The following is a 104,043-nucleotide window of genomic DNA, read 5'->3' as shown; positions in this document are numbered from 1 at the left end:
CTGTTTTCTTTAATTATCAGAGACAAGAGCAATAGATTTCTGTTAATATTCTGACTTTCAAAAAAAATTTGTTATTTCTTATGTCTAGTAATAGAAATTTTTTTCAATTTTTAGAATTTTCAAATATCAAAGTAATACTCAATGAAAGAAAATTTTGAAAAAATAGCAAAGAGGGAAGAAAAGTCACTTTTAGTCCCATCTCCAAGTCAAACATATTTCCAGTTTCTTTTCTACGCCTAGGCTTTGAAAAGACAAAGAAAAATACTCATTGAACACTTTTTTTTCTGAATTGTTCTAAAGGTAAATTTATATTCAGTTACTTGAAAAGAAATGGCTGCAAAATCCTATCCTCTCATCTGCCATCAATAACAGCAAATTTTTCCATTATGCAGCACAGCGATGAGTTCTATTTTCTATCCTTTACTGGTGGCCACAGGATTCTCTTTTCTTTAACTGAGCCTTGAAATTATACTGTATAATATTTTTTCTTCTTTTCCATGGTATTTCTATAGCTTTACTGCAATTCTAGCACTTTCTAATATTTTGCCCTGTGAATAGTTTTATTTTCTCAGGTTGTAGACCTACTTATATATAACTTTATATTCTCCTCTGTTCACTATTATAATATTTTCCCATATTATTTTGTAGTCTCCATAAATAGAAACTTAAATGTCTAAATAGTCCATCAAAAGTATTATCTATAATTTAACTACTTTTTAACTATTGGATTTTTAGACTTATTTTCTGATTTTCCCATTATAAATGTAAACAACTTTGATCACAAAAAGTATGAGAATATTTTGAAGGACAAACATCTATCTGTTCCCAGACCACATTTATTTATTTGGATTAAGCTGAAAAGTCAACTTTTTTTAGCTAGAAGGCAAAGTCTTGTTGATGCTATAGCCTGCAGAGAAAGTATAATACAAATTTATTTACAGGCTGGGTGCTTGAAGGATTTGCATGTTTTGTTGTACCTGCATGGAGGTGACAGGCCCCTTTGCATATTTATTGTGCTAGGAAGCAGCCACTGGAGCTGCCACCATCGCTCAGCCTCTAGCTTACTCCCTGCTGACTTTTGGAGTTTTCTCATGTTGACAAGGGGCCATGGGTGTAAAGTTTGGGGTTTTTGCTTTTGAGCTTGTGGGTTCCTACGGCTAAGAGTGAAACATACAGTTCTTTTTTCCAAAGAATTGAATAACGACTTATCTAATCATTATTACTTGGCTCCTTTGGGTAAGGAAAAAACAAGTAAAGGAACATGAGTGTCCTTCTCAAGTATGGAAACTCAATGACACACTCAGCAAATCTGTTCCAATTACAGCCCAAGACTCTAGGTTTAGTTTTTCAACACAAGAAAGATAGCAATCTCAAGGAATATGCTTTGTATTTGAATTTGGATTGAATTAGATTCTTTGTTCGGACTCACAAGCCAGGGTTCTCCCTGACTTGCTTTCTTTATCTTCTTTATCTTTATTCTCTCTCTCCCAGGAAACATTTTCAATTGTCATAACTATGTGGGGGAAGGGAGCAGTGTTACTGCCCTCTAGTGGGTAATGGCCAGGGATGTGGCTAAAAACCATGTAATGCACAAAGATAGTCCCTACAACAAAGAATTATGGAGTCCCAAATATCAGTAGTCCCACTGTTAAGTAAGTAACGCTGTAATAAACACAAATGTGTACCTATATGGAATGGACACAGAGGCCTTCCTTGATTTATTAAAAGCAATGGGCAAGAAATAATTGACCCAAACTATGAAATTATCTAATACATGTAGTATTTTGGGAGCAATTACCAAAGAAGGCATATTATAGCAGGATAAAGAAATCTGCAGAAATCTCTTCTTAAGGAGTATTCCTGTTGTGCTTAAAGAAAGATTTAACTTTGCTTTTGGATGTCGATCATTTTTATTACTTTCATGGGATGTCAGCACTGGAAGGAACCTTCAGATAATCTAATCCATACCATCTTTTCCACTGTAGATAGGAAACTGAATTCCAGAAAGGAAAGTGATAAATGTAAATTCTCCCTAACCTGGGACTATAAGTATCAGCTCATGATCCTATTTAAAACTGATTGGTCAAGAGCTAAACAGAAGAGTTTTAAAAATGAAAACTCTCTCAAATAAAAGAAATTTTAAAGAATAAAAAAATTATGTATATGATTCTTTTAAAATTCATTTGCTTCTTCTGGAGTATGTTATATAAAGTACATAAGTTTAAAGTAAAATAGAAAAAAATTCTAGTACTACTTATCTAAGCCTCATTTTTGTCCTTCATTCTTCTATAGAATGAAGATAAAATGAGGGAAATGATTTCCACCATAAAGAAAGAAATAGATAAAATGAACTAAGGCTTGTCAAGTTCATGGGCAAAAAGAATGGTCTCAGTAAATGACAAGGGTATCAGTTTGAGTTATTGGTTGCAAGCAACAGAAACAAATTCTGGCCGATTCAGGCAGAAAAGGAATTACTGAAAGAAAATTGGGTAGCCCACAGAACTGTGAGAATGCCTGGAGAACCAGAGTTGGAAATGCATAAGAATAAAGGAAGGCTAGCCAGAAACACAAGCAAAACCACACCTCAGTCAAGTGAGGACACCACTGCTACTGCCACTGCAGAACATGGATGCACCAGAAATTGGATACCATCACTAGCACAGCCGCTACTGAAACTAGATGCTGCTATCGCCACTCCCAATGAAAAAGGATTCTCCTGATCCCTGCTGCACTGACTTCATGTTAAAAATTTCAGGTGAATGATTCTGGTTAGCAGAGTCTAGGTCATACGCCTATGCTCTAGCTGTCACAGAGCCAGGAAAGTGATTATCTGACATTTTCAGTTCATTATGGAAGAATGACTCTCTCCCACTGGGTCACATAAGGTAGGGAATTCCCCAAACAGAGGAAGGGCTCTTAAATATGGACACTCCCCCGTGTGGAGGGACAAATTTTCACTATAGGAGTCTTTTCACCCACACTCCCTCTGCTCACCACGGCCACAAAAGCCAAATGAATTTTGAGATAATCAACTGGTGACAAAACACATATTGTCTCTAACAATTGTTGCGACATGGTTTTGTGTAATTGTCTCACTATACTTTTCTCACTTGTTAATTTAAAAGACTATAAAATTTCTGATTAGATAACTTGTATTTTTAAATCAAAATGCAAGAAAAAATAATTAATGTTGGAGGGTATTTGGAATGAAACTCTTTGGGGGGCCCTTACAGAACTAATCTATAATAAACAAATGACAGAGGCAGATGAGGGGGAGTCTATGTGTGATGTCTGAAAGTCTGAAAATCTAAGAAATAAATAGTGACTTGACAGTGGATGAAAGAGGAAGAATAAATGACTAGTAAACTCTGATACCATTGTTGATAAATGGTGGTTTTAGATAATGCTGAAGCAAACCTAGAGCTGTGGGAAATGGTAAATGAAGAATGTTCATCAGGTAAAGTAGAAAAGCTGTTATAGTCAGTTTTTGATAGTATAAAGGAATACAAATATAGCAACAGATATTTTAAAATTTGGTTATATTTTGGTTTTAGTTTTGGGTATACCATACAAAGTGTCATGTCTAGTAAATTTTGACTATAGAATAGGTAAAGTAGTTCTTGAAGCCTAAGTTATACTGGATTTACTAGTCAAATAAGCCACTTTCCCTTTAGATTTGGAAAATTATTTCTTGAGTTTTAAAGACAAACATTTATTTTATAGCTATCCCTAACTCCCCTAACTCCTGAGACAATATAAAAATCTATTTAGTTATGCTCTCTAGCATGTATCAAAGGTATGTCTTGAAAAGTAATGTTTTTAGCATTTCCTGGGTACAATGGTAGAATATCTTATTATTGAGATTACCCCACAAATATTATAGTTATAGCATTCCTACCATATTCCAGGTCCTGTGTTAGGACCTGGGATATAAACATATACAGTTATTGCTGCCAAGGAGTTCACAGTCTCAGGGGCTCCAAAAGAATATGACAAATGCTATAGCAGGTATTTGCAGGAAACTAAAAAGAATGGAGTCCATAGCTTTATGTAAGGAGAAAGAAGATTTCCTGGAAGAGAAGGTATCTGAGCTAATCCTATTAATAAAACATTGCAACAAAATTCATATTTTAAGAACAAGAGAGCAAACAGTTGTCCTGTTTGTTTATATAAAAGAAATAACCAGGAGAATGAGGCTAATAAATCACTTTGGAATGCCCAAACTTTCTTCTTTAGAATGTCTATCTGAATTTCAAGTTGTTAGTAAATATAAATAACAAATAAATAATGCATATGAATACAATAGTCTAGGACTTTTCCACATTGCTTAAATTAATTGGAAATGGATTCTCTTTGGCTTTCTTCATTCATCACACAACTGTTTATAGCCATCAACAGAACTTAATCCCTTTGCCTTTTCCTCATAGGGTCACTGGAAATTCAATGAAACATATGAAACTTGGTACAGGATCTGGAACACAGTAGGGTTGACTAAATGATAGTCTCCCTCTCCAGTCCCAGGTGGATTGTATATGTCCTTTCATTACAGTGCCTTTGCAATTAATGGTGCTCTATAAATATCTGAACTATACACTAACCTCACAGCTGATTACCAGCACCTACCAATGAAATCTTTAACATCTTCCCTCTTTCCCCAATTTTCTATGTCCCCACCCTATTTTTTCTTAGTAATACCTTGTGACAAAACTCTGTAGGGATAAATTCCTAAATCAAGACTGTGATATTTTAAGTTGTATCATATTTTTTAAAACATCTCATAAGGATGATTCATTAAACGGTTGCTGGAAGTTTCTGCCAATCCAACTGCAAATAGAAGTATCAAGACTTTATTATCTGTGGAAAAACAAATCCCACAAGTTTTGAGATTACATACAATTCCAAATTCCAGAGTAGGTAAAGATAAGGCAGTAAGTGTAGATGGAGTACACTGACAACAGATGGCAGCATTTCAACATCAAGGCCTCCGTTACACTTCCATGTTCTGCTGTGACTTGAAGAATTGCTAAACCCTAGGCAAGGTAGTCAACAGATTATGTCTACATGTAATACCAAGATGGCAAGCACATAGGGATGTAGCCGCTGCTACATAGTACTGTAATGAGAAAAGACAATATAACATGAAACTATTCTGAGACAGAGGGTGTGACTTGTTGGAGTTGTAAAGGGTGTAACAGGAAATGGAACTGGGTTCTGAAATCCTGAAAATGGGAGTATTCACCAATCATAAGAGCCATGGACACATATAAACACTTAGAAAGCAGCTCAACTGCACCCCCACAATATAGCAGGAAGTTGGATGACTTTTTTAAAAAAGAAATGAAATTTATATTTGGGTGCGGTTCAAATAAACTAAAGAGAGTTGTAAGTAATAGGAAATGAGTATTACAATTACTTTTTCGATAATGTTTCTTATATGTTAGTAGATTTGTATGTGGCTTATAACCAAAAAGAATTAAAAAAAACTGGAACTGTTAACTTACACAAGAAGAAATAAATTCCCTCAACCTTCTATATTCCATGATTAACAGCAAAGACTTTGGAGAAAAAGATACTTAAATTGAAATCCCTGAGCTTTCCAGTTGTTTGACCTTAGCAAGATACTTAGGCTCTCTGAGATTCATCTACAAAAAACTGATCATACCTACCTCAAGAATTTTGTGAGGATCAAAGAAATAAAGCAAATAGCAAAATGCCTAACACAGTAAGCACTCAATAATTGAAAGCTTTTATTATTGTGGTTCTATGTATTCCTCCCTACATTTAAATTATTTACTTCAAGTTTCTGAAAATGCATTGTATATTATGCGTAGAGAAAGTGGCTGGGAGCTTGGCAGCTGTAGCAAATATTGCAAATGAAAATAAAGTTAATTTTGGAAAGGAATGGGGAAAGATGCAAATTTTAGTTTCATATTATTTATTGTGTATTAAAACCTCTGTGAAGGTCCCTATTTAAGCTGAAAGCAATGATTTCATGATTAGTTTTGCTTAGCAAAGTTTGCTGAGGCCAAAGGACTTTATTGCTTGATGTTAAGCAGTCTGCCCCCACAGTACCCAGAGTGCAAACCAAAATTATGATTTCTTGCTCCTCATTGGCCTTGCGTTGGTGAAGGGGCACACAGTGCAGGCTGTGGGTGGTAATTAACTGGAAGGGTCTGTCCCAGGAACAGATCACAGAAGACTCTGTGCTCAGCTAGTAAAGTATTCCCCTAGGCAATGCAGGAGATACAGTTCTCACCAGCCTACTCTAATCAGACTGGTTTCTCTTTCCCTTTCCAGGACTGGCTATTCTTGAATTGGAAGGGGTTTGAGAGTGGGTAGGCAGAATGTAAAGACAGCAGTTGCTGTACACTTTCAAAGGCACCGCAAAATTCAAATTTAAAGTTGTAGTTGTGAGGGTTTAGCAGCCTCACTAGCCTATCTCAGCTGAGTAAGGGTCATGTCTCATTTGTTTTTGTGTCCTCAATTACTCAACAGGGCTCTGCATTCGATATATTTATAAATACATGAAGCTTCATAATTTTGTTTTTCTGAAATGTCACCTGTGGGAACACTGTTCCCATTTTTGAAATAACTATACCTTTTAAAGTACAGTCATGTGCTGCATAAAGGTGTTTCAGTCAACGACAGACCACATATGATGGTGGTCTCATAAGATTATAATACCATATTTTTACTGTACCTTTTCTGTTTACATATGTTTAGATACATGAATACTTACCATTGTGTTACGGCTGCCTACAGTATCCAGGACAGTAACACGTTGTACAGGTTTGTAGCCTGGAAGCAGTAGCTATACCATAGAGCCTAAGTGTGTAGTAGGCCATACCACCTACGTTCGTGTAAATACACTCTGCTGTTTGCACAAGGATGAAACTGCCTTGATCATATCCCCCACGTCCCCTCTCATTAAGTGACACATGGCTGTAATTGCTTCATAAATATATGATTTGTGGTGTAATAAGAGGAATATCATGTGCTAAGCAAAGGTACTAAGCATTTTACCTTACTACTGAGTGAAGTGAATTTTGGAAACTAGGCTTCCAAGTTAAATAATAAGCTAAGTATGTGACAGGGTGTAAGACATGAACCCAGGCCTACTTGACTCTTAATGACAAGACAAAAAGTCTTCTATTAACTCAGCAAAATCTGGTCAGCCATTTCAACGTACAGCTTTAGTTAGGCAGTTTCTACCTGGAATTTAGGGTCTGGTTTACCAGGAACAGCCGGTGCGTCCACCACTCCACCCTAAGCAGGAACTGCGACGGAAAAGGTAGGACGTGGCTACTGCGCACGCTCACACCGCCCTTCCTCGCTCTCCCCGCCCCTGGACGCCACCGCAGCAACTTTCCGGACGACTTTAGAACGACTTCCGCCCACTGTGAAGTCAAACTGGGGGAAAACCCTTTCTTTCTGCGACGTGGACACCCTTCTCTTCCTACGGCCTTTCCAACTTGGAAGCACAAACCACGCGCCTCCCTTCCTCAGAAGCTCAAGCTTGCAATTTGCCAGTTGTCAATATGGCCGCAGACGGGCCGGTCCCAAGCGAGGCCCCTCATAGGCCAAGGTCACATCCTGGCCCCGCCTATTTTGTCTCTGCGGGCTTCGTCCGCCCAGCTCTTCGCCACGCATGCGCAGCGGGGGCGGGCCCGAAGGTGGGACGGTCCGAGGCTTCCGTGTGCCGCCGCGGCCGCCGCCTCAGCCTCGCCGCGGCTGCCCCTCTGAGGCTGTCTTGCCGGCGTTAGCTGCGCGAGGCGAAGCGCGGGGACCGACGGAGCGTGCGTGCGTGCGCGGGGTTCCCCGCAGTCCCAGCAGTTCCCCTCGCGCCGGGCGGGCGGCGAGGGTCAGCAGGAGTCGGGGGAGGCCCTAGACGGCGCCATGTCGGCTGGCGGCCCATGCCCGGCAGGAGCCGGAGGGGGCCCAGGGGGCGCCTCCTGTGCCGTGGGGGTCTCCCCCGGCGGGGTGTCCATGTTCCGGTGGCTGGAGGTGCTGGAGAAGGAGTTCGACAAGGCCTTCGTGGATGTAGATCTGCTCCTGGGCGAGATCGATCCGGACCAAGCGGACATCACTTACGAGGGGCGACAGAAGATGACCAGCCTGAGCTCATGCTTTGCACAGCTTTGCCACAAAGCCCAGACTGTGTCCCAAATCAACCACAAGCTGGAGGTGAGCCGGGGGCGCTGCGGGGGTGGCGTTCAACCCCAGGCTGCCCGGTGGCGTCAGATCCCATTTAACGCACCAGTGAAACGACCCTAGAAAACTCACTGGGGCATTTGGGCTTTGAATGTGATAGGAGAGTGCGTGCGTATGTGTGCTAAGGAAAGGCGTGAGATGAGGTTGCGGGAGAAAAAGGGGTGTAGACCGACGTGTGGGTCTCCCGGGATCCTGTCATCCACCTTCCTAGTATCTCACTGAGGAGGAAACAAACTAATTACACTAGCCGTCCTTGTACATGTTACATTAGCAAACCTAACAAAGATTTTGTCATGAAAATCCCGTAGCCCGACCTTTTAACGTTTGAGTTTTGCAGATCTACTTTCACATTGATAAACCAGCTTTGTACATTTTCAGACAGATACAGTCTTAATTATTTCTATTGTAACTAACACAGGTTAGAATCTGTGGTTGCACACAGAAACATGCATGAACTATTTAGGGGAATCTGATCAAAGCTCTTAGGAAAATTTAGTGGGATACATAAGATAGTATTAATATCATTGTCTTTCTTGGTTTATATCCACAGTCCTTACATTACAGGCAAATACCTGCATAGCTCCCTGCAATTATTCACATGACTTCTAACACTGAGGTCTTATGTGTTTGTACTTTCCTGTATTTCCCAAAGTCTGGATTTATTTTTGAGAACATGTAAAGAATAATCATTTGCATTAGTCTCTAATTCTGGGTGTGGGGGAGGGTGGAGTGGTGGTGAGTCCAAGAAAAACCTACCACATTATGCAGAAAATTTAATTAGGACATTATTACAATACTTAAAAATCATGATAGAGCACTTTCTAACTAGGCAATTTAAATAAGGTAATGGGTCTTTCATTTTAAAGTAGATAAAAATGGGGTAATCAGTGATGTGCAAAGCTCTTTGAACATTGGCTTTTCAAAGAAATCATTATTGCTCCTACTTGTAATTGAGAGTCCCATTGTATTGAAACCATCGTGAATGTCAGATATGCATCTTCTCCTGCTAAGTGATCAGCATTCTTTCTCTCCTATTAGTTAGCCATAAAAATATGGTATAATTAATCTTTGATTAGCATAGGTTTACATATCCAAGATTTTGTGGCACTTCTCCACAGAAAGGACTCTTCATTTCTTCCATCCTTTTTGAAAAGTTTGGAATGAAAGTGCTCTGACAGGAGGATAATCACTTCTTATTGTGGGTAAATGAAAGTATCTCTCCATTTTTTGATTAGTGGTAATTTCCAAAAGATTACTGTTTTTTCAAGTGGTGAAATTGCATTTGATGGTTTTTAGAAATCGTATGTTAGCTTTAAACATCAAAGATCAAGAGTAGCTTTTGCCACATGCTGTGTGGTTTGAATGTGTCCCCCCAAATTCACGTGTTAGAAACTTAAACCCCAGTGTGGCGCTGTTGAAATTATTGAATCCCCAATGTGAGGCCTTTAAGAGGTGATTGGTGAATGGATTAATCCATTCATGGATTAATGGGTTATTAGGGTAAGGGATTAATGGGTTATCATATGAGTGGAACTAGTGGCTTTATAAGAAAAGGAAGAAAGACCTGAGCAAGCACGTTAGCACATTCACTCCCCTCGCACAGAGTCCCTGCCAACAAGGCAGCACTCACCAGATGCAGCCCCTCGATGTTGGATTTCTTTGCCTTCATGATTGTAAGAAATAAATTCCTCTTCTTTTTATAAATTACTCAGTTTCAGGTATTCTGTTATAAGCGACAGAAAATGGACTAAAACACCACATACAAACATTCATATCATGTACAACTGAAAGTATCTACTGGGGATAAACAACTTTTTAAAAATGAAACAGTATCTTATATATTTTTAAAATGACCTAAGGAAACTTTAAACGTTGATTTTTTTTTGATGTCAGAGATAAAAGCTAAATTTGGAGAAAGGATCATTCTTTGAGTAGGAGGTGGTGCTCAATTTTTTTTGTCTTTAAATATTTTAGATAAGTATTCAAAGTTGTGATAAATGATGCATGTTCTTTTTTCAGGAATTATAATTACATATTCTGAGTCCAAATCCTGGTTTAGGAAGTCACATTATTTTTCAAAAAAAGAAATGCTATCACAATGTGAGCATGTTTTTTCGACATGCTTGAAACCCTTGATTTAAAGATCTTAGAAAATGGGGAGGACAGAGACATAACTTTGATTTTTTGCTTGTGTGTTTTTTCAGTTACTGTTGACTTTTCTGTCTTTGGTGTTAATATTTACACATTTAGCAGTTTCTAAAGTTTTCATGGAGTCAGTTGTATATTGCTGTGGAAAGAGGTTCATTGTAGCACTGCCTTACAAAGTAGAACTGCTGCTGTACCATTTGCAGAATTTCAGGTGTTGCTCCATGTACTATTACCAATCTTCTGAGATCTTGAAATCTTAGAAAAAATTTTCATACTTTCTTGCCCTATTTTATTCCTTAGTAAGCAGATTAAATTAGTTCTATTGTTTTAATTATGTGGACATTAAGACACATATTTGAGGCCACTTACGGTTTCACATAACAAATGTGTGGCAAAGCACTGTGGTTTTAAGGACGTATTACCATAATAAAATATTTTTATGTAATCCAAATATAGATCCCTCCAGTGTGGGTAATTTATAATATATTTAAATTGGTCTTGAGTATTTTTCCAGATTGCCCCTTCTGCCCAGTCCTTATGTAGGTAACACTGTGTTTAATACTAATATTAAACTTGTAGCTAGAAAAACTATTTTGCAACCCCCCCAAAAAAAATCATAGGTTACATTTTTTTAAAATTTGAATAGGCTGTGGGGCCATTTTTGTTATTTTTAATTGACACAATAATTGTACATATTTATGAGGCAAGGTGTAATATTTCAATACAATGTATACAATATGTGATGATCAAATCAGGGTAATTAGCGTATCCATCACTAACATTTATCATGTCTTTGTGTTAGAAACAATTCAAAATCTTCTCACCTAGCTATTTGAAAATATACAATAAACAATTATTGTTAACTGTAGTTACCTTACAGTGCTGTAGAACACTAGAACTTATTTCTCCTATCTAGCTGTAATTTTGTATCTGGTAACCAACCTCTCCCTATCTCTCTTTCACAGTAGTGGGATTGCTGGATCATATGGTAGTTCTGTTTTGAGTTTTTTGAGGATATAGATTACATTTTTAAATTATATATAAATGACATCCACATGACTTCTTGCCATAAGTGATATTTCGCAAGAGTCATATCTAAGGAAAAGGGAATGGCAGAGGATATCAGAATATTTTGAGGTGGTGCCATTTTCACATTACTCACTTCTGTCTTATAGTTCCCACCTGGTTGAGAATTCCTGCTATGGTGAGCCACCTGGTGATGGCTATGCTGGAGTTACAGGCATTGATTCGGATAGTAGTAGTAGCGTGGGGGAGAAAAAGAAGAAAAGAAACTTTATCTAAAGAATGTAAGTCCCTTTAAATTGTCAGGCCCACACAGGCTTTAGAATCACGTAGCAGTAATGTCACTTCCCCTTGAGCTAAATAATTATCTCTTGAAGCCACCTGCTATGTGGACTTTAGACTGATGCCAAGTAGCCATAAAATTCCATATGCTGGACACCATAACTCATAACCTGTAGTTGAACAATGTATAGCCAATCACTAATCAATGTTATTTCTGTAAACTAATGAGAATTTCTGTCAAACAACTTTGTATCAGCCCCACCCCTTGTTCCCTTTTACCTTTAAAAACCTATTCGTTAACACAGGCTGCCAAAGCACTCCCCAAGGCAACTGCCAAGAGTGTCCTGATCAGCTGTCCTCATTTTGGCTCAGGTAAACTCTTTAAATTATATATTTGTGCCTCAGCCTCTTCTTTTTAAGTCGACAGTAGTAGTAGCAGCAGTAGTAGGTGTGTTGGAGTAGAACAAAAGTTATGAACCAATACTTTAGAAAGCTCACCTCCCTGCCTTGAAATACAGTGTTCTGCCTATTCACTCCTTCTTTAAAATAGCAGCACAACAATACAGTTTCTATCACACCTTCCCTTCTTTCAGCCGTAGCTGAATTAATATCTCCTTAAAGTGATTTACTGTTCACAACCATCAGTAGAGGAACTTTTAACTTTGATCTGAAGCCACATTGATAGTGAACTGATGATATACTTGTCCTTGTGCTACTTTAAATCTGTCCTGTTTTTAAACAGGCTATTTTGCAACATTGAAGTTAAAGTTTACTATTTATTTAGTATATCCTTATGAACACTAATTATGTGCCAGATGCTATGTTGCGCACTTGGAATACAATGGAGAGCAAAAAAGGGCATGGTCATTGCTATTATGGAGCTTCGATTCTGTTGGAGGAAATTGTTGGGAGAATAATCACATAAATAAGAAATTGCAACTTTGCTGAGTACTGTGAAAGGTACATAAGAGTAATGAGAGTTTGTTTGGGGTGTCAAGGAAGACTTCCCTGAGGAAATTACCATTGAGCTAGGACATAAAGGAATTATGTGTGAATAGGTCATAGTTAGGCTAAGAGAAATAGGAATATCATTCAACACTGCAGTAGAGGAAGTAGGAAGTGGAAAACACCTATGATAGGCAAGGGCATGGTGCATTTGAAAAACTGAAAAAAGTTGGTATGTGTTAGAACAGAGGGCAAAAGAAGAGAGATGCAAGATAAGTTTGAACAGGTGGGGAGGGACCATTTCTACTTAGTTTTATGGGCCATGAAATAGATTTGGGACTTTACCCTAACAATGGGAAGTGTTTTAAGCCAGTTGGTAATCTCAGATATGAAGTTATAAAAGAATAGTTTACTTTAGCTATGATGTGGAGAAAGGTGGGGAGAATGACAAGAGTGAAATGCAGGAAATTATTTAGGAGGTTCTTATCATGATCTATATGAGATAGTGATAGTGGGGGCTAAGATAGTAGAGATGGAGGAAAGTGAACAAGAGAGACAAATCAACAAAATCTAGAGATGGATTGGAATGGAGGGATGAGGAAATTGAGGATAATTCCAAGATGTCAGTCTTGTGCAGCTGGCTGCCTGGATAGATAGTTGGATGTACAATATTGTTAGCAATGATGATGTTGCCAACCTTATTAATCAATTACTGTAGGCCAGACTCTGTCTTAAGCCTTTTATATATATTGATTTATGTAATTCTTAAAACAGTCCTGTGAGATAGGTTTATTGATGTGGTTATTCCCATTTTTATGGTAAGGGGCCTGAGGCTACAAAGCTAAAGAAATCAATCTCTACACAAACACACATTTATGTCTTGTTGGGGATAGAGGAGGTGGAAAGTAAAGCAGGCAGAGTGAGTGTGGCTGGATAGGTAGCTAGAAGGGAGAGTGTGGGGTTCAAGGGAGGTATTGTTTTCATTTTGTTTTTAAGTGAAAAAATAAACTTGAATGTTTGTAAGTCAGCATCTAGTTGAGGGAAAGGCTGAGTATTATAGAAAAGAGAAGGGTAATTGATATTAGTAAGATTGTGAATGAAGGTGGAATGCAAAGTACAGGTAGAGAGAATGGCCTTATATTAGAGGGAAGGAGACATGATGAGAGCAGACAGTGGGAGGTCGTGGGAGTTTTTGTGTGATGGTTTCTTTTTTTTTTTTCCTGTAAAATAGGAGCCCAGCTCAATTGCTGAATGTGGGTAAGAGTAAGAGCTTGAGGAAAGTAGAAGAGGCTTGAAACAGTTATGGGAGAGCAGGAAAGCCAGTTGGCCAGAGAAACAGAACTGCCAGGCATTGCTGAGGACCTATTTGGGGTTAGTTATCATAAATCCATGGTGCAGCCAGTCTGTCTTGTGTGACTGTTTCTAGAAATACTTACCCGTTTAAGTGCTGGCACAGCAATGAGAGTAATAACTGGATTCATCTAGTGTTGTAGCCAAGGAGTTTGTTATATTGACAAGAGTGTTATTGAAAGGAAAATGGTGATGGGGATGAAGAAGAGGAGATACACTGAAGAGTAAGGAAGTAGAATTGACAGGATACGATAATTATGTAGATGTAGAGGGTAAGCAAGAGGAAGGGTTAAGGATAATACCACATTTCTGTTGGAGTTGATACCTTTAATGGGTTGAATAGTGTCCCCCCCCCCAGAATTCATGTCTACTCAGAACCTCAGAATGTGACCTTATGTAGAAATAGGATCTTTGCAGACATAATTAATGTAAAGATGGAGATAATAGTGGATTAGAGTAGGTCTTAAATTAATGGAAATATACTAATAGGAGACAGAAAAGAACACAGACACAGAAAAGGCTATGTGGAGATGGAAGCAGAGATTGGAGTGATAATGTCCACAAGCCAAGAAACGCCAGAGATTGCCAACAGCCACCACAAGCTAGGACAGTGGCACTGGACAGTTTCTCCTTCAGGGTTTCCAGAAGGAACCAACCCTGCAAGTACCTTGATTTTAGATTTCTGGTGTCCTGAACTGTGAGAAAATAAACTTTTATTTTTTAAGCTACCTAGTTTGTGGTAATTTGTTATGAGGGCCCTAGGAAATGAGTACTTTACTATTCACCAAAGTAAGAAATCCATTGGGAAGGTGGGAAAGATAATGAGACAAGTGTAGGATATTCTGCGTAGTATAGATCCTTATCCTTTTTTGCATATTCCTAACATAGTCTTCTAATTGTTTCTTAACTTGCCTTCTCCAAACCATGCTTTCGTTGCCCTAATCATTCTAAAATGATTCATTTTTGTGGTACATATCTAAAAAGGCAAATCTGATTCTGTCATTTTTCTTTCTATCCCTCCCTATTACCTACTGGCTAAAATTCAACTCTTTAGCATGGTGATCAGTGCTCAGTCTGTCCTTATCTCTTACCACTCCTTCTTAGCTGCTTTTGCCTCAATAAAACTAGTCTGTTTGCAGTTCTGTTAACAGGCCTTGCTCTTTCATGACATCTCTACTTTGGCATAGACTTGTGTGTGTAATGCCTTCTCTGTCCCCTTTGTCCACAGTATGAAACACCCACTCATGTTTCAAGACTCCACTTACATCATCATCTCTGTGGAGGGTTTCCTCACCCCACTCTCTGCTCTCTGCAGGCAGAGGCTGTGCTGAGGCCTTGAATTCACTTGAACTATTAGATTTATTATGCTGTACTATAGTTAGTGGTTGTCACATATCTCTACTTCTAGAACGTAAGGTGTTTGAGGGTCAGGATTATGATTTAGGTGAAATAATCTGAACTGCCAAATGCTTTGTGAAAACTGACTTTGAGGGTAGCATTATCTCTTTGCGAACCCATTTTGATTTCTAGGAGTTGTTTTTGTTTTTCACTAAGTGCTCCCAAACCACATTGAGTGTTGCAAAATTCCTTTGGCTTATATGTGGATTACAGAATTGATTTTTGGTCCCTTTTTAAAATTGGAAATTTGGAACTCACACATTAAATACCAACCTTTCTGACCTGCTTATATCCCTATCTCACCTATCAGATGGTTTTCACGTGTTAGACTTTTCCCTTTCCCACTCTATGTATTAGCAGATTTCATTCAGCACTCAGGGAACTTCTGCCTTCCTTTACCTCTTTCTGAATTGGTACATCACACATGCTTGTATAATAGTGCCTACCACACTTTGCATCATAATTGGAAATATATTTTTATCTCTTTCTAACAGACAGTGAACTTCTTTGAGACAGATTCATGTCTTCTTCATCTTTTTGTCCCAGACCATGGTATACAGTGAACAATCAATAAATGTTTATTTGAATGAATGAATTATTCAAAACATCTCTAGTGTTCTGCCATAAATCTTCAAAGATTACCAACAATTATTCTGTAATATAAGCTTCATGAGAGCTGGGATGGTGTCTGTCGTGTTGAGTCTCACACCCGTGGTGTCTAACACAGTGCCTGCCACACTGTTGAAGGGTGGATCTGCAGGGTCATTTAGTTCCTTGGTATGTGATCACAAGACTATTATATGAGTTAATATTTGATGGTATTCCATTTTGAGAAAAAATTGAAACTGATTAAAAATCACTTTAAACATCATAGCATGGATTTAATGTACCTGTGACTTTCCTAAAATATTAAGTAGATTGATCATCCCACCCTATCTCCAGTTTGATCATAGAGCAGATGAGTTCTGTGACATTAAAATGGAATCATTTTATATTGTTTGGAACTTCATTTTGAGGTTTACACCAAAGTACTTTAACTTTCTTTTTTCTTTTTTTTAGCTTGTTCATTCATTTATTTTTTTAAAAAAAATTGTCACCCAGGAAATATCAGGCATGGCAGGAGGTGCTAGGGTTTGGGGTGAGCGAAAGCAAACAAAATAAGTACTTTATACATCTCAGATTTATCTACTGGTCTCCATTTCAAATCCTCCAGCCCTAGTTTATTCATGTTGTCTCTCATATTATAGATAGCTGCCTATTTTTTTTTTCTTTTTTCTTTTTTGAGACAGAGTCTCACTGTGTTGCCCAGGCCATAGTGCCGTGGCATTATCCTAGCTCACAGCAACCTCAAGCTCTTGGGCTCTAGCAATCCTCCTGCCTCAGCCTCCCGAGTAGCTGGGACTACAGGCATGCGCCACCATGCCCGGCTAATTTTTCTATGTATGTTTTTTTAGCTGTCCATATAATTTCTTTCTATTTTTAGTAGAGGCGAGGTCTTGCTCTTGCTCAGGCTGGTCTTGAACTCCTGAGCTCAAACAATCCACCCGCCTTGGCCTCCCAGAGTGCTAGGATTACAGGCATGAGCCACTGCGCTCGGCCCGTAGCTGCCTTTTTTGAAAACATGAATGTGATACTGTCATTCTGCTTAAAATTCCTCAATTGCACTTTGAGTAAAATTCAAACTCCTTATTGTGGCTGACAAGCTCTGCATGATCTGACCTCCAGTGATATGTCTTAACATTTTTCCTCTTCCTGTCCACGGTCCAGCTGCATGGGCCACCTTTTGGAAGCTCTAAGAGAAAGTTCTCAACTTTTTTGTTTCAAGATCCCTTTATAGGCTCACAAATTTTGAGGACCCCAATGAGCTTTTTATTAGGTGGGTTATAGGTACTGCTATTTACTGTATTAGAAATTAAAACAAATAAAAGTATAAATATTTATTATATCACTTAAAAGCAACAATAAACCCAATACATGTTAATATAAATATTTTAATTAAAAAACAACTATATTTTCTAAAACCAAAAAATAATTACTGAAAAGAATAGCATTGTTTTATACTTTGTCAAATCTTTTCAGTGTCTGACTTAATAGAAGACAGCTGAATTCTCACATCTGCTTTTGTACTGAGTCTGTTGTGATATGTTGTTTTGGTTAAACAATAGGAAGAAAATTTGTTCTCACAAAAATCTGTAGTTAGATAAGGGAGGAAGATTTTAATAGTCTTTTCAGATAACTGTGGATATTCTTTTTGATAGTAAAAGTTGACAAGAGGTAGTTCCTTAAATGTTAGTTGCAGTGTAGAGTCTGAAACTATATAAATGAACTTTTTAAACACTGTTACATTAAAATGCATTAACCACTCTAGCACGTTGAATGGATCTTTACCCAGGCATGATTTTATAACATCATACATTGGTCATTTTGAAATGGTTTACCAAGTTATGAAGATTTTCCAAATGTTGATACATTTCATTATGTAATATTAAAAATTCACATTTGTTAGTATCACCAATCTCAATAGAAAAATCTATAAATGTTGGGAAGTTGTCAAGCTCATGATTACGGATTCAGGTTTTCCAAAATTCTCATTTTCACTTACTTGAAAGCTCAAATTTTTATCTTTGGCAACAGATATTGTTGGTAGTTTTCTTGAAGTATCATGTTCAGTTTATTGATTCTCAAGAACATGTCTACCAAATATTTTAATTTAAATAACCAGAGTTCTTTTAAATTGAAATGGTGTTCTACACACACACAAATGTTCAGCTTGCAACTGAAACAATTGCATGAGTGCTTGCTCCTTGAGAACAGTAGCTTGGTATCAGCATAAATGCTTTATGCATACTTCCCATTTCATCACATAGAATGTTAAAAAGACATGTACTCAGGATCAGGATTTTTTTAAATTAATAATTTTTACTGCTCCACGCAGGATATTCTTAAACTTTAAAAAAAAAAAAAAAACTTGCAAGTGCATGGCTATAAAGAGTACAGTGACTGCCAGTACAGTTTTGTGCCACTGCCTTGACTTGTATAAAAATGTCAGCATTTTACTTATTACTTTCATACCTTCAGTACAAATGTCAACGTAGTGAAAAAGACAAATAATATTTTCTTATTCTGAAAATAGTTTTGACCTTCCGGAGCCCTTGAGTTGGTCCCACAGACCTTGGGGTTTGTTGCTTCAACAATAACCGAGATGCTTCCTAGAAGCTATACACCCCCCACTCTGCAAATTCTCTTCTTTTATGAATAATTTCTTTCATACAGCTTATTATGTATATATTACAGGCCTTTTTTTTTTTTTTTTTTTTTTTGAGATATGAGGTCTCACTATTAGCCAGGGTGGAGCACAGTGGCTGTCACAGGTGTGATCATAGTGCACTGCAGCCTCAAACACGTGGCCTCAAGTGATCCTCCTGCCTCAGCCTCCTGAGTAGCTGGGACTACAGGTGCACACCACTGTGTCTGGTTTACTGGCTTTTTAATGACCTTGGAGAAGTAAGTTAACCTCTCTGTGCTTCAATTGCCTTATTTGAACAAAAAGTGCATCTCTCAGAGGATTATTGTGAGGATTATGTTTGCTTGTTTAGACTACAGACCATGATTTCTTTGGGGAAAAGCAGTGACAGATGAAATTAGTGGTCATTATGGTTGGATAGAAAAAATTGGAGTGAATAGGTAGAGTTCCCTATCTGATTTCCCTGTCAGAACTTTAATACACCGGATGAGCAGATTACTTCAAGAGCTGACTTGCAATAAGGAGGAGGAGGAGTATTTCCTGTCTTGAGGGATGGCAGATGTTTTCAAATTTGACCTTTGAATATATTTTCTGTTCAGTCATAGTTTTGTGTTTTAGAATAGGACTCATTGCCTTTCTGTAATTTTGAATAGTGGGAACAACACTACTTCAGGGACAGGTAGAAAATAGAGGAAGATTCATTATAAAATGAGTAGGTTAAATTAAATGATATTTTGAAGGTATGTAAGAAAAGAAACAGAATGGATCAAAATGCTTTGATCAGTTACATTATCCCCTTGACTTTCATCACAGAAGAAAAGGTCTTGTGAAGAATGGTTCTGTCTCTGCTGTCTGTTAGGTAATTTAGGATCCTTTATGTAAGAAACTCTATGATACATGTTTTTAAAGATTTAGTTCCAGGAAAAAAGATAGTCTTGCCAGAGAAAATGGCATTGCTTCCTTTAATGAGAGAAAGAGAATTGAATCATCTGTAAAGATTCTCTTATTACTTAGAAGCTCAGTATGAAATTTAATATAGTACTCAATAAGCTGTAATAGGTTAGTGTTTTTTATAGTGATAACCTGCCATCTATATATGAGCTTTTTTTTTTTGTATTTTTATTTTATAGACTATGTGAGCTTTAAAGCCTTTTAGAAAGTAGGTAGGTATAGATGATAAATTTTAGATACTGGCATTAAATCGTATGATTCCTAGAGATCTAAATTCCAATCTGTACTACTCATCCTAAATTACATTTTCAAACATAAAGAATATGCAGATATTTAAAAGATGAAGTGATTTCCTTTATACATGTATTTATTTTTTGAGACAGGGTCTGACTCTGTTGCCTGGGCTAGAGTGCTATGATCACTGTAGCTCGCTGCAACCTCAGACTCGTGGGCTTAAGCTATCCTTATGCCTCAGCCTCCCGAGTAGCTGGGACTACAGGCACATGCCACCATGCCCAGCTAATTTTTCTATTTTTTGTAGAGATCAGGCTCTTGTTTGGGCTGGTCTCAAACTCCTGGCTTCAAGCAGTGCTCCCACTTTGGCCTCCCAAAGTGCTAGGATTACAGCCCAGACTGTACACATACTTTAAAACATACAGTAGAAGCAATCATAGGTAGATGCAAGACAGTTTTTGCATCTTTACTGGCAGCTTTCTGTGCTATAGTTCATGATAGTTAAATTTCTATTTGGAGTCAGCTATTTTCTTTGTAATTCCTAAATAACTTGGAGAATGTGTGCTTTTGTGTGCATGCGTGTCTGTGCCTGCATCTCTGCCTCTTTGCATGCCTACATGTATGTCTGTGTATGCTCACAAATCCAGTGCCTGTCCATGTGCATGAGTGGAGATAATGGAGATGGGGCCGGGGTTCAGAATCTCTTGCTTAGAGCTTGGTCTAGTTCTGAGATTTGGGGATGAGCTCTTATTTGGAGCTTGTAAACTGCCTCCTTACCATTTTTCCTGTTATTACCAGAATCATATGATGTGAGGAGGTCTTAGTTTTAATCCCATGCAATTTATAATTTGGAGCAACTCAGAATCTCTTTGGCCTCAGTTTCTTTATGTGTAAAATAAAGACGTTTTATCAGATTCTTTTAGGTTCATATCTTGGACTTTCTAAAATTTTGTCAGAAGAGTTGAATGGCATGCTGAAACTCACCAGTGAGTTGGATCTAGTTTTCCTGCTGTGCAACTTGGGGCTCACTAATTTCTTATCTCAGTATTACCCTTCCCCCAAACAGGATGCTTTTGAGGGGTGCTTAAAGTAAAATAATTGGTGTTTTTTATCCAATTAGACAGTTAAAGAAATAAAAACTAGCCTATGTTTAGAAGGAAAAAAGTGCAGCTGTTGTGTATTTTTAGATTATTTTGTTTGTGGAGGATGAAGGTCTAGACAAAATGGGTTAATAGGAAACTCTGAATTTAAAAAATTACTTTGATTTTGGTGCCAGAGAATGGAATCCAGTAGTTCAAAATTACGTTAGGAAGAATTTATCTTGCTGGAAAAGTTTGGATGTTTTGAAAGAATATGAGATGAGAAATAAGAATAGTAATGACTTTATTAAATATAAATGAATGATGATGATAATTCTATAATGTTATTTAGGTAAACTGCCTATTTATCTCTCTTCTCTATTCCTGGGAATACTTTATTCCTACTTTGTGCAATATGCCCTGAATTTTCGTCTGTCTTACGACTCCATTCCATAGCTGATACTGGTGATCTGGGGGACCACATTTTGAGAATCACTGCCTTAGAAAATCTCACTGGTGATTGATTTAATAACTTGGGTAAAGTGAAGGCTATGCTTTTAAGGCTCAGAGACCCTCCTAGAATGATATTGACTTAATGACTTGTAGGAAAATAATGTCTTGGTGGTCAGTTTTATTTATTTTTTTTTAATTTCAGAATATTACCGGGGTACAAACATTTTGATTACATGTTTTGCTTTTGTGCAGTTGGAGTCAAAGTTATCAGTGTGCCCATCACTAAGGTAGCGTGCATTGTGCACATTAGGTGTCAATTTACGCGTCCCCTAAACCCCCCCACCTACTACTTGGTTTCTTTTGAGTTTTACTACCATATGTGCACATAGCTGTTGATTGATTAGTTCCAATTTAATAGTAGTACAGGTGGTGTTCATTTTTCCATCCTTGCGATACTTTGCTTAGGAGAATGGTCTTTAATTCCATCCAGATTGTTACAAAAGGTATTAGTGCACTTTTTTCTGGCTGCATAGTACTACATAGTATACGTATACTACATGTTATTAATCCACTAATATATTGATGGGCACTTGGGTTGATTCCACATCTTTGCGATTGTGAATTGTGCTGCAGTAAACATTTGAGTGCAGGTGTCTTTTTGATAAAAAAGATTCTTTTTACTTTGGGTAAATACCTAATAGTGGGATTGCTGGATAAAATGGTAGGTCTACTTTTAGTTCTTTCAGGTAATCTCCATACTATCTTCTGTAGAGGTTGTACTAGTTTCCAATCCCACCAACAGTGTATAAGTGTTCCCTTCTCTCCACATCCACACCAGCATCTGTTGTTTTGGGACTTTTTGATAAAAGCCATTCTCACTGGGGTTAGGTGATATCTCATTGTGGTTTTGATTTGCATTTCCCTGATGGTTAGAGACTTTACTCATTTTTTCATATGTTTATTGGCCATTAGTCTATCTTCTTTTGAAAATATTCTGTTCATGTCCTTTGCCCACTTTTTTATGGGGTGATTTGATTTTTTTTTCTTGCTGATTTGTTCTTTATAGATTCTGGTTATCAGCCCCTTATCAGATGTATAGCATGCAAATATTTTCTCCAATTCTATAGGTTGTCTGTTCATTCTATTGATTGTTTCCTTGGCTGTACAGAAGCTTTTTAGTTTAATCAAGTCCCATGTGTTAATTTTTGTTGTTGCTGTGATTGCCTTTGGGTTCTTCTTCATAAATTCTTTGCCTAGGCCTATATCCAGAGGAGTTTTTTCAACATTTTCTTCTAGAATTCTTATAGTTTCATGTCTTAGGTTTAATTAAGCCTGTCATCAGTTGTTAATTTTTGTGAGTGGTGAGAGATGTGGATCCTGTTTCAGCCTTCCACATATGGCTAATTGTCCCAGCACCATTTATTGAATAAGGATTCTTTTCCCCAGTGTATGTTTTTGTTTGCTTTGTCAAAGATCAGATGGCAATATGAGAATGGTTTTATATCTGGATTCTCTGTTCTGATCCGTAGGTCTATGTCTCTCTTTTTGTGCCAGTACCATGCTGTTTTGGTTACTATAGCCTTGCAGTATAGCTTGAAATCTGATAAAGTGATGCCTCCTGATTTGTTCTTGGTGCTTAAGGTGTCTTTAGCTCTTCTGGGTCTTTTCTGGTTCCATATGAAGCGTAGAAGTATTTTTCCTAGATCTGTGAAAAATGATTTTGTAATTTTAATGGAGATTGCATCGACTCTGTAGGTCACTTTGGGTATAGACATTTTAATAATGTTGATTCTGTCAATCCATGAGCATGTTTTTCCATCTGTTTACATCCTCTGTAATTTCCTTCCTCAGTGTTTTGTAGTTCACCCTGTGGAGGTCTTTTACCCTCTAAGTTAAATATATTCCTAAGTATTTTATTTATTTTGTTGCTATTGTGAAAGGTATGGAGTCTCTGATTTGGTTCTCAGCTTGACTGTTGTTGGCATGTATGAATGCTAACTGATTTTTTTTATTTTTTTGAGACAGAGTCTTGCTCTGTTGCCCAGGCTAGAGTGCCGTGGCATCAGCCTACCTCACAGCAACCTCAAACTCCAGGGCTCAAGCAATCCTCCTGCCTCAGCCTCCTGAGTATCTGGGACTACAGATGCACGCCACCACACCCAGCTAATTTTTTCTAAATTTTTAGTAGAGATGGTGTCTCACTCTTGCTCAGGCTGGTCTTGAACTCCTGAGCTCAAGCAATCTTCCCACCTCAGCCTCCCACAGTGCTAGGATTACAGACATGAGCCACCATGCCTGGCCGCTACTGATTTGTGTACATTGATTTTGTAACCTGAAACTTTGCTGAATTTGTTTATCAATTCCAAGAGTCTCCTGGCAGAGTCTTTGGGGTTTTCTACATACAAGATCATATCGTCAGCAAAGAGCAATAGTTTGACTCTTCTTTCCCCATTTGGCTACCCTTGATTTCCTTCTCATGTCTGATTGCTCTGGCTAGCACTTCCAGCACTGTGTTGAATAGAAGTGGTGATAGTGGGCAACCTTGTTTGTTTCTAGTTCTAAGCAGAAATGCTTTCAGTTTTTCCCTGTTCAGTCTGATGTTGGCTGTGGGTTTGTCATATATGGATTTTACAGTTTTGAGGTAAGTCCCATCTGTGCCTATTTTGTTAAACATTCTTATCATAAAAGGGTGCTGGATTTTGTCAAATGTTTTTTCTACATCTATTTGAGAGGATCATATGAATTTTGTTTTTGCTTCTATTACATTTATGTGGTAAGTTACCTTTATAGATTTGCATATGTTGAACCATCCTTGCATCTCTGGCATGAAGCCTACTTGGTCATGGTGGATTATTTTTTTCATGTGCAGCTGAATTCAGTTGGCTAGGATTTTATTGAGAATTTTTGCATCTACCTTCATAAGGGATATTGGTCTGTGATTTTCTTTTTTTGTTGTTGTGTCCTCTCCTGGCTTTGGTATCAAGGTGATATTGGCTTCATAGAACGAGTTGGGAAAGATTCCTTTCTTCTTACTGTTATGGAATAATTTCTGCAGTATTGGAACCAGTTCTTCTTTGAAGTTCTGGTAAAATTTGGATGTGAAACCATTTAGTCTGGGACCTTTTTTTGTTGGAAGATTTTTTTATTGCTGCTTCAATTTTGATACTTGATAGTGTTCTGTTCATGAATTCTGTTTCTTCCTGACTGAGCCTAGGGAACTGTGTGTTTCCAAGAATTTGTCCATTTCCTTCACGTTTTCAAGTTTATGTGCATATAGATTTTTATAATATTCAGAGATAATATTTTGTATATCCGTGATATCAGTTATGATTTCTCCTTTTTCATTTCTGATTGAGCTGATTAGAGTCCCTTCTTTTCTGCTTCTGGTTAATCTAGTGAGAAGCCTGTCAATTTTGTTTATCTTTCCAAAGAAGCAACTTTTTGTTTCATTAATCTTCTGTGTAATTCTTTTGTTATTGATTTTATTTGGGTCTGATCTTGGTTATTTCTTTTCTTCTGCTGGGTTTGGGATTGGTTTGCTCTTCCTTTTCTAGTTCCTTGAGATGATTCATTAAATTGTTGCCTTGTGATCTTTCTGTCTTTTGGATGTAGGCATTTAAGGCTATGAATTTTCTTCTTTTTTTTTTTTTTTTTGAGACAGAGTCTCATTTTGTTGCCCTGGCTAGAGTGAGTGCCATGGCGTCAGCCTAGCTCACAGCAACCTCAAACTCCTGGGCTTAAGCGATCCTACTGCCTCAGCCTCTCCCAAGTAGCTGGGACTACAGGCATGCGCCACCATGTCCGGCTAATTTTTTCTATATATATTTTAGTTGGCCAGATAATTTCTTTCTGTTTTTAGTAGAGATGGGGTCTCGCTGTTGCTCAGGCTGGTCTCGAACTCCTTCGAGCAATCCACCCGCCTCGGCCTCCCAGAGTGCTAGGATTACAGGAGTGAGCCACCGCGCCCGGCCTGAATTTTCTTCTTTTTCCTCTTAGCACTGCTTTTGCTGAATCCCACAGATTTTTGATAACTTGTGTCCCCTTTGTCATTTAGTTCTAAGAACCTTTTGATTTCCCTCTTAATTTCCTCCTTGACCCAGCTATCATTTAGCAGTAGGTTGTTTAGCTTCCATGACTTTGTGGTGTAAATGAGTCTTTCTGTTAGAGTTGATTTCTAACTTAATTCCACTGTGGTCTGAGAAGATACATGGTATAATTTCTATTTTTTAAAATTTGTTGAGACATGTTTTATGGGCTAGGTTGTGATCAGTCTTAGAAAATGTTCCATGAGCTGATGAGAAGAACATATATGCAGTGGTTTTTTTAGTAGAATGTTCTATAAATGTCTGTTAGGCCCATTTGTTCTAGAATTCTGTTTAAGTTCATTGTTTCTTTGCTAATTTTCTGTTTGGAGGATCTGTCCCGTTCTGTCAGTGGGGTTGAAGTCCCTGCCTATTACAGTACTGCTCTTTATCATTTTGTTTAGATCAAGTAGGATTTGCTTTATAAATCTGAGCACTCCTGTGGTAGGTGCGTAAATATTTAGAATTGTTACGTCTTCTTGTTGAATTATTCCTTTTACTATTATATAATGACTTTGTCTTTCTTCACTTCTACTGATTTGAATCTATGTCTACACCAGCTTTCTTTTGGTTTCCATTTGCGTGGAATATTGTTTTCCATCCCTTCACCGTGAGTCTGAATGAATCCTTGTGAGTTAGATGTGTTTCTTGGAGACATCAGATACTTGGCTTGTATTTTTTTAATCCATTCAGCCAGGCTTTGTCTGTTGAGTGGGGAGTTAAGCCATTCATACTTATTGAGAGAGTTGATAAGTGGGGTGGGTTTCTGTTCTTCCTATTGAGTAGAACTTCATTGCTCTGTTTTACATCTTGGACCATTGTGGGCTCTGAACTTTATTTTTTTGGTGATTTTACTGTGGTGGGTGTTTATTGCGTTGGTCCATGTAAAATGAAGTTTTGAGTACTTCCTCCTCTCATCAAACAGGGTCAGGTTTGCCAGAGTCTCGATAGGAAATCATTAGGCATCTGCCTTACAATCCTGACTTGGCTCCTGACTTTTTTTTGTCTCTTAATCTTAAAAAATCTATAAAGGGTGCCCTTTTTTCTTCAGTTAATAATGTAAAAAAGACTGCATTGACATTGTTAAATTCCCAGGACCCTAAGTTCTTTAGGGATGGACTAAATGGCTGGTGTTATCACTTACAAAAGTGTCTTGACCTCAGTGGAGCTTATGTTGAGAAATAAAGTTTATATTTTTAATTTTTATCTTTTAATTCCATTTTTCCATGAACTTTTTGAAGTCTCCTTTTATTTCTGTTGCACAGCCCTGGGCTAAAGTATAATATCACAGCTTTCCTATTACAGTAAAAACATGTGAGCTGTGGATTTCTGATCTGAGGAAGGGCACAATGAAAGCATAGTTTTAACTTAAAAAAAAAAATTGGAAAAAACAGAACAACTAGAATCACAGAAGAAAAAAAACCCACTGACAGGCTCTTCAGCAAAACTGTATGTGGAGGTATCCTGACAAACCCCAGAAGTGGGTAGATCAGGGTAGCAGGACCCACCTAAATCTCATGTGGAGGAGCACCTTATGGCAGAAGGAATAGAAAGGGGAGCCCAGAAACCCAGAAATCACCAACAAATCCCAAAGGGAGAGAACATCACTTTGAGTGAAAAATTTCAGGAAGCGGATCTGAGAACAACAAGCAAACCTGCTTCCAGGTTGCAGATAAATGAAAAACAGACTATGGGGTCACACTAAGAGGCTGCTGGAAGACTAAAAATGACTGGAATGTACTTTAAGAATTTCAGAAATTTCCAAAAAAAACTACTTTGGGCAAAGACAAAGTCAAGTTCTAAAGAAACATTGCTAGAAGTAGAATCCCAACCATGCAGGGAAGAAACATGAAGTTTGAAGGGAAGAGAAAGTTTGTATTAAAGGTAGAGGAGGGATACATAGGAGGTAGATTTTAAAACAGTTGCTATGGCTACACTGAGAGGCCATGGTTTTAAATAGTTCACTTTTAAGACCAGAAGAGGGAGCCTTAAACTATAAAGCTAGGAAAGAGACCCATGCTTACTGCAGGTCCCCTATGTGGAAGTCTCCTCCTAAATGTATGTTAAAACACCTGTCATTTAAATACGAGTAACAGAAAAGAATTTCATTTGTATCCAATAAAAATGTACTATAACCAAAAAAAAATTAATAGAATAATATAACAACAAATAATGAAGTCATATCATAAAAATATGACCACAAAGCAGATGAAAACTGTAAACTATGTTATAAACTAAAGGAAATTAATAATGTTATTCAACAACAAATAAAGCAGCATAATTCAGAAATAGGAGAACTCAAAAAGAATAAGTAAAAATTTTTTTAAATGCTTGTAGAGCTCTGGCAAGAATTAGGAAACAAATCATTTTAAAGTGGAAACATAGAAGGAACATAAAAATATGCAGTGCACTAAGTACAGCAAGAAGAAGAAGATATGCAAGACAAAAAAGGATTTGGGAGAAAATTATAAGTATGAAAGATAGGAAAAGAACAATTAACAATAGTATAATTGGAGTCCCTGAAGAAGAACAAACAAATATTCAAGACTACTCTCAACAAACCCTCATATATTGCTGGTGGGAATGTAAAATGGTTCAGCCACTGTGGAAAATGGTTTGACAGTTTCTTAAAAAGTTAATCATAGAATTTCCATATGACCCAGCAATCCACTCCAAGGTATACCCTAAAGAATTGAAAACCGGTAAATATGTGTATGTATGCTCACACAGCACTGTTCATAATAGTTAAATGTCCATAAATGGATGAATGGGTAAACAAATTGTAGTATGCTCAATAAAAGAAGCCAGACACAAAAGGTCACACATTGTATGCTTCCATTTATATGAAATATCTGGAATAGGTAAAACAATAGAGGCAAAATGAAGATTGGTGGTTGCCACAAAACAGGTGGAGAAGGGAATGAGGAATGACTGCTTAGTGAATACAGAGCTTTCTTTTATGACAATGGAAATATTTTGTAGCTAAATACAGGTGGTGGTTGCAAACATTGTGAATGTATTATAATAAATGCCACTGAACTTTTCACTTTAAAATGGTTAATCTAATATTATGTGAATTTCACCTCAATAAAAAAATTTACCAACCATTTCATTCTTTTTTTCTTTTTGGCAGAGATGGGGGATCTCACTATGTTGCCCAGACTGATCTTGAACTCCTGGCTCAAGCAATCCTCCTGCTTTAGCCTCCCAAAGTGCTGAGATTACAGGCATGAGCCCCTGTACCCGGCCCAATTCACTCTTAAAAACTGTCAACAAAACATTCCTGAAATAACCCAAGGTTGAATCTGCTGCATATTGGAAGGGCACACACAGACCTAGAATGATTAACACCAAGATATATTTTAGCATACTTGGCTTTAAAGATAAAGCAAAAAGAACTTTGGGAATCCAGACAAAAGACCAAGTCACTTATAAGAGAAAGAAAAGATTAGGATTGGGTTTCTCAATAGCAGTGTTTTACACCAGAAGCCAGTGGGGCAACATATTTAAAATACCCAAGAATAGAAAATGTGAGCCAAAGATTTTATATCGAGCCAAATTGATTTCAAGTATAAAGACTATAAATAAATAGTCATGAACATGCCAGGTCTCAGGAAATATTACGATGAGACCTTTTTGAGAACTCCAGACTCTGGAATGAACTGAAATCAATTAAAAGGATTTGTTCCGTAAAATTTGGATTCAGTCAAAAGGCCACACTCAAGGATCTGGAAGGGCACATGTGGCCCCAGTGCTGCAGGTTCCCCACCCCTGAATGCTGTTTGCTGTATGTTCTGCAATATAGACATAGTTTTCACCTCTCAAAATGGGAGAAACAAGTGTTTGGAAAGTTTATAAGCATGATGATTGCTTATAGATATTACATGGGAATAGAAAGATAACAGTTTGTTAAATGCTGGAGAAGAGTGAGGGAAGGGAGAAGATGTTACTAGCTAATTTCATGACTGCTTATAAAAGAGATAATATCTTAAATATAATCTGAAGTAGAAATTATAATGTAACAGTAATCATTAGAACAAAGATCCAGAGCTTCTAGAATACTAATAATATGTTTTTGAAACCAGCAAAGAGAATAGTGAAGACTTTATGTGTGTGCTATACACAAACATGAAAAATATAATGAAAGGTTAAAAATAAAATACCAGACAAAATTGTTCCAAGTAAATGGAAATAAAATGAAACCAGAGGTTGCAAACTTGATGCCACATAAGATAAAATTCAGGCCAAAAAAAAACCATTTAATGTGGGGGAGGAAACTGTTAAAATATTGAGCTACATTAAAATTAAGCACTCTGTTCATGAAAAGACACCTTTAATAAATTGAAAAGAAGCCACAGAATGGGAGAAGGTATTTGTAACTTATGCCCAATAAAGGAGTTCATACTTTGTGTGTGTGTGTGTGTATGCGTCTATCTGTATGTACGTGTGTGTAGACAGAACTCTTACAAACCAATAAGAAAATTATGGACAATCCTGTAGAAAAATAGGCAAGAGATTTTAATAGGCACTTCACCAAAGAAATTATTCAGATGGTCTGTAAACAAAAGGAGAAAGTGGTCAATCTTATTCGCAATGAGGAAGGTTTAAGTAAAACTACAATGAAATGCTACTACATCCTTACCAGAGTGGCTAACATTTAAAAGACTGACAGTGCCAAGTGAAGGCTAGGATGTGAAGCTATGAGTTCTTATTCATGGTGGGCATATCAGTTGCTACAATCACTTGGAAAACTTTTTGACTTTTTCTGCTGAGGTTTGACATATGCATACTCTATAACCCAGAAATTTCCCTCCTAGATATATACTCAAGAGAAATGTATTCAATATGTATCAAAAGATAGGTTCATAGCAATATCATTTTAATAGTTAAAAATTCAGAACAGCACAAATGCCCATCAAAAAATACAATGAAATTGAATGAAAAGTAGTAGATTGTGGTGTATTTAATGAATACTATATAGCAATGAAAATGAATGAAGTACAGCTACACAGAACAATATGAATGAATCTCATCAACATACTCTTGAAGCAAAAGCCAGACATAATGAATGCATACTATATGATTCCATTCATGTAACATTCAAACAGGCAAAACTGTCTATGGTGTTAGAAGTCAGTGTATTATTTTGGTGGTTACCTTTGTGGATGAAGGTGGGGGTAGTGATTGGGAGAGGTCACAAGGAGAGCTAGTATTACCCTACTTTTTTTTTTTAATCCAGGTGGTAATTAAATGGATATTTTTTTCCTGTAATTTGTGTCCTCTGGTATATTTATACATGAATAAAAAAGTTATAAAAAAGGAAATGAGAAAGCTCTATCAATAGAGAGTGATCTCCAGGAAGTGAAAAAAAGCAAGAGGCAGCACAGTGTTCATATTATGCTACATTTTAGTTTCATTTATAGCATGCTGCTACTTTTCTTCTACCCTGAGGCCATCCTGACTGGTTATTACCCAAGCCCCAGTCCTAAACACTCTGTGCTCCTGGTCCCATCCCAGGTTCCACATTGTCACTTGTTTCTTTATTTCCAATATTCTGTGGAAAATAGTTCCTGTTGATTATATAATGGTTGACACAAAACTCAGCATGTTTAAAATTTAAATTCATCTTCCTTTCTTCCCTCATTAAACTATCATCCTAATCTTACTAATCCTAATTTTCCACGAATGGCTTTACTATTCTCAGAATTATTGTTGACCTAATCTTCCACTGAACATCCACTATACTGACTACACTGTAACTCGTTATTGCTAACAATTTCTTTTCAACATTGTAAAATCCTTTATTCCCATTTACAAAGCTACCATGATAACATGTCGTTTAGAAAGCTACAGATAGTGTTTTGCTATAGTATCCTTGTCTTCACTTCTTTACCTGCATATATGTTAATAAAATGCTATTGAAAGAAAGTGCTTCAAAATTTTATAATGACTATGGTTGCATAACTCTATGAATATATTAAAACCAAATTGTACATTAAGTTTTATGGTATTGAATTATGTTTCAGTAGAAGTGTTATAAAAACAAAAATGTTATTGAAAGCATATAGTAATTTCCTATTAAATATCAGTTTTGGTCTATCATCCAAAGCTATTCATTATATCCAGCCTCACCTATCCTATCCAGTTTTATCCAGTCTGGCAGCGTATTATCCCTCTAGGTAATCTAATCTCCTCAGTAATAACATTTTCATATTCTAATAAGTGTTTTTATATGTAAGATTAATAATCTTATGAGAATAATCAAAGTCATGGATATTACCCCTATTTTAAAATTGAGGAAACTTGAATGGAGACAGAATGTTTTATCCAGAGTCGCAGGACTAGTATTAGAATTCATTTCAACTTAATAGATATTTACTGAGCATCTTTTATGTACTAGGCACTGATTGGTGCAGTTGGGTCATAGAGATACAATCTAATCCTCTGATCCCTATCTATAATCAGAGAATTTACCAAAGATGTGTCTAGTCTCTACATTACTCTTTGGATGTGGTGTATTTATTTAATGAATACCATACTAGTCTTCCCATCTCTAGATGTTGTTACTGCTTCTGTTTGTCCGTGTTTTCCTTTTCCTTCACATCCCTTCTAAGCTTACTTTCATTATGACTCTTTTCTTCACTTCCCTTCTTTAAGCCTTCCTTTCCTTTGAATTCCTCAGGACTGGGCCAATTCTATGTGGATCTATAACTTGCCACATTTTTTTGTGTTGGTTCACATGCATATTTATGATCATAGTTCGTATGAAAGCTTGTCAAAGGCATACCTGAATTATGATTTATAACTTTTAAAGTATTATCTACGGTTTTGTTTTTTGTTTTTGTTTTGTTTTTTGTTTGTTTGTTTTCATTGTGCTGGCATAGTTCTAGACCCTTAGATGCTTGGTAAAATCATGTTGAGTTGAATAGGAAACAAAAGCATTGTCTTGGTCTTCAATCCGCTGGCTAGTTGGGAAAACCAAAAACACAAGAGACAGATACACCCTATGCACAATACATCAATTGTGCAAAAGTAAGAAACTTCAACCTAAATGGCTAAGTGATCTTGATGAGTTGTTCTGCGACACCATAACTGAAAACTTACAGTCAACTCTGATCTTTAGGCTTACTGTGGTCTTAGAAGGTGATACCTTACTACTTAAAAATAACTTTACTAGATAGTGATGAGGCTGATTTAGGCGAGTATCCTCTGGGTTGAAAACAGAACACCACTCATTTATTGGCCTTTCCTCTGATATACTATTATTAATGTTAGTGGTCTATCATAGCAGGCTGGTGAGCCATTCCATACTTGTGTATTTTCATAAGCTTTGAAGATAAAGATGAAACAGTGAAAAGGCTTCTTAAAGTAAGCAAAGTAAAATGGAAGTAGCATTCTGTATTTTTTTTTTTTTGAGACAGAGTCTTGTTCTATTTCCCTGAGTAGAGTGCAGCCACGTCATCGTAGCTCACTGCAACCTCAAACTCCTGGGCTTAAGCAATCCTCTTGCCTCAGCCTCCCAAGTAGCTGGAACTGTAGGTACAAACCACCACGCCCAGCTAATTTTTCTATTTTTAGTAGAGTTGTGGTCTTGCTCTTGCTCACGCTGGTCTTGAATCCTGAGCTCAAGCAGTCCTCCCGCCTCGGCCTCACAGAGTGCTAGGATTACAGGAGTGAGCCACCGCGCTCGGCTGCATTCTGTATTGTTAGAAGATATTGCTTATAGAGGAGCTCTCTTGCCACTGAAATATTCATATCTCACTTATGCTATTGATTTTATGTCAGTTTAGATAGATGTCATATCTCAGTCAGATAATATTCTTCTAGTGTTCACGTATCCATTTCAAAGATAGTCTCTACCAGCCTGAACAAGAGCAAGACCCCGTCTCTATTAAAAATAGAAAAAAATTAGCCCTTATGGTGGCGTGCACTTATAGTCCCAGCTACAAACTGAGGCAGGAGGCTCACTGGAGCCTAGGAGTTTGAGATTGCGGTGAGCTATGATCACGCCACGGCACTCTAGCCTGGGCGGCAGAGTAAGACTCTTTCTCCAAAAAAAAAAAAAAAAAAAGATAGTCTCAGTGTTGTCATTCTGGAGTAATAATTATTAGAGCCAAAATAAAGAAAATTAAGCATACTTAATGTTTTTTATTGTTGTTTTTTAAGGCACAATTGGTGGATCTGAAATCTGAACTGACGGAAACCCAAGCAGAGAAAGTTGTATTGGAGAAAGAAGTACATGATCAGCTTTTACAGTTGCACTCTATTCAGCTTCAGCTTCATGCTAAAACTGGTCAAAGTGTTGACTCTGGTACCATTAAGGCAAAACTGGTAAGTACTTTAGAGGTTCACATGTACTTACATATATTTTTATAGAGGATGTGGAGAACAATTTTTCATGAAGTTTTTTAATTATAAAATGTAATGTGTGCTCATTGTGGGAAATTTAGAAAATACAAGAAATACAAAGTTTATGATTGTTATGATCATTCATGATCCCATCACCTAGAGATAATCAATGATAATATCGATAACCAACTGACAGAATAGAATTTTCCCCATTTAAAAATATACGAATAGGTATATTTATAAGACATTTGTGATTATAACATATTAATAATTTTTTGTGCTACTGTATCAGTTAAGTTTAAATTCAGCTGCATATAACAGAATCCCAAGTAACATTGGGTTTATTCTTGAATAATAGTTATTTTTCTCTTGAAAGAATCCAGAGACAGGCTATCCAGAGCTGCTACGGCAGCTCCACAGGTATCAGGGATTCAGGTTCCTTCTAGCATTATTCTCTACCATTTTTAGCTCTTGATTTTTATCCTTGGAATTTCATGTCTACGTTCCAGGCAGGAAGAAGGACAAATCTGAGGGAAGAGCAAAAAGATGCTTCTCAGCTGCGTTAGCCTTCTTGAAAGGACTTTTTATGAAATCCTCATCATGACTTTCTGCCACCATCTCATTGGTTGTCCCTAGCTGCATGTCAGTCTCTCAGTTGGTCACATGGCCACCTCCAGTAAAATTGAAGTTCTGTTAATCAGGAAGAAGTAGCAAATAGAATTGGGTGCCAAGCAGTAGCACATTTTTTCTTTTGTTCTTAATAAACATCTTTCATACTATTATATACTTTGTAAAATGTCTGCATATTGTGTTATTGTATGAGTTTACCATAGTTAACTCTTACCCTCGTAATCAACCTGTAGGTTGTTGCAATAGAAAAAAATCTTTTTAAAGTCTCATTTTAATTTAACTTCATATGTTTTGAGTGTGTACTATGTCAGACATTTTGTTAACTATCTAGGGACACAGTAATAAATAAGACAAATACAGCTTGGCATAGGCAGGACATGAAATGATGTTGATGATGTGATGAGAGTAATACATTTTTAAGTTTTACTTGTATTCATTTAATTTTATTTGGTTAATTTGTTTCTAATACTGATAATGCTACAATTTACTTAAATAAATATTTATGTTTTTCTAAAGTCCTCTTAAGTTCTGAAATTCTATGAATCTAAGTTAGTAGTGTTTTACTTAACTGAAACAAAAGTCAGATCATAACTGCTTCTTTGAGCTATTTGATATTAACATCAAGAAAGTCTACATTTTCACTAGAGAAGAATTTACCTGAAATTTTAACATTAGATTTAAGACGGTGCACTATAGTAAAAAGAACCACTTGTGTTGACTAATTTTAATAAAAAATTTTAATTTAATACTATACAGTTACTATTGTTTATAGGTTTGCAAATATATTTGTTGTAGTGTTCTAGTGAACCTTACCCAAATGATATTCAACATGTGAGAATTTTCCTTGTAATAATTATACCACTATATAAATTCATTTATTTGATATTTTTCTAATTATAAAACTTTTTTCTTATATCTGAAGTCTGTCCCCTCTGTGGAGGAGCTGGTAAGTATGTTGTTTCTGTTTTGCTTTAATATGTCACGCTGAAGTGTTCTTGGTGTTTTATTTGCATATTATATGTTGTCATTCTTTGTATTTGAAAATGGTGTTAATGATGGCGATTTTTTAATGCTCAAATATTTGAAAAGATCAGTGGCTGGCCCATTACCCTTTTCTCACTGCATGTTATTAAACATTTTTCTTGTGTTTGTAATTTCTAGCCATTATTTGCAGAGCCTATGAATTTTTGACAACTTCTGAGCCTATTGTACATTGCTTAAACAAATACTTCAAAGGAGCAATTGGTTTTCCCGCTTAAGGGTATTGAAGATATAGCAAGCAGGCCTAATTTTTAACCCCTTAAGTATCTATTTGAAATTATTCCCAGAAAAAGAATTTGCATGTTGATTTCTTCTTCATCCACAGTATGTGCTTCAACTTTTCAACAGTCTTAAGAATAATTGTGTGGCCTTTGAAACAACCTAATTTCGAAATGCTTTACCAGAAGTTATTTTAGAAAATAACAACATAAAAATTCTTAATATTTTTTCACTGCCCCAACCTAATCAGGTTTGGAATTGTCTTACGGCTTTACTTCTTTTGAAAATACACTCTTTGGGTATCTAAATAAAAAATGAACCTCTTGGTTGTTACCTAATAACAAACAGGTTAACTAAGAAACAAAACATATTTTTTTCCTTAAATCTAGAGATGATTAACTTCAGTTCTCTAAATTCTATTATTATGTACATCTGTTAATTTCAGACCTGAGAGTTTATCAGATTCATTAGGGGTTTGAATCATTAAAACATCTCTAAGTAGTAGCTTTTAATATGTTTCTTGGATTTCATTAATATAGTATAAATAGCTCATTAAAGTAATTGAAAATAGATAATCTTCAACATAAAGTTTATTTAGCCTGTAAATCAAAGAAATCTTGGTCTTCCAGGAACACTTTGCCAGAAACTGCATCAACCTCAATAAATGTCGTTAAAAAACATTTTTGTGGCTGGGCACGGTAGCTCACACCTGTAATCCTAGCACTCCTGAGAGGCCAAGGCGGGAGGATTGCTTGAAGTCAGGAGTTTGAGACCACAGCCTGAGCAAGAGTGAGACCCTGTCTCTACTAAAAATAGAAAAAATTAGCTGGGCACGGTGGTGGGGGCCTGTAGTCCCAACTACTTGAGTGGCTGAAGCAAAAGGATAAGCTTGAGCCCAGGAATTTGAAGTTACAGTAAGCTACAATCACGCCACTGCACTCTACCTGGGCAACAGAGTGAGACTCTGTCTCAGAAACAAAATTTTGTGTTATCCAAACTGTGGTGTCTTTTCTTTTTTTTTTTTTGAGACAGAGTCTCACTCTGTTGCCCGGGCTAGAGTGCCATGGCATCAGCCTAGCTCACAGCAACCTCAAACTCCTGGGCTCAAGCAATCCTACTGCCTCAGCCTCCCAAATAGCTGAGGCAACAGGTATGCACCACCATGCCCAGCTAATTTTTTATATATATATATATATTTTAGCTGTCCAAATTATTTCTTTCTATTTTTAGTAGAGATGGGGTCTCGCTCTTGCTCACGCTGGTCTCGAACTCCTGACCTCGAGCGATCCTCCCGCCTCAGCCTCCCAGAGTGCTAGGATTATAGGCGTGAGCCACCACGTCCAGCCTGTGGTTTCTTTTTGGAATTGATATCTGCCCTTTTAGGAAATAGATTATGAAATAAATCAAGATTTTAATAATTCCGAAGTTTTTATAAAAGAAGGATTCTAGGTTATTTGTTTTTTAAATCCTTTAAAAACTATATCTAGAAATTCTGTTCTATTGGTTATATTTTTTTACAGAAGTTGAAAAGGCCTGCTAATCTTAGTTCTGTTTGTCACATACATAACAAATATTTTTAATCAAATAAATAATAAATATATCTAGCATTTAGTGCTTGTCATCAGTTGTAGCTTTTGTGTGTGTGTATGTGTGTGTATATACATATATATACATATTCAGTAACAGTAGACCAAAGCAGTTAAATTAGTACAAAATATATATTCCATGAATTGCTAAAAGTTTGCTAAAATTTGTTTCTTAATTTCTCAGTATCCAGAATAAAAAGGAAAATAATTACTTAATCAGTGCCCATATGATAGAAACAATGCCATTTTCCATTTTCTCAAGAGAAACTATTTTTCCTGGTGCTAAGGTAGATTTTTATTTAAGTCCTCATAAAGGGGACATGGTGGTATAGTAAGTGAATAATTTCTTCCACATCTTACGAACAAATATAACCAATTTTCATAGAATTTATAGATTCTTTAAATCAGTAAGTCAGTAAAAGCAGTTCTGCTCAGGATAAATGCAAGTTGCAGTGTTTGGATGGTTTTCTTTATCCAGAAATAACACTTAAAATAGCTAATGGGTCCCTTATTCAACTCTCAGAAGGATTTTATTTGGCCACACAGTTTGTGTGTTTATCTGATTTTGAATTTGCCTGCCTTTGGGCAGGATTTTGTACCTTTCATTTTGTATTCAACTTTGTCTCATACCTGCCTATCTGTTGTGTGCTTGGATCCTGAGGGGATTTATATTTTTATAGCTTAAGCTATAGGAACAGACTGTATACTTTTAAGGTAAATTGAACATTATTTCTCACATATCAACATGTGATAAAAATTTGATGGTGAGGATCTTGAGGTCATAGTCCCTAGCTGACATCTTTAGATCTGTCTGTCAAGTACAGCATAGGATGGCATTCTTTTATGAGAACTAAAAATGAATGGCCATCCTACTTCTTAGGAGGCAAGAGAGGCTAGTGTTTTCCTCAGAAAACAGTTCCACATCCATTTTTAACATACAGACAAATAGATGAGCTGGGTCCCAAAGTTTAGTGATAATCTACACCATAGATATGCTTATCTATAGAAAATTTTTAATGTGTAAGTGTTTAATGGAGTTGTTACCAACAGTTCTCCATGACTATAAAATGTTTTTTAAAAAATTAAAATGTTTCTTTTCATTTAAGCATTGTAAGTTTCTTGTAGGTCTCCAAGATAAATTAGCTATAAAATATATCTCTGTATAACTGAATGATATCAACTTGCTTTATAGAATTGTTGCATTAATTAAATATTTGGGAACAATCACCAGAATGATTATTTTTATATTAGTCTAGTTTCTTAAGTCATTTTTAGAAAGTAAATAGCTGATTCAACTATCCGTTGAAGCCACTCCTCCAGTACATGATAACGTGAGCTTAGAAAAGACTACTTCTCTTACTATCCTCAATATTAGAGTGCCCCACAGCATGCAGTTATCCAGAAGTGGTTTCAAGATGTCATAGAACTAGTGAAAAAGAACTAGATCCAAACCTTGTGTTTCATTTTATAGAAACGAAGTGGCAATTTTTATGTGCTTTCATCGAGGGTATTATAGACCATGTGTTTTTGTGTATTTAAAGGAACATGGTCTACTGCTAAAGAATCTTAAAAGTATTTTCATTAAATTATGTTTTTTTAAAAAATCACAATAGGAAAGAGAGCTTGAAGCAAACAAAAAAGAAAAAATGAAAGAAGCTCAGCTTGAAGCTGAAGTGAAATTGTTGAGAAAAGAGAACGAGGCCCTTCGTAGACATATAGCTGTTCTCCAGGCTGAAGTGTATGGGGCAAGACTGGCTGCCAAGTACTTGGATAAGGAACTGGCAGGAAGGTATGTAAAACATGGGTATGCTTGTACTTTTAGGTTACAAATTGGATAATTAATGAGGTTGACTCTTAACCTCTTGTGGTAAATGAAACATTAATCTTTATTCTCAGAATTATTTCACAGTTGTTATAGCTTGCTATTGTTAAATTAATATTGACAGCATTATATATTGCAGATTTATTTACCCATAATAAATAAGTGTAGTTTACACCACACACACAGAACACAAACACTGACAATAACTTACTGTGAGATGCTAACAACTCTGTAGAGTAGCACTTTTCAGCTTTTTGTGGACTTGATACCGTAACAGATGATGTTCACAGGTACAGCAGAACTTCCATAAGGAATTTTTTCTGTGATCTCTGAAATGCAATCTTTCTTGCCCCTCAAAAAAACATGTTGAAATCAAGTTAATGACAGTGATTTTATCAGAATAATAAACAGGTCTGCTTGCCTTGATTTTGTAAACTTTGGTGTTTATTATAAGTACTAAATCATTTTATGTTTATTCTTTTAATGTCACATTAAGAACTTACATGGAACAAAGAAAAAATTATATCATCTTGAAGTACAAATTTTCTAATAACTTTTTACTGCATTTAAAATAAGAGGCTGGGCATGGTGGCTCACATCTGTAATCCTACCACTGTGGGAGGCCGAGGCAGGAGGATTGCTTGAGGCCAGAAGTTCAAGACCAACCTGAGCAAGAGCAAGACCCTGTCTGTACAAAAAATAGAAAAATTAGCCAGGCATAGTGGCATGCGGCTGTAGTCCCGGCTATTCAAGAGGCTGAGGCAGAAGGATCACTTGAGCCCACGAGTTTGAGGTTGCAGAGAGCTATGAGGACACCACTGCACTCTACCTGGGGCGACAGAGCGAGACTCTGTCTCAAAAATAAATAAATAAATAAATGAAATGAAATGAAATAATCATTTTGTAAAAAGAAACTGTCATTTAAAAGACATGTTTTTATACATTTAATCTTATCCAAAAGCTAATCTTTAATAGTATCTGAGTTTGATTAGTTACTTGGATTATATCAAGACATATAACACATTAATTCATATTAACTCATAATTTTTTTTCATATTTATCTACGGTTTTACATGTATTCGAATTAAGTATATGACTAAAGGAGTTCTCCTTCATCCCTCTTTTGAAATTTTTTAAAACTGGTTTTCCCTTGAATATACCTGTCTTTTCAGAGTTTTCTTATCTATTTCTTTATTTATATGTTATTTCAACATATTAAGGGGGTACAAATGTATTTGTTACATGGCTTGAGTCGCAGCTATAAATGTGCCCATCACCCAAATAGTGTTCATTGTACCCATTAGGTGGGTTTTTGACCCTCCCCTCTCCCCACTCCCCTGCATGATATCCAATGACTTTTACTTCCCTTTGTACACTTGTACCCATCAGTTAGTTCCAGTTTATTAGGAAACACATGTTATGTTTGTTTTTCTATTCTTGAGACACTTCACTTAAGATAGTGGTCTCGAAGGTTTGGGTTCTGCCGACTACGTCAGAGATTTTAAAAAATTTTAAAAAATAAAAAAAATAAAAAGATAGTGGTCTCCAGTACCTTCTAAATTGCTGCAGAAGGCATTAATTCATCCTTTTTGTGGCTGAGTAGTACTCCATGGTATACATATATCACATTTTGTTAATGAACTCATGAATTGGTGGGCACTTGGGTTGATTCTACATCATAGCAATTGTGAGTTGTGCTGCAGTAAACATTCGAGTACAGGTATGTTTTTGATAAAATGACTTCCCTTGGGTCAATACCCAGTAGTGGGATTGCTGGATCCAGTGGTAGGTTGGGGGATTGCTCTGCCCAGGGTCTCCCATAGAGGTGAGAGTGGCAGCTGGGTGAGGCTGTCTAGGCAGTGGTCATGGGTTCCCGGGCTGTGGGTATTTGTTCTAACCAGGTCCCATGTATTGGAGGCTGGGGTGTTCCTGGTGGGGCACTGGGCCTTGGAGCAGTTCCGCCATCCCTGTGGCAATGGTGGAGGCTCATGGGTAGGGTCTTGTGGTACAGGTACAGCGCTGGAATCTCAGCAGTATCTCAGGCCTGCTGGAAGCTCTGGAGCCACAGGGGCAGAGCCTTGGGCTCCAGCGTGAGGACCTCAGAGCCGGGACAGGGGAGGAGTCAGAAGCAGGGCTTCTGAGCAGGGCCTCAGAGGCAGGAGCAGGACCCTGCCAGCAGCCGGCAGCAGCCTGTTCAGACATGGAGGGCTGAGTCAGGGTTAAGCAGGTGGCAGCCTATTCCACAGGCTGGGGGACCTAGCAGATGCCAGGTCACACAGGCCAGAGTTGGTTCCAGCAGCCCAGGGACCGTGGCTGTTCTCCCCACCCCGCCCCCCAGGACCCGACAAAGCAGTTGCCTAGACAGAGCCTACAGCGCCCCACTCAGCTCCCGTGCTCATATCCCCCATCGCACTGTGGGGGAGGGCGCCTGGCCTGCAGTAACAGGGTACGGCTCAGAGGAGCCTCTGCTTAGTCTGCTTCCTCCTCAGCCCGTGGGCGCTATGTGAAGCCACAAAGCTGAGTCTTGTGCTGACCTGGCGCCATGCGTCCGAGTGCACAGGATGGCTTCAGTCTTGTCAAATGTATCTCCCTGTCACCTTCTCCTTCACTCCAAGTGTCCCTCGTTGCTTCTCTGATTTCACAGTGTCCCTTGGGAGAAGAGTTCATAGGTAGGCATCTGCCTGCAGTTTACCATTGTCTCTTGTCGGCCATCTTGCCTCCCCCTCTGATCCCATATCTTTTTAAATATGAGAGACATCAGGAAGTTCCTGAGTATTGATTTTATTACTAACTTGATATTTATGCAAAAGCTACTTATGTTCTGTAATTCTGCTAAATTCTCTCCGTAGTAAGCATAATGAAAAACCAACTAACTGAACTCTTTTCCTAATATGAAGGGTCCAACAAATACAGTTACTAGGACGAGATATGAAGGGACCTGCTCATGATAAGCTTTGGAACCAGTTAGAAGCTGAAATACATTTGCATCGTCACAAAACTGTGATCAGAGCCTGCAGAGGACGCAATGACTTGAAACGACCAATGCAAGCACCGCCAGGCCATGTATGTTTGCCTCGTCACTGCTTACTCAATCTCCTTCTCCTTTCTTTAATCACAAGTTTTTTCCATTCTTTCTTTTATTCTAGTGGTATTTGAAACCTTTAGTTAAAAAATGAAAATGAGATTCAACTTATGCAAAATAGATACATATTTTTAAAGTTTCATTAACTCTTCACAGATTAACTAATGCCCTGAGAATGATATTTCTGCAGACAATAAAGCATTGCTACCAAATACATATTGCTAGTACTTTGGATCATATTTCACAGTTTTCTTGAATCATGATTGGGCATGCTTAAATTTGTTTTAAGCTTAACTGACAGTGTATAATCATACTGATAATTTGGCAAATAGTTTGGGGTAGCTATTTAAGGGAACTTTTGGTAACTAAATGACAGTGTATGGTCATATTGATAATTTGGCAAATATTAATAGTTTGGCGTAGTTATTTAAGGGAATTTTTGGTAACTAAATCCAAATGTAGATTCTGAACTAACATGTACACCTGTTTGGTCTTGGATTCAGATGGAATTTGAGATCTGTGTCCAGTTGTCTGTTTCTATAACCACCATTGTATTGGAGCTTTCTCTTCTATCTGGATAACTCTTTATTAAATTTTATTACAACAGCTGCTTGATAATACAGACCTTAATATATGAAAGCATGTCTCTCACCCGGTGGATCACATGTTTTAGTACCAGATAAGATATGGCCTTAAATAGTAAAACAATTTGTTGCCTCTGCAAAGATCACTGTCAGAACTGATACGTGTATAGAGTTGGTGGAAGAGGAGTGGGGGTTGCAATAAGCACATGTGCTATTGTCTTCTCCAGGACTGGTGGTTCCATGAACTTCTAGGTCCAGTAGATTTGGGAAATGGAGAGGTCAGGAAGAAGACAAAGTAGTTTGTATCAGGTGTGTCTAAGTGATAAAAGCATGCTTGTGAAAGTAGTGAAACATGAGGCTAGAGTTTTTTATAATGGCTGGATGACAAAAGTTATTTCTTACTAAATAAAGGAGTTTTAACTTTAACCTGGTAATCTTGGGACTTTTAAATAAAATAGCAGACTTAATAAGATTTACATTTTTTGACAGTTACTTTGGCATAGTGAAGAGGATATATTGGAAGAGGGCCAAATTGGAGTCGAGATGTGTTAGAAAGATACTGTGGTCATATAAGGAGAGAGTGATAAGGAAGGGGAAGTGGCATTTGAAAGGAATAAAGGTTTGAGAGAATTAGAAGCAGGAGGACCTTTGGTGACTGGATGCTTTCAAGTAGGTGAAAAGGAAGAATCTAGGTTTTTGATTTGAGCAGCTGAGTGATCTGGTGTCACTGGTAAAGGAAATAAAGGAAAAGGAAGGTTTTGGGGAAAAGATGATGAGATCAGATTTAGACGTGTAGTGTGAGGTACCAACAGAACATTCAAGATACATCTAGTTGGATATGTGACTCTGGAATTCAGAAGAGAATACTGAGTTGAAAAAATATTAGGGAAATCATCCATCTATTATAATTGAAACCATGGAATTGATTAAGTCACCCAGAGAAAGAATATATAAAGTAGAAAGGAATAGGGGGCCAAGGATAGAAGATTACGGAGCGAGGGAAGGAAAAGGATCACCAAAGGAAGGAGCCCGAATGGAGCTGTCAGATACAGGCCACCTAGGAGAGTAGTGTAATAGAAACCAAGGGTAAGAGTGAGTTTCAAGAAGGGGGTAGTGAATAGTATTAATGTTCAAGTAGGATAGTGACTAAAAAGTGTTAATTGGATATAGCAATATTGGTTACCAGTGACCACAGAGAAGAAAATTCTATTTATACAGCTAGAGGCAAAAACCGTTATTATAGGGATCAGAGAACTGGGTGTGGGTGGCAAGGAAGTAGATATGGTGAGGATGAACTTTGTGTGGCAGATAAGAAAAAGGGAAGGAGAGGATAATTGCTAAAGAAGGATTTGAAGGGTTTTTTGCTTTGTTTTGTTTGCAACATAGTCAGTATTTTAAAGCTGGAAGAGGCTTGAATGTTTATCTACTGAAGAGGAAAGGAGTTTAGCAGAGAGAGAAAGAGTAAAGATATCAGAGAAAGAACTATTAATGGAGTAAGGTCCTTTATTTAAGAGGTAGACTCCAGGGCACTAAGGAATGAAAAAATAATTAATGGTCCAACTGGAATTTTGTTTTTCAACTCTTCAACTCAGTTAAAATTGATATAAATCTTTAAGATATTTTCCAGTGAAAATAGTTATCCACTTTTATTTCTTGAAGATATTTGTTCATCTATTAATTCCTGGCAGTAGTTTCTTTGGTAATTCCTACAATTTAAAAAGAGATATATCAATATTAAAAAAATCATTGGCAAAGGGGTAAGAAAATCATCTATAAATTTCACCATGTTAACAGAATAACTCTTCATTTTTCCATTTTATCTATCAGTTACTTTCTTAACACTATATTGTGTATCCTTTCCAGGAAATTAATAAAGATTTCTAAAAGCAAGTTATATAGCATGTGTATAATCTATTTGGTATGCTATTTAAGTGATACTAATTTTTCTTCTTTTTTCCCCCATTAAGGATCAAGACTCCTTAAAGAAAAGCCAAGGGGTTGGTCCAATTAGGAAAGTTCTCCTCCTTAAGGAAGATCACGAAGGCCTTGGCATTTCAATTACAGTAAGAAGTAGTGTTTCCAGTCTCCTTTTCTGCAGTTTCTAGTATAATCATGCTCCTTTGTTGGACATCATTGGGGAACAGAGTATTCTGGATATATTTTTTTGTAATAACTAAATTTATCCCCATGAACAACAACATTTTTGTGTAACCATTTTTTTTTTAATCTTCCTAACAACTCTTAGTGTACCTTTAGTAAATATAGCTTAACATTTTCATTATGACTCACTTCATAGTTCTATACCATATACTGTGATGTCTCCGGGAGCCTTTGGGAATAGATATGGCTGTTTTTTTCTACGATAAACGGCTCTAGATTATATTGTTCTCTCTAGAATATGTGTTATCCTTCTCTTACCTCATTTCTTAGCTGTCAGATTTCACAGGCTTTTGGGTCCAACTATTATTATATATATTTTTTTAATTTGATGCCTTTAAAAATGATTGTTTTGGACAGCATTTCTGAGAGCAATCTATTATAAAGTACATATATTTGGAGTCATTTTGTTGTAGTCTCAGTGCTTTACTGAATAAGGTTGGCTTTATTTTAATTTTCATTTGGTAATACTCAGGCTCTGTGTGAGTTTATTTGATTTTTGGTATTGCTTAATGTAGAAATGTTTCTTATAATAAAGAGTTCATCTCATCTATATTTATTGAATACCTACGTTTTTTAATGTACTGCCCTGAAATAGCATAAGTTTTGGCAGGAGAAATAAGACACACACAACCCCATGATACAAGGTAGAGGGTGATAGGTATCAAATACTGTATTTCTACAATTCCACATTGCTTTTTTTCCCATATTTTATCTTCTTTGAAGTTGAAATCATCTTATAATCTTACAATTATTTTTGTGGTACATAAAATGATTGATCTTACATTTAGGTGATTTAGATTTGATAAAATATAATGGTGCTGTACAGTACTAATATGTATTTTTATTGATATTGAAGAATTTAGCCAATTTACTCTTTGATAATCATAATTTATTTATCATAACCTAAGCAGCAAATAAAATTTCACCCAGCATTTATAGAGACAGTATAGGTGCTTATCGAAAGATGTTTTTTAGATAATATTTTATCTCTAGAATCATCTGTGACTGTACTTTACAAAGAATAAACTAATATACTGCCTTTTGTTGTTGTCAGGGTGGGAAAGAACATGGTGTCCCAATCCTCATCTCTGAGATCCATCCAGGGCAACCTGCTGATAGATGCGGAGGGCTGCACGTTGGGGATGCTATTTTAGCAGTCAATGGAGTTAACCTAAGGGACACAAAGCATAAAGAAGCTGTAACCATTCTTTCCCAGCAGGTAGAGTCCCTTAATGTAATTAAAATTGGATCTATCAATTGGTTCTTTTTGAATCTATTGAATATTTTATACTTCCCTACAAAGTTTTTCAAGTAGTAAAGTGTTTATAGGAAGATACTTGTTTCTTTTGATTTAGGGCTTTTATAGATGACATTCAGTCAGATTTACTAAAATGGACCATTTTGTTTACTCTTTTCTATGCCTGCACAGCTTTGAGAAAAGTACTTAAGTTGTCTGTGCCTCTGTGTGGTAGGGATTGAAATACAGCTGTGAGGACGAAGTATGTTAATATATACGAAGTACAGAACAGAACCTGACATTTAGAAAGCAACATCATTAATGACTAAAACATGACATATATTTTATATATAAAACATAGTATGTATATTTATGTATGTTTGTATATATATGCTATATATACACTACTATATATAAAGTATTGCAGAAAAGACAATGCTAGAAGTGGATTGATTTTAGTCATGGAATATTAGAATTGAAGGGACTCTTAGAATACAGCCTGACTCTCTTATTTAAAATGAGTAAACTAAAGGTTCTTGGAGATTAAAGGATTTGCTCAAAGTTCCAGAGCAAGTAAGTTATAGAATTGGGATTCATATCCAGGAGTCATATTTGTTATCCAGTGTACTTAAAATGTGTTTGTTTTATTTTCCTTTGAGAATCGGGTTGAGGGAATTAAAGAGGTGTTGGTAGTACATTGAGATGTTTCTTGGATTATCAGTGTAGTATGCCTGTGTAAAATTGAATCTGAGAGTTGAAAATGAATTTATAGCTCATCGATTCCATTTTACATGATGCATAAATCTCCTACAATGTCATTACGTAAACAATTGCATTAAAGGGAGGACTTGCTGACTGGTGATCAAGCGTTCTGTTCCATTGTTATACAGTGCTGATTTTTAGAAGCTCTTCCTCCTATTAAGCCTGAAATCTGTGTCTCCATGACTACTACCCACAGATCTAATTCTGTCATCTAAAACTTTACTAAAGACTACATCATCAGTCTCTTTACCAAATGGTATTTTTAAAGCATTATCTGATAAGGGAGATCTAAGAATGCCACCCTAGCCTCTTAGGTTGGTGTTTTCTCAACCCAACTTGCCATTCCTCCAGTAGCACAGGATTGGGATGACTAGCAGCTGTGGTAAAGGAACTACCAATAGATAGTTATTAAGGAAACGCTAACCACATATTAAAATTCTGAGGTATAACCTTAAACTTCTGGGAAAGGGGAACACCAAAGAGAGTAACTTATTGGGTAGCAGTCAAATATGGTATACTTTCTTTTGAGCAAAAGCAGGACATAATTTTCAGAGAGCTGCAAAAACCAGACTTGTGGGTAATGATTGCAGTCTCTTTTTAAGTGATAATTATAGCTTGGAATTTTTTTAACATAAAATAATCTGTAACTTATTACTTGAATGTGCAGTTATTATTAAAGAATGACAGTACAGATATTACACATTTAGTCTAGCATAGTAGGAAGTGCAAGAACTTTGGAGTGAAATTCCTGTTTTTCCTGTATTCCTGTTTATCTTATTGGGAAAGTTAAACACTCTCTCCAGGACTCACTCAGGTTTCTCGTTCATGTAGAAGAGACTGTAATAGGGTTATTTTGAGGACCAAAGGCTGTATTTTGCACAGCAAATATAGTAATTACTATTATTACTAGACAGAATACCTTGATTAACACTAGGGTACTCAGTGAAAGTTAAAAAGGTTCAAGACCTATTCAATAAGAAACAAGAAATCATTATGCAGGGGTTTCTTTAATTAGTTTAGGAAAAGCTTGTGTGATACCCTTATGTCCAAGTTTATTTAGTATCTCATATTTAAATGGATTTGCTAAATAAATTGCTATGTGAAGTACAAAATGGCAAAATGACTTTAAACTTGACACTTGTTCCAAAATTCTATAAATTTAATAATTAAGCATCCCTTTTTATTTTAGATCTGTTAGTAAAAATGTGATCAGTAGAAAGAGCTACTGTAATGTTTAAAGGAAATTACTTGTAGAGGGGATTGATAGAGTTGCTCTGGACATGATGACTTCTCAGACCCCTTCTACCTCTTTAGATTCCAGAATTGCATTATTTGTTCTCACGAAAGGAGCAATATCTGAGGTTTCCCTACCCATAAGCCTCCCCACAAAGAGTTTGGAAATCCTTTTTTAATTACAGTTACAATAGCTTGACTTTCTCATTTTCATTTCCTATTTTAATTTAGAGAGGAGAGATCGAATTTGAAGTGGTTTATGTGGCTCCTGAAGTGGATTCTGATGATGAAAATGTAGAGTATGAAGATGAAAGTGGACATCGTTACCGTTTGTACCTTGATGAGTTAGAAGGAGGTGGTAATCCTGGTGCTAGTTGCAAAGACACAAGTGGGGAAATCAAAGCGTTACAAGGTAAAAATCACTCTAAAAATTATTACTACATTAATTATTAATATTAATAAGTTGTTTAAAATATAAAAGCCTCAGGTGTTCTTCAGTAACACTGTCTTAATGATGGGGAAACCAAAGGAATAAATAGTTTTCCCTTGCTTACAATTTTATTGTAGACCAGTAACTGCGCTAACATTTTATTTACGTATATGTTCTTCTAGAGTCATCTTGGCTTGTTAAGTATGTTACCAATTACTCAACTATAAATGATCCTTGAAAAATAACTAAAATTCAAATTTTCCAGACTCTGAAACAAAGACCACTTGCTATTTTGAGTAGATATATCATATTGTAGTCTCCCTTAATGTACATTTTTCTTTCCTAATACAATGAATTATAGGCTAAATATGAATGAGTAAACTGTTGTCTTATGATTGCTGTTAGAATCAGGTTATATTATCTTCAGGCTCTTTGCTTAGGTTCTTTTGCTATCATTTTACACATTTTAAGGAAAAATTCTAGCATTTTCTTTTATATAGAGCAGTGGTTCTCAAATTGTGATCCATGGATCTCTGAGGGTCCCTGAGATCTTTCAGGGGGGCCCATGAAGCGAAAGCTTTTTATAATAAAACTAAGATGTCATTTGTCTTTTTTTGCTGTGTTGTTATTTATACTAATGGTACAAAAGCGGTTGAGGTAAAACTTCTGGTGCCTTAGCCTGAATCAAGGCAGTGGCACCCAGCTGTACTAGTAGTCATTGTTTTCTTCCTTGCTACGCACTATCATGGTAAAAAAAAAAAAAAAAAAAAAAGCAGCAGCAGCAGCAGCATGTGCCAGTTTCGGCTAGGCCTGGTGGCTCACGTACTCCTAGCACTCTGGGAGGCCGAGGCAGGAGGATCGCTCGAGCTCAGGAGTTCAAGACCAGCCTGAGCAAGAGCGAGACCCTGTCTCTACTAAAAATAGAAAGAAATTACCCGGACAACTAAAAATATATAGAAAAATTAGCCAGGCATGGTGGCACATGCCTGTAGTCCCAGCTACTCAGGATGCTGAGGCAGAAGGATTGCTTGAGCCCAGGAGTTTGAGGTTGCTGTCTGCTAGGCTGTTGCCATGGCACTCTAGCCTGGGCAACAGAGCAAGACTCTATCTCAAAAAAAAAATACAAAAAAGAATATGCCGGTTTCACTTAAAAATATTCTTGATGAAACAGTAAAAATTGTTAATTTTATTAAATGTTGACCTTTGAGTACATGTTATTTTAATATTCTGTGTGGTGAGGTGGGAAGTATACATAAAGCATTTATTCTGCATACTGAACAAAGATACTGGTCTCAAGGAAAAGCACTTAAGTGATTAAATTACTAGCTGAACTAGTCATTTTTTTCATGGAAGACAATTTTTACTTGAAAGAGTTACTGAAAAATTATGGCTATTCAGACTGTTTGGCAGCCATTTTCTTAAAAATGAACGTAATCCATCACTTCAAGAAAGACAACTGACAATATTTATTGCCAGTGTTAAAATGTGAGCTCTCAGGTAAAAATCAGAATTTTGTAAAACATGCATCAATCACTGTGAGCTTGACTGCTTCCTAACACCTAAGAACTTTTCTAATAAGATTGATGGTGATATTAATGAATGTAGTTTTTTGATAGAAAATGAAATGTGTCAACTTTTGAAATTGCTACATAACTTAGTGATCCAAAATTTACAAATGACCAGTGCATCATGTTACAAAATTATTAATGGGTCAAAGATCCATTCAAAATGCAAGATAGGCAAATGGATTTTAATATAACAGAGTGTGAAAAGTTCATTGATAAAGTTTCAAATTCCACATTGTCAATTTTTGGTATAATATCAAAGAAGAATATTGACTGTTATTTGAAAAGGCTATTAAAATACTCCTCCCCTTCCCAACTGCGTATCTATGTGACGCTGAACTAACTTTATATACTTTTAACAGGTTGAGCAGAAGTAGATAGGAGAATCTAGCTGTGTTCTATAAAGCCACTAAGGAGATTTGTAAAATTCTAAAATTATGCTAATTTTCTGTCTCTTGCTCATTCTCTCTGTCCTTCTAAAGGATAAAATAAACATTTTACTTTTATATATTAAAACAAAAAATAAATAAAATAAAATTATTCTACTCTTCTGACTAAAATTTCTTGTTTGAAAAATAGAGTTATCTGTCATTAAACAAAAATGTTAACATTTATTGGACTTATTATTGTCATTTTTAATAAAGTAATTTTTTTTAGATTTCTCAGTTTTAAATACTAATAAATAAACATCAATAGCTACAACTGACATAAACAAAAGCTCTTGGGGAGTCCTCAACGCATATTAAGAATGTAAAGGCATCCCAAGACCAAAAAGTTGAGAGAACTCTTAGAGTAGTTTTATGATGAACTGATGACATGTTGCCTTTTTGGTAAACCTGTGTGTTATGAATTGTCTACACAATGACAACAGTAGCAATTACTGTTCTCGCCATGCATCTTGAGCAAACCTATTGTGACAGTATGGCACACTGTTGGGCTGTTCTCTGTATGGTTTCATTGTATTATACCCTTTTTTCTGTTTTCTGTCAGGATTAGAAAACGTGTCCCTTTCTTTTTTTGCACCTGAGGCTATAAAGCTTCTCTGTCACCTATATAAATTGCAGACACTTAAAATGTGACTCAACCAAAAATGTATGTTTGTATAATATATCACTGTTAACTGACTCAAATCACAAAAAACAGTATCTATGGATTATTGTTGTGTACATTTCCATACTTCATAGCTAACTAAATAGGTGATATAGCCAACACTTATTTATTTACAAGCCTATTATCTATTTTGTAGATCGACCAAAAGTAGTTTTAAATTTTAGCTAGACATCTTGCCAACAGACTAGATTTTTAGTGATCAACTACTAGTACATACCTCTGTGAACTGAAGTTAAATAAAGTGATATGAAAGCAAAAATGTGAAATAAAAATATAATTCACAATTCAGTAGATATTTGTATAAGTAGAATTGACTGAATTTTACAATTATATGTATCAATTCTAAGTTTCATAGAAAACTTAATAGGAAATTTTTTTTTTAATTTTTTTTTTTTGAGACAGAGTCTCGCTCTGTTGCCCAAAGAGGGAAAGGCACAAGTTAACAGTCTCTATTTTATATATAAATGGTTTATGTCTCTCAGATACGTTGTAGAGTAGAATGCAAAATTTTCTGGCCTTTTTTTTTTCTTTTGAAACAGTCTCTCTCTGTTGCCCTGTCTAGAGTGCCGTGGTGTCAGCCTAGCTCACAGCAACCTCAAATTCCTGGGCTCAAGCGATCCTTCTGCCTCAGCCTCCCGAGTAGCTGGGACTACAGGCATGCACCACCATGCCCAGCTAATTTTTTCTATATGTATTTTTAGTTGTCCAGAGAATTTCTTTCTATTTTTAGTAGAGATGGGGGTCTCGCTCTTGGTCAGGCTGGTCTCGAACTCCTGAGCTCAAATGATCCACCTGCCTCGGCCTCCCAGAGTGCTAGGATTACAGGCGTGAGCTACTACGCCCGGCCTTTGATAGGAAATTTAATATAATTTTTAGATAAGTCCAATAGATATTTTAAAATCTTTACAATATTTGGTATCTGCCATAAGAAGGAAGAATTCTCTTGTTATGAGTTGCTAACTTGATTAATCTAAGGCCCTGTCATTTTCCCTATTAAAATTACTAATTACAGTGGACATTCCTTTGTTTTTTACACAGTAAAATTATAAAACTAAAATTTCTTTAGACCAGAAAGTATCTGCTTTTCTTCTTTTCCTTTCTTTCAGGATTTAATAAGAAGGCAGTAACTGATGCACATGAAAATGGAGACCTGGGAACTTCAAGTGAAACTCCACTAGATGATAGTGCTTCAAAATTAGATGATCTGAGCAGTCTGTATCATAAAAAATCGTATTAAATTGACTGTATCTCCAGATAGGATTGTTAATCAGACTATTCTGAATTTGGGGCACTAGGGAAGATGGTGACAAAGACTATACAAGACCAAGAGGGAGGCTGTTTGTTGCCTAAATGAAAGGCGGGTACCTCAGGGCTTCGTGTGAGCAATTCTAAATACATAAAACCCCCTGTTTTCTGTGGTATACTAGAATTAGCTACTGCATGTAAAGCAATTTTGATTTTCTTGAAATTGTAAGCACCAAAGCATGTGTTTCCCAAAGGGGTATTACTAGGCTATTAAGCACCAAATGAAATACTGCTGTTTTATTTGGTTCCTTTTCCATTGTAGGACAGTGCTAACTGGAATTTTATACGAAATAGCCTTTAAATACAGAGAGTAAATGAATTCATATTATATATTTCAGAATGTTAACTGTGGTGTTTCAGGGGACAGAACTTGACTCAATGAATTGCAGAAATACAAGCTTAATTTTTTTTAAACTGAAAGAACAGTCTTAGGCTTTTTTTTTTTTTACTTTATTGTGCATCCTGATATCTAAATCAATTCTCAATGATCATTTACTGTAATGAGTTTGCCTTTCAGCTTTATTCAGTGCAGTCCAAAATAGTTTTCTTTAAGCAATCTTTTACCAATCAGTGCTGCGCTAGAAACAGTTTCTGAAAAGTTGCTGTACATTTAACTTTTTTGGTTTTTAAAAGAAATGCAGAAGAATGTAAAATATCCGTTCTCAATTATGTTGATCTGTGCATGATGTTGGGGCATTTACCCATTAATATTTAGTCTCAAATGCTTATTTTCTGGGATCCACGAAAGTTTTATACATTTTGAGTTGTTCATAAAGTTTGTCTTGTGATAGTACTAGCACTTAAAGGTAAATTTTTCTGGTAGTAAAAGCTCAAATTTATTGCTGTGTCACAAAATACACTGCATTCAAACAGCAGGTTTTTTTCCTAGTAGCCGATTCACCAATCATCTCAAAAGCTAAGGGCAAAGGTGGGCAAGATAAGGTGAAGACATTTTAATACGGTACTTGTTTGGTTGGGTTTTCATGTCAATGTATGTTTGACTAAAGCACTTTTCATATGTAAACTATGAATTTGCTGGTTCTCATACCCCAGGATTAAGCATGGAGTGCCTCCTCTCTTATTTACTGTTCTGCAGGCCATTGTACCCTGCTGGGCAAAGACAAACATTGCATTTCAAGAGGTGATAGTTTGGCTAATATCACTGTTTTAAAGGATATGCATTTAAGTAAAGTGGGAGAAAGCCTACAAGGCTTTTAGAATATTACCAGTATCTTCATTTCTAGCATACAAATGTTATATGATAAAACACGTTTTGTTTTCCCAGATGCACTATATATTTGTTCAAAGGTAAAATCTATAATATGTATATACTTTATTTTGTGATTTTGCTATTTATAAATTTAATGTTTTAACTGTTGCTCATTTATGGTTTGTTTTGGGTGGTTTTGTTCTTCTGTATATCACTGTGTTAATTTGTAATAGAAGTGCACTTCATAGTATATATTGTTACTGATATGAAAATACTTTATAGTATAACATTGCCTCTAAGCAAAAGCTAGTATTTAATTGTACAAATGAATAAGCAAGTTACATGTTATTGTTTGCTCCTGACAGGGTAAGGCCTCGTAAAGGAAAAAAATTGTTTTTTCAGTATGCATTCCCCTATGCCAAACACATACACCCCTATGCATGCCATGAGATTTGCAAACTGGATTTTAGCCATTGTATTTATTTAGTAAAAAAAAAATTCTGTAGTAGAGAATCTGAAAACTTTTTTTCTTTGACATGAAACCATGTTATTCTTCTTAAGACACAGCCTGGGATGGAATGACCATGGCATTTTTTCAGAGAATCTCCTTTATATACTATGACTGAATCCTTGGGAAATGGAAGCTATAACCCTTTGATTTTCAAGAACTACCTAATAAGTGTATAAAAGGGTTTTTTTAGAACCTTGAATTGAAATTCTTGTGAGGTTGCTGTATAATTTGAAGGATTGTCTGAGATGGTTATGATATAAATTCGTTTCAAGGGCTGATAAACAGAATGAAAATTTTTCCGAGTAGTTTAAAATTCCACAGGTCACCTTCCTTTTCATTCCTGCTTCACCATGGTTTGCAAGCCTGCATGAGAACACTATTGCTCAGATGCTACTGTGAGCTTCCTGTTAGGTGTTAGAAAGTACCTAGTTAAAAGTTCACTTTAGAAAATACGGTCTTTGGGGATGAACTAAAAATTATAGACTTTTCCAAAGGACTGAGTAAGAACCAGTTTTAATATTTTCACATTTATAGGAAAGAAACTAATAGGTAACATTGAAGCTACTATGACAAAGCCAAACAGATAAGGAAGGAACTGTTGCAGAGCCATTCCAATGAAAAAGGGAAAGAAAAAGAAAAATACACACATGCATACAGAAACAGAATAGTTGAGAAAAACTTTTCAATAGAACATGGGTGGGTGTGTGTGTGTGTATGTGTGTGTACATTTACAATTAACCTCTAAAATTCTCTTCTATAGTATCTCTATTACGAAGATGATGGAAAAGAAAATTTGGGTTATGGGACTATTATTAAAATAGATTTAAGAAAGATGAAAATTTTGTGAGTCTTGGAAATTATAACTGAGCAGTCATCAAAAGTTAACACATTTTGTCCATGGTGCTGTTTTTTTCCCCCACCACAGTGGACTTATTTTGTTTTCATGTTAAAAAACAAAAAGACAAACTGGTTCACATGTAAGCTGCACATTGTTTGACATCCTTATTATGTAATCTGCTATTCCACTTGTTCAGTCTTCTACTTATGGTTGGCCTCAGATCTACAGCATTCATGACAAATGTACTATATCTAGTTGAGTTTAATATTTTTTTATTAGCCTGTAAATAAAGATGGCATCTTCTACATTAAAATGATAATAATCTCATTTTTTAAAAATAAACATTTTGTGTTTCTCTTACATTAAATATTTTGGTTTATTATTATTCCTAGTAGCTTCTATTATTTGTACCAACATGTCATAAAGTCCATGCAAAGGATTTGGCTTAGTTTTTTGTTACATTGACAGCTGATATTATCTATGAGGATAACTTGATAAACATTAGAAAACCGGTCATATTAGAGATGATATTTAAGACGAACGGCTTCCATTTTAACATTTAAATATATACAAATATTTAAATATATTTTTACATATAAACAAAATTATATGTAAAATATTTTTAGAACACACTTATAAATTAGTATGTCATATTTCAGAAAATGACTTGAGTTATGAACATTTGGAAATACTTTTTGTCATTGACTTTGATTTAGTGCTAATACATATATGCTTTCTGTGTGTTAGTTTAAGCTCCCAATTCACCAAGTCATTTGAAAAATCTTTTCCCCAGAATTCATCCCCATAGGATATTGTTCAATTTCTAAAATTTTAAAGATGACTTGCATTTTCATTATTTTTTATTTATTTAGTTTTTAATATTTTTTTGTAGAGATGAGGTCTTGCTATGTTGCTCAGGCTGGTCTCAAACTCCTGGCCTCAAGCGATCCTCCCACCTTGGCCTCCCAAAGTGCTAGGTTACAGGCGTGAGCCACCATGCCCAACTGTATTTTCATTGTTAATCAGTGTTCTACTTTAGGTAGTTTTATAAGTGTAACCTTTTTTTAAAAAGTTAAAAGTATTGCAAATTACCGTGTGCTGTTGGTGCTAAATATTTGTTTAATAATAAATCTTTTTCAGGTACATTTTGAGAGCCATAACCACTGTGGTGGCAACCATGAGAATGCATCTCTCAGTTGTCCTGCAGGAGGGAGCATGGCTTACTGAGGGTCCAGCTGTTGTGCTCTGGAATCCATCCCTGCATACATACTGAGGCTGAGCTTCTCCATGCTGCTGTTAGCCAATGACTGATGAGGACAGAGACCCCTCAACTTTAGCTGGAGGACCCCCTGATGGTCTTGCCAAACTCCCTTAGTAGTACAGTATAGTCTAAGTTGCTTTCACCCAACCTTCCTTCCTCCTTTCATACCTGCATTGTGGTCTGTTTCCTCCCAGCCTCCCACCAACTCCAGCTCCCTACCTATTTTTCCTCACCAGCATTGTCCGTAATAAATCTTTTTGCACAATGAATCCCTTTTTGGTGTTGGCATCTACTTCTAGGAGGACCCAGACTAACACAAGTGGACCAGGAGTGAGATCTGAGGACACAGGTAAGATGGGGGTTAGGAACTGGCTCATCTCCCACCCAAAGGGTAAAGAAAACGACATCCTTGTTGGTAAGCAGAGTTCACATAGTTCTCAGAACGGTCATGGCTCAGTTGCTAAATTATTTCACATATGGTATGCAGAAAAGTTAACATAGCAGGCCTGAACCTGTTGTCCTTAGGCCTGCTTGCAAGGTTAGCCCTTGGCTAGTGTCCAGCAACTTGGATCTCAGGAGTATTCCCACCATTCCCTAACTGATAAGGGTAGTTTACTGTGCCAAAGGTTGGTACAAACAGTAGAATTTATGTTCAACACCTGCTTTCCTCTGGGAATCTGGAATTTTGGTACATGCTAGACAGAGGGTACCTATGTGATTGACCCCCCCCTAAAATCTGGACTCCTAGGCTCAATCAAGCAAGCTTCCCTGATGAACAACACTTTATTTTATTTTATTTTATTTTATATTTTATTTTATTTTATTTTATTTTTGAGACAGAGTCTCGCTCTGTTGCCTGGGCTAGAGTGCTGTGGCATCAAGCTCATAGCAACCTCAAACTCCTGGGCTTAAGCAATCCTTCTGCCTCAGCCTCCTGACTAGCTGGGCTTACAAGCATGTGCCACCATGCCCAGCTAATTTATATATATATATATATTTTTTTTAGTTGGCCAGATAATTTCTTTCTATTTTTAGTAGAGACGGGGTCTCACTCTTGCTCAGGCTGGTCTCAAACTCCGGACCTCGAGCAATCCTCCCGCCTCGCCACGAGTGCTAGGATTACAGGCGTGAGCCATCGTGCCCAGCCAACAACACTTTATATATTGTCATACATCATTGCTGGAGGAGTTAAGCTCATCCTGTGTGACTCCATTGGGAAAAGACTCTTGGAGCTTATGGCTGGTTTCCTCTGGACTTTGCCCATGTGCCTTTTCCCTCTGCTGATTTTGCTTTGTATTCTTCTGTGTGAATCCTTCTAGCCAATCACTCAACTTGGTGGTTTTGAAGACCCCAGACACAGGTGATGACTTGGGAAAATGTCCCCATGGAGGAGAATTCTCCAGGAGGTTCAGTGATGGAGGTATTTGAAAAATATGGGGAGAGTAATGTCTGTAAGAGCATTGGCTGGTTATTGCTAGGTTGTACCGATGTCCTACAGAAGGGGTGGGGGGAGCTTTCAAGTAAGCTTTACCTCCTGTAATGAGAGGATTGAAACAGCTAAGCTTCAGGCTGAACACCTAATGGTTACAGTTGTGGAGTTTCAGAGACTTGAATGTTCAGCCAAGCTGTATGTATCCTGTAAAAGCAGGGCCCTGGTGGGGAAAACCTAAAACCTTGAAGCATGCTGTGGGGACATCTGGATGGATGCCCCTGAGGATGTTGATCTGCAGTCTCTACAGAAGTAGCCCACCCTTCTCTAATATGACCTGGTACCTTATCTACGCTTGAAGACACTGGAGAGGCCACTGCTAACTACCTCCCCAAAGTAGTAATTGCCCCCACCTACTCTGCTGCCAGGCGTACAACTAGGGTTAAATCTTAGCAAAGCCTGGCCAGGGATGTACTAGGTCTGATAAGGAAGAAAAGAAACTATGCTCCCCAAATATAAGAATTAGCTAGCACATCGTGGCAAGAGCCAAGGAAGTACTCCTAGGATTGGATTTTTGAGAGTGCTTGATCAAGGACTAAACTCATTAAAAGAAAGAATTTAAACTGGAAAAACATCCAGCAATATATTTATTGTCTACATACCTAAAACATAAGGACACAGAACATTTGAAAGTAAAAGAAGAAAGAAGATACACTGGGTATATTTTCTTTAAAGGAAAGCTGATAGAGTTACATTAACACAAGATAAAATAGATTTTAAGACAAAATATTATTAAGGATAGAGAAGATTACTTAAATTCTTAAAGAATCAATTTACTACAAAGTTCAAATAATTCTAATCTTGTATTATATACACCAGTTTAAAATAGCCTCAAAATATATGAAGCAAAAATTGATAGGACCACAAAAAAGTTATAAAAATCTATCACCATCATGGGAGATTGCAATAAAACTTTCAAAGAAATCAGGAAAGAAGGAAGATTTGAACAGTAAAAGCTTGTTTTAAAGTTTCAGAAAGGCCGGGCCTGGTGGCTCAGGTCTGTAATCCTAGCATTCTGGGAGGCCGAGGTGGGCAGATTGTTTGAGCTCAGGAGTTTGAGACCAGCCTGAGCAAGAGGGAGACCCTGTCTCTACTAAAAATAGAAAGAAATTATATGGACAGCTAAAAATATATAGAAAAAATTAGCCAGGCATGGTGGCGCATGCCTGTAGTCCCAGCTACTCGGGAGGCTGAGGCAGTAGGATCGCTTAAGCCCAGGAGTTTGAGGTTGCTGTGAGCTAGGCTGACGCCACTGCACTCTCGCCTGGGCAACAGAGTGAGACTCTGTCTCAAAAAAATAAAATAAAAAAATAAAGTTTAAGAGGGCATTTGGTTGTGAAAGACATACCTATGGCTTCTAAGTAGGAAGATAGATAACGGACTATAACGCGGAAAATCAGATAAAATGTAGGACACTAAAAACTAGGGTTCTATGCTTTGAAAAGATAGAATTTGCAATTTGGTAGAGTGCCAGCAGGGGGCAGCAGATTCCAAATGTAATATTAATTTCACTTTAGCGTATTAGAGCTGTGAGGCTTTTTGAAAATCATATAAAATACTCTTATGAGGATAAATAAATTGAAGACTGTAAAAGTTACATCATTTGTCCAGGGTCACACAGCTAGTGTTAGAGCCAGGGCTCATCCGTCTCCTAATTCTACTTTAATAGGCCATAAAGAAGGAAAAGGGAAATAAAGATGGAATTGGCAGCTTTCAGTCTTCCTCCCTCAATAATTATTTTTATTTTTCTTAAATTATGCAAGGTTTGATACAGTTTTAATTTTTAAAAGTGATAGAGCTGGATGTGAATTTCATGAGAAATAGTATTCGTTTTGTTGTAGTTGAGTGATTGTAGAATACAAGAACTCCCCAAGTTACATAGTAGATTCCTAGATACTTGAGACTAGCATTCCCCTCCTTTCCCCAGGAAATACTTATGAAATAAATTAATTCTTGCTGTGTGCATACTGTCCCCTTATTCTTTAGGAAGCAAGGCTTCAACAAGGATATTTGTGACATTTGAAAAGGTGTCATCCTCACTACAGCTGAGAGCATTTTTAGCTTTGCCCGGGGCTGTAACAAATGGGTTGCTGGCTTCTGAGAGCAGAGAAATAGAACTAACTAAAAAAAAAAAAAAAATACAGGGCACAAATAATTTGTTTTTAGCAAAAATACATCCCAAATATTGCATGGAGCATACTTACACTAAAAAAAATTATTTTTTGTTTGTCTGAAATTCAAGTTTGACTGAGTGTCCTGTATTTTATCTGGCAACTCTACCTGACAGAGAAAACACAGATATACCTGACAGATGCAAATACAAAACCACTAAGAAAGGACACTATCATAAAGATTTTCACAAGGAGGAAAAAGCCCTGCTAAGGAAGGGCGCTCATCAAAAAATTTCAGACACACAAAGACGCAAACCATCATGAACAGGAGTCAATAGAAACAACCAACAGAATAGAGCCTCAAGAACTTCTGACCATTTCTTTAACAAATGCATATTGAATACTGTTTTAGGTGCTAGGGATATGCAGGGAATAAAACAAAAAAATTCTTCCCTTTAGAGCAAATGGTCTACTGGGAGAGGCTAAGGAAGAAACAAATTAAAATGTGTGCTGTATTGGACAATGATAAATGTTAAGGAGAAAAATTAAGTAGGAAAGGAGAAAGAAGATGTGTTAGGGGCAAAGGTTGCAGTTTTCAAACAGGGAGAGGAGGGGAGACGTCATGGAGGTTCCATTTGAATACAGACTTGAGGCAAAAGAGCAAGCCATGCACATATCTAGGGGAAGGGTTTTCCAGGAAGAGAGAGCAGAAATCACAAAGGTTTCAAGATGGGTATGTCCCTGACATGCTCAAGTAACAGCTAGGAGGCTGAAGTGGGCAATGGTAAGGGATGAGGAGGTCTGATGGGAGGTGTAAATAATCACAGACTTGTTCAATCCAATACAGTAGCCACCAACTACATGAGACTATTTACATTTACATAAAATTAAATAAAATTAAAAATTTATTCCTCAGCCACGCCAGCTGCATTTCAAGTATTCAGTAACCACATGTAGCCAGTGGCTACCCTACTGGGCAGCTTAGAAGATATTTCTGCTGTTGCAAAAGTTTTATTGCAGTGTTGACAGAGCCTAATAAATCATTGTACAGACTTTGGCTTTTCCTCTAAATGAAATGAAGATAACAACAATAAGAAAGACAATATAACATTAGTATATTTCAAATAAGAAGGAATCAAAGCCCAAGAAAATGCTAAGACTGTGGAAAAGAGCAGATTCAAAAAAGAATCAATAGAACTAGAAACTTAAAAAAAAAGAAATTAAAGCCTCAGTGGCTAAATTAAATAGCAGATTAGATAGCAGAAGAGGGAATCAGTGAACTGGACTATAATACTGAATCTTATACAGTGCTTTGTGGGGGCCAAACACTGCTTTAAAAGCTTCATTCAATCTTCACAACAGTTATAGACAGGTGAATAGTATTGTTTTTCCCACAGGCAAGGAAACAGGCACCGAGAGGTTACAGCTTCTCATCCAGGCGATCTGAAGTCTGTGCACTCAACCACTATGCCATATTGTCTTTCAGGAATTTACCCAGCATGCAGCACAGAAAGATAAAGAGATGAAAAATACCAGGGATTAAGAGACATGGGGGATAGAATGAGAAGCTCTAATGAACATCCGATAGGAATTCCAGGACAGAATAAAGAAAACAACAATAAAAAAAGATGGCTGAGAATTTTCATAGTTGATAAAGATAAATCCTAAGATTCAAGAAGCACAAGTCTCAAGCAATAAGAATACAAATGAGTTCATAGCCAAACACACAGTAGTAAAATCATGTAATATCAAAGACAGAACAAAAATCTTTAAAACCTCTGGGGGAATTGATTCCTGGAACAGGGAGAGGCTAGGAGCAAGATCAGAAGTGGGAGACAAGAGATCCGTAGTGGGCTGTGAACACAGCAGTGTGGATGTGCAATGTGGCACTGGGTGACGGCACGGGCTGTGTTTCGGGCAGGAAATACTAGCAGGTTTGGATGAGTGACAGTATTCAATCTTAGCTTTCCATTAGCAGGATTCAATTGCTCCCAGGTCCTGGGGAGAGGCTAGGCACGCTCTTTCTCAACTCAGGTAAGTACAGGGTGAACACAGCTCTCAGAACCTTAATGAATGCAAGATGAGTATTTTAGGAATAGTGAAGCCACCGTGGTGGCCACACTTGGCCTGCTGTGATTGGTCAAGGTGGGGAAAAGGCCTGGTAGCTATTCATGGTATTTATAGTTGTGCCTGGGTGACTTCATTTTCTGCTAAGAATCCAAAGCAGTGTAAAATAAACACACAACAATGTGTCACATCCTTTCTAGGTATTTTCTAGACTGATTATAAATGCTAATGAAAGTTTAAATAACAATAAAAAAAAACAGAACAAAGTTTCAGCAGCCTGTGGTCAGCATTGTCTTGTCAGAGCAGATGTGTTTCAGCCACAATTGTAAGAAATGACTGAATACAATCTTTGTCTCCCTGTAAGATTTGATAATGTAGAATTAGAATTGTCTCATTCACACCTTATCATACATGCTCATGTTGCAAAACACCAAAAGAGAAAGATATTTTTCTGCTTGTATCCGCTAGTCTTTCCACTCACCCACCCTGTTCTACCCCGTGAGTCTACCCTGAGGAAGTGCTGATCCAAAACAACGTCCTGTTCTCCCTCTTCTGTCATTTGATCACCAATATGGGGAAGAAATGTGATAGATGAAGACAGCTCTATTATAAAGAAGGGCTGTAGATCCAAGTCTGTTTTTACAGACTAATATTTTAATGTTAAAATGCTATACACAGCCCACCGAGGGCCTGCATTAGAAAACAGGCCTATTGTAGAGTAACACTTTGATAAATGTCTCGATTAATTATCAATGCACTTTGGAAGAAGAAGGCATGATAAAACCATTCCAAACATGAGCAAACTGAGGCTCAGCATTAATTAACTAGCCAAAGATTTCTCAATTATTCTGTGGCAGATCCAGGTCTGGAAGCAAGACCAACCTGACTCCCAGCCCACGCTCTTTCTTTCCTCCACACCACCTGCCCTTTTATTGAGGCTGATCCTCCAGTGCCTTCAATAGCCTAGTGAGCAGGACACCAATGAGAGTCAGGGGCACTTTGATTTGGCATAGTTTATTACAATTAGTATGCACATAAAACCATGTAAACTCCACAAAGTAAATGGTTTATCCCCCACACTAACCAACAATCAAGGAGATAGTCTGCCATGACCTTCCAGCACCCTCGTTATTTTAACATATACACATTTCACAGAAAGTGAAAACCACACAAATAGAATTATAATACATTTTTTAGGGAAAGGATTTTTTGGTCCATATTTTCTATTAAAAACAAACACACACGTTCCTCTTTGGCAAAAGAGGTTAAATCCCCCACAATGAACTCACAAAGCAAACTCTGATAAAAAGCGCTGAACATGAGGTACAGCTGAGGTCGGGGTTAGTCTAGGATTATAGATATATACTGGAGGAGAAAATTATTTCTTACAAAATCAGCTCAGTTCCCAACCATCTCAGCAGAAGGGCTCTTTTTAGACTTGGTCTTAGTCACTTTTGTAACAACACATTTCAAATAACTTTTTTGTTTTTCAGAGGATAACTGGGAGTCACTAAAATGTGCTATTTCTGAAGAAAGTCATGAAAAGTGTGGTCATCTGACCTCGGCTAAATCTTTAATCTGAGGTACAAAAACATCTGACACAGCAATTCAGACTGTAATTGCTGGGCCACCTTCATTTCAATTTGTTGAGAGTGCAGTTTTGGTTGCCTGGAAGTCTCAGCATTCAGCTTTGCAGACTGTTTGAAAAGGTGGATTTGCATATGAAGGCTGCATAGTATCTTCCAGGCCAGAGGGGAGGAGGAAGAGCCCCTTCCCTCAAGCCTAGCACAGTAGGGTCCCCTGCAGGTTACAGCCGCTGCGCCGCCCCGACCAACCACTTCACGACCCCCTCTGAAGTGGAGTCTAAGGAAACAGGCAGCTGCTGGGGTGTTGTTTCTTTGTTTTTAAATCTACAAATCATAATTACTAAACAAACAACCACCCTGGTGTGCTTTTCAGGCTTCAAGTAATTCATTTCTTCCAGGAGAAGAATGTTAAAAATGCTTTTAGGTCTAGTTATCAAAGGAAAGGAAATGAGCCACAGTAACAAGATTAAGTTTAAACAGACCTGCTGCTAACACAGTACCAGATAACATAAACATACTGAAAAAAATGAACATACTATTATGTTTTTGCAACAGCTGCATTTTCCCACTTAACCTATGCGCAGAACTAAAATCTGATAAAGCAAACTTAAGTTACTTTAAATCTTGTTAAATATGATTCTGTACAGATTGCACATCTTACAACAAAGCAGCTTAATATCACAGTCAGAGAAATGAAAACGCCATCTGAAAATTTTCATTTTTCTAGCCCAACAAACACCAACAGACTCCCACCCTAAGGGTCAGAACAAAACTAGCTGCACAGTTTTGTAAACAGTGTGAGCGGGGGTCTCCGGGATCCTGCTGAATCTCTCTTCGGTCCGCAACAGCAGTCTCCCTGCTTCCAGTGCCTTGCAACAGCCCGACGCTCAGTGCCACAGCAGGTTTCTCTCACGCTGCGTTCACAGCAGAGCAGTCATGGCCGTTGGGCTGAGGGGTCTGAGGCAATCTCTGGGGCTTGAATAACCACCATTCACCCCAGGGTTCACTGGTGGCTTCCGAGGGTCGGAGTCCCCGCTGTCCGCAGCGAAGCAGCTGCCGGCTTTGGGTTTGTCGTAGCCGGGGTCGGCAGGCCAGGCGCTCTGCGGCATCCGGTAGTCTCCGGGCCAGAAGCCGCCGGAGGACGGCGAGTGCTGGCGGCCGGGCCCGGGCCCGGGGGCGCGGCAGCCGCCCCGCGCGGAGAAGGTGCGGGCGCGCGGCGGGCGGCGCCCCACGATGGGCGTGGCGTACTCGGGCTCCGCGGGGGCCACGGGCAGCGCGTACTCGTGGCGGCCGGCCCGGAGCGGGCAGTCGTAGTGGCCGCCGGCCTCGCCGCTCGCGCCGGTCCCGGCGTCGGTGTCCATGGGCCGGAAGGTGGAGCCCTTCCTCGTGACCGTGCCGGTGCCGATCATGAGGGGCTGCTGGTAGTCTGCAAGCAAAGCGCGAGTAGAAGGCCACACGGATACAGACAGACAAGCGGCGCGTTTGCAGAGGGGATGCTCTGCTTTACGTAGAGGAGGGCGCCCCTCCCCCGGGTGCCCCTCGGCGTCCCAGGCACTGCGGGAAGGACGAGACGTGCAAGTCACAGAGGCCACACGCGGCCCTATTTAACCACACTGCCCGCTTTAGGAAGCCTCAAAGGATCGCCTGAACCCAGAGAAGGGAGACATTACGTTTAACCCTGGGGCATACGCAGAAAATACTTCATGGAGGAAGTGGCTCTTAAACTGGCTCTTGAGAGGCTAAATTATGAAGCTGCCAGTAGGTAACAGGTAACACCGGGAGGGAAAGGGGGAAAGAACCATGAAAACAGTTTGATATGGCTGGAGTATGAGGAACCTGGAGTAGTTTGTTTCACAGGATATAGACATCAAAAAGGTAGATCGGGGCCCAGTGATGATGGTGAGGACAATGAAAGAGCTCACATTTATAGAGCCCTTACCCTGCGCCAGGCACTATTCTAGTATAGCAAGATATTAGTTAACTTAATCTTTAAAAAAAAATCCCATGAGGTGGGAACTATTACTCCATTTTACAAATGGGAAACCAAAGCACAGAGAGACTAAGTAACTCTCCCCAGGTCACACAGTGGAGGCAGTGGAGCCAGGATTGCAGCATATGCTGTTAACCGGGCGCCAGGCCAGACCATGGAAAAGTGCTGGTTGTCTTGCTAGGAAGGTTAGCTTAATTCTGTAGAAAACTGCAGAATGAAGAAGGAAAGATCAAAAAGGGAGAAGTAGCTGGGCTTGGTGGCTCGTGCCTGTTATGCTAGCACTTTGGGAGACCGAGGCAGGAGGATTGCTTGAAGCCCAGGAGTTCAAGCCCAGCAATAGCGAGACTGTATCTCTACAAAAATTTTTTTAAAAAGTAGCCAGGCATGGTGGTGCACGCCGGTAGTCCCAGCTACTCGGAAGGGAAGGCAGGAGGATCATTTGAGCCCAGGAGTTGGAGATTGCGGTCAGCTATGATGACACGACTGCCCTCTAGCACCAGAAACAGAGCGAGACCCTGGCTCAAAACCAAAACAAAAAAAACACCAAGAAGTAAAAAGCAAAGAGAAATGCACATAGAGGTCACCAACTAGGAGAGTGAAAAGGCCCCACTTTGGGGATAGGAATCAGTGGAATTTGTTACCTATAACATGTGGGGTGTGAGGAAAGAAGGGAGCCAAGGACCCCTCCCAGAGGGCAAGCCTGGAAGAGACTGGGATACAGTTGGAAGGCCACCTGGAAAGGACAGAGCAGAACTCTTGTGGTGAGAGTTAGGAACAATGGATTTGATTTTGGACACTGAGGAACTGGGGACACTTGTAGGTAGAGGCAACCAGCAGGCTGCTAGAAATTACTGACCGCGGACTGGGAGGGAAGTCCAGGCCTGGGAAGTGGTGCAGACACACATGGTGCTGCCAGAAGCTCCGCAGTGGGTGAGGCTGCCTAGGGGAGGGACTGCAGGTGAGTGGGGCCAAGACAGGACCTGGGGTGTCACACATTTAAGGAGTTTGAGAAGGACCCTCCAGGGAGGAAGGAGGAGAGGCTATATCCGGAGCCGAAGGTGGATGAAACGAAAGGAAGAGGAGAACAGAAAAGAGGTCCTCCCTTCACTTCACTCCCAAGGAACAAGAAGACGGATTTTGGTTGCAGAGATGTTCTCCTTGTCCATGAAGTGGCTAAGCAAACTTTATGCTGGCACCCCTTAGTCCCTGATATACACGTATCACCTGGGGAACTTCTGGTCCAGGAGACCTCGGGCATGGCCTGGGAGCCTGCATTTCTAACAAGCTCCTGGGCGATGGGACACCCCTGGTCCTCAGACTGCATGGAAGCAGGGAGGACCCAGCGCGATGCTACACAGAGCCTGGGCCTGGACACCTACTTATCTAGAACTGTCTGTGATAGCTCCACAAAGAGATAAGTACAGAAGATTGACACTCAGTGTTTAGAAACTTGCAGCAACTTGAGAGAGTAATTTTATGTCCACTGAATCTAATAATAAAGAAATTAGAGCTCTGTATTCTGTATGTCTTTTTAAAAATGTCATTACTAGTAATTTATATTGTATTTTACAAAAGTATTTGTCCATGATGAATTAGAAATTTTTTAAAAAGACGCAAAAAGCAGAAAGAAAGCAGATCTTTCCCCACAGTCAGTTTGAGAAGCTCGACTCTGCATGATGGATGGCTTGTCAGGGACACTGAGGCCATCCTAATCCTAGAAGAGTTCCTTCATTTCCTATCTCCTCTTCTCCAAGGACAGGAGCTGTATTGAATTCATATTTCTGGTCCCTCTCTCCCAGTGCCTTAATCAAAAAACATTGGTAACAAAAATAGATGAAGGGTTTCCAGATACTAGTAGTACTTTAGGGCCATCACTATGGATGTCATCAAATCCCCTGCAGGTGTAAGAGACTCAGCTGAATGGGGCTTTTGAGTAATATCTCAGTGTCAGTTTGTAACTCTGTGCAACATGCAGAAAAAACTGAACACATTTCTGATTTATGGGACACTAAACAAAAGGATTTTGTTATTTCCCTCCTGTCTCCCCCGACCCATGAGCAGCACGTCCTACCTGCTAGCACAGTCCCACAGGTGTGACACTTACCAACCATATCACTTGTGATGAGATCTAACTTTTGTGCCATCTCCTTCTCATTATCATAGCTGATGGTAAACTCAGCTGACTGATGTCTGGCAAAGGGATATTTAATCTGCTTCCAGCAGTCTGGAATAAAGTTAACATAAAACAAACTAATATAGGCCGGGCGTGGTGGCTCACGCCTGTAATCCTAGCACTCTGGAAGGCCGAGGCGGGTGGATCGCTCGAGGTCAGGAGTTCGAGACCAGCCTGAGCAAGAGTGAGACCCCGTCTCTACTAAAAATAGAAAGAAATTATCTGGCCAACTAAAATATATATAGAAAAAATTAGCCGGGCATGGTGGCGCATGCCTGTAGTCCCAGCTACTCGGGAGGCTGAGGCAGTAGGATCGCTTAAGCCCAGGAGTTTGAGGTTGCTGTGAGCTAGGCTGACACCACGGCACTCACTCTAGCCAGGGCAACAAAGTGACACTCTGTCTCAAAAAAAAAAAAACTAAACTAATATATCAGAAATGTAACACAAGTCCTCCATGACATGTTCCTCGATGAGTCAGAGGTCAGGCTGTCTCTTGGCAGCTGACAGTGATAAATGTGCAGCCACAGCTCTTCAGGTGTGTGCGTTGAGAACGGTATGCTGAGGTCATCAACGACAGCAGCAAACACTATTCCAACTATGCTCTCCACTGTGCCTTCAAAGGGTTTTGTGTCCCCATCAGAGGCCAGATTCTCCCTGGGTGAGACCATCTGGGCATGGTTTCCCAAGATCTGCATCTACACAGCATCCATGACACAGAGGAGACAACAGAGTCCCAAGTGGTCTCTGAGACTTGCCAGAAGCCATGCCCCTCCACCCCCTCTCTGCATCCTGTGGCCTAAGGATTCTCTGAAAGCTACACAGGAGCCTGCCTGTTCCTTTCCTCACTTTCTGAGAGTGGAAAATACAGCGGAGGCCCACAGATGCTGAGAGCACTGGACCACATTTGGTCCCCCAGTGGGGCTTTTGTAACTTCTCTTTGACAGTGACCGAAACTCCAGTAGCCAAAAAAAAAAAAAAAAAACAGGAATGTTGACAAATGATGGGGACGGGGTGGGGTGATGTTGAACAAAAGTAAAGTGGCCATGAAAATTCAGAATTAAAATAACGAGACAGGGTATAATAAAAATTCCTTCCGCGTAGATTTGCTAACTTAGATGCTATCGAGCTTATGTTTTTTTCAACCATGTAGTGTGGGCCACCAGCCTCCTTACACTTTCAATCAGCAGATCCTGTCCCATCCTCGAAGACAGGAGAAAACTGTAGGGAGAGCTTTCAACCAACCTGTTTTTTGAGCCTCAGCTGATCCATACAGATTTCCTTCCTTCTTCTTCCTATAGAGACAAAAAGTCCTACTAAATATTTACAAGCCAATTTATCTGCCTCTTTCTCCCTGTATAACATGAGGATCATAAAGCACTTATCTCATAGGGATGATGTAAGGATTAAATGAGACAACTGCCATGTGCTTGGAAAATCATATGAATACGTAGAATTATACATAAATTTATCTCACTTATAATAGAGGTCACAATATTTTCACCAGAAGAATATACACTAACTTTATATATTAGAAATCAGTGCTTTATTGTTTTATTTTCTCACTAGCTCATGCAGTCAGTAAAATCCTAAAGCAATTCCTCGTGACCGCATGCTGTCACTTCATCTGTTTACTATATGCTCCAGTCCAAAATTGTGGGTGTCTTTAAAAGCATTTAACACAAACGCATTACACTAAGATATGCTTTAACTTATGAATACCTACCTGAAGCTTAAAAACCAGAGATTTTACACCTTCTCTCACTTTTGTCATAAACTATTCTTCATTCTATTTGCACTAATACACACATGTATAGGTTCCAAAGTTGTTTAAAATATAAAAAAAGAAAACTTAAAAATGCTTTCCAATTTTTGTTTAGATCTAACACCTAATATTTGTTACAATAAACATGGAGTTTTGGATTCTGGAAGAGACTCAGCACCCATACGGGTAAACTTTATTTTATACCTGAGAAGACTGAGGCTTGGGGAGATGAATGACTGGGTTGCTTGATGACACAGGTGAGACCAGAACACGGGCCCCCATCCCCCAACCCCCGTTCTAATACTCCTTCCACTTTACGGGTGGGAGAAACATAGATACCTCAAAAGGAATATATAGGCTCCCGGATACTTCTTCAACAACGCTCACCCAGTTAAGTCTTTATCAAAGGTTTCTAAATGATAAGAATGTCTTATAAAGTAATACTTGATCATTTTTACTCCTACCTAACTTGTTTTTGAAATATCCATTAATGGCTCACACCTGTAATCCCAGCAATTTTGGAGGCTGAGGCAGGAGGATCACTTAGGACCAGGAGTTTGAGACCAGTCTGGGCAACACAGCAAGACCTTGTCTCTATAAAAATTTTTAAAAATTAGCTGGGTATAGCAACATATGCCTATAGTCCCAGGTATTCGGGAGACTGAGGTGGGAGGATCACCTGAGTTCAGGAGTCTGAGGTTGCAGTGAGCTGTAATCTGGCCACTGCACTCCAAGCCTGGGTGACAGAGCAAAACCCTGTCTCTAAAAATAGATAAATAAATAGAAATATCTGTTAACATTTTCTCTTGAAAGCGGTCATGCTGCTTTTCTACACATGAGTATCTGAAGAGTAGACTTTTTGGTTTTTTGATTGTTTGCAAATTTAAAATATAAAGTCACATACTTTCTAAAGACTGCATAGATCCCCATTCCAGCAACCAGCAGGACAACAAAGAGCACCAACGGGACCACCACAGTTGTAACTTTTATTCCTAAAGAAGAGGGAAAGCCACCATGTTACAACATAAATGAACAGCAACCAGATTTCATGATCTAAAACTGAATATTGATTTGAAAAGTCCTTAGCTATTTAATATATGGAGAAATAAATGCCTACATGCTAGGCATTTACTGATATTAGAAAGCAAAAGGAGAGGACTCAAAATCCTGGCTAAAGTTTGGAAAAATAAAATTTAACTCCCCCTCCCCCAAAGGCAGTTTCCAATGTTTCTCAGGGATTAACATTTACCATGAGCTTGTTGCTTGGCCCATATTAGATTCCAAAAATCAGAATCAAAGGGGAAGGTTTAAAGTTGGCCCACCCAGACAGAAACTATTTAGATAGGTAGATGATTTAAGTACAGTGTGGAGCTACTACTTTGGCTCAAGCAACCAGCTTTCCCAGACGGTGGGCAGGTTCAGACCTGTACCCTAACAGCAGCCTGGGGAGCCCGAGATTCTCGTCACCAGAGCTCTGGAGCTGTGGACTGATAGGGAATGCAGCCTCGTGACCTCAAACAGCATTTCCCCTGTGTTGCATGAAACACCACACCATGTTCTCCTCCAACTCTTTCTGCTCTAAAAAAGATGGTCACTTTACCAGCCCCTGAACTTAGGTTTGTAGAAACTATGCAAACTAAAGGAGAAATATTTGTGCTTTACCCTTATTTTCTGTGATGCCTCGGGAGAAAATAAAGGGATGACCAGAAGTAGAAAAGTGTAGTTCATCAAGAGGAGGAAAAGGAACTTAGATGGGAACAAAACTTATGTAAATAACAGCAGTGCTTATTTATAACATTGAAAATTTGGGAAAAATCTAACAACTTAAACATCCAACAGAAGGGGAATGGTCAACTAAATAAGGATATAGCCATATGAAATAATACTACCAAGATAGTAATAATTCTGTTTAACTATTTAATAACATTGGAATGCTCATAATACAATGTTAAATGAAAAATATATGCCACCGAACAGAATATATATGCTGCCGTTTTTGTCTTAAAGTTAAAAATATAATACAGTTGACTAGATACAGTGGGATGTGGTGATCCTCTATGGATGCTGGTTTATGGGTGATTTTTTTCCTTATTTATATTTTCCAATCTTTCCAAATTTTATAAAATTAATATGTAAAGTATTTTATATTCCGAAAAAATAAATGCACTTTTAATGTTCACTACTAATGTTCAAAATTCAAAAAGTATAAAAAGGTATGGAATGGGCCAGGTACAGTGGCTCATGCCTATAACCCTAGCACTCTGGGAGGCCAAGGCAGGAGGATCGCTTGAGGTCTGGAGTTTGAGACCAGCCTCAGCAAGAGTAAGATCATGTCTCTACTAAAAATAGAAAGAAATTAGCCAGACAACTAAAAACAGAAAATATTAGCCAGGCATGGTGGCACATGCCTGTAGTCCCAGCTACTTGGGAGGCCGAGGCAGGAAGATCTCTTGAGCCCAGGAGTTTGAGGTTGCTGTAAGCTAGGCTGACGCCACAGCACTCTAGATGGGACAACAGAGTGAGAATCCATCTCAAAAAAAAAAAAAAAAGGTATGTAATGGAATGTCTCCCTCCTACCTCTGTTCCTCCTCCATAGGAAGCTAAATTATGTTTCTTCACATTCTTCTAGAGATACTGGAATGAATATTCATTCTTTATTTCCCCTTTTTACACATGGTAGAGTGCTACATAGACTGTTCTATACCTTGCTTATTTTTTTTTTAGTTGTTGATATAGCTCAGAAAGCTTTCTATATTACCAACACATTTTTTTTTTTATGGCTGCGGAGTAGTCATTACATGAATGTGCTAATATGTTATTTTTCCATAAAATATTTACCTAGTGTTTGAAGGGCATGTAAGTTTGTTTCTAAACTTTTTCTACTTACAATATTGCAATGAATAGCTGTGGACATATGTCATTTTACATATGTGCAAAATACCTCTGGACCATCTCCCTCCAGCATTTACATGACAGAGAAAAATAAATTTTGTTGAAAGTTACTATGATATCAGGTGAAATGTTGGTCGCGCTTCTTATGAAACCACAAAACAATAACTGCGCTACCTCTGAGAGTTTCTTCTGAGGGGATGGGCTTTGTGATTGTCTCATCTTCTTTCTTAGTTGAAACACCAGTGTTTGGACTTGTTTTGTGCCACACCAATGAATCATTACCTGAGAGAGAAGGGATGTCGGAAAAACCACATTAGTAACAGCCATACCCAAAAGGAGATGACCAGACTTGAATAACTCACTGACTCGCCCTGGGCCCTACCTTGTGTAATTTGGCAACCAATAAGCTCCACTTTCAAGGCTATCCTCTGGTGCCATGTCTTGGGGACAACCCGCACATATCTGGCCACAATGGGAGGGATGAAATTGTTCTGCACTGTGTCCCGAAAGTTGGAGTTCCCCTGAAACACCTATGAAAGAAGTTACTTTCACCTGAAGGTCCTATTAGTTAGTTTTTAGGTCTTTATCATCCCACTCATACCTGGTTATATGAACCAAAGCAATGATTCTATCTGTTGCATTTTTGCAGACACTCTGGATATTGAAGATACAAAGCTTTGTAAACAAAGGTCAAGTTATCGAACTAAGATGGTGCTGCTAATCTGTTTTCTGCTTTAAATTTCATTTTGGATGAGGAAGCTATTAATAAAACTGCCCTTTTGCATTACTTGGCCTTGATATTTCTACATTAATCTGATGCTACTGACAAGCAAACCCAAAAGCACAAGTCTTCAGCTCTCACTTTTGCTGTCCTCTTCCTGATTCCCACTGCCACTAATAGCATCTCAACACAAATTTCCAATCCAAACATCCACCACACTTATCCCAAAACAACCATTGCAAGTTACCAACTTTCCCTTTCCAAGAAATGACAAGTATTTCATTCCTGAGTGAGAAAAGAATTAAATCACAAAGATCTCATAAGGTTTTTCTTGATATAGTTCTTACACTTGTGTGCTCAAGGAAGCACCATTGTCTTTTATTAATGATATATTTAATGTAAACACACTGATGGAAATAGAGAGAGGTCTGATATCCTACTCAGTCCCCTTCCCTCCAGAGTTCCTCTTACCTTTTCTTCATTATTCACAATTCCTTTATAGGTCCTCCACTTGGAGTTGTTATTTTTGAAGTTTATCACAAAACTCTTAACATAAAAGTTGAAATTTGACTGTGTGGATCCTGCAGTCTTAATTCCTTGTAAGAAAACATTATTTATAGATTAGTTTTTAAAATATTTTATATATAACATGTATTATAATTTCACATTTCTCCCCACCCCCACCCCCATTTAAAATCTCAAATTGTTTTACAGGCTGACTCTTATTAGTTGCATTAAGAAACCTGTTCAGGCCGGGCGCGGTGGCTCACGCCTGTAATCCTAGCACTCTGGGAGGCCGAGGAGGGAGGATCGCTTGAGGTCAGGAGTTTGAACCAGACTGAGCAAGAGTGAGACCCTGTCTCTACTAAAAAATAGAAAGAAATTAACCGGACAACTAAAAATATATATAGAAAAAATTAGCTGGGCATGGTGGCTCATGCCTGTAGTCCCAGCTACTCGGGAGGCTGAGGCAGAAGGATGGCTTGAGCCCAGGAGTTTGAGGTTGCTGGGAGCTAGGCTGACACCATGGCACTTAGCCCAGGTAACAGAGCGAGACTCTGTCTCAAAAAAAGAAAAATAACAAAAAAAAAAAAAAAAGAAAGAAACCTGTTCACAGATGAGTGATTTCATACTGACAATACACCATAACAATAAGGGTTCACTACTGAGGTATCATCTCTAATCTATACACACATATTTACAACCTGCACATAGGTTTTTTTCACAGAGACAATGTGAAGATTTGTTACATTTTTAAAATATTTCAAGTATCTGGAGGGTAGAGAGAGGGGCACCTATGTAAACAGAAAGCATAATTCTAACTGCAAGTCATGCTGCAATCATGAAACTGCGCCTGAACTTGTGTTATTTTCTGTACCTGTTATTTTCTTTTTCTCCCCCAAATCTATCTCCAGCCACTCCCGTTGTTTGTGGCTGTTGCTGCTGTCTCCCGAAGCCCATGACGGGCCTTGGTCCTGAAGTCGGGCTTGGCCAGGAGACCAGTGAATTTGTTCTCCACTCTCATTGACCCACTGCCAAGAGGAAGAAGCTCTGATTTGCCTGTCAGGTTCCAAACTCAAGGATCTGCTGCAGCCTAGGAAAAAACGCAGTAAAACCTTTCAGATATAGGCATAAAATGAAAGCAAAAAATAAAAGTACCGCATTTCATCTAGAAATATTCAGCTAATTTACTTCCACTCTCATATCAAATCAAGTGTTTAATTATCAGTTTTTTAATGGCCTTGAATTTGACTCATTTGAACCACGGTGCCTTAAGATTGTTGCTGCTTTTCTTTTTACTAGACCTCAAAGTCACATCTCCTATAAGTGATACTTCCACGTCCCCACTGTAGATTTTCTTTTCTAATCTACTAAATTAAGTCAGATTTCAACAAAGCACAATTGTCTTAAAGGTTTAAAATGTGAGTTTCTTCTCACTTTAAAGGATTTAGAATCAGAGGGAAACTCCATTCTTTCTGCATCCTTGAAAAGAACATATGTCCAGGTCCTCTGAAGATCGGTAAACTGTGCCCAACATTCATCCACAGGACTTTAACTACACCATGTAATTTATAGCCCTTATCCATTTTTCCATGGACTGTTCCTGCCCAAGACTCTGGGTATTTCAAGGCAATGACACTTTGGTTAAAAACTGTTCCAAGGCATTTCAAATGGGTATATGGTTTTGATCTTGAAACTGCTGACGCTGTTACCATTCTGTCAAAGGGATGTTTTAAAAAATGGTATGTATACCATTAAAAAAAACAAAGAAACCTTCCCCTCCATAACCATGCTGTCAGTGGTAAAAAACACCAAGAGATCAAATAAAAACCTCACTCCTGAGAGGTTTGTCATGAATCAAAAGGAACAACAAGAAACCTCTTAAAAACTCTCACTAACCTTATGGAGCATCTTCTAAAACACACCTTTACTTTCTCAGCACAGATAAGAACATGCCTGATTGATCCAAGTGACCGTCCCTGGGAGTGCCGTTGGCAGAGCCAGCCACAGGGCACACGATTAGCTGCCAGGAAAGCGGTGCGGGGAGTGGCGCGGATCTGTGCTCAGAGGCAGGCTGATAAAACAATCTTCAGAAATGCTGAAGCTGCAAACGCCATTACATTTGTGTCCTTTTTCCATTTGTTTTTCCAGTGCAGTCAAATGGCAGGTTTTGTCCTTGCTTGCTAATTGCAGTAGGGTCACTGTGCAAAATTACAGAATTTTCAGGGCCATTTTCTTTGAAAAGGAGGGAAATTAGCATAAAAAAGGGATATTCCTGGACTGTGCCATTAAAACCTAAGTCACGTAACAATGTAAGTGGTATCCCTGGAGAGTTTGGGCTCTGCTTCCCAGACAAAAGTCAGTGACAGATGATAGATGAACCAGGCGGATTCCTAGACAAAGGTGCGGCTTTCCTTGGGGCTACGGGACCCAGGTCAAGCAGTGCCTCAACACCAGAGCTCGCTTCCCACCTAAGCCATTACTTCTCTCCCAAAAAAGATGACAATTACTGAAAGTGAATCACGGTGTGTCTCCTGGAAGTATTTAGGGGAAAGAGAAGGAGGCCAAAAGCTTTTTCTCGTTGAGGCTTCTGGTTATATTAATGAAATACCTAGAGCAAAACATTTCTGGCTGATATAACCTTTTACACATTTAAGATTCTTTCTGAATTCTATCTTGGCATAAAAGGCAAAACAACACAACCAAACAAAATCTAGTTCTTCTCAGTAATTTCCACCAAAGTAGCCCCAATCACAGAGGAAAATGCACTTCTAGGATGTTTGTGGCCCAAAACAACTCTACAAGCTGGAAATTTTTTTGAAGGCTTTTATCTTTAAAAGTCAAAGAATTTTGTATTCTACCCTATAATATAACTGAGAGACGTAAACCATTTATATATAAAATAGAGACTGTTTATCTTGTGCCTTTCCCTCTTTGGGGTTAAAAATACTCAACAGGCAAGACATAATGATTAGATCTTATTGCTGTATGTCAGATATGTATCATTCTAAAAAGTGATCACAGAAATCTGCTGTGATTATGAGTCAAACCACTTAGTATTATTTCCCACTTTTCCTATTTCTTTTGTTCCTACTGTAACATAAACATTAACAGTTGACTTCACATCATTGTCCTTGTAAGTCACCGACAATGGTCAAAAAAAATATTAAGGGTGAAGGTAGAGGTACAGGAAGTATAGGAGAACAATTCTTGAACTTCCTGGTTTTCCTACAGTGCAAATCATTTAGCAGAACACAACCAATTTAACCGACTACAATTAGGATCCTGTAGTAAACTGGTTTCTTTCTATCACTGGCCACCACGCCTCCTCTGAGCATTTTGATTAAGAAGCATTTTTTAAACTTTAAATTTTGGACCAGTACTCTGTAAGTGAGTGATTTCTCAGAACCCCATTTTATTCTCAGGATACCCCGGTGAGGAGGCCTAGAGAAGTTTCCAGTTCTTTTCTGAAAGATGACCTTAGAGATCTTGAGGGGCCCCTATCTGCTTCCTGCCATGACTTCTCCAGGAATGACCCCAAACTCCAATCACTGAAGGAAGGTCAACTTTCAGGGGAAAACCAGAATCAAATCTTCTTGCAAGATTGGGGAAACAGAAATGACAGTTCCTCTGGGTTCCCCACAAGTGGTAGTGGTTGAAACAAACTTCTGAGTGAATTTAAAAAATCTCTAGGCCCTTTCTGGTCAACAAGACTGGAAATGGAATTTAATGAGAAGGCACAAATGAAGGTTACAGGGTCACTAAAGAGTTTTAAAGTTAAGAGAACTGATCTTCAGTATGAATTCCAGCCTCCCCTCTTCAGTGTCATAAATAAAACAATGTTAGATATTTCATACTTTAAATTTGGGTATATTGGTGTGACGCAATGCCTGAATCAGCACCTCCTTTTCCTCAAAGTTTAGGCTATTTTATTGTTTTCTATAACTAACATCTCATTATTTAAATATAAAATATAACATCTCATTATATAAATATAAAAGGAGGGACTCAGAATTAGGACCAAAACATTAATCTTAAATGTCTTATATAAGAACTTTAAATTTAAAGAGATATTATTTAATAAACTTCTTTGAATCTTCAAATTCCAAGTTTAATAGTAATTGTGTTCAATCCTAGACAGCTTGGGCTACCTTAATCAATTTTCTATTATCTCATGTCCTCAAATTTCTCCAAAATTATCTTCTAAAAAGAAGGTGACACCTTATATTTGAGCCCTTTCAAGGTCTCATATTACATTGACCTTTTTGAACAACAAAGAACCGTTCAGGGAAGACACTTCAGTTTGAAATAACTTAACATCAATGCAGTTTTGAATGCAAAAGAGTCCACCTAACAAAAGAGTGAAAAGCAAAGAAATTTAACGCAGATTTAGTTCTGATTCCTGGGGGGATATATGACCTCACAATTTCTAATGTTGGAAATTGTTATAAGCAAGCCTTTTAAAGATTACTTCAAAAAGTGAGTGTTGTTTGCCAAAAATGCATAATCTGAATTTAATCACCAGAGAACATTAAACCAACCCAAAATGACAGACATTCTACAAAATAACTGTTCAGTACTCTCAAAAGATAAGGAAAGACTGAGGAGTCATGACAACTAAATGCTTCATGACCTCCTATTGGATTCTACACTGGGAAAGGGACATTAGCATTTCTTTTGAATAGAGCCTCAGTTACTTTGGTCCCATAAATAAAAACTCAGAATTCCCTTACTTATAGTGAAAACTGTATGTATTAAGCAAAGTATGATACTTCTTAAAGATTTTTTTTGCCAGGTTTAGCACACATGATCTCAAAAGTCAGTATATATATAATTTATCCAAAAAATCATATAAGTTTAAAAGTGAGATTCATGTTTAAAAATACCTTTAAACACTTATTTCTTTCCTTAAAAAACTTAACATATTTTCTAATGTAGAGTTGTTATACTTAACTTTGTCAACTTTTGTTTTCTGATGGTTTCAAGGATATTTTGAAAAAAAGAGTCAGTATCTTCACTCAGCCATACATATATAAATACATTCTTCTAATTGATGCTTGAATTTGGAAGAGCAGCCGTACTTATAATACATGACAAACAGAAGAATAATAATCCCATCTTGTCATTAGTAGGTCTTATAACAGCACTGAGATCAAGTGCATATTTTGCCTGATTACTGTGAAAGTTGGTGTGGGTGCTCACATTTGTTTATAGTGCATTTTGTTACCAAAAACATAGATTCTAAAAATGCCCAAAGTATACAAACCAAACATTTAAAACAAAATTGACATAAGGGTGAATCATTAAAAATTAACTGCATAATGATGAAAAGTGTACAACTTCAGCATATTCACAATGGTTAACGTAATCACATTCCAAGTATGTCCACTCTTGGCAGAGCTTACAGATACTAATGCCAGAAAACATTATTCTTTTTCAAAACATTAACTTCATATTCAAAATTCTCATAGTTTTGACTCTTAAAATTATTTGGCAGTGGGTTTTAACAATTAGTTGATTAATGAAAATTATCAAGCTGGATAACCAAAACTATTCCCGTTTCAGCCACACACATAATTGTTAGAAAGCACCGTACATCGGGATTACAGGAGGTATCCAGAACATGCATTCCCCTTCACCGCTGGCCCAAGCAACATAGCTGTGGATCCTTGGGACCCTGCAAGGGCACTAGGGCCCTCTCTCCACAGTCATGCCAGGTCCTGTGGCCACACCAGCTTGCAAAGGTGCCACCCACCTTTCCTCCCTCCCAGGGAGCTGGGCAGCAGCCACCCAGGAACCCCCACTCTCTAAGCTCCAGCTACAGGAAGACAAAGCACTTCTGCCTCCTCCTCCTCCTGCCATGCTCAGGGAGGTTCAAACTGACCAGGGAACTGTTTTAACCAAGCTAAAATGTAGGTCTGGTTAGTGTTCTTGGTCAAATGAAATCTTTAAAGTAGCCACAAAAGAGAAATTCTGCTCATCATTAAATAGCTTAGCTTAAGAACATCCCCTATCAAAAATATTACCTACTCCTTGTGTTTTAGACAAAATTGCTGCATAATGTAATAATGGGCAAATCTATCCAAGTTACCCCAAGGGTTTACATGAAGTTTCCCTCTACAAATCTTCCCAGGCTATAGTGTTAATTAACACAGCACTTGCCCTTCTCCCCAGATACCAAAATTGTTAACGTTCACAGAAACCTTGATCTCTTTTCTTATGGTGCTGATCTAAAGGGCTGGTGAAGTGAAGATAGAAGCACAGGTCTGGGGTTCAGTATTCAAATCTCCCAACCTCACAATCAGTTTCTTCCCCTTTGGTACCGTAATAGTTGTTGGAGCAAGTGACTGAGGCAAAAATCTCAATCAATGGAGGTTTATTAAGCCAAAGTTGAGGACATGCCTGGGGAAAAACGAGTGGCAGACAAGCTGTGGCTGTCTTTTCCAAAGGGGAAGTTGGAACGTTTAGCATTTTGAGGACATACAGAGAGATGGAAAAAGGCAGAGGGGGGTGGTGATGAGACAAAGTGGTTACTTTCTCCTGAGGCCCAGGAAATCTACATTTTAGATACAATAAGGGGCATGGTAGGAGGGCAAAAGGGAGTGAAAGAAGCATCAGTTATGCAGATGTCCCTGGGTAGGTGGAAGAATGTTTGATTCTCTGTCTCCAGTTCTGTTACCTGTAAAGATGAACTTGTAATTCATTCTTAGTGTGAAATTGAACAGGCTTTAGTTTTAGGTGTTAGACATAATTACAGTTTGCATGTCTTTGTTTATGGGAGGTCAGCAAGGAATCTCTTTAATAAGAAGTTTGTGGGTCTAGTTCTTCACAGGTGCCTGAGGCCTTTAACTTCTCCATTGCATAAAGGGGGCGGGGGTGTTGAGATTTTGATTTTCTTTTTACATAGTCTTTTCACAAACAGTGTGATTGGGATAAGTCCCTGGATAATTCTTGGAAATCATCGTGCCACTATACTGATAGGTTGCTAGGTTCCCGTAACCATCACCTGATAAAGAAAAAAGGATGAAAGAAGTACTTGCAATTAATTCTCACTGAGGATTCAGAGTCTAGTACAATCCCCAAATTCTGTATTTTATTCCCTTTAGGGAGAGAAGGAAAAGCTAAAAAATGATTGAATTATTAAATAGTATCTGTTGTTTCAAGTTATTTCATCTGTTTCCCGGTTTAATCTTCTGAACAATGTTGATGAAAATGTTTCACATATTAGAGTGGAAAGCCCTTAGGAAACACATCATTTAATCATATTACTTTTTCTAATCATCTATCTATCCACCCATCCAAACTTGCACAGTAAGCCCTGCACTGATTTGCCAAACTGACCCAAAAGTCAATGCCATATTAATAATTCACATGGAGAAAATAATATTACCCACTTTAGAAGGTTGTTGTGCTGATTAAATGAGATAATATATAGAAAATGCTCCTGCTAGACTCAGGCTTATGCTGAGGACTTTGTTTAGGTACAAGCCCTTTAGCTGGGGACTGAGCGTAACAGTCACTTGACATTCATGTCTTAGTTACTGACAGTCACAAATTCAAAGGTTCCTGATCAACTTAGGATATACCATCAGAAAATGTCAAGGATCTACTGTATTGAGTGCTTTCCACAACCAGGCATGGTATTAACAGTTGGAGACACACAAAAGCAGCAAGGCTGTCTCACAAAACTCAGAGTGAAAGGGCAAGAGAGTCACACTTTCAAATAACTATAACTCTAGGTGCTATGTGTTACATCAGGAATCTAAACAAAATCCTGAGGAGAAAGGCAAGAGAAAATCTGTTTCAGAGAATTATGAGCACTTCACCAAAAACAAGAAATCAATAATCTGAAGATTTTTATGAATAAAAAGTTCATCGATTAACTTATAAGTTGCTGTAGTTGATTTTCGAGTGACCAAGTTAATCACACAAACACCTAAATGGCAGGGACAACTGGATGGGCTACAAGGAGAGCGGGCACAGGCGGCAGTCGGATGCAGAATGCCTGTGCTTGGTAGGTCTGGCTTCACATAAACAAAGCAGGTATTTCTGGCCTCAGCTGGAGGGGCAGAAGCAGAAATCTGCTGAAGCAGGAACTCTCTGAGGTAGTAAAAGAAGGCCTCTCCACCCCACATCCTCGCATGGAGAAGCCTCAACCTGGGAACAAGGGGAATCTGAAGAGTGAAAAGCAGTCCTCTTCCTTCCCAGGCTCTTCCCCAGTTAGTGTTGGATTCACGCGGAGTGTTCCTTTATTCCACGTCCTTCCTGCCCTGAAGCATCCAGCCCAAATGGTAACAGTGGTCCAAAAAAAATACGGTAGAACTCCAGAATCGACCCCATCTCAGCAGCCAAGGCCCAGGGTAAGGATCTGCCCATTATCCAGAAACTCCCACAAGACTCCTGGCAGCCCCTGCCACGGGGCTGGTGGGGAAAGTAGAGTTGGCTTTAAGCAATGGGAAGGAATGCCAGGGAGAAATGTCCCTGGATCACCAAGATAAAACTGCCATGCAACTTGAGACCTAGGTAGAAGCAGCTGGATAATTTATATGGTAGGCAATAAGGACCCACAGAAGTTTTTGAGCAGGGAGATAATGAAAGAAGTATTTGAAAAAGGTGATCAAATATAAATATAAAGAATCCTCTCCAAGACACCAAGAAATTGCCTGGTCAAACATTTAAATGTCTCTTTTCTTAGTACTATAAAATTCTCCTTAATAAAGAAGAGAAAGAAAAAACCTTTTTCCAGAAAACACAGCTAAATATAAAATGAGGAGCAATTATGTAAATCAACCTACATGTGATTATTGTATTCTAAATTTTATTTTTTAAAAAGTGATATGTCAGGCCAGGCTAGGTGGCTCATGCTTGTGATCTTAGCACTCTGGGAGGCCGAGGCGGCAGGATTGCTTCAGGTCAGGAGTTCGAGACCAGCCTGAGCAAGAGCTCTACTGGTGGTGGCACACACCTGTAGTCCCAGCTACTCGGGAGGCTGAGGCAGGAGGATCGTTTGAGCCCAGGAGTCTGAGGTTGCAGTGAGCTATGATGATGCCACTGCATTTTATCTGGGTGACAGAGCAAGACTCTGTCTCAAAAAAAAAATTAAAATTAAAAAGTGACATGTCACCACAAAGGAAAATCCCAGGGTGTCACTTTTATTCAATCCTGTAATTAAACTTCTTTCCAACCACTTTACTCCAAAGCCCAAGAGGAAGCTTATTTCACCCAGTGATGCTGGCATAATGCGCGCAGGTTCAAGTCTTCAACATTCCCATCATTATTTTGCCTGGGGATCTGTGCCTAATTGGGAAAATTTCCCTTTTCTATTAACTATCAGAACAAAACCCCATTAGTCTTTGTTCTGCCAAGGAACCTGAACCGCAAAGGAACTGCTGAGTCCTAATTTATTAAAAAGCAAACTGTCATCAGAAATTGTAATTTCACTCTTGCCTATGGAAGTAAACTATTTATGGAGTTTTCTGTGGCAAGCGCTAATAGAATAAGTTTATTCCATGGCTATTAACTACATCAGGAATTTTTGCCTTATTATTTTCCACAGTTTTGATGACTTCAAAAGACTAGGTAGACATATGCCAAAGGGGAAAATGAAAAACTGCTAGGGAGAGAAACTGCCTGCAATATCATGTATTGAATAAGGCAGATGCATGCAAATGAAAAACAATAGAGAAGCACTATTCCCATGACCTCATCCTGACACTCAGGTAGCCTGACTCTCTAATAAAGAATCACTGGCAAGAAAGAAGACAAAAGTTATTATAAAATCTATCAATGCATGTTCTGTATGTTGTGTATGGATGTCAATATTCTGGTTGTGATATCATACTACATATAGTTTTGCAAGGTGTTATCCTTGGGGGAACTAGGCAAAAGGCAATGATGTCTCTCTGTATTGGTTCTTACAATTGCATGTAATCTACAATTATCCCAAAATAAAAAGTTAAAATAAAAAATTTTCAAAAAAAGATTTGTCAGTCCAGTTAAGTTTGGCTGGCTGGGAATGGAAGTGAGGGGCTTTTATTAATACTTTATATTTTATACTTTTCTTTACTATTTGGATTTTGTTGTCCTATTTTTTTATTCAAACATTTTTAATTTAATAAAGCATTTATGCAAATTTGCATTTCAAAGACTGATAAGGAATGACCAATAAAGGAGGCCAATGTTATTCTAAAACCTATCTGTACCAAGCCCATTGTCCGAATTTCTCACATTTGTTTAAGAAGCATGGGGTGCTATGTCTTAGGGGGCTCATGATATATGCCCCCATTTACAGGTGAGAAAACAAAATGCATATTGACTTTCCTTAAGGCTGGTGGATTCCCCCAGACTATAATTCCCAAAATGTTCTAGCTATAGCTGTAGGGCTTTGAAAATAGTTTTGTCTCATCTCTATTTATGACACGTGTATTTGTGTTTAATCTTGAAAACCACCCAACTCCTGCCCCATCTGACTCTCCCTTTAAATACTTTTAAAACATTCTTCTATTAAAAAGAACAGCTCCTTAATAAGATGTAACTGACTCTGGCACGGTCATCAATAGATGGTAAAACACTGGGCAGGAGGTTAATGAAGAACTTCAGTATGAAGGATCAGGCTTGTCACCATCTAAACTCTTTGATGGATCTGAGCGTCACCACAAGTGAGAGAGCCAGATAGTGTATGTCTCCTGATGGGACAAAGTGTGCTCTACACACCACACCTGTGAAATACTCTTGCCAAAAAGCAAAACATGTGAATCAGTATAATTTATCTTGAATTCAAGTCTTTAGGGCTGACTTCCAGTCTATGGGAAATGCACGGGATAGAGGCACAATTTCACCGACAACAAGAGGAAGCCATTAGCTGAGTCCAGGCTGTAGACATTCTAGATGCAATTGACCCAGTTTCTTCAGCAATGAATTGTATGAAGAACCACACACAAAAAAGTGTTTTAAATTAAAGGAAATTTAAGTGCCACAGCAACCAAGTGAGCCTTGTTTGGATCTTGATTTGAAAAACCAACCTTTATAAAACCTTTTAATTTTTAATTTTAATTTTTTTTTTTTTTTTTTTTGAGACAGAGTCTCACTCTGTTGCTCAGACTAGAATGCCGTGGCATCAAGCTCACAGCAACCTCAAACTCCTGGGCTCAAGCAATTCTACTGCCTCAGCCTCCCGAGTACTACAGGCATGTGCCACCATGCCCGGCTCATTTTTTTTTCTATATATATATTCTAGCTGTCCAGATCATTTCTTTCTATTTTTAGTAGAGACGGGGGTCTCGTTCTTGCTCAGGCTGGTCTCGAACTCCTGACCTCGAGCGATCCTCCCACCTCGGCCTCCCAGAGTGCTAGGATTACAGGCGTGAGCCACCGCGCCTGGCCAATAAAACCTTTAAAAAAGATAATTGGGGTATTAAATAATATCAGAGAATTATTATTAATTTTATTAGGTGTGATAATGGTATTGAAGTTATGTAAAAAAATGTCATTTTTAAGGATGTCTACTCACATACGTGGGCTGAAATGACATGAGGTCTGGAATTTGCCTTAAAATACTCGGCAAAAAAGGGGAGAAGTAGGATAAATGAAAAATGCGGGGAAGTGTTGATGGTTGCTGTAGCTAGATAAAGGTTCATAATTTCAAAATTTTTTTTAAAAATTTAAAGAAATAAAGATCAGTCTTTAAGGTTTTACATTAAACTCCATGTAGCGTTGGGAGGAGGACTTGCAGGCAGAGAACTGCAGTGAAGCAGTAGTGCACAGTGACAGCTAGATTAAACTGCCACCTATGTAATACCAAAGCAGGGGAGTGGTGGGAGGGAGGCTACATCCTGGACCAAAGAGGGAAGGAGGAAGTTTCACCACAGGGAATTTGTCTACTCTTCAAAAGCAGCTACCACACTATGTTTATCTTTTCCTTCCTTTCAACTGTAATTTAATTTCCAAAGCACATGATGACTAAACTATGTATCATTTCCTCCTCTCCTTAGACTGAAAGCTCCTCTCACTACAGAATATGTCGGGGGTGGTCCCTCCATGAGGGGCCTAAGTCCTGGTGTTGGCTTGGAGCCATAGCTAGCTTGTGACCCTGATCAACCACCTCCTCAAAACAATTTATAAAAATAAAACTTCATGTATGAACTTTAGATTTTGAAAAAAGCTGAAAGTACTTATGAATATTTTAGAACTCCCAAAGTGATCTGTATATAGAATTTAGGTATACAGATTTACATTCTGAACATTTGGAAACAATTTCAATTAGAAAATAATAGCCAAACTATTATATCAAGCAATGTGATGTTACGAAAGTCATGTCTTAGAATATTTAATGTAAAAAACATTTTGAAACAATATATAGTGCATACATGGATATATAATCAAAAAATACTTAAAGTGTTTATTTCTATGGTATGAGTTTACAAGTAATTTTCATTTTACTATACATTTATCTTTTAAATTTTCCATAATATGATACACATAAATCATAAAAGTAATATAGCTAAAAATAGCAAATTCACCTAATGTTCTTTATCATGTTAAAGGCTACTTTCAGCATTAGCCTTATAACACAGATAGGAAGAAGTCTCTGTAAACCAATACACTCAAACTGTCAATAAAAATTCGGCAGCTAGGAACTTAGGATAATGGAGTTTTCCCTTCAAGGAGCTCACAGCCATGAGGAGAGAGACATCTTAACAAGTAATTCTTGATACTAAAAGTAAAGGATACAAAAATAGAGATATGGGCTCAATATCTATTCTCCAAATGCCTGAAATTAATGGATATGTCTCCAGCTTTTAGCCTTTAACATCAGCTGTTCAGGAGGTATGGATATACAAGCTATTTTCTAAGGAAGCTTAGAACAAATCCTAGATGCTTGTCGACACAAGTCAACCCTTTATTTAGTCTACTTTAATTCCATCCACTAAGAAAGGAAAACAATAACTTCCTTAAAAGTCTATTTCCCTTTGATAAGAAATCATGTTTGACTAAGAAAAGCAAAATAAGATATACCTGCTACAGACTAAGTTCTGCAATACTAAAGAGCAGGATTTAGGCTTTAAAAGAAAACTTTTTTTTTTTTTTTTGAGACAGAGTCTTGCTTTGTTGCCCAGGCTAGAGTGAGTGCCGTGGCGTCAGCCTAGCTCACAGCAACCTCAGACTCCTCGGCTCAAGCGATCCTCCTGCCTCAGCCTCCCAAGTAGCTGGGACTACAGGCATGTGCCACTATGCCCGGCTAATTTTTTCTATATATATTTTTAGCTGTCCATATAATTCTTTCTATTTTTAATAGAGACAGGGTCTCGCTCTTGCTCAGGCTGGTCTCGAACTCCTGACCTCGAGCGATCCACCCACCTCAGCCTCCCAGAGTGGAAAACTTTTAACTGAGTTGCATTTGTTGGAAAATGATTTGGGTAGAGTAAAATTACTAGTGCAAATATACTTTTTAGATTGATTATTAACTAGTCCCTACAGTAAGACAGAAGGATCAAGCTTTTTTGATTATGACCCACAGTTAGAATGCAGATTTTTCATCATATCCCAAGTAAGCACATATGCATACACACGCATATATCACAAATGAAAGCTTAATGATACAATTGTTTTATTATAGGTAATGCACTGTGATATTTTCTATTCTATTCAATTTCTTTTTTTTTTTTTTTTTTGAGACAGAGTCTCACTCTGTTGCCCGGGTTGGAGTGAGTGCCGTGGCATCAGCCTAGCTCACAGCAACCTCAAACTCCTGGGCTTAAGCGATCCTACTGCCTCAGCCTCCCAAGTAACTGGGACTACAGGCGCATGCCACCATGCCTGGCTAATTTTTTCTATATATATTTTTAGTTGTCCAGATAATTTCTTTCTATTTTTAGTAGAGACGGGGTCTCACTCTTGCTCAGGCTGGTCTCGAACTCCTGACCTCGAGTGATCCACCCGCCTTGGCCTCCCAGAGTGCTAGGATTACAGGCGTGAGCCACCGCGTCCAGCCTATCCTATTCAATTTCGTATTGTTATTTAAAGCATGCTATTAAATAGTTGCGGTGATTGAATTGATTTCATTACTTACTAATGGATGCCAACCTGCAATTTGGGAAAGAGTGCTCTAAAATATCATAAGACTGAAACCATTTCTAGAAATATGATTTCATTAGGGTTGTATCCTTGCTCTTCTAATATTCAAGTTACAACAGATCTCAGCACATACAGGATCACCTATGTGTGGGTGTGAGAAAATTTCTTCCCATGTCTAAGATCAAGTGAGTACTTGATGACTACAATCTTTTCAACCACAAAGGAGAGCTTGCAATTATTACAGAGCTCTTTGTCTGATGGTAAGGGGAATGGATTTCCCAAAGTACCACTAATTCCATTTTCAGCTATATTCTTAGAAACTTTACCCTGCTTCAGTTGTGCTTAGCTTTTTACTTTGAGTGTTGCCAGGAGGAATGGAAAAACATGGGCAAAAGGGCCTAGGTGACTATGTGGAATAAAAAAAGGTAAAACAGAAGTTGTGATGATAAAACAGAATGATTACTCAAAATCTTTAGTTTTCTTGAAAGGAAAATGGATAGTAATACTATACTGAAAAAAGTAACAGCTACAGACCAGAAACACATGACCAAGTTCTATAAAATTGTTTGATAATCTCTTTCAACCTAATTCTTACCTCATATAAAATACATGCCAATGATATAACTAATGATCTAATCAGGAGGATAATACTTTTGTTTCAGCAGATGAAAGACATTCTCTCCATGGAAACTTTCAATATTCCTATCAGCTAAAAGTATCACTTAAAATAAATCAGTTTGTTCCTGCAGATCACATGGGGAAGAGAAAAAAATGAATAAAATAATATTAGTTTGAATCTATGAAAATGAAACAACTCATTTCAAGAGGTCCTGATGCCCTACATGAGATTACTCCCTTCAGTGTCCAAAGATATCAATTTCTACATAAGATATTTAAAAGCTTCATAATTTGTACCCAAAGGAAAAAAAATCTCAAAACCTAGCCAATGGTATTCTTTAATGTGTCATAAGTAAAATCAGTGAAAACTCTGTAATTCTTGCTCACTATTTAGTCTTGTGATTTCTACTGAAAAGTTAAAGCTCATTGAAAGTGTTGTGGGGGGGAGCAGGAAAGCTGGCACACCTATGATTTTTTAACTTCATAAGTTATTCCCCTATGCTTGGGAGGTGACAGAGCACAATGATTACAACCCTGGGTTCCAGCACAGCCCTGCCCAGTACTGGCTGTGTGGCCTTGGGTGAGTCCCTTTACCTCTCCAAGCTTCAATTTCATCATCTGTAATACAGAGACAGTGACAGTACCCAACTCACAGGATTATCACGAGCATTAAAGTATCAAGCACGGAGACAACCAGATAGTGCAAATTCAGTATATTTTAATTGCTATTATTTTTGTTAAGTATCAATATGAAATTGTAAAGTATATTAAGGTATTAAGAATATTGCTTCGAATTAGCTGACTTTGCCCAAATTCTATCACTCGTTGGCTATATGATCTTAAGAAATCACCCATTTTGTGTGTATCAATTTTCCTCATCTTTAAAATTACCCTCCATAACTGGGTGTGGTAAAGATGAATGAGGCTGTGTGTGTTAAATGCTTTAAATTGCTGAGAAAGTCTAATTAGAATGCGTTTCCCAGTACTTATCTGATGTCCACATACTGCCAGGTCAGCATCTCCCGAAGTGGGCACTGTGCTACTAGTCTCTGGGAGGTTTACAACAAGGAGCTTACACCCTTATCCCCCCAAAAGAGCTGCAAGGTAAATAAGCCTGCAGAGTCCCACCTTTCCCTTCACCACAGGGTATCCAAAGCCCTTACAGTGCACAGCGAAGCCAATGGAGGGGGCAGTTTGCAGCATTTCCCAGAGAACTCTTTCCTCACTGAGCATCTCCTGGGAGTAGCGTTCTGTGGGGCAGACAGGTGAATTCCTGGGCTAGGTGCTCACAAGTAGGACACACAGGGAGATCTCATGACGGGACTTGTGGGATTAAAGATCTGGTGGGGAGAGGTGGACTTTGGACTTTACAGTTCTAAAAATGACACTGAAATCATACTATGTGACTCTGGCATTCAAATGCAAGACTCTTCCCACTGCTGTTAAGTTACACGTGTTTTGGGAGCACTGACAACAAATTGGACACACTGGTTAAGAGAAGTTTCTTATTTCACAGAAGAAAACTTCAGGAAAAAAAACTTGCTTGTACAGCAAAACAAGTCTAAGACAACTGTGTTATCTCTGTTGAATAGATGCTCAGGATAAGGAAGCTGGAGAAAAGTGGTTGCTGACCTTTACTAGTAATGCCAGGATGCTGATGTAATGTCCAAGCTGCCATTGCTTAAATTAAACATAAATCGAGAAATCGAGAAATCTTTCCTGTTTCTAGAATGTGCCTATCTTTTCTAACCTTGGTTTCATGTTTGATATGCATACTGTCTATGTTCAGATAAAGTAAAATATTGATATTGACTTTTCTCTCTGGTGTCCAGAAAATCCATTATTACCAGGTACAAAGTTAATCTAAGTTTTAGAAATTAAATCTGTACACATTTCTCCTTTGCACACACATGCGTTTTCACTTTCACAGATAAAGTTTCAAAAAATTAAGGAGTCAAAAAATTATTGGAACAAGAAAATAGTTATAAAATTAACTGTGAAAGGGCCCTTACTAATAATTAGCATATACCAAGCATTTATTGTAACAGGAAACAGATACAGTATTCTAAGGACTTTACATTACCTTATTTAATATGCATGACAATCAGATCTGATAGATGAGAATGACAGTTTTATTTAAAAATTTTTTTTTTTTTTTTTGAGACAGAATTGCACTTTGTTGCCCAGGCTAGAGTGCCGTGGTGTCAGCCTAGCTCACAGCAACCTCAAACTCCTGGGCTCAAGAGATCCTCCTGCCTCAGCCTCCTGAGTAGCTGGGACTACAAGCACGCGCCACCATGCCCGGCTAATTTTTTCTATATATATTTTTAGTTGCCCATATAATTTCTTTCTATTTTTAGTAGAGATGGGGTCTCACTCTTGCTCAGGCTGGTCTCAAACTTCTGAGCTCAAACAATCCACCCACCTTGGCCTCCCAGATAGTTTTATTTAAAAATTGATTATCAAATATTTCACATACAGACACACATATATACATAGATAGACATATATAAAGAGTAATATCTCAAATATCAAAGTGTATATCCCCTGGATGATAAGACAGGACATTTCCTACCCAACACAGTTGAAGCCCACAATACCCTCTCTGCACCATGTCCCCCCTATTATCTCTACTCTACGTGTGATGCTGAGTAACTCAGCCCACGTGGCTGGGCTGGGATCTGGCCCTGTCCGAACCTATCTGACTCCAAAACCATGGAACTGATCACTGTGCTCTAAGGCCACCATTGCCTAAGTCACCCACCTTAGAGGTAGGGAAACTGAGGCAATGGGATTTAAGATATTGCCCAATGTCACATTACTGCTGAGCAGCACAACTGATATTAAAACCCACATTACAGTTAGTTATTTGCAGTCATACTCTTTTTTGTCTCAAAATTAACATGAGATGAGGAAAATAGTCATGTTTAATTCAGGGTTTCTTATAAAAATTATGATATGAGAAATTCTATCACCTTCTCTTTTTAATTATTTAAGTACTCTTTAGTAGACTGTGTAGGGAATAGTCTAATGAGAGGCAACTATTTTACCTCCAACAGAGGTTGTTTACTTTGCTTAGCACAGATGCGCCTCCTCAAAGATGCTCTATAAATGAAAGTTTCAGTGGATTAAAGTGCTGCTTCTCAAACTTCAGTGTAAAAATCAATCACCTGGGATCTTGTCAAAATGCAGGGCCTGGAAAGTCTGCAATTTCCAAAAAGCTCTTGGGAATGACTATTCTGCTGGTTCCTGTAAAATATATTCTGAGTAGCAAGGGACTAAAAGAGCCCTCATCATTAAGAGGGATCTTGCAGTGAATCTTTCTAAAAGTGAAAAATCGTTGAGATATCAGTTTTGTATGGTTTTGTCTTAATATCTATTTCATACATCTATATTTTCAATACTCTGATACATATTTTCACTCCAGATTTCATTCCTAAGCCCAGGACAGGCAATAATAAGTTCTAGGATCTATATTTAAGCCAAAGTAACATTTCTGACACCTGGACAAAAGTATCAATTTAGAAATTACTTGAGCATACTATGGAAAATACACAAAGAAATAGGATGAGGAAGTTTGGGCAAGCATAAATGTATGCACCTTATGTAAGTAATAAGCAATCAATGTTTATGAATGACCAGAAAATAGCAAATCTCAGTGGAGAGAGAGATGGCATCTTATCATACATCTGATAAGGTATGAAACACAAGAGTTGAGAGAAAAAAATAATCTTATAAAACTTATATCATGTTCCACTGTCCTGAAAATTGTGCTTATTTTGCACATTCTTAATTCCATATGGCTGAATTTGTCACAATGCTATAAAAGCAAATGGTTAGCTACTAATTGGGATTTTAAAAAGCCTAATATTTCCATGGTAAATGTGATCACATGTCAGAGAAACCAAAGACTATTAATTTAAAACTAAATTGCATAAGTGATCCCCTGAAACTGTGTTCCTCCAAGACTTCTCTAACTTGTTCTCCCCTAGACATGAGCATATAATGGGTTTCTGTGAAGATGAAGGGCAGGAAACCATCTTAAGGTATTCAGATTTATAGGGCCTGGTCATATGTCCCATTTTGGAGATACAAAGTTAATGTGCCTGGGGTAAATGATTCAATTTCTCCCAATCTCAGTTCCCTCACTAGCTCTCAGAATTGTTGGGATTAAATTATAGGCAAAAAACACGATAAATCAAAACACATATGAAGATAGGGGCTTAAAAATTTATGTACATGAAAAATATGACAGGACAAGCAACAGCTATTGGATGCTTAAACCACTGAGTGAAATGTTGATGGGCAAGTAGTGTTGCTGAGTCAGAGAATATCATTCCACAGATAACTTGCAGGTCATAAGAGGAAAAGGAAATTTTATAATGAAGGGGTCAAGCTGTCACTTCCTAAAGTCACTGATCGTTCTTAGCATTACTAAAAGCAGAACTATAATAACAATACCATTAATAATACTATATGCATCCTGTTGTGATACAATTAGAAGTACATAGCACCTTTGAGTACTCTTACCAAAAACACTTAGCCTGAATCTAAAAAAGTCTTTAAGCCAAACTTCAGGTTTATACAGAAACACAGGGGACAGTACACCAAGTAGAAGACACACCATTCAGAAGCAGTCGGTACAATTTAGGATGTGAGCTACATCACAGGACAACTGAACCTGGTTTCCTTGAAGGAAAAGGTATGTGGGTACAACTAACTGTAACTTGTAGACCTTGTTTGGATCCTTGTTTGTACAAATCAACAGTAAAAAGGCACATTTAGGATAACTGGGCAAATCTGAATATGACTTGAGTATTAGACGATATTAAAGAATTACTACCAGTATTCTTAGGTGTTCTCATGGCATTGTGGTTATGCAATAAAATATTTAGAGATCCAAATGAAATATTTAGGGGGAAAATGCCATTAAGTCTTTAATAAACTTTTAGTCTATTAATAGATTTTGAACTCAAGGGATCCTTCCGCCTGGGCCTCCCAGAGTGCTAGGATTATAGACATGAGCCACCCCACCCGGCCTTAATAGATTTTGAAGTCTCAAAAGATTTTTAGACCCTTCTGAGCTCGCAGCAGCAACAGCAGGTAAAGCAGGATCTTTCCAGGGACCAAAAAATAAAAAGGCAAATCTTGGTTAGTGTTATTCTCAAAATAAGCAGCCTCCATTCTAAAGTCCTCAGAGTGGAAGCAATTCAACATACAGATCTCATGTTTCAGTGGTCCCATGGGCTATTAAGTCTCCACAGTTTTCGTTTTTTCAGGCTGAAATCAACCACATTTCAATCTGATGTGAACTTGCTTTTGTGCAAAGCAATAAAAAGGCTGAATTAAATCCACTCAGCCATTTACAAATTAGGCGACAAACACAGAGATGTTTACCCATTTTCCCTGTAGGAAATCTGTTGCACTGGCAATTCAAATTTAACCGACTTCAAAATTTAATATCCTTTTCCTTTGTCAGAAATAATAGTGACATAAAGTTTTGTTTCTTTTCCATTTTTTCAGGAATAGAGTGCTTCACAAAAATCATTTGCACACAACCTTTAGACACATCCACTATACACATTCAAAGGTAAAAATGGAGCCATATAAGGATTTTCATTTTGTGATGACAAAAAACAAAGACTGCTCTTTTATCTTGCAGTAAAATGTAAATATGTCGAACATTGAGTAAAAAGGCTACAATAGGGGTACAATTTGAGTTTGAAAATGCTGAATATAAAAGCAAATGTGGTTTTCAGTAAAGATAAACTCCAAATAATTTAATAATGGACATGCCTGACACCTTCAATATAAATTCAGAATCTTACCTAAGAAGAGTAAGAAATATCATTTTGATACTTAGTACATTTAAACTTAAGTACTTTTCTCAAATAAAGTATGAACAAGCAAATTACTTCTGCATTCATAACCAAGGAAAAGTCATTTGAATAATACAAAAAACGAAAATCTTGACAAGACTCACAGTTGATATAATTTTGGCAAAGACAAAAATTCCACTTTCTCACTGGGTGTTCGTCAGTAGTGATAAATGACTTAGAGATAAGTTCTTGGTTTACTTGAAGGTGAATGCTACAAATAAATATAAACACAAGTCTTTCCAAATAATGTGATAAAAAAACTGTTAATAAATAAAATGTAAGTTAAAAAAAGTAGAATATAAAAGCATGTACACAGACTAGGTAATAGAGGGAGTACCCAAGTATTAGTTTTATTATTGTTCTTTATATATTTATTTGTACTTTGTAAATATAATTTTATGTCTATGTAATGTCTGTTTGTTTATTTATTGAGACAGAGTCTCGCTCTGTTGCCCGGGCTAGAGTGCCATGGCGTCAGCCTAGCTCACAGCAACCTCGAACTCCTGGGCTCAAGCGATCCTACTGCCTCAGCCTCCCACGTAGCTGGAACTACAGGCATGTGCCACCACACCTGGCTAATTTTTTCTATTTTTAGTAGAGATAGTGTCTCACTCTTGCTCAGGCTGGTCTTGAACTCCTGAGCTCAAATGATCCTCCCACTTTGGCCTCCCAGAGTGCTAGGATTACAGGCATGAGCCACTACGCCTGGCCTTATTTAATGTTTAATACAAATAGTAGACAGATTGTATATAAGTGTGTGTGTGCACATGTATTTGCTGGGGTATATATGTGTGTGTATTGATATAAAAAATATATAAAACCAAAACATGTCCTTAGTGGTTCTATGTGTAACATTTTTCTTGCAGGATTATGATATGTTAGTACAACATTATTTATTGATACCCTGTTTGTTCCACAACTGTTCTGTTTCTGTTGTAAGCATTAGGGAAGATCTTTGAGAAAGTAGTCAGGAAAGAAAGCCCTGACCTAAGAGAAATGTACTCTTTCTTTTTTTAAAAAAAATAAGTTATAGGGTTAGCTTTATTTAAAAACAGGGGGATGGAGGTAACCTAGAATCACTTAGCTGTTACCTTGTTTCAAGGATATTCTTTGCAGCTTTTCCTAACAAAAAAACCTCACCTAACCTAATATTACCATATGTAAGCAAATACAAGACACAAAGCATTTCTGCAAATATCGGGTATCTGGGCACACGGTATATTGCTCCTAAGGAGATAGTTCATAAAAACTAGATTAATAAACTAAGTAGAAATGGCAGTAGACAGTATAGGCATATATGGCAATATGGCTTAACACAGCGCTAATGTCACAAGCATCTAAACATTGTCGCAAAATGATCTTCAAGGTGAAATAAGCCCCTTCTGCCCTAAATGTATAAGCATCAGCAGATCGTAGGGGACCACTGACTCACCGGGTCCAAATTGGTACATTACCTGCCTCTCTATTCTCACTCGCAGCAGCTTCTGCTGCTGCCTGTAAAGGGGTCTAGAGATTTCCAACCCTTTTCAGAGTTGAAGTTAGTTATTTTCTTGAAAACATGCACAGTTTCCTAAGGCTTCACAATAGTCATATATACAGCTCCTGTTTAAAACGACTTAGTGAATATGACCATTCACCTCATTCGTTCAAACCTTAACCACAGCATTCAGGCACTGACTCAGGAAATAGGTTATCTGGAGCTTGTTATCTACCAGGCACTGAACCATATGCTGGTGCTGAAAAAGAGAGGGTCAGTCTCATCCCTGCTCTCATGGATCTTAGAGAATCCCCCAATCCCACCCCAACCCCTAGAAACATCTCCTCTTCAACTCCCACTGAAAGGCAAGTTTGACAGTTCTGGATTCAGCATACCAGGACTCACAACTTTATTTCCACATAGGGTTAGAAGTCACCATATGGGTTTTCTTCCCACCAATTGTCTCACCCACCCCACAAGACAAACAACTTTTTTTTTTAATATACAAGCAGAGAATGAACATCTGGAAGATGACATAAACATGACTCCTCAGTTGCAAAACGGCAAAATTATTCCACAGTCTGATGCAAAAAAACCTGAAATTTTGGCAATATTTTTCCTTTCATGCTAAATGCTAGACTTCTAATATACCAGAATGAGATTCTCTATTTTAAATCCACACTTTCAGACTTTTACTTATAAACAACAGTTGGATTACACATACAATCTCATTACTTCACTGTGTCCAGGTTTTGATTTCTTAACTAGAGACAGTATTGAGTCTTTAACAACAGGGCAGGACTTGTGTTTCCACTGTCTTCTCACCCCACCTTCACTGGGCACCCAGCACGTGCTGGCCACACTGTTCAAGGCACAAAACGCCTAGGGGCCTTATGTTCTAGTACAGGAAAGACAGACAAATTAAATAAAAGTGTAAATTATACAGTCTATTGGAAGAGCATGAGTGCTCTAGAGAAAACAGAAAGCTGGAAGGGGAACATGGAGTTCTAGGAATGAAGAGAGTGTTCCATCCAGGTAGTCAGGAAAGTTCTCCCTGAGAAGGCAGCATCTGAACAAATACTGGAGGAGGAGCGAGCCATATGGATAATTGGGACCAGACTGTTCCAGGAAGAGGGAACAGCACATGCAAAGGTTCTGAGGTAGAAGGGTGCCTGCCGCATTAGAGAAACAGCAAGAAAACCAGAATGGCTGGAGAGGTGTGAGTATGAGGGAGCATGGCAGGGAAAGAGGGCAGAGGGGCAGTGAGGGAGGCAGAACAACAGGCCTCAATATTTGTCAAATTAATAGTAATGAATAGTAAGATAGCTAACATTTATTGAGCTCTTACTATGTGCTGAGCACAACACCAAATAGGTTATATGCATTATCTTCTTAATAAAGAAAATCAACTGCTCTAATATGTATAGAGTTGACTTAACGCTCTAGGACACACATGAAAGTAAGTCCAAAACTCTATAGGATATATTTCCCTGAACAAGCCTCCCCCTCACCCTTCACCCCCACCTCCTGCCTTAACATGACTAAAACCTTTGCTAAATGCTGCAATTAATTTAACTTCCCCGTGCATCTTAAAAATACAATTCCTCATAAATGTTGGGTGTCTTATATCCAAGTTGTGGTTTTTTTTAATATGATTTTCAAGTCTGTTTCAGGACCACAAGGTTAAAGAGTTCAAATTATGACATGAAAAGTTAATAAAAAACAGCTTGGGACATTATTCAGAGTTGAAATCCTGCTTTAATAACATCCTTTGATTTATGTAATGAATCCTTTGAATAACTTCTTTCTATTCTGAAATATATGATATAACTTGATGTCTCTCAGTGTTACATATGAATCACACCTACTAGGGCCAAAAGATATACTGTACATATTATCCTGCTGGCATGTTCCTTTCTGCTGTATTTTCATTTAAAAGGCATCCTTACACACAGAAAAATGCATGCCAACAGAGCTAGGCTTAATAAACAAAATTAGTGGAAGCAGTACATGTACCTTGATAAAGAACTTCAGTAGGCTCTTTATTACTTAGTTTCCACTAACTAGGAAATAATTTGAAAATATCTCTTAAACACAAAGAGATTGTTCAGTTCAACTCAAAAACCAATAAGCACCTTTGTCAGACACTACAGTCCCAGTCTCTGCCCTCAGGAACTTACAGTCTGCAGAGCTGGCAGAAACCCAGTCTTACCCCAGCCAGGTGAGACGAGGGAAAGTCTGGGGCAAGTGCACGCACCGGTACAGAAGGTGACAGAATAAACTTGTGCTTACTTTTTAAAAAGTCATTCACCTGAAACATCAGATATCAGCTGAGCCCATGTCTAACCAAATATAAATGACAGAGGAGTTAAGAGCAGACTTTCTAATAGTAACAAATTAAGAGTTGGGCTGGGGGTTTTAAATGAAATTTTGAGTATCCAAAATTGAAACCTACACTTAGAAGTTTCCTCAGAGATCAAGTGCTCATTTTTATTCTTCACTAATACTTAAATTATAAGGAGGAAATTTTAATTAACACTCATTTGCAAATCTTTTGGTGAAGAGACATGAAGGGATTTTTAATTTGCAGAAATTCATGGCATAAGAGTATTTTATTCTACCAAACTTATGATATATCGAAGTAATAAGGCTGTACTAAGTCCAAGTCTATGAATTTATATAAATTGAATCAAAACTAATGATCAACTTATATGTCATATTATCTGAGGCCAAAAATCATGTGAAACAATCTATGTAAATATCTCTCTTTAGTTAAGGGGGTCCAGAGGAACAGGACTTAAGAAGGAGCTGAAACCATTCCAAATTCTGGTCACTAAGCTCTAGTGTCTGGAGCCGGGCTGGCTGTGCACCCTGGGAGGAGTGGATACTTTTTTAATGTAACTGAACAAAAACACCACAGAGACAAGCAGCTGCCCTACAAAGGATTCAGTAGAGCTTCACGGGGTCAACAGACTCTGACCATTAAAAAATAAATAAATAATTTTATTGATTGGGCTTATAAACATTTAGGTTAAATTATAACATTTGTTTCCTGAAACACAATGAATAAATGCCTAATATTAAACTGTCTTATAACACAGATGGTAGCACTTTATCACAACCCTAACATTATAAAAGGCTCCCACCATCTCAAAGCTGATTAGAAAGAGATTTATCTGGGGGAACTTTTAAAAGGTACATATTCTCAGGTCCCACTCACTGGAAATTGATTCAAAATAAGGAGCTGGAGGCCTGGCATGGTGGCTCACGCCTGTAATCCTAGCACTCTGGGAGGCTGAGGCAGGAGGATTGCTTGAGCCCAGGAGTTTGAGGTTGCTGTGAGCTAGGCTGACGCCACTGCACTCTAGCCCAGGCAACAGAGTGAGACTCTGTCTCAAAAAAAAAAAAAAAAAAAAATAGGGAGCTGCAGCTTTATAAAGCATCCAGAGAGATTGTGATCAGACAGGTTGGAGAGCCTGGGGAACCAAGAAGCACCAGACTAAGCTGACTCAAAGAACAATGAAGCTTAATGCAATAAATGGTGTTTTCTTCTCACCGAAAACAGAGTATTATGCTAAGGCTGCCCCCTTACCCTCTAAACTTTCAGAGGACAAATATTAATATTGCTTATGACCATAATCCAATTTACAGAGCCAGTAGCATATCTCAAGACCCAAAATGGGTGTGCATACTTAAATTTATGAAAACTTGAAAAACGAGTGACCAAGTACTAGTTGGGAAAATCACAGATGGAAGAAATATTTTAAAAATCATTGATTATGCCTCTTTACTCAAGTGGCATCAGCACTGGAGTTCCCAGGAGATTAGTTTCAATAAACGTCCCAAATCTTATCTTACCTTTTGAGTGTAGTTAAATACTACTCCTTTATTAGTTCTCTTAACATCCTAAATATATAGGATGTTTCATGGAAACTCAAATGACAATATCCTCTTCCATCAGTCAACTGCAATAAAGTCTCAGATTTGAAGCTCCGTAGGAATCTAAGCAATTACACTTGCTCCCAGAGAACTGCTCTACAAAGTGCCGACTTAACAACCTGGATGACTTATAAATTCTGAAGCTTCATTTGGACAGATGGGTGACAGCTTTGGCCAGATTAGGACAGGGACATACTGTTAGGCTGATTCATAGATGTACAGTAATAAAGATATATCTTCAAATAATGACTTGAGAAAAAAATATTTTAAAATATTTAAAACATCCATTATAACAATCCTACATATTGAATACCATCTTACGTATTTATTATAATTTTATAATATGCCTAGTATTGTGCTACAGTGACTCTAAACAAAATAATTTTAGTGGTTTTTTTTTTTTTTTTAAACAAATTGGTACTTAAAAGTAAAATTTACCTCTACCTACATCTTGAGTATCCACGTTTCAGACTGGAACGGCTGCACGGTTCAGTGAAAAAATGCCTGCATTTGTTTTAGTTTTGATTCTTGTTTTACCAAAAAACTCGGTGGCTGGGGGAGCTGTCAAAGTATTGTGGATAGGCTCACCGCCATTAAATAACCTCCCCTATATAGGGGCAGAAGCAGGGGAGGAGAGGGAAGAGACGACTGAAACACCTCTGCAGAAAGCTGGCCCTTGCTATCAAAAACAGAACTAATTAACGAGGATTAACGACGTAGAGCCACCCAGGGCTGGTAAAACAGTTTCCTGCTTTAATCTGGTGGATAGGCAGACAGGGGACTCGGTTGTGGGTTAATTGGGACCAGTTCCTTGCCCACGACCAGGTCCAGAGGAAAAGCAGCCTGGTCAGGGCTTGACTCGCTGAAATACACAAGAAGCCACACGATCCCAGCTCCCGCGCAAGCCAGGCACTAGTGAGGAGGCGGCGGCACGGTCCGCTGGTCTGCGCCCGGGGCCAGCCCCGGGACAACACCGCCCGACCCTCCCGCACCAGCCTACAAACGCACACGCCGGATTCCAAGCCGCGCGGGCAGGAGCGGCGGCGGGGAGGGCCGGGCCGCCCAGCTGCGGAGCGGCTTTGTGAAAACCGGGCTGGAGAGAACTGTCCCTGCACACGAGTGTCCCCTAAGGCGACCCTGGAGCCAGGTCACTCCTTACAGGGCCAGCAGAGAGTCAAGAAGTCTGGAGACTAAGTGAACTGGGCTGGAGGACGGCGAAGAGAGAAAGTGGGGAGGCGCCAAGTGGATTCCCTTCTTTTGGCGGGGAAGGCAGGCGTTTGGTGGGGGGGCGACCTGGAATGCAGTAACTTATCTTAGCCCGAGCCGCCGCCGGGCGCAGCCGGACTGTGCGGGTGCGGACCGCGAGCCCGACTTCCTCCCGCGCTCGGTCCCTCCAGGCCCGGCCCGGCCCCCCACGGTGCCCCGGGTCCCGCCGCCGGCCTGACGCGCTCCACTCACCCGGCTCCTCCGCCCGCAGCCGGGGCGGGGCGGACACCGCGAGCAGCAGGGCCAGGAGGCCCGGCCCGGCGGCCCCCGCCAGCGCGCCGCAGCCGCGGGCGCCAGGCCCCATGGCCCCGCCGGGCGCCAGCTCCGCAGGCTCGGCCTCCCCTCGACGGGCCCCGCGCCGCCGCTGCCCGGGCCCAGCCTCCTCCTCTGGGGCGCTGCCGCTGCCCCGCACCGAATCCCATTGGGGCAGCCCTGGGCCCAGCCCGGCGGGGGCGTCTCCCGCCCCGCCCCGCCCCGCCCCGCACGCCGGCCCCCAGAGGAGGAAGTCGCGCTTCCCGGCAGTGATCGCCCGTGAGGCCGGAGGCGAGTCAGACGCCGCCCGCGGTCCTCTCTGGGTGTCTGGCGCTGCCTGCTCGGTTCGCTCCTTCCCCTGCACCCCACCTGTCCCAATGCTCGCGAACCGACGAGCCAGGAGACTGAGCCGTGAGACCCGCCCCTTGCCGCGCGGTGCGGGAATCCTCCCCAGCCAGAGGGGCTGAGCGCTCCACGGCGCTGCGGAGACTGCGCCCCTCCACGGGTTCGTCAGCCCTCGGGGATGGGCATCCCAGTTATAGCCACACTGGGGGACGGGATATATTTTGGTCATAGGATGGCAAGTAAGACCTCCATTCATTCATTCACTCATTCATTCAAAAGTTAGCTCGGCAGCGCGCATGTCAGGCACAGTGCTACACCCGAGTGTCACTTTCAGACGTCAAAAATAATCAGGCAAGTATATAATGCAAATTGCAATCAGTGACATGAAGGATGCTAGTGGAGCACATCTAGAGAGATCTAATTAGATGGCGAGTGAGGGGGCTGCGTGGGCGGAATCTGCCAGGAAAACTTCACCAAGTGGCATCTACACTGAGACCAAGGCAGGAGACAGAACAGACAAGATGTGCGGGGAAGCCGAAGGAGGAAGAGGACCAGGGTGGATGAAACCCCGGGAGCAGGGGGTGCGTGGCCAGAGATGGAAGCTAGAAACTGGTGTACGGAGTAGGGCCGGAAGGCGTAGTTAAACGGCGCTAAAGGGTGTCTAACTTGGTCCTCAGAGCTAGGAGCCGCCACAGAAGGCTCAGACGAGGGGGGACACAACCTGATCCTGTGAGGGGTGGTGAAAGTGCTTGGGGGAGGGCAGGTTGGGAGAATGGAGAATTTCAAGGCTATTACTGAGAAGCGGAATGGTAGTGGCTGTGGCAATGGCTGAGGACAGATTATATACGTATTTTAAAGACACTCCGACGTTTCTGGCCCCCTCGCAGTCCCCTTGCACTTCCTCTGCGCGCTGCCGTACGTAACCTTGGCACCATTGCGCAGGGCCCAGAGGGTGTTGCACCTGGAAGTGTGGCCTGGGGTGGGGGTTGGGGGCCGGGTATTGGAGGAGGAGAGGAAGCGACAGCCCCTTCAAGGCCAAATATTGGCCCGTCATGTGATCTTGGATATCCCAAACGGACTCATTTCATACATGGAATTCCTTTTTTCCTGTGTCTTTATTTTTTGACTAGATAGGAAAGCTGTTGAAAAGTCAATGAGATTGTCTTTGGGGCTTTGCTTTCTCCGTGGCAGGAGACCTTAGAGGAAAGAACTTGGACTTTAGAAATGAAGCGGATCCAAGTCTGATTCTGGGCCCCAGTTTTGTTGGGGAGAATACCTAACTTTTCTGGTTGTCACGGAGACGAAATAAATATGTATATAAAGTTCTAGCATGTAAAGGAGGCACTTAATAAATTTGGTGTTACCATTTTTTAATTGAAAGTAAATTCACACCCATGAAAATAGTGAATATTCTTGTGCACAAAAACATAAAAAGATACTTTGATACATTTAATCACTTTCTAATTCCGGCTTTCCCTTTTTCTTATCTCCTCTCTTCATTCTTTCTAAGCAAGTGAGTTTGTGCAGTTGCTCTAACAGTTCTGACTCTGTGAGCTATGAATGAGGCAAAGACAATGAAGGGCATTGTTTGCCAGTGAGGAATTCACAGGGTGAGGCAGGTGGGCTCCCTGGGGTGACCTTTTTCATCTCAGTCAGTACCTTGATAGGAATGAAGTTATCTACTCTACACCAGAATCCTGAGCCACATACTGGGAGAGATTTAGGACCTGGTAACAATGAAGCAACAGAAAGACCAGCTGGATACTATTGCTTTCATCAAGCCATTCCTTCCTTGAAATAGTAAATCCCTAGTTAAGAAAAGCATAGTAAAAGAAAAATGTGAAAATACAACGGATTAACGATTGTATGTGTGTGTGTGTGTGTGTGTGTGTGTGTGTGTGTGTGTGTATTTATTTATTTATTTTTTAGAGATATTGAGCCTAGCTATGTTGCCCAGGCTGGAGTGCAGTGGCTATTTACAGGCACAACCACAGCACACAACAGCCTCCAGCAATCATCCTGCCTCAGTCTCCTGAGTAGCTGGGACTACAGTACATTTTTGTATATAATGAAATAAATAAGCCTCATTGAATTAATATACTTCAACCACATAGACTTATATTAAGCTGATATACCTGTTTTAATCTTGAAAAGATTCCATTTTGATTTTTTTAAACAATGCATCATGGAATCTCAGAACCAAGTTCCATTAAGAAAAATTATGCTTGGCGGGCTCTATGCACAAACATCGCTCATAATAAGATGTGAACCATCTCTAGGAAAGGGCCTCCCACATTTGCCATTCAGTCTTTAATTTGCATATCTTACTGCAAGTTATGCTCATATTTGCCAGTTCTCTTGTAAAAATAGATAACAGCTGGTCAGGACCTGCCTTATTTTATGTATATAAAATATGTGTTCTGTCTTGCTTAGGTAAGATAGAAGGTAAACAAAACTGCAAATTTGGTATGACTCTAAAGTGGTTGGATAGATACAAAATAGATTGTGGTTCGATTTGATGACTTAATCAATTTTATCCTTAACATTTAGTAACCCTGATTGTTACT

General features: G+C 38.4%; 2 protein-coding genes across 4 annotated transcripts; one reads left to right on the top strand and one right to left on the bottom strand.

The window, feature by feature from the left end:
- Positions 1 to 7,644: 7,644 nt before the first annotated feature.
- Positions 7,645 to 56,600, top strand: GOPC (golgi associated PDZ and coiled-coil motif containing). 3 transcript variants are annotated; one of them, XM_045544247.1, is made up of 9 exons: positions 7,645 to 8,184; positions 33,567 to 33,731; positions 35,302 to 35,325; positions 38,839 to 39,014; positions 41,945 to 42,110; positions 44,681 to 44,776; positions 45,928 to 46,092; positions 48,337 to 48,517; positions 52,317 to 55,441. In XM_045544247.1, the coding sequence occupies exons 1-9, from the start codon at positions 7,897 to 7,899 to the stop codon at positions 52,445 to 52,447; spliced, it is 1,392 nt and encodes a 463-aa protein (XP_045400203.1). In that variant the 5' UTR covers positions 7,645 to 7,896; the 3' UTR covers positions 52,448 to 55,441. The 3 variants fall into 3 exon arrangements, with proteins under 3 accessions (XP_045400203.1, XP_045400205.1, XP_045400204.1); XM_045544249.1 differs by lacking the exon at positions 52,317 to 55,441 and adding an exon at positions 56,215 to 56,600 and having other exon boundaries at positions 7,655 to 8,184; XM_045544248.1 differs by lacking the exon at positions 35,302 to 35,325 and having other exon boundaries at positions 7,655 to 8,184.
- A 6,397-nt stretch (positions 56,601 to 62,997) lies between these two features.
- Positions 62,998 to 101,732, bottom strand: DCBLD1 (discoidin, CUB and LCCL domain containing 1). Its single transcript, XM_045542242.1, has 9 exons — positions 101,072 to 101,732; positions 74,505 to 74,720; positions 73,598 to 73,722; positions 72,788 to 72,935; positions 72,580 to 72,687; positions 70,418 to 70,505; positions 68,994 to 69,043; positions 67,683 to 67,802; positions 62,998 to 65,014 (listed from the first exon to the last, which is right to left on the bottom strand). The coding sequence occupies exons 1-9, from the start codon at positions 101,730 to 101,732 to the stop codon at positions 64,509 to 64,511; spliced, it is 2,022 nt and encodes a 673-aa protein (XP_045398198.1). The 3' UTR covers positions 62,998 to 64,508.
- Between the last annotated feature and the right edge of the window lie 2,311 nt (positions 101,733 to 104,043).

This window comes from Lemur catta, chromosome 2 (assembly GCF_020740605.2).
Source record: "Lemur catta isolate mLemCat1 chromosome 2, mLemCat1.pri, whole genome shotgun sequence".
Taxonomy (NCBI): domain Eukaryota; kingdom Metazoa; phylum Chordata; class Mammalia; order Primates; family Lemuridae; genus Lemur; species Lemur catta.
The sequence above is the reverse complement of the archived record's forward strand: the minus strand, read 5'-3'. Positions and strand labels throughout refer to the sequence as shown.

What these genes read in the sequence shown, in the direction of transcription:
- GOPC (XM_045544247.1), top strand. Translation starts at nt 7,897, where the DNA reads ATGTCGGCTGGCGGCCCATGCCCGGCAGGAGCCGGAGGGGGCCCAGGG. An exon ending in TCCCCTCTGTGGAGGAGCTG is followed by an intron (nt 35,326 to 38,838) that starts GTAAGTATGTTG and finishes AAATCACAATAG; the next exon opens with GAAAGAGAGCTTGAAGCAAA. An exon ending in TGCAAGCACCGCCAGGCCAT is followed by an intron (nt 42,111 to 44,680) that starts GTATGTTTGCCT and finishes TCCCCCATTAAG; the next exon opens with GATCAAGACTCCTTAAAGAA.
- DCBLD1 (XM_045542242.1), bottom strand. Translation starts at nt 101,732, where the DNA reads ATGAATGGAGGTCTTACTTGCCATCCTATGACCAAAATATATCCCGTC. An exon ending in ATCTATGCAGTCTTTAGAAA is followed by an intron (nt 69,044 to 70,417) that starts GTATGTGACTTT and finishes TTGTCTCTATAG; the next exon opens with GAAGAAGAAGGAAGGAAATC. An exon ending in CATCACAAGTGATATGGTTG is followed by an intron (nt 65,015 to 67,682) that starts GTAAGTGTCACA and finishes CTTTGCTTGCAG; the next exon opens with ACTACCAGCAGCCCCTCATG.